Genomic DNA, 144,179 nt, shown 5'->3' on the forward strand with positions numbered 1-144,179 from the left:
GTTTTCAAGTTTGCATTTGTCCAGTTTTAGGTACTGTTCCGGCCTTTCTCTCTTCTTTTATTGCATCATTCTTCTTTTTCTTTGACTCAGCTCAGCTGCATGTATTCTGTCTCCTCTCCTCATTTCTTCATGATGTGTTCACTTTTCTTTCATTTCTTTTCTTTTCTATTTGATTGATTAGTTTAGGGACAGGGTAGTTTATGTGTTTAGTCAATTAGTTCGTTTATTCTTTTTCCTTTGTTTGAGCCTCATTTCAATAGTTTTTTTTAATCTTTTAAGAAATGTTGATTTGTCTATCAAGATATGGTCGTTTGGCCAAGATTGAATTCGAATTGTGGAATCACAAGGCCCAAGTGGGAAATGATTCGAATGGCTTTTGAGCCCGGGGATGGTTCAATCGACTGGGTCAACTTGACCCGTATTTGGTTGGAGGGGTAATTTTCAGGATCATGAGGGGGTAGTCTAGGAAATTGGCCTAGGGAATCTCATGGTAACTGAACTAGGAAGCTTCCTAGAAGCTGGGGTGGGGCTGTTTGTGTTAATTAATAAATACATTAAGGGTAGTTCATAAAAAAAAAACTAGTCAAGGACTAAGTAACAAAAACCAAAATTCACAAAGGGCCTGAGTGCAGAAACTATTTCCTTAAGGCTGCCATACTTGTCTTGCCTATAAAGGCATCTTTTCTTGCCTTTCAAGGCAGAGTTTAAGAGCTAAAATACAGAAAAACAAAGGTAGCTAAAAATTCACTGAAAATTACTGTTTTCATTGAACCTCTTCTGAATTTTGGAGGTTTTCAATTTCTGAATCAACTTCTGATCCATCTGGTTTGAAAATGGTTTGAATTATAAGTTGTGGATGATTTCTGTTGCTGTTGGCCTATTGTTGCTGCTTCCTCTTAGTTTCAGACTAATTTTTGGTCTATTTTGCTATTATTCAGGTACACACTTCTGCATTTCACCTAATGTAAAGCTTGAGTTGGAATCGAAATGGGAATCTGGAGTTTCTGAGTAGTAGTCACAATTAGTTGCGTTCATAGCTTGGTTTACTTCGTTTACTTGTTTAATTCCTAGTTTTATGGTACATGACATTTTGTTAGCTGTTGACAGATACTATGTTGTAGTCTGTGTTTGGTTTGAAATGAGGGATAAGGGTTATTTGATCTTGCACTTGATGAGTTAAGTTGGATGACTAATGTCCTATATGTATCTTTTAGAGAGTTTCACTTATTGTCTTTCTGACTTTGAATAGGTGATTAGCAATTGGGATTCTGAACATTATATGCTATCTTGTCGTTTGGTTCTTTCCTACATATAAAATCTCGAGTCTGAAACCCTTGGTGAATGGCAGTTAATTTTGTTGGATGGATTTGTGTATAATGAGATGTTGGTTCGGATGCATGTTTCATAGTTGTGATTTGAATTGTAATGTTAGACCCTTCCTGATGTTGGTTTAGCAAACCTGGGTTTATTCTCCATTGTTCATTTCAGATCTGTTTTTTGCATAGATTAACATATAGTACAGTTCTGCCTTTGCTAATGAATGAGCATCTTTAATCTTGAAAAGATTTTGAATAGGGTTTAAGCTTGGCTTTTAGATTTTTGATTTTAGCTTTGTCCAATTTTTAGGTTGAAGTATGAGTTCATGTAGGAGTATAGATTAGCATATGTTTCTCATATTCTGTCACTATGGTGCTATGCATGTTGTAGATTGAGAGTAATAATGAATGCTAGATAAAAAAAGGACTACTGTCTGATTGTATTTTCGCATAGGAATCAATTGGCATTAAATATGCCATGGTATTTGTGAAAAAGAGGATCAACATTTGCTTTGACTCTCAGGCAACAATGTGCCTTGCAACTTCAAACTCGAACGCCTTACGCTTTGCACCATGTGGAGACTCGATCTCGAGTCTCTAAGTTTGTTGGAGCCGGTTTATCCCCAGTCTGGGCTCTCATTTGGGCCCAACGTGATTCTACTATAAAATTGTCAATCTGGGGCAGCCTTGCATTCGTAGGTTATTGGGCCTCACGCCCAGCCCAAGTAATCTTTAAATAATCAGCCTTTCCTTCTAGTGGCAATGTTATTTTTAGTTAGCTTAGGCAGTAACAGAATTCCAACTCCATTAATGTTTGGATAATTAAAATTCTTTGAATAGTGGAGGTGAGCCATATTAGATAACACAAATAATTTATGGCCCTCATCAGTTAGTTTAGAAACCTTTTGGTTGGAATAAATCGAGGTGTGCCGTGCCAAACAAAATCTCAATTGCATGGCCCTTGCTTAGTTAATTTTGTTTTACCCTTAGAAATCGAGGCGTGCCATTTAGCAAAGTTCCATGGTCCTCGCAAAGTTAAAAACGCGTAGTTGTTTTAGGCGCGTTGTTTCAATAATTTACCTTCCTAAACTCGGGTGCGCATTTATGCGACCCAAATCCAAATCTCAACAATGTTAGATGAAATGTGTCAAGGATTGCGGGTGCATTTATGTGACGCAGTTCAAGACATGTTTTGAATAACGTTGAAACTTTCCCTAAAAGATATAATTGGATAAAAGCGGTTAAAAAGTTAAAATTGTACCATAGGTTAAAACATGTACTAAAATAAGATAATAGGCCAATTATAACAGTTGAGCGACCGTGCTAGAACCACGAAACTCAGGAATGCCTAACACATTCTCCCGGGTTAACAGAATTCCTTACCCGAATTTCTGTGTTCGCGGATTGTAATACAGAGTCAATCTTTCCTCGATTTGGGATTTGAACCGGTGACTTGGGACACCATAAATTATCCCAAGTGGCGACTCTAATTTTAAAATAATTTCGTTTCGATTGTCACTTTAAGTTGGAAAAAACTCCCTTATGTGCGCCCTTCTTGGGGGGTGTAGTGAAAGAGGAGGTGTGACACTATGTATATTGATTCTGAAAAATAAACAGTAAAATCGGTGGCTATTTTTGTAAAAATTCATTTTCCATTTCGCGTGTTAGACACTAGCCAGGCCCAACAGAGCTCAACAAGAATGAAAGTTGGATTGAACTATATAACACAACTGAAGCACCTCAAATTGAGGCCCCGTTTGTTCATAAAGATTTTTTTTTTCAATTTTTTTCCTTCAAAATGTAATTGCGAATGAAATTTGTAAGTTTTTGTAATATTACGGAACTGAGTTTTTTTTAAAAAAAAAGTGGTCAGAACCCACTTTTTCAAAAAAACTTTATGAATACTCTTTATATTGGAGGGGGCTAATTTTCAACCCGCGACAGGAGTAAAGCTATTAAAACATTCACAACACTGATACTTATTACTTTTGATGTAGAATTCCTTATGGCCTATAGGGTATTAAGGATCAAATTTAAGCAAATGCAACTTGTTATGGATACTCTGGATGGAAGGAAGAATGAGCTTGCAGATAAAGCAAACTCCATTTGGAAATCAGAGGATGATCGGCAAAACGCACAAGGGCAAGGTGAATAGGGTGACCTTAATCAGAACAATGATCTCTTACACCCTCAAGAGTTGGCAAATTCGGTGAAAATTCGGGCAAAAGTAATAGTAGATTCTATCGGTGTAAATGAATTGAAAAAGTATAACTGCGAGTTGATCTGGGCTATCTTAACATGCTTGGTAGTCCATGGGTATGTGTTGTATTTCACAACCTACTATACATACCGTTGTAAGTGAAGATTTATTTGGGGCTCTGTGTGAAATTAAAGTTCCTTTTAAATTTGAATTGCAAATGCTAACATCTTTTCTTATTTGTTCAAATAGTGTATAAACATTACCTAAAATATGAGAAAAATGTTACATAAGATATATGTATGGCCGGAGCATTCAAAATGTTAACCAATGCGTGTTCATTAGTTTGCAAAGATGAGCTTCACACATCTTAACTGAAGACTAATTTCGGTTGATAAAATTAATTTAATAAGTAAAATAAAATTATATATCATCTAAAAGTTTCCTAAAAGAAAATAATTTTGTTGATGCTGTTACATTCTATTCTCAAGTTAAGAAATCATAAAAATTCAAAATTCTACGCATAAGGATAAGTTCCCCATTAAAGAATTAACATAAATAACAGCCCACTCAACCACTTAAACTAAAAATAACCGGCGAATGTAGAATTTACGTATAATATGTATATAACCATGTATAATCAGTATATAATTTATATATATTGACTATGAAAAATAAACAGTAAAATCAGTGGCTGTTTTTGTAAAAATCCATTTTCCATTTCGCGTGCTAGACACTAGCTAGGCCCAACAGGACACAACAAGAATGAAAGTTGGATTGAACTATATAACACAACTGAAGCACCTCAAATTGAGGCACCGTTTGTTCATAAAGATTTTTTTTTCAATTTTTTCCCTTCAAATATGTGTTTGTTCATGAAATTTTGTAAGTTTTTGAAAAAAATTCGAAAGTGAATTTTTCAAAAATCAAAAGGTGGTCAGAACCCACTTTTTCAAAAAAAAAAAAAAAAAACTTTATAGATACTCTTTAGACTGGAGGAGGACTAATTTTCAACCCGCGACAGGAGTAAAGCTTTTAAAACATTCACAATACTGATACTTATTACTTTTGTTGTAGCATTCCTAATGGCCTATAGGGTAATAAAGATCAAATTTAAGCAAATGGAACCTGCTATGGATACTCTGGATGGAAGGAAGAATGAGCTTGTAGATAGAGCAAATGGAAATCAGAGGATGATCGGCAAAACGCACAAGGGCAAGATGAACAGGGTGACCTTAATCAAAACAATGATCTCTTACACCCTCAAGAGTTGGCAGATTCGGTAAAAATTTGAGCGAAAGTAATACTAGATTCTGCCGGTGTAACTGAGATGAAAAAGTATAACTGCCACCTTATTTGGGCTATCTTAACATGCTTGGTAGTCCATGAGCTTGTGTTGTATTTCACAACCTACTACACATGTCGTTGTAAGTGTAGTTTTATTTGGGGCTTTGTGTGAAATTAAAATTCCCTTTAAATTTGAATTGCATATGCTAACTTTGAGCACCTAATTTTTGTTCACATTTGAAATTTTCACTATTTTTAAGTATATAAATATTTTTGACATTAGTTTACATATTTTAGCTTTTGCTTCACCTTTTATAGTTTTTACTTAAGAAAATTAAAAATCACAAAAAAAGAAGACGAGAGAGTTGCATTTTTAGAGTAATAGATTTAATTTTTGTAGAAAAGAAAGAAAAAATTTCAAAAATATATTTTTATTTAGTTTATTATAATTTCTAAGTTAGAGATTTTCAACAAATAAATATTGAGCGTGTAGTAATTTTTTCTTGTTATTTTGATTTAGTAGGAATATTAATTTTATCTTTTGATTCACTCTCCTTTAAAAGAAAAAAAATAAACAAGTCAATCAAGAGTCGTTAAGCGATAAAGATTCTCCATTATCCACCATAACAAACTTCATATGCACCCCATTCCTCACATGAACAAAATAATCAATTTAATTCTCATAACAGAAGATTCCACTCATATTTTTTTGCCCATGGGGACCACACGCTTTTCTTGACAATTCTTTATTTCCCCTCAAGAAGCTCATCTTAGAGAGAACTGTATATAAACACTCATTTGCACAAAGGAGAAAGAGAGATAGAGACGAGAAAACATGAGAGAGGGCAGACGAGAGAAACAGAGGGAGCCTTATCCTTCATCTACCCATCTTATTTTCTTGCTCATTCAAAGAAAAGCAACAAAATCTAGTCTCCGTACCTGCAAAAATGCAGCAGTAGCTCGATGAGAACCCAGTCGCAAAACCCCAGTTAAACCACGCCAAAACGCTGCCCTCAAACCACCCTAAACTAGTCCGTCTTCTCCACCCAAAAATGATCTCAAAACGTCACCCAAATCCACTCACAAAACAAGCTGAAAACAGTCCCAAACATAACTGAAATCTCCAGCAAAATAGCCCCCATGAACCGTATCAAATAACCATGAAAGCTGGCTATAAAAAGTCCGTAAAGTTGCCAAAAAAGCAGCAACAAAAAATGCAACCAAACCTTGTTGCGAAATAGTCCCAAAAACGACCTCCAAAGCCACCCATTTCAGCTCCAAAAACGAGGTGAAAACTATCCCTAAACCAGCCTTGAAACTGCCTCGAAACAACATAAAAAATAGTCCAAATCCTAGCCAGAAACGCAGCCAAAATAGTGCTAAAAAACAGCCACCAAAAGGCTCCAAAAATAGCCTTAAACCACCCATAAACACTTACAAAAACCAGTTGTAGCACCACTATAAAGCACCATAAAATCACCCGTGATAGAGCTGGGTTAACATCGCCGAGTTGGGGTTCGAAGCCGCCTTGTTGTCGAGGTTCGAGTGTCGTTTAACGAGGTTCTGCTTCATCGAGGTCTCGTACTGGGTTATTTTTTGCTTTTGGATTCACCTACTGTAAAAGGTCAAAAGGCAAGTTCTTCCTAATGTCCATCTCTATTTTCATTATAGTTTCAAGTCATATTTTTGGTTACTTTCTATGAATGATTACTTTTTATATTGTCTGTTCTACTGAAATGAATTAATACAATGTTTCTTTATCTCTTAGTTTCTGAATTCATTGAATTTGACTCCAAGTCTTTTGCACAATGTGCTGAAGAATTGAGATAAGCTTAAAAGTCTTTATGATAGAATTGAGATATGGGCCTTTGTTGGGCGCTTCTGTTTCAGTGGCGTATGGGCAATGACTATGTTATTAATATATTGGATAATTGGGTCACGATAGTAATTTGGAATGGTAAGAAGTTTTTGGTTTTGAGATGGTTAATAATTAATAGGCCAGCATTTGATCTTTGGAAATAGTTAGGCTTTAGATATTCATTTAAGGGTACAGACCATTAGTTGTATTAATTGGGCAAAAATTAGAACAGTCGGCCCATGATGAATAAGCTAGTCCATCTTTCCATAATTAATTTATCCATTTTTTTCACAATAAATAATTCCATAATTTATGACCTTACATTAATCTCAAAATAGCTTAGGAGAATAACTTACAAATCGCTAGTATGATTTAGGCCCGCTCTTAATTAAATCATCGTGATTATGTATACGTTCGCGTGACATAATTACAATTTTAAAAATTAAAACCAAGGTATGTGTTCGCGCAACTTTGGGCGAAAAAATATTAACGATTTATAAATTATTATTAATCGTGTACACGTACGTGTGACATAATTTTAGCATACTAAACAGAACGGATTCACATACATGTGATCCGTTTCAAAGATAAATCCATAAACGCCATAATTAAATGCGGTAAAAGGTAAAATGCACGTAGGTTCTAAAAATGCATAATTAAAACAATTGACTAAGCCAGGTATGACTAAAGCGACCGTGCTAGATTCACGGAATTCGGGAATGCCTAACCCCTTCTCCCGAATAACAGAATTCCTTACCCGGTCTTCTATGTTTCGCGGACTTTAAAATAGAGTCAATTTTCTCGATTTGGGATTTTAAAACAAACCGGTGACTTGGGACACCATAATAATTATCCCAAGTGGCAACTCTAATTAAATAAATAATTTTATTTCGAATAATGTCACTTTAATTGAAAAAACTCCTTATTCCTCGTAAAAAGGAGGTGTGACAGCTCTGACGACTCTGTTGGGGATCAAGAACCTAGAACTTCTGATTTAGGGTTCAGAATTCGAGTTTGTTAATATGATCTATACTTGGCTTTCTTGATTGTTGATATTACTGTGTTTGTAGGTCTAATGTGCTAATTGCTGCTCATTTACTGCTTTGATATTATTTGAACTGTATAAACTGTCTTCTTACGCCTCCCTTCTGAGTCTTATGAAACTATGATGCACACGTACGTGTGACCCACTTTTATGTTAGAGGTCATACCAAATTGAATGAGGCTGGATCAGCAACTAGGATGGATAGACTTTCGTGCTCCCGGTACATTGCCCCCACCTCGGCTCGAGCTGTCCGCTTGGGTAAGCCAGGTCTAAAACACTCCCCCAGGATTTTAAACCTAGAATAACATAGCCTCTTTCCAGATCCCTGGTAGGAATGTTTGTTTGCATCATGTGTATTTGACTGTGGGGACTCAACACAGTTGTTGGGTCCATTCAGGACAGGTGCACCCAAAATAAAAAATCATTTGATGCATCCTACGTGCTATTTGTGCATTTGTTTGTTTCAGCTTGCATATAATCGGCTTTTAGAATAAGGAAAGAAAATGAAGAAAAAACAAGAGTGAGGTAGGAGAGAGAAAATTTGACTGGTTCCGAGAAACCCAGATGTTTGAAAAAATCCCGAAACTCCACCGAAATTTTGGTAAAAATGAAAAAAATAAAATTAATTTCAAAATGAGTCAATATATTCAAAAAATATATTTTCTTGTTGTGTCAAAACTGATCAACCTACGCGAGTCTGATTCTCACCGAATGTGAGATATGTAGGCAAACCTCATCGGTTCTGGCCCCTAATTTTCAAAAATCCAAAAATAATTTTCTTTACTTCTTTCTTTAGAAAAGTCTTTCTTGGAGACCCCAACTTTTAAAAATCCAAAAATATTTTCTTTAAATTTTTTCTCAAAATTAAAAAATATTTTCGTTCTTCTTCAAAAGTTTTTCTTTTGAAAAATAATAAAAAATTCAAGATCCAACAATATTTTCTGTTTTCTTTAGAAGTCTTTCTTTCAGAAGTTCAAAATTATAGTCCAAGAATCCAAAAACAAAACGTTTTCTTCTTTAGGGAAAGAAAAAGAAATATATATATATATATTCTTCCTACTTTTGAAATTCCCAAAAAATCCAAACAAAAAAAACGAGAAAAGAAAAAGAATCTTTAGAAGTACAACAACAACAACCCAGTATAATCCCACAAGTGGGGTCTGGGGAGGGTAATATGTACGCAGACCTTACCCCTACCCCGAAGGGTAGAGAGGCTGTTTCCAGGAGACCCTCGGCTCAAAAGCAACAGAAGCCGATATATTAGTATCATAAAAATGCATAATAAAAATGCATAATAAAATAACAGCAATACAATAGATATGAAATACAGAATACGAAATACGAAAAAGATGGCTGGTATAGTAAAACTAGCAGGTAAAGCCCTGCATCAATAGACGACCAATGACATTCTTAGTCCAACTCCTAACTGGCTAGTCTGACTCTATTGTGCTGTAGAAATATTCACAACTCTCACTTAACCTACAACCTTAATACTCGACCTCTATAATTCCCTGTCAAGGGCCATGTCCTTAGTAATCCTAAGTCGCGCCATGTCCTCTCTGATCATCTCTCCCCAATACTTCTTAGGTCGTCCTCTACCTCTCCGCGTGCCCACTACAGCTAGTCGCTCACACCTCCTCACCGGTGCATCAATGCTCCTCCTCTGAATGTGCCCGAACCATCTGAGTCTTGCTTCCCGCATCTTGTCCTCCATGGGGGCCACGCCCACCTTCTCTCGAATATCTTCATTCCTAATCTTATCCATTCTTGTATGCCCGCACATCCACCTCAACATCCTCATCTCTGCTACTTTCATCTTCTGGATGTGTGAGTTCTTTACCGGCCAACATTCAGTTCCATATAACATGGCAGGCCTAACCACTGCTCTATAAAACTTACCTTTTAGTAACGGTGGCACTTTCTTGTCACACAAGACTCCCGACGCTAACCTCCACTTCATCCACCCCACCCCTATACGGTGTGTGACATCCTCGTCAATCTCCCCGATCCCCTGAATAACCGATCCAAGGTACTTGAAACTACCTCTCTTGGGAATGACTTGAGAGTCAAGCCTCACTTCAACTCCCGCTTCCGTCGGCTCAACTCCAAATTTGCACTCGAGGTATTCCGTCTTCGTCCTACTCAACTTGAAACCTTTAGACTCAAGAGCATGTCTCCAAATCTCTAGCCTCTCGTTGACGCCGCCTCTTGTCTCGTCAATTAGAATAATGTCATCAGCAAATAGCATGCACCATGGAACCTCCCCTTGAATATGATGAGTCAGTGCATCCATCACCAGGGCAAATAGGAATGGGCTGAGCGCAGACCCTTGGTGCAACCCCGTAATAACTGGAAGATTGGTGTGCGTGCAATTTAGCCAGGTTCTATTCAGGTGGTTGGTTTTGTTGGTAATATGGCTTCCCATCCCTACTTTATTATAAGATCTAAAGGCAAAGTCCCTATGGCCTCCGAAAGTCATCTACCAATTGTCAATCCTGAGGATTGCCCGACATCGGTTATTCCACTACCGGAATCAACAACTGCTGAATAGAATAGAATGTTGCGTCTCTGCATGCTAGATATGTGGAATGCATGGTCTAATGGGAGGAAACCGCAGAGTGCAATCCCTGGGTTTCCTAAGTTGATCCCGAGATCAGGTGGGGCTGCCAAAGTCCATATGTCCAACCTATTTATCCCATGCGGGTACCTTCCAATGCCGTTTAACGGTCCCGGAATGCTTTTTGTGATTCGCCTCCAGGCGCCGGTTTCAAAGGCACTGCCAACAATGTTCTCTGCAACACCAATCTGCACCATAGCACAACCAACTATACCATAACCGTATTTTGGGCCTCCAACGTTCACCTTTCAGGGTCCATAATTTCAACCAGAAATAACATATGTGACCTCATACTCATTTACTCAACCTCCGCAATGTGACTTCTCGGTTGAGCAAGAAAATATTGTCAAGAATCCCGAAAAAGAGGAAATGGCTCGGGAGATGAAAAGCTTGGAGCAGAGCTTAAAGAGTATGCAGGGTCTGAGCGGACAAAAGAGCGTCTCCTACGCTGACTTGCTCATATTTTCCCATGTCCACTTGTTAGTTGGCTTCAAGATACCAAAATTTGAAAAGTACGACGGGCACGGAGACCCGATCGCTCACATAAAAAGATATTGTAACCAGTTGAGGGGCGTTGGTGGGAAAGAGGAGTTGTTAATGGCCTATTTTGGAGAAAGTCTCACCGGAATTGCTTTTGAATGGTACACGGATCAAGAAATTGCACATTGGCATGTGTGGGCTGATCTGGCCCGAGATTTTATCCATCATTTCTAGTATAATGTGGACATCGCTTCCGACAGAAACTCTTTGTCCAATTTGAAAAAGAAAACTGCGGAAAGTTTTAGTGAATATGCTATCAAATGGCGCGAACAAAGCCGCCAAGGTAAAGCCTCCAATGGATGAAGCTGAAATGGTTACGGTCTTCATACAGGACCAAGAGGCGGACTACTTCCAGAACATGATGTCCCCTATGGGTAAACTCTTTGCTGAGGCTATCAAAATTGGGGAGATGGTTGAAATAGGATTAGAAGTAGGCCGAATATTGAGTCATGCTGCCTTTAAGGCCACATTATAGGCCGTTCAGAATGGTTCAGAGGATTTGATAAATAGAAACAAGAGAGAAGAGGGAGCCATGAAGGCTTCAATATCGAGGGGGGCGCACAGGTCATTCAACCAATCATATGTGCCGCCAAGAACCCCGCAACATTATTATGATGTTGCATACGTTGTGGCACCGCCTCACTATACGGTGATGAACATGCAACCTTACATGTGTCCACAACATTATACACAAAACCAGGCTCCACCTTTCAAAAATGTCTATCCCTACCAAGCTCCATATAATCCCCAACCAAATGTTCCCCAATACAATCCTCACCTAAAAGAGCCCCTCAAATGGAATTCGTTTACCCCTATTGGTGAATCGTATTCAAGTTTGCTTCAAAATTTAACCAGGCTAGGTCTGCTACAACCAGTAGCCCCAAACCAGTCGAACCCCGAGTCCCTCTCGCACCGAGCTGATGCTAGATGTGAATACCACTCTAGAGCAGTAGGGCATGATACTGAAGATTGTTGGACTCTCAAAAGAGCGGTGGAGGGCCTTATTAAGGCCAAGTCAATAGTTCTTAGGGATGAAGAGGCCTATAATATGACGAATAATCCTCTGCCTACTCACACCAATGGGCCAGTAGTTGGAATGATATGTGATGATGGGGAATTTGATCCAGCATTGAAGGTCATTGTAGCCATTGCCAAGACAGAAGAAAAGCCACAAATGGTCGCCAAACCTGAAAGTTCTCGGTCAGACGGGAGTCTCGATAGTCGGTCTGGCTATCCTTTCTTCATTCGGATTATTTCAGGGTGTAATCCGGATATTTTACTTTTATTGTCTTAATTTTATGTGAACCCTTCATCTTTAAAATTCAAATAAATGAAATCAATATTTCATCGTCCATGTCTCTTTTCATGAATTTACCACTTCTCTTATTCTTTTTCAGTTCTGTTAAATGCAGATTTCAATAATATAACATACTTGTGGACGTCATGCCCATATCCTAAAACGCTGTCAGATTTCGAAATAATGAATCAAGAATCAGAATGCAATAAATATCAGTTTAAGGAAATAAAACAAAGAATCGGAATGAAGTTGAAAGGTTAAGTCCCAAGTGACTAACCATTTTGGCAAAGTTTGAAGAGCTAAAGGTTCCCCAATGATCTGAAGTTAAAATTAGAAGAAAGAAGTCAAATGCCCATAGAGGCAAAATAAAGCTGAAAAGGTTAAGTCCTACGCGACCAATCGTCATGGTAAAGTTTTGAAAAATTTAAACGTTCTCCGGGGCTAGAAATGCAATCGGTATCCAGGAAACAATTAGTTGCAGGTGAAATCATCATCAAAAAAGCATGGCCGAGATCAAGTGACTGAAATACTCAACGTCACAAAACCAACCACCATTTCAAACTGACAAATTATTCTTTGTTTGAAAAAAAAAATAGGTAACAGGTGCAATCCAAAAGCAACCTTACAAGAAGCAGGTGCAACCAAAAAGAAACTGCGTGAGGGCTAGAAATAACTTTGCAGCAACAACTCCAAAAAGGGAAGTCTCCTCTAAAAATTCTTTCCTACATTTACTCATTCTCTAAAATTTAAAAAAAAAGAAAGAAAGATGAAAATTATGAAAAAAGAAAGAAAAGAAAGAAAGTTCAAACTCATGATAGTATAGGGTGCACCAATCCCTAACTGCATTTCCCAACATAAGGTTTTCATTCCCTAGTTGATGTTATTTTAGACATAGGGTCCTCATTCCCTAGTCTTCTTTTTTCCAACATAGGGTCTCCACTCCCTAGTTGATGTTATTTTAGATATAGAGCATCCACTCCCTAGTCTCTTTTTTTCCAACATAAGGTCTCCACTCCCTAGTTGATATTTTTTTAGACGTAAGGTACACTCCCTAGTTGATATTATTTTAAACATAGGGTCTCCACTCTCTAGTTTCCTTTTTCAACATAAGGTCTTCACTCCCTAGTTGATGTTATTTTAGACATAGGGTCTCCACTCTCTAGTTGATGTTATTTTAGACATAAGGTTTCCACTCCCTAGTCTTCTTTTCCAACATAGGGTCTTCACTCCCTAGTTGATGTTATTTTAGACATAGGATCATCACTCCCTAGTCTTATTTTCCAACATAAGGTCTCCACTCCCTAGTTGACTCTATTTTAAACATAGGGTCTTCACTCCCTAGTTTCTTTTCCAACATAGATGTCTCCACTCCCTAGTTAATATTATTTTAGACATAGAGTCACCACTCCTTAGTCTCTTTTCCAACATAGGGTTTCCACTCCCTAGTTGATATTATTTTAGACATAGGGTCACCACTCCCTAGTCTCATTTTCTTATTTTAGACACAAGGTCACCACTTCCTAGTGTCCTATTTCAACATAGAGTCTCCACTCCCTAGTTTATGTTATTTTAAACGCAAGGTACACTATTCCCTAATATCATTATTATATAAGGTACATCATTCCCTAGCCACATGTTTCCAACATAATCCTTAATTGAGGCATCATTTTGACAACAAGGAAACACCATTAAAAAAAGCATCATAACCATGTTTTCCTAAGGTACACCATCCCCGACCTTTATTGCTTTAAAAAATGAAGTAGTTTAGAATTTTTGTTACAAATAACTCACAAAATTTTTGTAGTGAAAACTGCGGCAGAAAATTTCGTTCGTTTGTTTGTTTTGGCGTCTGAGCAGGTTTTACCTCAGGCCACAGGGTTCGAGATAGCCAAAGATGAAGTCTCAATCCAGAATAAAGAAAAAAAATATAAAAACTGAATCCAAATGCAGAAGTGGATGAAAATATGTGGATTGCTCAAGACATGACTGAAGTCACGAGCATTACATTTCCCATTTTGATCAGAAGAAGTCGTAGAAGAATGAACTAACACATGTAACTAGCAAGCATCCAGGTTCAGATCAGAGTCTGCATGAAGAACCGGTCAAGACTCAAGATCAAGTTTTAGAAAACTTATAGATAGGATCTTGTATTTTCCTTTTCTTTAATGTAATTTTCTTTTGTTTTTGATGTAATAAACAAGACCACGCACCGAAGCCTTGATGGAACGTCACTCGACTCTCCAACTAATCATGGCATCCTTCTATTACTCCCCTTGAACTACACACGACCTGATTCCCTTATATCCCGGGAAATATAGGCGATCAAAAATCAGGACTCGATTGCACTCGTTTCTCACATTTCTTCCCTTTTGAATAATGGTATGGTCAAAAATCAGTCACATAGCTCACCTTTTCTTTGCCTGAAAACTCTTCATGTTTCCAACCAAAGAGGGGCATGCTATGAACACCTAATTTTTGACCATATTTGAAATTTTCACTATTTTTTAGTATATAAATATTTTTGAGTTTATTTTATATATTTTAGCTTTTGCTTCACCTTTTATAGTTTTTACTTAAGAAAATAAAAAATAAAAAAGAGAGAGTCATATTTTTAGAGTAATAGATTCAATTTTTGTAGAAAAGAAAGAAAAGTATTCAAAAATATATTTTTATTTGGATTATTGTAATTTCTAAGTTAGAGATTTTTAACAAATAAATATTGAGCATATAGTAATTTTTCCTTGTTATTTTGATTTAGTAGGAATATTAATTTCATCTTTTGATTCACTATCCTTCAAAAAAAATAAAAAAAAATAAACAAGCCAATCAAAAGTTGTCAAGTGGTAAAGATTCTCCATTATCTACCCCATAACAAACTTCACATGCACCTCATTCCTCACATGAACAAAATCATCAATTCAATTCTCATAACAAAAGATTCCACTCACGTTTTTTAGCACATGGGGACCACACGTTTTTCTGGACAATTGTTTCTTTCCCCTCAAGAAGCTCATCTTAGAGATAGATGTATATAAATACTCGTTTGCACAAAAAGAAAAAGAGAGATAGACAAGAAAATAGGAAAGGCGGCGAACTAGAGAAACAGAGGGAGCCTTATTCTTCTTCTGCCCATCTTAGTTTCTTGCTCCTTCAAAGAAAAGCCACCAAAAACCAGTCTCCATACCTGCAAAAATATAGCAGTAGCTCGATAAGAACCCAGATGCGAAACCCCAGTTAAACTACACCAAAACGCTACCCTTAAACCACCCTAAACTAGTCCCTCTTCTCCACCCAAAAACGACCTCAAAACGTCACCCAAATCCACTCATAAAACGAGCTGAAAAACAGTCCCAAACACAATTGAAATCTCCAGCAAAACAACCCCCATGAACCCCATCAAATAGCCACGAAAGCTGGCTATAAAAGCTCTGTAAAGTTGCCAAAAAAAATAGCAGCAAAAGACGCAGCCAAACCCAGTTGCGAAATTGTAGCAACCCCTTTGGAAGGGTGCTACTTAGGAAACAAATCTAACTCACTGATTATAAAACATTAAAAAATATTAGTTAGAAGTATTCAGAATAATTTAGTAGCAGAAATAGGCTCATGCGAAAAGGTTCAAAGTGCAATATTTTTTTTTTGAAAATACACCATAATTTTATTTTAAATGAAATATAATAAAATATTAACATAAGGTGATATAACCCTTCTTGAATAATCAAGAGATTAAAGCAACTTCCTGACATATTTATGCTTTCATTCAACATCACTGCAAGTTTGTATCGTACATAAATTTCAAACTATCGGGTATATAAAAAGGAAAGTACACGTCCCAAAACTATGCAAAATCAAGGTGCATATGCAAATATGATCTCCGTAAGTTCTCCCAAATAGACTACTTCATCATGGCCATCTTCAGATTTTATCCCGAACATTACCTACGATAAGAAATAACTATTGCTAAGCATAAAGCTTAGTGGTGTATAAACTTTAGGCTTGGAGTCATTAAATTCTCTAATTCCCCTTTTCAGTCATAGTTAGCTCAATTTAATATAATTTAAAACAAGTGAACAAATATATCAAACATATCAATATCAAACTTTGAAGTATTTCCAAATATCAATAACAATGTTCAAGAATCGAGAAAGTGTATACTATCAATCTAAGAGAGTATACCAAATATACATTTTTCGCCCAATATGTACGTCCTGCCATCACACTAAGCATAATCAGATATCAAGATGGACCGAAGCCCCAAATCAAGTAGGGTCAAAACCCAATAGACAAGAGAATCAAGAACCATATTAAAAATGGCTTTCTAGTTCGTACTTAACACGGACAAGTTCCATAATTCAAGACGAACTACAAATCCAAAGTCAAGATGGCAAAAGATCCGAATCAAGAGGCATGCCAAGATGAGTGACAAAGTCACTGCCACAAGAAGGACAAAGTCCCAACAAGAATGCAATATGATCAAACAATCCGTACGAACAAGCGACTTAGCAAATATCTTACAATACTTGATATAATACAAATATAACAATATAAATTGAAGACAAGAAAAATAAAATATAAGGTTATTTCAAAATATTTCAGCAAGCAAAAAGAGTACAAGTTTATACACAAACCTTGGTGTTTTACCACAAAACAATTCAATCACAACTTGGGGACGTTCGAATCGTCTACGCCGTAAACAAACCAAATCTGTCCACTTCCTCAAACACTTCCCTTTTGATTTTTCAAGGGTTTATATACCTTAAATACATAATCAAATATCTAAATAAGTTCAGTGATTTAACATGTCAAACTAAACATGATATTGGTGAAAATTACCCAAAAATATTTGACACAGAAATTCTGGACAGTATCACTGTTTCGTGTTGTGACTCAGTTTTGAATATTTATACGGACAAACTAGACTGTATAGTCTTCATAAAAAATGTAGATCTATGTCTTAGAGTTTCAGAACATCTTGAACTAATCCCATATCAATTTTGTACAGAAAGTTATACTAAAATTACTAACAGTAGTACATGGAGTATTTCTAAAACTGGAAATCCGTGCAGCACCTGCCCTGTACTTTCTGATCCTTTTTTAGGTAAATACCAACAAAACTATATTTTTTTTCCTTCATAAGAGTTATAGATTTATGAAATACCTTTCGAGAAAATCCTGGATCACTTAAATCGGAGCTCTGTACAAAATATATGTAGAAAATACTAATAGATGTCTAGTGTAAAAACGAGTTTAGAAACTTACCACAAAAGAGAAGAGCAACTTGATCTTCACCAAAAACGAAATTTGCTTGTTGATTTAGTAGAAATCTATGGTCGATTCATGTTCAGATGCTAAGAAGGAGAGAGAGATAGAGAGAGAGAGAGAGATTCTTCTTTGTCTTGAAAAATAGAAGACAGGGAGTTTATGGATAAATATGAAATAAAATGGTTCCCCAACTACTAAATATTCTTAGATAAATACAAAAGGTTGGAAACCCAAAAACTTAATTATATATTGTATTTAATAACAACTCGTCAAAATAATATTAAGTGTTACATATAGCAATACCATGAAACTTCATTGCCAATATTAACACAATCTAAAATAAGAAATTTTCATATATTAACCATTTCACATTTAAGAAATGCAAAGTAAAATATTTCCTCGTCATAGAAATGCTCAATCAGGATTGCAAATATTATTAAAAAAATTTGGGGTGTTACAACTTTCTCTCCCTTAAATAAATTTCGTCTCGAAATTTACCTTGTACTAGTCCCGAAATAAATGCGGATATTGAACTCGCATATCCTCTTCTCGCTCCCATGTAGCTTCTTCGCCTGAATGATTTCTCCACAGAACCTTCACTAATGAGATTCTCTTATTTCTAAGCTCTTTTATCTCACGCGCTAAGATTTGGATTGGTTTCTCTTCATATGTCAAATCAGGATTAACCTTAATAGACTCAATAGGAAGAACATGAGATGGATTTGAGCGGTATTTTTAAAGCATAGAAACATGAAAGACGTTGTGGATCTTACCTAATTCAGGTGGCAAAGCTAGCTTATATGCAACCGGGCCAATTCTCTCAAGTATTTCATAAGGTCCAATGAATCGAGGACTAAGTTTACCTTTTTGGCCAAATCTCATAATCTTCTTCCATGGAGAAACCTTTAAAAATACCTTATCGCCCACCTGATGCTCAATTTCACGCCTTTTAAGATCAGCATAGGACTTTTGTCTGTCTGAAGAAATTTTCAAATGGTCCTTGATAATTTTTACCTTATTTTCAGTTTGTTGCACAATCTCCGGACCCACAAATTTTCTTTCACCAACGTCATTCCAAAAAAGAGGCATTCTACATTTTCTCCCATATAAAGCTTCATAAGGAGGCATACCTATACTTTATTGGTAGCTATTATTGTAAGCAAATACTATGAGGGCTAAGTGTTTGTCCCAACTGCCCTTAAACTCAATAATGCAGGCTCGAAGCATATCCTCCAAGATTTGTATTACCCTTTCAGACTGGTCGTCTATTTGTGGATGGAAAGTAGTACTAAAATTCAACCTGGAACCCAAAGCTTCTTGCAAGCTAGACCAAAATCTGGATGTAAACCTCGGATCTCTATCGGACACAAAAGAAACAGGGATTCCATGCAACTTCACAATCTCATTAATGTACAATTCTGCTAAACGTTCTAGTGAGTAGTCCATTCTAATTGCCAATGAGCACTCTTAGTTAGTCTATCTACAATGACCCAAATTGCATCATGATTTCTTTGAGTGCGTGGAAGTCTAGAAACAAAGTCCACCGTTATCCTTTCCCATTTCCATTCAGGTATTGACAAAGGTTGCAGTAGACCAGCTGGTACTTGATGTTCAGCTTTTATTTGTTGACATACCAATCATTTAGAAATGAACTCTGCAATGTCTCTCTTCATATCACTCCACCAATAGTGTTCCTTAATGATCCGATACATTTTAGTACCTCCAGGATGCATTGCATAAGGTGAACTATGTGCTTCAATCAAGATCTGCTTCCTCAATTCATCATCATTAGGAACACACAACCTATTTTTATAAAATAAGGTACCATCTTTCCTTAATGAAAAATCCGATTCTTTTCCATTTTGGACTTCTTCAACCCATTTCACAAGCTTCTAATCTAACTTCTGCGCTTCTTGGACTTGCTCAAGTAAGACTGGCTTGACTTGCAAATTAGCAATGATAGAACCATTAGAATTAAATAAAAGGCAAACATTCATGGCTCTTAATTCAAGAAGCAAAGGGAAAAGACTTATAGTTAAACTTGCAAGGGAATTGTGACTCAACGCATCTGCAACCACATTGGCTTTACCAGGATGATAATCAATCATGCAATCATAATCTTTGATGAGTTCAATCCATCTACATTGTCTTAAGTTTAACTCTTTTTGTGTACCCCAAGTACTTCAAACTCTTGTGATCAGTAAATATGTGGCACTTCTCTCCGTACAAGTAATGCCTCCAAATTTTTAAGGCAAAACAATGGCAGCAAGTTCAAGATCGTGAGTGGGATAATTCAACTCATGCAATCTCAACTTTCGAGAGGCATAAGCAATTACTTTCCCTTCTTGCATCAAAACACAATTCAAGCCACGGTGAGATGCATCACTATATACCACATAATCTTTTCCTTCAGCTGGCAAAGAAAGTATTGGAGCTTGTGTCAATAAGGATTTTAGCTTTTCAAAGCTCTCTTGACATTTGTCATCCCACACAAATTTGGCGTCTTTCCCTAAAAGTTTGGTCAAAGGAGAAGCTATATTAGAGAAGCCCTTCACAAACCTCCTGCAGTATCCTGCTAAACCCAAGAAACTTCTTATCTCGGTTGGAGTTTTAGGGAGTTTCCAATCAACAATAGCTTGAATCTTACTATGATCAACCTCACACCTTCAGCTGATACAATTTGCCCCAAAAAAGCCACTTCATTCAGCCAAAATTCACATTTGGAAAGTTTCGCGTAGAGTTGTCTCTCTTTCAGAATTTGCATGACAATTCGGATATGCTTATCATGATCTTCTCTATTCTTGGAATAGACTAAAATATCATCAATAAACACCACCACAAATTGATCGAGATAAGGCTTGAATACACGGTTCATCAGATCCATAAATGCAGCAGGAGCACTTGTCAAACCAAATGGCATTACCAAAAAATCATAATGGCCATACCTGGTCCTAAAAGCAGTTTTAGGAACATCTTGCTCCCTCACGCGCAACTGATAATATCTAGACCTCAAATCAATTTTTGAGAATAAGCTGGCACCTTTTAGTTGGTCAAACAAGTCATCGATTCTAGGCAGTGGGTATTTGTTCTTGATTGTTACCTTGTTCAGCTATCAGTAATCAATGCAAAGCCTAAGAGTGCCATCTTTATTTTTCACAAATAAAACAGGAGCTCCCCAAGGTGAAATACTGGGAAGGATAAAACCTTTCTCAAGAAGTTCTTGCAATTGAGCCTTCAACTCTCTTAATTTAGCTGGAGCCATTCTATAAGGAGCTATAGAAATAGGAGTAGTTCCAGGGACAAGATCTATAGGAAATTCAATCTTCCTTTCTGGAGGCAACCCAGGAAGATCATGAGGAAATACATCAGGAAAGTCGCACACAGTTGGTATGTCCTTAAGACTTGGACTCCCCAATCGTGTATTGACTATATGAGCAAGATAGGCATCACAACCTTGACAAATCATCTTCCTTGCCAAGACCGCAGAAATAATATTAGATGTCAATGATATTTCTCATTGAACTACCATGTTTGAATTTGCAGGAGTTCTAAATATCACTTGCTTCAACCTAAAATCAACAAATGCATGGTGCCTATGGAGCCAGTCCATGCCAACAATAACATCATAGTCTTGGAAGGGCATTTCAAGCAAATCTGCAGGGAAGACCAGATTTTGAATCATGAATGGACAATCTCGGTAAATCCTGTTAACAATAGCCTGATGACCTAATGGACTCATGACCAGCACATCAAAGTCAAGTCTCACCGATTTAATCGTATCAGGAAATGCAAGTGATGAGCAAACATAAGAGTGCGAAGATCCAGGATCAAATAGTGTAACAACAGATATGCCAAATAAGTGAAATTTACCAGCAACCACGTTTGGGCCATCCTGGTCATTCTTCTGTCTTATAGCATAAACTCGTGCAGTAGCTCTTGACCCACTAGCCTAATTAGCTCCACTCGACCCGCTGCTTGCATATTTCGAGGTCTAACACTGCTATTAGCTTGAGAATGAGTAGTGACAGGTGACAGGCTTTTGAACTGATCCTTCTATATGTGTATAAGAAAGAGGATTAAGATTAGGACAATCCTTCACTTTATGATCCATACTTCCACAATTAAAACAAGCACCAAAAGCTCGTCTACATGCACCATAATGATTCTTCCCGAACTGTGCACAAGTAGGTGTATGAGTTTTTCCTTGGCCATAACTTGGAGTACTGGCAGTAGAAAAATTCGACTTATTTTGCTTATGATGTGATGATTTATGTGTACTTTCAGTCTTAGAATAGTCAAACTTTCCCTTCTTGGATGGACCGCCATAATCTGAATTACCCTTCTTAAACCTGTTTTCTCTCATACTAGCTTCTTCCTTATTAATTCTTTCCCAAGTAAGTGCAGCTGAAATCAACTTGGAAAAATCCTCAAGTTGTAATATTGCCACTGATTTTTGAATGTAAACATTCAAACCTTCTTCAAATCTTCTGCACTTGTCTCTTTCACCATCAATAATACCTCCAGCATAGCGAGAAAGCCTGAGAAAGTTTTGTTGTTACTCTGCAATAGACATACTCCCTTGTCTTAAATTCAAAAACTCTTTCTTCTTAGCATCACAATAGATAGGGGGAACATATTTTGCACGAAATAATTTCACAAAGTCATCCCAGATCAACATCGGAGGTTTTGCTTTTGCATTTGGCACACTTACCCACCAATCATAGGCATCTTTCTGTAAAAGAGAGATAACATACTTAAATTTGGCAACACTAGTACACTCCAGTTGTTCAAAGACCCTATCCATGCACTCGAGCCATTGTTCAGCTACCGTGGGATCTGTAGTGCCTTCAAATTCAACTCCGCCCATTTTTCTCATCTTTTCAAAATTCATTTCACTAGGTTCTGACATTGTCCCAGCCAAGTGACGAAAGAACTCAGTATCTGTTGGATGGGATGAGTCATAAATGGAGTATTATGACTCATTGCTCTTGGATTACTGCCCACTTCATTTTCACTAACACGAGGATAATTTAGGTCAGGCAAGGGTTCCTCATTTCCTCCCTGAAGGTGAGGTATGACATTATACTGGGACCGACTTTCATCAACGGATTCAATAGCTCTATTTGAAGAAGAGGCCATATTAAAATTCCTATAAAAGATAAGATCACACTGCATTAGGGACATGTACATGATGCAGATGCACACAAAATACAATAAATTACATTTTACAAGTATGCAAAAATTTATAAACTCCAAGTCATTTTCAAGAAAGGAAATAACAACAAATACTAAGTACTATCACAACAAAACAAGTCCTAGAATCACAAACCGTGGCTCTGATACCAAAACTTGTAGCAACCCCTTTGGGAGGGTGCTACTTAGGAAACAAATCTAACTCACTGATTATAAAACATTAAAAAATATTAGTTAGAAATATTCAGAATAATTTAGTAGCGGAAATAGGCCCATGCGAAAAGGTTCAAAGTGCAATATTTTTTTTTTTGAAAATACACCATAATTTTATTTTAAATGAAATACAATGTCAAAATATTAACATAAGGTGATATAACCCTTCTTGAATAATCAAGAGATTAAAGCAACTTCCTAACAAATTTATACTTTCATTCAACATCACTGCAAGTTTGTATTGTACATAAATTTCAAACTTCGGGTATATAAAAAGGAAACTAGTTTTCTCCTATGTACATATTTACAAGACAAAGTGTAAATTCAGCATATTACAAGACTTGAGTTATTTATTTTTTTGGTAACTAAACATTTTTATTACCAAGTAATATTTTACACACATCTTCTTTCTATAGCTTGTTCTGGACATGAGTCCCAGACTAAGCTATTTTTTCTGTATCTCTATACCTCATAGACTTTCTATACAATTCAATGGACATTAGGATAGTAATTCAATTCTAGTAATCTTCCTTTCAGTCGCTGCTTCACATTTCCTCTACAGTGTAGATCCTGAACTAGGAGTCGAGTAATTATTTCTGCATTTCTTTGTGTTGCCTGAAAAACTCTTGCATTCCTCTCCTGCCATATATAGTATATGCTCCCAGCTAGCATCATCTTATATATTTCAGCATTTGCACTTCTTCCACGACAGCGTTGCTCAACCCATTTGAGTTCATGCTCCCATGTCATCACTTGTCTATAGATCCTCATCCATTCCAGCATAGCAGTCCATATTTGTGCACAAAATGAGCATGTAAAGAAGAGATGATCAGTAGTCTGTACTTCTGTGTTGCATAGTAGGCAAGTATCATCTTCTACACAGCCCCATCTTCTCAGCCTGTCTCTTGTTTGGAGTCTCCTGTGAGCAGCTAGGAACATGATGAATATCCACTTAGGTAGTCCATTGTTGTTACAAATAAGTCTTCTCCATGAAACTTTGCTAAAGTGTCCTCTTTGCTTCAGGTACATGCTTTTAATTGGGAATGTTTAGTTTAAGTACATCTTCCTCTGTATATCCAACTTTTTCAAAGTATTTATTGGCTTTGAAAATCTTCTAAACCACCCAAGATGCTTTCTTGGGCTCATCTCCCCACCCTGGACTATATTTCTTATAGTATACATGGACCCATTGCACCCACATTTTGTCCTTCTTCTTGCCTAGGTTCCACAATAGCTTGCATATGGCAGCTTTATTCCATAAGCCTATATCCATCAATTTCAAACCACCAGCTGTTTTAGGCCAGCATAATCTGTCCTATGCTATAGGTGCTTTCCTTGTAGCCTCAACACTGCCTGTCCATAAGAATCTTCTACATATACTTTCAATCAGATGGATTAGTTTCTTTGGAAGTAAGAATATCTGGGACCAATACACTTGGATGGACAGTAACACACTCCTAATAATTTGGACTCTTCCTGCATAGGATAGGCAAGACTTGAGTTATTAACCCATACTAAAACAGCAAAACAAGTTACCAAATTTAAGTTACAAGATTTTGGTCTTAAAATCCAACAAGCCTCCAAATAACATACATAAATATGACATATATATATATATATATATATATCATATACATATATATATATATATCATGTACACATCCCAAAACTATGCAAAATCAAGGTGCATATGCAAATGTGATCTTCGTAAGTTCTCCTAAATAGACTACTTCATCATGGCCATCTTCAGATTTCATCCCGAACATTACCTACGATAGGAAACAACTATCGTTAAGCATAAAGCTTAGTGGTGTATAAACTTTAGGCTTGTAGTCATTAAATTCTCCAATTCCCCTTTTCAGTCATAGTTAGCTCAATTTAACATAATTTAAAACAAGTGAACAAATATATCAAACATATCAATATCAAACTTTGAAGTGTTTCCATATATCAATAACAATGTTCAAGAGTCGAGAAAGTGTATACAATCAATCTAACAGAGTATACCAAATATTCATTTTTCGCCCAATATGTACGTCATGCCATCACACTAAGCATAATCAGATATCAAGATAGACCGAAGCCCCAAATCAAGTAGGGTCAAAACCCAATAGACAAGAGAATCAAGAACCATAGTAAAAATGGCTTTCTAGTTCGTACTTAACACGGACAAATTCCATAATTCAAGACGAACTACAAATCCAAAGTCAAGATGGCAAAAGATCCGAATTAAGAGGCATGCCAAGATGAGCGACAAATTCACTGCCACAAGAAGGACAAAGTCCCAACAAGAATGCAAAATGATCAAATAATTCGTACGAATGGGCGATTTAACAAATATCTTACAATACTTGATATAATACAAATATAACAATATAAATTAAAGATAAGAAAAATAAAATATCAGGTTATTTCAAAATATTGCAACAAGCAAAAAGAGTACAAGTTTATACACAAACCTTGGTGTTTTACCACAAAACAGTTCAATCATAACTTGGGGACGTTCGAATCGTCTAGGCCGTAAACAAACCAAATCTGTCCACTTCCTCAAACACTTCCCCTTTGATTTTTCAAGGGTTTATATACCTTAATACACAATCAAATATCTAAATAAGTTCAGTGATTTAACATGTCAAACTAAACATGATATTGGTGAAAATTACCCAAAAATGTTTGAAACAGAAATTCTGGACAGTATCACTATTTCGTGTTATGACTCAATTTTGAAGATCTATACGGACAAACTAGACTGTATAGTCTTCATAAAAGTTGTAGATCTATGTCTTAGAGTTTCAGAACATCTTGAACTACTCCCATATCAATTTTGTACAGAAAGTTATACTAAAATTACTAACAGTAGTATATGGAGTATTTCTAAAACTGGAAATCTGGGCGCACCTGTTCTGTACTTTCTGATCCTTTTTAGATAAATACCAACAAAATTAGATTTTTGTTCCTTCATAAGAGTTATAGATTTATGAAATACCTTTCTAGAAAGTCCTGGATCACTTAAATTGGAGCTCTGTACAAAAAGATATGTAAAAAATACTAATAGATGTCTAGTGTAAAAACGAGTTTAGAAACTTACCACAAAATAGAAGAGCAACTTGATCTTCACCAAAAACGAAATTTGCTTGTTGATTTAGTAGAAATCTATGGTTGATTCATGTTCAGATGCTAAGAAGGAGAGAAGGAGAGAGAGAGAGATGAGAGAGAGAGAGAGAGAGAGAGAGAGATATTCTTCTTTTGTTGAAGAATAGAAGATGGGGAGTTTATGGATAAATATGAAATAAAATGGTACCCCAACTACTAAATATTCTTAGATAAATACAAAAGGTTGGAAACCCAAAAACTTAATTATACACTGTATTTAATAATAACTCGTCAAAATAATATTAAGTGTTACATATAGCAATACCATGGAACTTTATTGCCAATATTAACACAATCTAAAGTAAGAAATTTTCATATATTGACCATTTCACATTTAGGAAGTGCAAAGTAAAATATTTTCTTGTTATAAAAATGCTCAATGAGGAATGCAAAAAATTTGTAGTGTTACAGAATAGTCACAAAACGACCTCTAAAGCCACCCATTTCAGCTCCAAAAACGAGTAGTAAACTATCCCTAAATCAACCTTGAAACCGTCTCGAAACAACCTAAAAGTAGTCCAACTCCTAGCCAGAAACGCAGCCAAAATAGTGCTGAAAAACAGCCATAAAAAGCTCCAAAAATAGCCTTAAACCACCTATAAACACTCACAAAAACCAGTTGTAACACCACCATAAAGCACCATAAAATCACCCGTGATAGAGCTGGGTTAACACCGTCGAGTTAGGGTTCGAAGCCGCCTTGCTGTCGAGGTTCGAGTGTCGTTTGACGAGGCTCTACTTCATTGAGGTCTCGTACTGGGTTCTTTTTTGCTTTTGGATTCACCTACTGTAAAAGCTCAAAAGGCAGATTCTTCCTAATGTCCATCTCTATTCTCATTATAGTTTCAAGTCATATTTATGGTTGCTTTCCATGAATGATTACTTTTTGTATTGTCTGTTCGATTGAAATGAGTTAATACAATGTTTCTTTATCTCTTAGTTTCTGAATTCATTGAATTTGATTCCAAGTCTTTTACACAATGTGCTGAAAAATTAAGATAAGCTTAACAATCTTTAGGATAGAATTGAGATATGAGCCTTATTGGGCGCTTCTGTTTCAGTGGCATATGGGTCATGACTATGTTATTAATATGTCGGACAATTGGGTCATGATAGTAATTTGGAATTGTAAGAAGCTTTTGGTTCCCAGATGGTTAATAATTGATAGGCCAACATCTGATTTTTGTAAATAGTTGGGCTTTAGATATTCGTTTAAGGGTACAAACCATTAGTTGTATTAATTGGGCCAAAATTAGAACACTCGACCCATAATGAATAAGCTAGTCTATCTTTCCATAACTAATTTATACCTTTTTTCCACAACAAATATTTCCAGAATTCATGATCTTACATTAATCTCAAAGTAGCTTAGGAGAATAACTTACATATCGCTAGTTTGCTTTAGGCCCACTCTTAATTAAATCATCATGATTATGTATACGTTCGCGTGACATAATTAGGATTTTCAAAATTAAAAGTAAGGTATGCGTTCACGCAATTTTGGGCGAAACAATTTTAACGATTAGTAAAGTGTTATTAATTGTGTACACGTACGCGTGACATGATTTTAACATAGTAAACAAAACGAATTCACACACATGTGATCCGTTTCAAAGATAAATCCATAAACGCCATAATATAAAGCGGTAAAAGGTAAAATACACGTATGTTCTAAAAATGCGTAATTAAAATAATTAATCAAGCCAGGTATGACTAAAACGACCAAGCTAGAACCACGGAATCCGGGAATGCCTAACACCTTGTCTCGAATTAACAGAATTTCTTACACGGTCTTCTGTGTTTCGCGGACTTTAAAACAGAGTCAATTTCCTCGATTTGTGATTTTAAAACAAACCGGTGACTTGGGACACCATAATAATATCCCAAGTGGCGACTCTAATTAAATAAATAATCTCATTTCGAATAATTTCACTTTAATTGAAAAAATTTCATAATCCTCGAAAAAAGGAGGTATGACACTAACATCTTTTCTTATTTGTTCAAATAGTGTATAATCTAGCAAAATGCTACATGAGATATATATATGGCCGGATCATTCAAAATTTTAACCAATGTGTGTTCATTAGTTTGCAAAGATGAGTTTCGCATATATTAACTGAAGACTAATTTCGGTTGACAAAATTAATAATTTAATAAGTAAAATAAAATTACAATATATTGTCTAAAATATTTTTATTTTGGCCAACTACCTTAAATTTTTCAAAAGCTATCACTTTTTTTATACCAAAAATAAATAGTTTTCGCCTCCCAAGAGCTTGGCCAAACTTGCTCACATTTGATCATGTTCGCAAAAGCTCCCGCTTGATGCACTTCATCTAGTCTAGATTTTAGAGGAAGATCGTTTAATTTGGAATTATATTATAATTAGACCAACCATTGGAATCAAATCTCAAAGAAGAAATTTTTTGGTCAAATCAGAAAACCTGTGACTGAAAGGTGAACTAGCATTCACGGATATAGCCTTATGATTGACCAAAGAAAGTGGGGGTCTGGCCCACGTTTATGTGTTCTGTTCTATACCCGACAAACGCTCCAAATAATTATGGCCCACCCAATACTCACACCCAGTTTACTTTGAATTGGAAACGAGTGGTCCCCGCTTTATTAGTTGACTGTCTTTCATAAAATTTCAAAGAAAACAACGTATTACATGAACTAGATTCAATCGAAAACTTGTTACGTAAATATCGCTTAAAGTTTTTATTAATAATATTAGTTCATGCAGCATGCTGTAAAAACAAATGAATGTGGCAACACAAGGTGGTGGCGGTCAGCTTCATGCAGAGGCGGATCCAGGATTTAGAAGCTTCGGCTGCCACAAAATTTTGAAAGTAGATATACTACAATTTATATTATCTAAATAGGATATAAAGTTAATCAATTTGGTCTATTTGGATTTCGGTTCGGGTTATTCGTCTTTGAATTAATATAAACAAATCTATCGAGCAAAAATATTACGTAATTATTATGATAACTTGGAAAAGAAGCATAAAATTCAACTGAATTATGCATTTTGTATAAGAAAAAAGGCTCGTTATCAATTTATATTTAGATACTTAAGGCAAAAATTTTATACGAATAACCATTCTAAACATTAAAATCGAAGCAAGTTTACGGACATTTTTCAATTTACTATTTTTATGAAAATTAACTCACTGAGTATTATATACAATTATCCTACTTTTAGAGCAATCTAACAATAAAATAAACTTTCATCCTTGATTAAAACAGTAACCTATTCAAGGATTTCTATATATTTTTTGGTGTCTGCAAATAGATTTATTGGAATTGTGCTTCTGGAGAAAATAATTTAATTTTTTTATTGTCTATTGATAAATCATGGAGGATAAATCACGGAGGAGGTGAGAAAGCGCAACAGTAATAGATTTTTGAATGAAAAAGATTTTTAATAAATGCACCTAACAAAACTTCTACGAAATGTGTGCTAGGCAGATTCAAACTGGCGCCTCTAAGGTGGAATGATAGCACACTGCCAGTGGCACCTTTGGTCAATTTGTTAATGAGAATGCCACTAAGAATTATTTGTCCATTTTTTCTCTCTATATATATATATATGCTCTCGGTCAAAGCTTGCGGGTGGCGTACCACCCCACCTCTTACACATAGATCCGCCTCTGACTTGATGGTTTTGAGGTGGATCGGTGGTGGTTGTGGTTGGTGGACATGATGTAGTGTAGAACTAAAATTTTAATAAGCGAATTATAAAATTCAAATGTGTGACCTAAAATAAACCTTTGCTACTACATTGATACTTCTCTTGTATTAAGGAGATTCAAAAGTTTATGAATATGAAAACAAATGTTCAATCTTATTTTGCGTAGTAGGATTCAACTGAATCCTTTTCCTTGGCTGTAACTCTATCACTGATAATTGACTGTAACTCCACCGGTGATCGATAATAATGATTGTGCAATAACAAATGCAAGTGATACTTATGCAACTATAAGTGTTAGAGGCGACTTGTGATAGTAATAATAATGATAGAATTTGTTCGTAGCAGAGGTGTTGATAGTGGATTGCCACATTAATATATCATACTTAATTAATATTTAAGAAATATATGCTACTATATTGTATCTTTACTTATTAGCATGCAAGTTTCTAAAACTAATTTGATTGCTAAATTTGTCAAAAAAAGATTACGCAAAATAATGACGAGCATTCAGCTTTTACCAAATGTACATTAAATACAAGCTTTTGGGGGGTCGGTGGGGTTGTCTCCAAAGAGGGCGTCTACTCTCATAACTCATTTTCATTAAGATCCCCAAACTAATAAACTAATCCATCTTTAAACGTTAATCTCTTTTCTCTCTCTATACTTGTCTTCTTCTTCACTCCCCTTTGTCTCCATTCCTCTCTCTCTCCACTTTTATAATATATCTCTATTATAACTTAATTAATACTCCTATACAATTCAATGAATAAATAATAAATAAATAATTTCCCCATTATTCTCCTAGAGGAAAAAAACAAAAACACTATGGAAGAAGAGCAAGAACACTACTACCACGACTCACTTCTTCCTCATCTACTTCTTCTATTACTACTCTTCTGAAGCTGCAAACGACGTCGTTTTCACATCTCATTGCCCTATGCATTCTTCAATGTAGCTCGTGATCCACAAAGCTTCACGTTTTCTGGTTTATCTTTTTCAGCTTTTTCTTTTTCTTTTTTCACTTTTTCCCTTTTTCCAACTTAAATTGAAGTGAATCTATTCAATGTTTTTGACTATGACCCATTTCTTACTTGACTGACTTCAATGCCTGAAAGTGTGAGTTCTGTGCACTTCAATTTGCATATTTGTAGCTCTAATTTATGCTATTTTTTAGGTCCTTTTTTGGGCTACACATTTTAAATCTGCTTTTGATTTTTGTTCTTTTTGAGTGTTTAATATGGTTTATAACGTTTGTTTGCTGTTAATAAGAGTAATGTGTGAGTTGTTTTTGGTTTTCCTGTTTCTCTCAGTCTCTGATCTTGTTTGTTGTATTTATTTCTACATTTCAAATGCAAATTGAAAATGTGTGATGTGTCACTGCAAGGCTTTTGTACTTCTTTGGTTTCTTGAATGTGTAATTGTTAGTAATATTTTGGAGTGTATGATGTATTACTGTTAGTATTTCCACAATGTTGTCTAAACACTATCTGGGGTTTGGGTATTTTCTGGTTGCTTGAGATGTTTGTTCAAATGCCTGAGAAGGCAGTCGTGATTTTTTCTCCCCTTCAAATTTTAAGAAAATGCAACTTGTTGCATTAGTTTTATAAATTGTCGCAATGTCATGGAAACAATGAGTTATTTTTTCGTATTTCACAAAAGGGCACTTTATTGCGTTTGTTTTCCTTAAATTGGTGCAATGTCATGGAAAATTGCAGTTGTATTCTGGTATTAAAACCTTATTCTGAAGATTTTCAGCAATTTGACATGATCTCTAAGTTCTGGCAATTACAGGACTAGATCAGTGCCATTTTGGGGCGTAACACCTCAAAATAAATCTCTTTTCTGGATGTTCTGCATATGTAATAATGTATAGCTATGTCTGTCCTAATAGCCTTTTGTCCATTGTAGAACAAAGATTATTTTGTTGATTCTTTCTATTTTTTATTTTGATTTATTTTTGCCTAAACTAGTAGCCCTTTAGTAGTTTGTTAATGTATGTATTCTGTTTTTTATTTAGCAACGAGATTGGTGCAATTTGAAGTTTGACCTGTGAAGGGGAAGATCAGTTACGGGTCCAATGGAGCAGTATGAATTATTGGAGCAAATTGGCAAAGGGGCTTTTGGCTCTGCAGTTCTTGTGAGGCATAAGCTTGAAAAGAAGAAGTAAGAGCTAGAAAACATAGTTATTTATATTAGCCACATACATATAGTCACATATTGCACTTCTACTATGTGAAGTGTATATGAGCTCTTCAATTCTGTGAGCAATTGCTACTTATCAAAAATACATGTCTGTGAACAATTGCTTTTTGGTGTTTGTTAGACAAGTATTAATTTATTCTTCATGTTCCTTCTTATTTCAAGGTATGTATTGAAAAAAATTCGTCTCGCTCGACAAACAGACAGGACTCGCCGAAATGCACACCAGGAGGTTTGTGTCTTCTGCTTAAAGCAGCACATCTTCTCACCTCCGGGCCTTCCGTATCCTAGGAAACATTCAGGAAACTTTGAGTTTCTACCATATTCTAGAATTTCTACACATCTGCCTTGAAAGAGGTTCAGAAATGATATTTTGTGTTCTATTTTGGTATTCCAAGCTTTCAGTATCTAGTAAAAGGTACATTTTGGAGTTTGAAGGGACAATAAGATCTTCAATAAAAAGGCAACTGCATCTCTTTTTAACCTTTCAAAGTAAAGAACTTAAATCATTTTCACCAAATATTTCTACTGCTACTTGATGTACTTTTTCATATGTATTTTAAACCATATTATGCTTTGTAGTTGAGCTTTCTTAAAATGGCCTATTGTTTAATTTATCCTTTATTTTGTAGATGGCCCTTATTTCGAGTATGCAAAATCCATTCATTGTGGAGTACAAAGACTCATGGGTGGAGAAGGTTGCATGCTGTACTTAATCTTCAAGTCATGTTCTTTTCATTCCTTTATTTGATACTTTCGGCATTTTGATAAAACATTTGATGTATGTGTTTTCTTCTTTTGGGAGTATGAGATTAAGCACTTCCATGTCCCTTATCCTAAATAAAGCATGCAGAAGTATTGGGTAGGTAAATCTGAAAGTGAAATTTGTTTGAAAGTTCTATAAGTAAAGAAGCCAATTTTTTCTTGATAGGCAAACCCCTATACCAATAATAACTTTTTAAAGGAAATTTTTGCAGGAACTCAATTTGTTATGTGGCAACAAATTTTGATGTCTTTGAAATGTCAGAGCAACGTTACTGGATTGTGTTTGGGCACAAGTTGTTTGTCCATAATTTGGAATACTATTAGTACACTATGATTTTGGAAAGAATAAGGGAGATAATGATGCATGTCAATTTGCAATAACAGATTCAAAACTGTCAAAGAGCTCAAGCGCATATTTAATTGCCAGGTCTTGGTCATCTTAGGGAAGGAATTCAGCTACTATACGTGCATACTTTTCTATGCAGCTTTTATCCCCTACTTATCCACCTGGACTCCTCCCTCGGGGTAGGGGTAAGGTCTGCAGGTCTGCGTACACACTACCCTCCCCAGACCCCACTTATTGGATTTTACTGGGTTGTTGTTATTGTTGATATCCACCTGGATGTGCACAAAGTTTCTTAAGTGCACTCAACAAACACTCTATCGCTTTTTTGGTTTTGTTTTTGTTTTGATAAGTCACTCTGTATTTCTTTTCTTTTTTACTTTTTATCTTTTCTATGAATCACTTAAATTTTTGGTACAATGTAATTGGAAGGGAAATAGATTTTATTCTCCAGTAGGCTGTTGTTAACTTGTTATACAATTAGTGGTTAGATTTAAACCCACATTACATGAGCAGAGTGGTAATACGACTAGATAAAAGCTGTGTAGACAAGTTTGAAGTAGAATCATAAGTTCTTTACGTTTGCAACTAGGCAATGTTGGGCCTCTTACAGGCTATTTGTTTGTTAGACAAGTACACTGAAGTTGCTCCTAGACGAGGTTATACCCTTTATATCTTAAGAATTAAGAAGCATACATGTGGTTGACATTATTCTAGGAGTACTTCTACTAAGATCTCTGGCAAGCTCTTGTTTTCGAACACTTTTACTCTCTTTTTCTTTACATTCCTTTGCTAGTTGGGACATTCTTGATTTTTCTTTACATGTGTCGTAGCACTACTTGACTGCTGAGGGTGTTTATTGAATGGATAAATTCGAAGCTTAAATGAGGATTTTACTTTTTGTGCCTTCTCTTGCAGGGTTGCTATGTATGCATAGTCATAGGTTATTGCGAAGGTGGTGACATGTGAGTGACTTTTCATACTTAAACTATGTAGTTTGATTCCATTTGTCTCTAATGACCTTGGATGTAGCCATAATAACTGCACGCCTGCTTCATTGCAATGACCTCTATTTTCCTTCAACTTTGCAGGTCAGAGGCCATAAAAAAAACAAAGGGCATCCATTTTCCTGAAGAGGTTAACCTTCTGCTCTTTGAATCTTTTGCTCCAATGTTCAACTATAGTTAAAGAGTTATTTTCAAAAGTTGAGAAAAAAAGCTGTCATTTGTGTGTCATTCGCTTCTAACCCGAGTCATGAACTGTTAATAGAAACTGTGCAAGTGGCTTGTTCAACTCTTAATGGCTCTTGACTACTTGCACATGAATCACATCCTTCATCGTGATGTCAAGGTTCGCTGCAATTGTTTTTCACTGGGTGGATTCATATTCTTATTACTTCTTAACTTTGCTGCTCTTCTAAACTTTGTGTTTGTAACATATTTTGCAGTGTTCAAATATATTTCTAACAAGAGAGCAAGATATTCGTCTAGGTTAGTTTACTCCTTTTGCATTTCAAGCTTCTTGAAAGTTCTATAATTCTAATATTTTACTGAGGGACAAGTACTACTGCAGGCGATTTTGGACTTGCCAAGATGTTGACTTCGGATGATCTTGCTTCCTCTGTAAGTAATGTTATATCCAAAAGATTTTATGTTTTTGAGTATTGTTTAAGTAAGTTATACTTGCTTAATTTCTCAGATTGTTGGAACCCCCAGTTACATGTGCCCTGAGCTTCTTGCAGACATACCTTATGGATCCAAGTCAGACATATGGTCCCTAGGTAATACAAATATACATCAAGTGGCACACATTTTACATGCCAGCATACATTGGTGCCTGATGCAATTTTTGGTTCACATGCTTAGTTGGCACTTAATGTGAAGGTGTACTGACATTTCTCTGATTCTTTTCCCATCCAGGATGCTGCATATACGAAATGGCTGCGCTTAAGCCTGCATTCAAGGCATTTGTAGGTTACTGTGAACCTTGTTACTGTCTAACCTTATTACTCAAGTTATTAGCTTGTCAGCATTTTGAAATGCAGCCCATGTTTTTTAGAAGTATTTTTTTCCATAACCCTGATGTCCAGGCCAGTTTGCTACCTTGACTAGTTCCATCGGGTACCTGCTACCTCCCACCAACATAGGTACCGGACAACTCTGTCCTCCAAGGCTTGGACAAATGGGAAGAAATCATCTAGTGGTTTTGCCACTGATGGGGTTTGTGAGACCTCATGGTTCTCAACCCATATCATGTGAAGATTTTAGTTATTGCAGGTTGTAGATTTTTCTTTTGCAAAAGAAACGAGAACTGTAGCTGTCAAGGCTAGTCAGATGTCCATGTTGAACCACTAACAATAGCTGTGGATAATTCTCAAGAACTTTAGATGAAATTCGTAGCTGTGCATGTTCTAGGTGTTGGTATCATGACTCTGGAGAGATGTTAAAAACGACTCAAATGTGTAGCACTTGATGGAAACTAAGAACATGAAGTTTAGTGGGGTCTGCTGAGCTTGATTCTTGAAAAATGATTGAACCCTAAGACATGTAATGGGAGAAAGACACGTGTATGAAAAATTGGATAGTATTTACTAGTGCTAGTTATATATGAAATTAGCTAAAGATATATTTTGTTTATGGACATTGCCCAGATTTAGCTAATGAGCCCATGGAGATTTTCCATTTTCCCACTGGGGCTCTACTGAAACTAGAAATAATCAAGTGTTCTTTATGAACAATGGCATCCGATTTTTATTCATTGTGCTGCCAATGATTTCCTCTGTTTATGAGTTTATAGGTTATTATTATCTGTCTTGATTTAAATGAGTACATAGGGTTATCATGGCCCTTGTTTATAGGTTATTATACTTCAATCAATGGATGCTTGTTTTATGATTCTACCTATGATGTAGTTATTTGGTAATGTTACTTCTAGTGCTTTGAGAAACTAATCACTGTTGCTTATGTGTATCCATATATGTTCTAAGGCTTTTGCATTTTACTATTCACTTTCCTATTTCTGTCGGATATTTCTGGATGTTGAAACTTATGTCATCATGTGCATGTTGGCATAGGATATGCAAGCACTCATCAACAAAATAAACAAGTCTATTGTGGCACCTCTTCCCACAAAATACTCTGGTCCATTGTAAGTTATTCATTTGATTGAGATTTCTGTTGTCATGGAACCATGTATATGTTTGTATGTATAAGTGCTGCCCTTTTATTTAGGACTGTGATTTCTAAAGGTGGATTTTCTAGTCCTATTGAAGGAAACCCTCTCTTTTTTATTTTTCCCAAATGATTCTTTTTTTTTTTTGGAGAACTATCTTAAGATATACATATCTATTTTTAACTTATAAACAGTCAATCAACAGATGGGAACAAAATTATTGCAAGTTAACTGGATGTGTCCAAATTCGGTTTTACTTTAGACAAGTCCAGTATATAAGCGTTCCTTATTTAAAAGAAAGGCCAACATAAGGATCTTACAGTTTAATTACGCTAAACCACAAGTAAGGGCTTTTTGGTTCCCTCTACGTCCATTGTAGCTTCCAGTCTAATACACAAAATGACATGCCTCCTTATGTTAAGTTAACTTGCATGAAGGGAATTAATTTTGTCTTTATCATCAGATTCTGCGTAAGTTCTATCACCAGAACCAAAATAGATTTCCGTAAAATAAATTGAGGTGTAAAAGGCGAAAAATTTAGCAACCTGAAAAAAGAAGCCAATGAAAAAGCAGCAATCATTTTTACTGCATCTACCCTCCCCGACCTTTCTTATCCCTTGGTGGAGGACATATTTCTAAAACGATATTTCTACTTGATGCCATCTAAAGGGAAAATGTGGTGAAAGGAGATAGTGCATAAGTTGGAGGTCAGGTAGTAGGTCTTTATTATTATGATGAACTACCCAAGGTTGTTTTAGGAATCAGTATGACGACATGAAGAATCTATTCTTCACTTCTTAAAGCCTCTATTTGCAATGCACTCTCTAGTAGTAAGGAAAACTGAATCCGGAAATTGTGTCAGACACGAATTTCAAATATGTCATGTAATTGTTTGAAAGAAAACTTTCTAGGGTATTTGGCAACCAAGGGAAGTCAAAGTCAGTATGGGTTAAATGACTGATACACCTTTTGCCAAAGATCTCGTAGCTCTTATCTGACAAGGCGATTGAGTTAAGAAAAAAGTGAGTTGTAAAGTTGTCATATTTGAGCATGGTACACTCAGTAAGCTACCCAATGCCAGAGTTTACATAATCATGTTTCAGCGCAAATCTCATGCAAAAGTGTGCCATAGAATGGGAACCAAATTAAGATATTGTTGCAATATAATTTGGAGGGGATGTTTACGTGCCTCAGTAACTATGTATTGAACTCTTTTTTGGCTTTATCTATGAGAAACTCTACCCATGCACGATAATCCTTTATTTTGACCACTTTGCTTATTCACTTTTCTTATTTGCCTTCCAGCCGAGGTCTTGTCAAAAGCATGCTGCGGAAAAACCCAGAACTAAGGCCAAGCGTATGAATTTCTCTTTATCTGTATTTATATAGGTTCATTTACGTCTTAAGACATTAAGCTATTTCCTTGAGATCTCCTATGAGGTTCATTAACAAATCTGAACTAGTGGTTTACTCCCTCGGTTCACAATAAGTGACCAATTTGCTTTTTCATTTTGGTTCAAAACAAGTGTCAAGTTATGTAATCAAGAAAGAATTCAATTTGTTTTTACAAAATAACCCCTATGTACATATCCCTAAAAAGTTTTCTTACTCCTCACATTAAATGTTTAATTAGGGGTAGTTTAGTCATAGTAGGTATTTTTGTATAGAATTTAGTATTTTCTTAATGGGCGTGCTAAAAGCAAATTGTTCCCTTATTGTGAACCGGAGGGAGTACTATACATATGACGCGATCTGCATGAATGAATTTTTTTGGGATAGTAATCTGTATATGATGGAGTTATCTTATATAAATAAACAGAAGCCTATAAATGCTGTAGTGCTGTCTCAACATCTTTACCTAAAAGAAAATATGAGATTACTGTCATCCAGAAGATGCAAAATTACAAAAGCATATCAAGAACTAGAAATTGACTGTCAGCTCCGACACAAAAGAGATTATACTAAGGATAGTGAACTGACAAAGTCCAGGAAGTTGTCATGGGAATTCACAGGGGATAGGTTGTCCGAAAATATGATGTTATTGTTTGTTACATTTCTTTCTTGTATCTCCTGCCTTCCATGCCTGTGCTTTACACCATAATGTAAGATGCTTCCTTTTGAATTATGGTTCTTCCGATAGTAGAAACATTCAATTCTTTATCTTTTGTTTTTGCTCTTTTTTATTTTTATTTTTACTTTTGTAATACTTATGGACATACTTTTATTATATATTCAAACTGACAATTTTTATATATATATATATATTTATAATGTGACAGGCAGCAGAACTTCTTAGAAATCCACTCCTTCAACCATATGTGATTAATACTCATCTCAAACTTAACGGCCCTAGGCGTAACAGTTTACCTGCTTCTTTGCCTGATAATGATGTAAAAAAAACCAGATTTGCAGTGTCTGAAAGCACACCTTTCCCAAAGAATAGAGAGAAGCGGATGTCATGTGGAAATGATAGGACTCTGAACCCTAGTGTTTCTGATCATGACTATACTTTTTCAAGTCGGAGACATCCAAAAACTCCAAGCAGAGTATCTGAATTGTCTGTTGGAAGCCCTGAAAGAGGATCAACTGTCACAAAAAAAGTCACTTCAAAAGCTATGCTTGTGACCAAGAATCCAAAAGTGATCGTGCCGAAATCAGCTACCCCAAAAAGACAAGTGGAGCTAAGGAACAATGAAATGGTAAGGCTACAAGTAAAAGGTTATTCATTTTACTTGTTTTTATCCTACAAAAGATAAATGGATTTATTCTAGACAACGTCCAAGCGGTTCAACTCATGTACATCAAAGTGTGCGAATAAAAATATTTTAAGACTAACAGATTCACTAGATTGTTTTTCATAACAACAATTCTGAAAATGGTTTCTCACTAATCTTCAATAGTGTCAATTTATATGTGAAAAAATATGGTATCCTAAAATCTGACCTAATAATGCTATTTTCAATTTGTATCTTTAACCTCCTTATAAAAAAAGCTATTTTCATCTGAATCTTGATTAACCCGTTGGAATACCCAAACTAGGAATATAAATTGCCAAATTAAATTAGATATTCTGTGTTAGCCTATGTTTTATTAGGACTCGGCTAAAAACAAACACAACCATAGATATGACAAAAGAAAATATGAGGGTAACTAAAATGGCATTTGCTTATTTGGCAAGGGAGTAAAATATGAGGGCAACTAAAATTAAGACGTGAAAATCCGTATTTTCAGCATGTTTTCGATTCCTCCACTCATTGTATGAAAATGAGATGGTATTGGGACTGTGACTTTATTTATGTACATGTCGTATTTGTTTCATTAGACTTTAGCTAGTTAATTCCGGTGATCACTTCTCTTTACTTGGTTGACTTAACAAAAAGGAATTACAGAATATCCAACAACGTAGGTTAAAGAGTGTACATTCACCATGAAGATGTGTCACTCCCATCTTTTCTTTCCCCTTCCCTTACTTGAATCAAAGATAATTGAAGATTCTCTAATTTGTGTCTGCAGTAAAACTGCTTCTGTTTATGATTTTAGATTTAAGCTGTGGATTATGGACAACTGGACTTGATATCTGCCTTTTAAACGTTGAACTTTTCAGGGTATAATTATTTACGTTTTGCCTGCTCATTTCTGGTGAGAATGGCAAGATTAGCTTGTTTCAAAATGCGTCCTTCAACTCCTTTAATATCATCTAGTTTTCCTAAAAAATAAAAAAATTATCTTAGTGGTATAATATCTTTCAAAATTTTAGTTACTTTGGTCTTGACTCAATCTTTATTTTATCCACCTCGACAGTTAGCTAAATCTGAACTTCTTTGTCTTTTCTGGCACGTAAGTAGATATGCATTTATATGGGCATAAGGGGATACTGACCTTGTAAAAATATGTTTTGTCAAAATAAATCGAGTAGAAAACAGAATAGTAGCAACTCCATAGTTTTATCATACGATTGATTAGAACTATACCCATCTCATTCTTGAAAATTTTGCCCGTGCTACACCTATTAGTACTTGCTGTTTATAATTGTGAAGGATTCTCCAAATCTTCTGTATTACTCTTGCTTTCCTAATTTGTATGACACTTTCTATTGTAGGATATCCAAATGGTTTTGACGTGAATTCGTAATAATATTCAAATTTCAAGAATTTAAATCATTTTATTATTCAAATTTAAACTTAGATGAGATGCTTTCTCAGTGAAATTATTATTCCAACTACAAATTAAGATTTTAAACCCACTATTTTATCACACGAGGTCGCAGCTATATGAGTTTAGTTTTTTTCTCTAGGTAAATATGTCGTTTTGTTAAGCAACCAATACAACGTTTAAGATAAGCGTAGTACCACCAAAACCAATAAATTTCTGGTTGTTTGACCTTGTATGATTTCTCTTTGTTTTGTTGTTAAACTTTCATTTTCCCTCTTGATAATTATAAGATGTGTTTGCAAAAAATATTGAAAACAATCAGAAGTTTTTGATTTGCCTTGCTAGCATTGCAAAAGATCATATGATTTTGTGTTTTCTTATCACTAAATTTGTGATGGATTACTCGTCTTGCATAGCATTTTAGTCCTTTATCTATTTGGATTCATAGACTATGTAAAGCGTTGAAGCGGTAGATAAAAATGCTTGTCTCCATCTGCATTCAGGCCCAGCTGGGCGAAAGTAGAAGAGAAGAGAGAGACAGGGAAAGCGCACGAAAAGAAAAGAAGAAGATAACATGTAGTTGCTCTTGTGTCTGTGTTCTGAAGATCATGGATATAAGCTTGTGCGCTTTAAGTTGTAATATGACTTAATATGCAATTTTGGCCTGCTTAACCACATTTCCCTTGGTGATCTGTTCCCTATACCTGTTGTTTGACTACTCTACGCTTGACAGGCTTCACGAACCTTGGTGAAGAGATCTGTTTCTACAACTCGTAGGGCATCCTTGCCTTTGACAAACAAGGCAGCAGTTCAAGAAATACCTCGAAGGCCGAGTCTCAGTTTCCTTGACTGTATCAAGTCTCCTGATGTTTCTGTCAATGCCCCTCGAATTGACAAGATGCTTGAGTTTCCATTAGCCTCATATGAAGATCCTTTCCATCCTACACGCCGAACATCATCAAACTCCGCGCAAGGTTCCTCTGGCTCACCACAAGCTGAGTATTCAGTTATGAAAGACAAATGTACCATTCAGATTCCTGACAGTAAATTTGATAGACTGAGTTCAAATGATGCTTGGCGGGGGTTTGAAGGCCCCATGGTGCATGCAGATAGAGAGGATATAACTGATTCTTCTGATCAAAATGCCACTGCTGGTGCATCTAGCCGAACCTCATCTGACACAAGACGCCGCCGTTTTAACATGTCATCTTATAAACAACGGGCCGAAGCCCTGGAGGGACTACTTGAGTTCAGTGCTAGACTCTTGCAAGAAGATAGATTTGATGAACTTGGTGTCTTATTGAAGCCATTTGGACCTGAAAAAGTTTCTCCTAGGGAAACAGCTATTTGGTTGGCCAAGAGCATCAAAGAAAATGCTTCTAAACAAGAAGATTAGTTCTAATGAACATTCAATGTGTATAAAGTAGTCTTTGCTGTAATATTTTCCGTAGGTGCCCAGATTTTGCTGCATAGAGGCATAGTCATAAGCTGATACGGTAATTCATAGCTAGGATCTCCTATTACCCTTACCCCTTGCACATTTAGCAAATTCATGCATGACTGAGAGGATAGTATGGATTAGAGAACAGGTCTTTGAATCCACTAGAAATATTACTGCTTCTGGATGGGAAGTCCCAATGTTAGCATCTATTTTCGCCCAACTTGAGAGTGCTTGCTATGTTTCTTGTCTCTTTTATTTTTGACTGCATTTACTCAACTTGAGGGACCAAGCTAAAGAATTTCAACTTCAGTTTCATCAGAAGTTGGGCGTCTATCCCAATTTTGGGGTGACATTTGCAGTCGTCCTTATGCACTTGGATGCTCTAATAACAGAGATATTTTAAGAAAAATGGAGTTTAACAGGATGGAACCAGTACATGCTCAAAGGAGGCTGATGTAAATGGAAGTGATGAGACTTGGATACTTAGAGTGAGCGACAAGTAGCTACAGATCTCTTGCACTAGCCATTCTTACCTCGTACACAGGAGAGAGATCTTCCACAGGTGAAATGAAAGACATTATGCTGGGGAATCAGCCTTGACATGCTTGGAGGACTTTGCTGGTTTGTAGAGCTTGAGTAACCAGGTTTCATGGCTTTCTGGGACATTGTGTCTCCTGCTGTGGGTAGGTTTTTCTTCCCTGCTAGAATCAGGTATTCCTGTTATCCCATCCATTGATGGTATGCGCTTGCTTTTTCTTTTAATGCTCCAATTGGGCCGTTGCCTCGGTTCACTCTGTGATCTAGCTTTTGCTCTTGAGGATTCTGTATTGGACATGTATGTTGGTGCAAAAGGAGCACTAGAAAATATGGAGTTCGGATTTTCTGATTGTGCGATGGAAAATGGGGTATTGGATGATAAGGTTGTTGAAACATTAGAGCTATGTTCAGAACCTTTTTCTGCCATCTTGAAGGAGAAATCCTCTATATGACTGTCATAACTTATTGTGCTCATATCACTCAGTGTAGTGGGGCTTCGACATGCCTGAAGTACATGATAGTCCCTCCTTGATACTGAAAGGCGATGAGATTCAGAGGTGTTCAATCCGTTTTCCATTCTTGCAGATTCATTCTTTATGCTATTTTTCTTCTGGACTCTCCCTTTCTCTTGAATGCTAACATCCATCTTTTCCTGCCATTTAAAGTATTTATCATTTCCATTTTATTGTACACTTTAAATTATGCAGAGGGAAAAAAGGAGACCTACTATACAGCAGACTCTGGTAAGCTGACTGTTTTCAGATGATACTTTCTGGCTCTTTCTTGATTTGGGGGTATGTGCTTCTTCAGCCATCTGAACTCTTTGAACACGAGCCCTTAGTTGAATGACCATAAGAGAGTGCATGCGTTTGACCATTGCTGCTGCCTGTTTCCTCACTAGGTGACCCCTTACCAGTGCCTGTAATCTAACTAGGCTTCTTAGGGCGCGCAATGCTTTCCTAGCCTGCATAAACATCAATCATGCTTTCAAGCCAACTTTCACCTTTTACCACTTAACATTGTTTATTTCATTAATGAGCAGAAAATCATTCCACATAGTTTAGCTGTGCATGTTCGTTGGCCTTGAGATGGGAACAAAGTCCTTCCATGATAAGTAACTTAGAAAGTACAAAATTTTGAGGATCGACTGAAATCAAGCATGGGTGAACCTAGGTTGGAAAGTAAACAAGAATAGACCCAGAGTTTGAATGGTTACCAAATAAGAGCGGAAAACAGCTTGGATTTTGGTGGCAGCTGCATTCTTAGCACGTCTGGTAATATAGGTCTTTGTTTCTATAGCTCCTTTTGCTGTTAGGCTTGCTTTGTTGTGTTTCTCCAGAATGTCAAACTCCAGCATTGAGCCTTGTGTATTTAGTTTGTGAATGAAAGTCAAGTCAAAAGACCTATTACTCTTATGGTTATTTCTCTCCATGCTTGATGATTTCTTGAAACTCCACCTCCTTTTCACTTTTGGAGTTGATGGGCAACTTGCAGTTGGGGTTTCCATACTTTCTATTGATTTCTCTTCTTTCTTTTCCGTTTCCTCCTTTTTCCCCATCTTCATCAGAAAGTTTCTGATCCATTTGCTTGCCTTCCCCATTTCTGGTATACCTTTCAATGTCAACAGTGTATTCGTATTTTCGCGAGAACTTTTCTCGAATTATTTGGGTGAATGTTCCACAATATATGTGGTCGAGTATTGATATAATGAGGTTAAGGCCTGCACTCTCCACAATATTCAAATGGTTTTGGTGGTGCAGCCCTTTATTAGTCATTTTCACAGTATTTGGTTTGCCAAAGGCCTGCAATGAGTCCTCTGTGTCTTGCCATTTGCAACTGAGGTGAGAGACTCGGACAACAGAGTTCTTTTTTATTAGTACTGGAGGTTTCCCAAGTAACCACTTCTTTTGGTTTTAGTTCATCAATGACACCCGAGTTATAGTCCTTTCTTATTAAGGAACCTCTCTAATATCAAAAGCATCACATTTGGCCCAATGTCTTGCTTCTTCACCAATCGCCAGTCATGATTTCAAATTTTATTTTCACTTGGATTTGCATATCCCTTAAAAAAGATGCCCCAGGCTTTGTTAGAATATCCTTATTGGTGCAGAAAATGTAGTAAAAATAGCACCGGCTAGCCAGTTTTTGAAATGGTAATTGAAAAATAGCCACTATTTTGCTGCAACACGAAAAGTTCCAGCATAATATACTGGAGATTGATGCATCTGTGTATGAACTTCCAGCATATTATGCTGGACCAGTACATTATGCTGGAATATTTTCCGGATTTTGAAATGTATTTTGGTTCAGATTTATCTTTGCATGAAAAGTGGCTAAATTTCGATTACTTTTAAAAATGTGGCTATTTTTAGTTACCACTTGCAAATTTAGCTATTTTTGAATTTCACCCGAAAAATGCTATATAGAGATTAACTAGCATTTATTTTGTCCTAAAATTCTAAACTAAAAATCTTAATTTCAGGACACTTTTGTCCCAAGAAATTAAACTGAAAAACTGAAATTCGGGATGCACTGACTAATTACTCAATAACAACCCTTTAGTGCGGCTACCTCGTGTCATTTCTACCTTCTTGAGCCCACTCACTTTTTCTCCATGTTAAATTCCATTTTTTCAATGAGGTCATTCTTGAATTGGAAACATGATTCTATTACTAAGTGCTGTAGTAATTTTCCATATTAAATATTTTCAGAGCTTTTGGTATAGGCATCCCATAGCTTATTCTCTAATAAGAAAGGAGGGGGAAAAGGCAGATTAACCAAAGATTACTCTCTTAGAAAGGGAACAGATCATTTTTCTAGTTCTTCATTTTGTTTAAAGTCTCATTGATGAAAAGACAAATATATATATATATATATATATAATTTCACTTTTATACCTTCTCATCTTTATCACACTTTTGTCTTCCAAAGTAACCATAATTACCTCGCGTCAGGCTTGCATCATTCATCAGCATATCTCTCCCTCATTTTAATGTAGAACTAATAAGTCTTCAATTTTTGAAAAATTTCTACCTAAACCTTTTGATGCGTATGTTTATTAGTTACCTCTTTTTTTCGTTACTATTCTTTGATTGAACACATTAATTGTCGTGTCCATTCTTTTAGTTATACTGTTTAATTTAGACTTATATGATCTACATCACCAAAGACCTATTTTTTATTACATAATTCGAAATTTTACTTGCTCACGGAAGGTCGTCTTTCTACATACGATTATTTTAATGTTAAAGACTTAAAGTATGTTCTACTTTACCAAGGAACAAATAAGAACACTTTCCTTGAAAGAATAATCAAAGAATATCTAATATACGTATTGGAGGACATTTCAAAAGAGGAAATTGCCTCATATTTTCTTGTCAAGGCCATTATCTTTCTTAATCTTCTTTTTAAAATTAACGAATTGGAAATTCTATCCACTCAACCATGGATGAGTTGGGGAGGATTTATGGAATTTTATCCTTCTATACTTGTTCCACTAACTAAAATCATGTTCGATTAGTTCTTTCCAAATTTAATCAAACGTGTACTAATATATGATAATTACAGACATTCAGACAATAATTTCAGTGCCTTGGTGAACCCAAAATGAAAATTATATTTGAGTTTTCACAAAATAATTTTCAAAAAAAAAAAACCTTCACATGGGTTACCTTAAATAGCTAGAAGAAATGATATCACGATACTCCTTAATAAGAATCTTTTTTCGCTAATCATATGTGAAAGTATGCTCAAGGTGAATACATATATTAATGAATATTTAGAAAATACTGAAGGGAAATTCTTCTTTTAAGAAAGTTAAGACCATTTTAAAATCTTTAAAATTCCATTTTTATGATAGTGATATTTTTGGAAAAAATGAATTAATCGCCCACCTTCCTCCTAAAATAGGATGAGGAAAAATTACACCAACTTTAATAAACCTACAGATGATATTTCTGTTGTGATTCAACCGTTTTTGGTTACTATTAAGAACCTAATACTTAGAGGTGCGACAAATGAAACCCAAATATTGTACTTTGCTAGGTAAGAACGTGCTACTTAATCTTGTACTTGCCAATTGTCCAGCAATTGAAAGTAACACTTTTGACACTTTTACTTTTTTTAGTAAGTTTACTCGATGCAAATTAAAAATTTATTAGATCGGTAGATTTCAAATATTGAACGCAAATAAAAGAGAACACGTTGCCCCAAAAAGAAAAACGCCTATAGTTAATTTATGACAACATTGAACATTGATTAACTAATCCACTAAGTGATAGAAACTTCAAACAACAACATGAATAAGTTAATTAGACTTGGGAAACCTTAAGAAGACTTGCTAAATAGTGATCTTTGAAATTTTGATACACAAAGAAGCTTCTACTAAGAAACATTCAACACAAGTTCCTCTATAAATTTACCCCTCATTAGACACAAACTACATATTCACTGCTTCACATAATTATCCCCCTCCTCCGATCCCAAAACACACACACACACACAAATATCTTTGGTTTGGAGAAGATGGGTTTCTCCATTATTTTCAGAGCTTATGTACTAGTTCTGTTCGTTATGCTACCAATTGTGTTAGCTGCAGAAGAGGATAGTATTTCTCCTGTTCTTGCTCCCTACTTAGGTATACATCTCTCTCTTCCACCTTAATTCCTTATTTCTATTCTCATATTCTAGAGTATTTCTAAGTTTATTATATGCTCGTACTTGCATTAAAATTTTCAGGAAAAAAATAATCGAACATACACAAAAAGCACACACGCGCTAGTCCATAGTTTCTTCATTCCCAAATCTCAGTGTACTTGTTTAAAACTTTGTAAATATTCAAGAGTTTTAACTACAAAACACTGAATAGTATCAGGCCACCTAATTAACGTATCTTTAAACATCCTTATTAATTGTTTGTTTTTGAGTCCTCTTTATAATTCTGAACTTTCCAATTATATTGGGCGTTGTGTATATATAGAGAAAATATGCAAAGATGTGGAGTGTGGGAAAGGGAGTTGCGAGGCAGCAGCAGGGAAGCCTTTCAATTTTGAATGCAAATGTGAAAAAGGATGGAAGAGAACTCACCATGATGATGACGACGACGAAGATGATCTTGAATTCCTTCCTTGCATTGTTCCCAAGTGTCAGTTTTCCCTTCATTTCTTTTTCTCTTTCTTTGTTTTTATTTCTGTCAATAATATATATCTGCCTAATTGCATTTTCACCTAATAAATTAGTATTTTGTACTTTCTTTTCACAAAACCACAAAAAGTTATAAGTATATAATTTACGGTAACAACAATAACATACCCAGTACATGATGGGGTCTGAGGAGGATAATGTGTACATAGACCCTACTCCTACCTTGTGGAGGTTAGATCTTGTTTTCAAGAGACCCTCACCTATAAGTGTGGAGGTTAGATCTTGTTTTCAAGAGACCCTCACCTATAAGTATATAATTAGCGAGAGGAATAACATGTTTATGTAACATAATAAAGTAGGATAATAAGATGATTAATACCAGATTAGTCATGAGATTAAATTAGGACGATTCTTTATTGAGAGAAATCACGGATGGTACCGTTTAACACTCATCTTGTTGATTACTTATATAACTAAGAGTTTGAGATTATAATATTCTTGGGTTATGTTTATTGCAGGTTCTCTTAACTATTCTTGCTTGCCAGCACCTCCACCAGCTCCACCAATTCCACACAACATGTCTTTCTTTGATCGTAATTACAAAATTATTATAAGTTTCCATTTATTTCTTAAACCATTTTCATATATGTTCTATCCGATTTCTTATCAAACTCCATCCTTTGTTTTGAACTTTGTTTGGCTGAAGCTTGCTATTGGATTTACTGTGGGGAGGGAACATGCAAAAAGAATATAACACATGGACAAACATGCCAGTGCAATTCTGGTTTTTCCAATCTCCTCAACATTCCTGCTTTCCCTTGCTTCAGTGATTGTAAGTACAAACAACTATTTCCCACGAATTTACTTTCATATAAACAATATCACTAGCTAATCCTTTATTGAACTTGAAGGTGCCATTGGAGCTGATTGCGAAAAGCTGGGAATTCGGCTTTCAAATTCCACTGCATCATCTCCATCTTCATCAACATCTTCTTCAAACATTGATGACAATAATGGAGGTAAGAGTTACCACCATCAATGATTTGGAATCAATTTAAAGACTAGAAACTAATTTTTGTCGATCTTAATGCGATATTGAGAGAATATGTGCTAGAGAGACATAAAACAAGTATATAAATGACATAAATTCATTAGACAATCACATCGAAACAAAAATAATTCTTGGCTGTGTGCTTTTAAACGTCAACTCAAACAAAGCAAACTTCTTGATATATCAATAATTTCATATTCTCTGCAACTTTCTCCCTCCTATATTGAATTCAAGATGCATATAAAATCCTACATATTGGATACCATCACATTACTATTTATTCTAACCAGAGTATAAGATTATCTCACCATTCTAATTGTTTCATACTGGCAGCTACATCATTTATGCCCAGGAGTTCCCACTGGATAGCTATCTTTCTGGCTTCAGCAGCTATGGCTTTACTCAACTAGGAAGAGGGGCTGGCTTTTTATTTCGTCATGAGAGATATTACCACATTTTATCAGGCTTACTGCTTGATGCTTCATCTATACTAGCTCATTGTACTTCATTCATTTGTCAGATTCACATGTACTAGGATTAATAAAACATCTGTGATGTGTGCCATTTCTGCATAGAGTATATTTTGACTATTATATCAGTTATGGGATTTTACTGTTCTTCATATAGCAACTACACATCTTATTTTAGATGATGACATGGCATGACGGGTAGTACTTGTTCTTGTTTCCATCAATCTAATGCATGTGGACAGCAGCAGAAATAGATAATTTTCCTAACTAATCACAAGAACACAGTGAATACCCATATAGGATGTAGCCCTCCCTCTCAGAAGAAAAAAAGAGGAGGACTCCTTTTCCCATCTTAATCAGGTGTACTTTTCAAGCACACGCCGTGAGGATAGTGGCAGGACTCATAAGCCTTGTGATCTTAACATGATACATAATACTGAAATCGTTAGAGACAAAATGTCCCTCATAGGCTGTATATAGGTTTCAAAGCAGTTTATAATGGTTATGGACCAATCCATCCCATGGCATTCAAGTTTGTCAGCTGGATGACCAAATTAGATAAGCTCGTTCTTTCACGAGCAAACATGTCTCACTCTCTACTTATACCAGAAGTGTACACTCTTCTGCCTACTTCGTCACTGCTAGTTCTCTCAATTCAGCCTATCAAGTCACTTATAGTTCTAAACATACTCCTGAAGCCAACTCTCTCACTATAACTGCTCGTTGCAAACCTTGTGAGGCAGTGATATGTCATACTAAATAACCTTGTGCAACAAGAGACTACAGTTGCTAAGTATATTAGCATACTAAGCTTTCTTATGATAAAAGATTATTTCCCCCAAGCATAGGCAAACAGGTACCTATCTCACAGTCCACTGAAACAAGATAAATTTGTATAGAATATAACATGTAAAGCCACAATGGTTTCACCTCTAAACTCTTTAGCTGGACAATTTCAAAGACATTACATCTAAAATCATGTAATTTAAAGCTTTCATGTAGCCTCAGAGTCCAGCTTAAGTCAGCATTCAGCATTTCAACAATTCAAAGAGTTCTCTTAAATAAAAGACACAATTGGATAGAAAATAAAAATTCTCCTACTATCACATTGTTGCTGATATAGCCTAGTACATTTATCTCTATAATGATCGACTTCTATAAGCAAAACCTGAATTTTCCAAATCATCAAATAGCCAATATCCATATTCTCAGCAACAAAAAGGAAATCAACCAAAACATTTTCTTTTCAATTCTAATTTACAAATTACATAACGATGGGAGTATTATTACTAAACATCTCCACAAAAAAACGCCGATACTTATTAGTGTTACAACATTAACCAACCCCTAATGAAGTTTAAATAAATTTCACAAGAATTGCATCTCAAAAAACAGAAGTTAAAGTTCTTCAAACCTCAGCAATTGAGAGTTTCACTTGCTCTGAACACTGACTCCTTCCTTGCCAGCTATAATAACAGCAGTGGTCATATCCAAGAACAACCCATGCTCCACCACTCCTTCCAAAGCGGCAATTTCCTTTCCAGCAGCAGCAGAATCCCTAATAGGTGTCTTAAAATACAAATCCACAATATAATTCGAATTATCAGTCACATAAGGCTTCCCATTACCATCCACTCTCAGCTTAGCATCAACACCCTCTGCTTTAAACAACTCCTGTAACCTAACCAAATTATACTTCCAACAAAACTGCACCACCTCAACGGGCATAGCCAACCCGGACCCACCCAAACCCGAAACGAGCTTCGAATCATCCACAACCACGACGAACTTATCCGACGCAGCCTCCACCATTTTCTCCCTTAAAAGGGCCCCACCTCGACCCTTGACTAGGTCGAGATTGGGGTCAACCTCGTCAGCACCATCGATGGCTAAGTCGAGATGCGGGTGGTCGTCAAGGGTAGATAGCGGGATGTTGAGTGATAAGGCTTGTTCTTCAGTGCGCTTTGAAGTGGGGACACCTACAATGTTTGTGAGTTGGCCAGAAGAGATAAGCTCGCCTAATTTGGCTACAACGAAAGCTGCGGTTGAACCAGTGCCTAGACCCAGGACCATTCCGCTTTTCACGTATTCTACGGCTTTATCGGCGGCGAGTTTTTTGAGTTCGTCTTGGGTTAAAGCTGAAGGGACTGAAAGGGCCTTGATTGAAGGAGTAGTGGAGCGAATGCGAGTGATGGGGTTGCGGAGGAAGATGGCCGGAAGGCGGGTGCCGATAATGGCATTGTGGCGGAGAGTGGAAGGGGACTGAGGTGAGATTAGGGATAAGGAAGCCATGAGTAAGGGGTGAGGGTTGAAGGTGAATGTGTGGATTTTTGGTTCTCACCGAATGGAGGGTTGGTGTTTCGATCATTTTCCTTTGCCCAAAGTTGAAATAAAAATAAGGGAGTGGTTGGTGATGATGAGGATATCCTCACTTATAAATTTATTTTTTAACATTAATTAGCAATCAAATTGATCATATTAACTTTTGTTATTTCTTCACGTAAACACTCCTAACACATACTCTAACATTAATTACTCTAAGGGTAATATCGAAAAAAAATAATTAATTAATTCTTAAAATCTGAGAAAAACACTTATTTTGGACCACAAGAAAAAAAACCAAAAAATCGCTTATTTTGGACAAGAGGGAATAGGATATTTGGAATTTTTTTATTATTCGCCGTGAACAACAATTATGTTTCCAAAGATGTGGAGATGTTGAAGGTTTGTTGATATTTAAACTTGAAATAAATGAAATATTCATCTATCTATTTATAGTTCTGTTTCACTTTGGATAATCTAATTAATTTGTTCTTTCACTTGAAATATTTTCTAATTTACTGTTTGAGTATATTTTTGTACTCCCATTTATTTTTAGTTTAACAGTTAATTTTTAAAGTCATAGTTGACACCGGACAAAACTATGTTCCACCTAAAAATAAATGATCAAAACTATGAAATGCAAATGAAGTATTACCGATTTACAATTACACCAGCATTTCGATGACTGAGTCTAAGACAACGCATTCTTATGTTACAGCTTTAGGTATCTTGGTTTAGTTCTGATTAGTAGATAAAGGTCAAACAGTAGAACAAATGAAGTAAATCTTAGATTTTAAAATCCTACACAAATGAACAAAACTATAAAACTTAAGACCTCATGGATCATCATGTTTAAGGAAGTACAGCATAAGACAAGCATTTTAGAACTATAAGAAAGCTGCATGGCAACAAAGAGCAAAGAAGGATTTCTCTACCAAACACATCCAATTAATGATTTATGTGAGCCAGAAGATGGGGGAAGGGCAAACCCACAGATGAAACATTCCAGGTCAATTTCATGCCATTCAATTAACATTCTCTCTTTTCAAAAATGGGAATTGAGGTGTTTTGTGGCTTTGCTATGCCAATTTTGTACAGACCCTAACCACTGACAACAGTGTTGTTTCACGGCACCATCTGCAGACGGTGAATGGCCTCTCAACTACAATCCCTTCATACCAACAGCCATTCTAATAGAGCAAGGATCAAAAGAGACCACCTAAGTATTTAGATGCTATAATCATAAGTTTTAGCATTTCAACTTACAACCTTGTTCAACAAAATCATTCATCAAATTAAACAGAAATATACGCAAGTAGCATAGACAGCTCACTTAGAACCACACACACGAGTGTGTGATTCAACAAAATCAATAGAACCAACACACACACACACAAGTGTTTATAGAAAAGGCTTCAGCATGTTTAGAATTTTTCCTACTTACTAAAATCAGACAATTCACTGAGGGCTAACAGGCCAAAGGACAAAGAAAGTTATTTACCATCACATTCCAGAACCATCTGAGTAGCTTAGAGTTTACCTCTTATACTAACTTGGTAACGGTGACAAGCTAAGATTCAAATAATGGCAGTAACATGTGCATTGAATATAGTAGCGGATAACTCACCCTGACATTTGGTATATCCAGATCAAGTTTCTAATTACCTCTGTTTACAAAGTACAAAAGTCAAGAAAAAAAATCTTAAAATCATACTGAACGACTAAAATGTTTTTTTTGCAGGTTCAGCGGTCTTCAATCTTCTTTGATCAGTCTGGTCAATGGTCCTCAATCTTCTTTAAACCTTTCATATCAGTCGTCTCCACCCTGCAGGAGAAAGAAACACTACTTTAGCTTCTGTAGTTTTCCTCTCTTATTAATGCCTATGTGTGCAAAAGAATGATTTTGTTTGCGATAGGATTGAGGATAGAAGATCAAGAAACGATGAAGAGGATATATACCGGAGAATCTGACATCCAGTTTTAAGAGAAGGTAAAGGACGGCTAATCTTTTGCCAAGATTGTAAAAGTGTACACATTTTTTGAGGTTAAAGACAACTTTAGTTTAGAAATATGAGGGTCCAAATTTTTTATTGATAAGTAAATAAATTAAGCTAACAAAAAGGGTGAACCAGTATGAAAGAGGATCTACATCAGAGGAACCCCCAAAATCTTTCCAATCATCCGCACAAGTTGGGGTATCATGTGTTATTTAGGGTTACAACTAGTGAAACCATAGGATCTAAATGTCTTTTCCTCTGCAATGTCTAGGTGGAGTAAAACAGGCTTCGACAGCAGAAAGCATAAAAATTTTCTAACATCAGAAATAAATTATTGATTATTCAGGTAAATTTGAGTGATACATAAACTTTTAAAGGAGACAATATCATAAACATGTACGTGCACCTCTATTTGTAAAGGGATTTCTTCACTTTGATCTTTTTATTATTTCTCCAAACAATTTTGGTCAAGCTTGATAAGAAGTAATAAAAGAAAACTTTGTTGAACGGTTTTTTGGTGGCACCCACCGCTGCTGGGCAAGCGGTCTCTGCACTTTAGTCTATCAGTTTTTTGGTAGCATTAACTTAAGGAGAGCATGTCTACATGGTTGTTGGCCCCTGATACTTCAAGAGCCAATGGAAGCACCCGTGATTATGTTATTAGGGACAACAAAAGGAAGTGTCAGTATCAAAGCACATCGAGTAAGCAGTCAGGTCATCTGACACCATCGCATGGTCTCATGCTTTTCCAAGTTTAATGTTTAAACTGTTCGAGATGTAAACATGGAACACCTCTAAAAGAGAGAACTGAAAAAGTAGATATTGACTAGAAATAAAGTAATTGGTAATAATAAAAAGCACATCACAACGAAGGCAATAAAAAGGAGGAAAAATGATAGGATATCGTGTGAAAGGAATGAGGGCATAAGAAACTTACGTTGTTCCATACAGGACAATTTTTTGAACTCTTGTAAGTTCAGAATCAGATTGATTGTCCTCAATAAAAATAGTCACACTGGTCCAATAGCAATAGAAAAGATTAATTCCCATCTTACACACTACTACTGTAAAAGTATGAAGACCAGCGGATATTTGCATACCTGCGAACATTTTGAAATTTAACATACTTCAAGATAACTGGTTTTCCCTGCAAAAGAATGAGAGTTTTGAAGAATGAATATCCAGGGAAACTTGAGAATTATACAAGCAAAACATCATTAAGTTAACACAGCCAAGAACCATAATTCCTGTATCAACATATCCTTACCTTGAGATTATCTTCAGATAAAATTGCTGTATCACTCGGAGGGTAATCACTGACATTACTGCAGAGACGTCCACCCAAATTAGCAAATATACATAGCAGATTTGAAAAAATTTCCCACAGAATAATCAGTTCAGAAAAGGTCATAAAAAGTAATGAAAGCTCAAAAAATTACCTAAATCCCATGTGCTCCTTGTTAGAAAACAGCTTCACAGTTTTAGGACCTTTAATGAGACAAATTTGTGTTATGTATCATGTTATATATAGGTCCAGAAGGAAGAATTGAACGGAAACACCAAAGGAGGCAATAACATATTACTTTATCCCACCCACCCACCCCAAAACCCACACAAGAAAAAAAAGGAAAAAAAACACCAAAAGAGGCACCTTCACGGAAATATGGCATGTGTGACAACAAAGTGAAGACATCAAGCAGAACAAGTCTACCAGGAAAGATTAAGAAGACAAGATTTAAAAAAAAAAAAAAAACAGCACCGTAATCATGGTATTGCTTTATGATACCCAAAATGCAACAGATAATCCACCTCTCTCAACTGTATACACGTTTGACACATTTCTTTCACCTAATGCCTATACTCTGATGAAGCCTGTGACAATTTCATCCTAAATTGCTCCTCTAACTACCCCATTAAGAAGAATAGAAAAAGGTTAAAAATGTCACCTGTGCCAACTTGGTAGTTATCCTCATTATCCCTTTTTCCCCTCAGTTTCTCTCGCTTTATGATATGTTTTTATAAGACCGCTTTATGCATAATTTTGATTAAGTTTCAACAAAATTTTGTTATGCAGACACAATGGTGTGCCCGTTAATCAGTTGGTACAATATATGCTCTTGCATCATCTATCTACTGATCCGTGATATAAAGAAAGCCAGCTCAAGAATACATATATCTTAGACAATAAGTGTACCAGTGTAATTCTTCCATAAATGTTTTACTGAAATCATCACAGGTCATGGGATTAACATTTCATCCACCAAAGAGAACTACTTTTACTAATCAGAAAGAAGATTAAAAAAACAACTGTTGGCTAAATCACATAAACTTGGGAATTAAATTTGAAGGTTTATGCGGTGATTTTTCTTCTTCGCAGCAATGAAGAAAGATATTGAAGCAGCTCAAAAAACACTCAATTTACTCTCAGAAACCAACAAGCTAGCAGAAGCTGCATGAAATAACACCAAGAATCTAGTACACCTTGCAAAAGATCAGTGGGGGTAGAAAGAGACATTACAAATCTATTAGCTACCTTCCTCCTCAGGTCCTTTGATAACAAAAGAATGCAGTTTGATAACTTGATTAAAAGGTATGTAAATCAATAGCTGCTCATCTGCATCACTCTCTAGGTTCAAGCCCTCATCTTCTCTGTAACCCTGATTTACATTCAAATAAAGTCAACACCATTACGGAAAGCAGAAGTGGATGACTTTAAAATAAACGAACCGACATTGGGGCTTACAATTGGAAAAGAATCCCCAATTGTTGAATCAGTGTTAAAAAAAGCATCCGCTTCCTCGCTTTAAGCGAAGCGGAGCGATGGGTTGGTCGCTACCCCAACTAAAAGCGGCTCAGGTACAAAAAAGCGGTGAAGCGGTCGGGAGTGGAAGAAGCGATCGCTTCTTGAATTAAAAGGCCCAAACGAGCCTTTTTCAATTAAAAGACCCAAATCGTTGAGTCTTCTGTTTTAGACACTTCTTCAGCAGCAAACTAGGGTTCTAAACCAGCCTTTTCTTCCTCAAAAAACCAGTGATTTCTTCCTCACATGAAGCAAAGATTTGTTCAAGCAAACTAGGGTTCTGCTTCTTCTTCTTCAACATTACAACAACAGCTTTCAAGTTTCAACAGGTCTGTTTTTATTTTCATTCTTCTTCTTCTTTTTCTTTTTCTTTTTCTTTCTAAACGTCCAAAAAGCGCCGAAATGCTGGCGAATTTTTTTCAGAAAAATTCTGCCCCGTTTCTGCCCAGATTTTGCCCAATTTTTGCCCAATTGATGCTACTCTTGACAATCTTGTAGAAGAATATGATGCTCATTTTGTGCTTTAATTGATGCTACTCTTTAGTTTTTTAATTCAAGTATTGAACATTTGCTTACAGTTACCTGTGTTGTCTATGCCGTATTTATTTTAATTTTTTTTTTAAAATTCCGCTTCACTTCAAAAAAGTGGGCGCTTCGCTTCTCGCTTTTCGTGAAATGGGGGTTGTCTCTTTTCCTCGCTTCACGCTATTTTTAACACTGTGTTGAATAGCCATTGTGTCACAGATAGAAGGGTAGTAACAAATTTCATTATGACAATAGGACTAAGAGGTTGGCCATCATTTAAGAGCAAAAGAAGCTATATCTCATTCTTCCTTGCTCTTAGGATATATCAAATTGACTCATCCTCTAATTAAAGAACTTCTATCACAGCGCTTTTCCTTACAAAGCAGGAATCAAGTGACCATGACCATTAAAGAAGGCCCTTGACAAAATATGTTAAAAGATTAATGCTTGCCACTATGTTCAATAAATAAATTCAGCTGCAAACCCTCTCAATTGACTTTAGGCCAGTTAAAAATAAGAATTAACATCCCCGACCCTTCCATGTGTCAGCCCTCTGTACATACCAAACCTAATAGACTACGAGATTAAAGAAGCCTCTTTTGACAAGTATAAATGTACAATTGAACAGAGAAGATCACTGGAAAAAGGATAAGCCAGACCCATTACCTACCAAGTTTTAAAGCTGAAGACAACAGATTTCTCAGTTACCCAAAAAAGGGATTTAGGAACAAAGGGTGTACAAATCACATGCTGGGCGTGTTAATTTTAGATTTATCCATCATTATACAATTCGAAAAACAAATACATCCAAGAGGAACTATAAAAATATGTTACGCCAACTATACAATTGTATTTACTTATAGGAATGTTAATTTTGTGTCCCTCTTTTTTTTTTTTTTTGATAAGGTAATAAATTTTATTGACAAATTCTGGACGTAAGATACAAGAGGTATACCAAAAAAGTGGAGTCCTACATAAAAATATGATTCTCTACAAACAACACCCAATCTTCTATACAAAGAGGAGCGTCATGGGTACACCAAATGGAGATAAGGGATAAAAGACTACTTTTCAATATTCATCTCTATTCCTTCAAATTCTCCTATTACTTTTCTATGTCCTTTTCCCCAAGTAACTAGACTGTTAGTGCTCTAGCTCACTTGTTTTCTTTCCTAGCTAGAATTCCTTCAACCAATTAACTTCATGGACTTGAGCAATTAAAGAACAGATTAAATCCTTTGTAGTTTGTACATCCTAAAGTCTTTTATCTTTTGTTTTCCTTTTGGATACAGACCTTTCTTCTGGGTAACGACAGCCAACGGCAGATCTCCAAGAGATCCATCCTAAAGTCTTATTGCTGGAGTATTTAGTGCTCAGTTCAGTTAGTTTACTTTTCATATGAGATTTATTAGTTGACTGCTAGCTTGGATTAAGAGCTGTTACTTTACCTAGTTTAATAATTAAAAATAGATTAGGATTCAGAAAATTTGTATATTGCAGTATCCGAAACTCACAACACAATATTAAATTCTCCGACTTAAGATATTAAAGCAAAGAAAGTAGCATAAAGAAGCCCTAATTTCCACAAGAAATAACTTATATTCTTCATTTCTTTTTTCTTTTTTACCTGTTTGAGGGCATTGGAGATAGAGTGGCTGCTGTTTTGGTTAAGGCACTCGACGCCAGACCAGTCTATGAAGTCCGACAAATCAACCTGTTCATCTCCAACCATTTAAATTTTGCTATAATTCAAATAATAAAAAAGAGAAAATTGGTGCAGAAAACGATAATCTCTAATAGAAGAGTTAAATCATACTTGGCCTTTGGGAATTGCAGAAGCAGATTCGGCAGACATGGTTGACGGCACTTGTACGCTAAAGGAGAGAAGAGTGTTTCTGCGCTGCGTCTGTGGGGCGACGGACTTGGGCGTGCAGCGCTTAAGGGCTTTTTAGACTGTTTTTTTCTCGTTGAAAACTTTCAATGACAAATATATGTTTTTGTTATAAAATAAAGAGTATAAAAGTAAAGACAAGTATAGAGAGAAAATCATATATTATTCGAATTCAAACTGATGTACATAATAAACTGAAATTTCTTCTATTTATAGAAGAAAGGAAGTTGCTACTATACCAGATATGGATAATCTTCTACTGAGAGCAATGTTTATTCATAACGAAGTACTGAAATGATAAGCTTATTATATCCGATATGGATAATCTTTTACCCGGGGTAATGTTTATTCATAACTGGGTACTGAAAGGATAAACTTATTATACCCGGTATGGATAATCTTTTACCGAGGATAATATTTATCCATAACTGGGTACTGAAAGGATAAGCTTATTATACCCGGTATGGATAATCTTCTATCGGGGTAATATTTATCCATAACCGGGTATCGAAAGAAGCTTATTTTCAATAGAGTACTTAAATAGATAAATATATTTACGGTGGAGTCCCATATGGATAAGCTTCTTCAGGAAACTTATTTACAACGGAGTACTAAATGAACATCCATAATATAATATATTTATAACACTCCCTCTTGGATGTTCATTAAAAGATAATGTGCCTCATTAAAACCTTACTAGGAAAAACCACGTGGGAAAAAATCCTAGTGAAGGAAAAAGAGTACACATTTTTAGTAATACGCATTGCTGGCTGCCTCATTAAAAACCTTATAAGGAAAACACTGTGGGAAAAAACTTAGTAAGGAAAAAAGAGTACAACGCGCATTTTACTCCCCCTGAAGAAAACCTTATTTCAAATATTTGAGTCTCTGCATTCCAATCTTGTATACCATATTCTCAAAAATTGATGTTAATAAAGACAATCTGCTAGATTGTCACTTGAACTAATTTGATGCACATCAATGTCACAATTTTCCTGAAGATCATGTATGTAGAATAATTCTGGTGAAATGTTCTTCGTTCTATCTCCTTTTATAAATCCTCCCTTTAATAGTGCTATGCATGAAACATTGTCTCCGTATAATATTGTGGGTCTTTTATCACATTCCAACCCACATGTTTCTCGAATGAATCACTGATCTCAATCATATGCACTCCCTGCTTGCCGGTTTGAAATCGAGCTTTATGGGTATCGGATAAATAACCTGCATCTGCATTACCAATACGATCTGCACCACTTTTGTTAGCATTAGCAAGATAAATAAGTGCACCATCTACACCGAGATAGAGTATTTCAGGACCAAGGAGCTCCTCATCCTCTTCTAGAGGTTGGAACGGATCCTTATTCACTTCAAGTGATTGAATATTCATTGGTGTACTTAATGGGTACACTTTGTCCATGTAAAAGTATTTTTAAGACCCTCTTGGAGCTCTTCCGGAGTTCCAATAAGATTTATGTCACCAACATAAACAGCAAGTGTAACAAATTTTGATGACATTTTCTTTATAAAAATACATGGACAAATAACATAATTTATGTAACTTTCTTTCAGCAAATATTTACTGAGGCGATTATACCACACGCGCACAGATTGCTTTAAACCGTACAAAGATCTTTATAATTTGATCGAGTACATTTCTCAAGACTTTGAATTATATGCTTCGGGCATTTTCAATCCTTCAAGGATCTTCATATAGATTTAGCCAAATAAGTCATATAGGTTAAGACTTGTATCTAAATGGTATGACATCTTCAAGTGTCTGGACTGCTAGTCCGATCCTCACAATCTTTTACAATATTGTGCACTATATTGTATTAAATATATCGTCGACGATCATTTTGTGTCAGTTCCGAAGCGACATAACTTGTGGAGATCTCATCACTTTCTTTATTTTCAGGTACCTGAACTTTTTCGGGAGTTTCATGAAATGTTATGTCGTGGGCTCTTCTAGAGCTTATTTCCTCCTCATTTTGATCATTAGCTCCTACTATTTTTCAAGGATTGTTACCTTTGGAACCGATTGGTCTACCACGCTTCATGCGTACAGTAAACTCTATCCTTCAGGGACTTTAATTTTAATAGGAGCATTTGCAGCTGAAATATGATATTTAATTTTGGATCAGCAAATGCTTCTGGCATTCGACTTGAATTATCTTCTAAGTGAGGATCATGATAATTCGATTCATATAGCATATTTTTCAACTGTTTATTCCATCCCCCAAATGTTAGAAAAACTAACATATATCCCCAATCATCTTTGGGAAACATATCTTTGTGTATTATGGTAGAGAAATTAATCATATACCACGCAACAAAAGATAGTAAAAATATTTGGTTTCTGATCCTAAACCAATTGTGAAGGGAGGACTTATCATATATTGTTGATCTGATGCATACAAGTGCTGCTATATGCAATTTAGAAAATCTTAGACCAACACATGAAGCTTTGTTCTCATAAGCAATGGTTTAGCCATTAATAGGAGGTATTCAATGCTAAACCAGCTTGGATATAAACCAGCATTATCAAGATGAACTGTCTTGATTTCATAATCTGAAAATTATGCTCTTAATCGAGAAAAGCAATTCCAAATGCCAAACTGCAGGTTGACAATAATTACACATGTAACCATCTCATATATGCACCTATAAGTGGTTCACATGATAGGTGAACGGGCCCATATTCACCTTTTATATATTTCAGAATCAGGGGTCTTAGTCCCAACTTTAGCTGGTATAATCAATTCATTATGAGAACAAGCAACACATGAGAATTCCTGAAGAATCTTCTAGTTCTTTAGTATATGCTTATCTGAATTCTCAAATAGCTCATTTAAAAATGGCAAATGAAAACTTCAAGTTTATCATGTCATGTGCTATCTCTTAGTAAACTTCTGGTTTACTATGGCATAAACTTTTGCTTTAGTAAACTTCTGGTTTACTGTGATACATGATATATTACAAATTAAAGAATAATGCAGGTAACTTCTCACATACATATTATTTTACCCCCTATGATTGTGGAAACATGAAGATTATCAATCTTCCAATCATTTGTAGTCTCAATATGATAGCCATTTGTATTAGTAAACTTCAGGTTTACTACAACATATGTTTTGACCATAATCATATAATATGAATGACATATTTGTATATAAGCTCTTCGAGAGCCTTCATTTATTATCCACAATCTAATATTTATCTGGCACTACTGGTGTCATGTATTCTTTAGGCAAACATTTAGCTCTTCAGGAGTTGTTGATACATTTTGTACTATCAAATATTGCTCAGACACTGCTGGTGTCATGAGAGAAAATCACAATCAAATAAACAATGTAAAACAATTGTTTAAGCACACGAAAACTCCTCTTCATAATATTTTTCCACTTCAGGAGGCAATTTCAATTGTGTTACTTCTTCAGGAGCAAATTTAAAATACGAAATATTGAGTATATATTCTCTCAATTATATTAACTCTTCTGGAGGTGAATTGTAATGTATTCACATCAAGAGCGCGTTCATATTTACCCGACTTATTAGTATTGTCACATTCACTTCAGGGAATGGATTAATATTATCAAAAGTTCTCATCCTTCAGGAAATCGAACATAATTATCTGAATGCGCATTAATCACATCAAATTGTGATGCCTCAACCTCTTTTAAAATATTTACTACTTCAGGAGCAAATCGAGGCGTGCATTTAATATAGAGAATATTTATGTAGCTTATCTTCAATTGTAACCATAGAAAGCCTAAATTATCACTTCTGGTGATCATAGGCATATACCACTTCTGGTAGTTAACAAAATATAATTACAATGAGATATACGAAATATAACCACTTCTTGTGGTTGTATATTTCTTGCAAACTCTGCTAGAGTTTAAGTTGATCTAATAATGTTATCCATATTCTTCAAAATGACATAAACAAGATATATTATAGTAAACATCATTATCAAATCATAATTTTTCTTTATGTACAACAATTACATAACCATACTATCTATTACAAATAACAAAAATTAAAATATTTACATTTCTACAGATTCACCACCGATTACATGACTTGTTTCTCCTTCTGGGAGTGCAAGGTAATCAGTTACATCCAAATGCATGAAGTCTAATTTATCTTCAGAAATAAAATTTGCTTCAGCATTTTTCTCTGTCTTCTTTAGGGAGGCTTGATAAAGCTCAACCAGGTGCTTTGGCGTACGACAAGTACGTGACCAGTACCCCTTTTCTCCACATCTATAGCATGCATTTTCTGCATTTGGTTCTTGCACCGCTTCATTCTTTTGTTCCTTCCTTTTCCACTGCTGGTGGTGAGGAGTGTTCTTTGGTGCATTATTATTACCATGATTAGAGTTTCTTTCCCGACCACGACCATGACCACGACTGGGGCCACGACCTTTTCCACGCGTCTCATTCACTTCAGGGAATGGACAAGAACCAGTAGGTCGACTTTCATGATTTTTTATTAATAGCCCATTATGTTGCTCGGCTATAAGAAGATGTGAGATAAGTTCAGAATACTTTTTAAATCCCATCTCTCGATATTGCTGCTGCAGGAGCATATTCGAGGCATGAAAAGTGGTGAAAGTTTTCTCCAACATATCATGATCAGTAATATTATCACCACATAACTTCAATTGGGAAATAATTCTGAACATAGCAGAATTATACTCACTGATAGATTTAAAATCTTGTAGCCTTAGATGAGTCCAATCATATCGTGCCTGTGGAAGAACGACCATCTTCAGGTGGTCATATCTATCTTTCAAATTATTCCACAGTATGACTGGATCTTTAACAGTAAGATATTCCATTTTCAGGCCCTCATCAAGGTGATGGCGTAGGAATATCATTGCTTTGGCACGGTCTTGGTTTGATGCCTGATTTTTGTCTTTGATGGTGTCTGCCAGACCCATCGCATCAAGATGAATTTCAGCATCAAGCACCCAAGACATGTAGCTTTTGCCCGATATATCCAGGGCTACAAATTCAAGTTTAGAAAGATTTGACATTATTTAGGAAAAGAAAGTTCTTACCTCAGATACTTTCAAAATATTTGCTCGAGATGGCAGAGTCTCGTGCTGATAACGTGTTATAAAATAAAGACTATAAAGTAAAGACAAGTATAGAGAGAAACTGATATATTATTCGAATTCAAACTGATGTACATAATGAACTGAAATCTCTTCTATTTATAGAAGAAAGGAAGCTGTTGTGTAAGCTGCTACTATACCAGATATGGATAATCTTCTACTGAAAGCAATGTTTATCCATATCGGAGTACTGAAAGGATAAGCTTATTATACCCGATATGGATAATCTTCTACCGGGGGTAATGCTTATCCATAACTGGGTACTGAAAGGATAAATTTATTATACCCGGTATGGATAATCTTCTACTGGGGATAATATTTATCCATAACTGGGTACTGAAAGGATAAGCTTATTATACCCGGTATGAATAATCTTCTACCGGGGATAATATTTATCCATAACTGAGTACTGAAAGGATAAGCTTATTATACCTGGTATGAATAATCTTCTACCGGGGTAATGTTTATCTATAACCGGGTATCGAAGTGATAAGCTTCTTCAGGAAGCTTATTTCCAATAGAGTACTTAAATAGATAAACATATTTACGGTGGAGTCCCATATGAATAAGCTTCTTCAGAAAACTTATTTACAACGGAGTACTAAATGAACATCCATAATATAATATATTTATAACAGTTTTCTTTGTCGTTGAAAGTTTCCACAACAATTTTCTTTTCTTGCGAAAACTTTGAACTAAAAATATGTTATTAACCCCTATAATTTTAAACATAATCTTCAACGATTAGTCGTATTTCAACTGTTATATTTGAATTAACTATATTCCAAATGCGTTAGAAACTCTTAATAACTTCACTGTCTATAATGTATACATAATTTGATAGTAGTGTGTTCCTCCTAGGTTTACCAGTAGTACTAGGATTATTTTTGTATTATCTTATCATGGTTCTTTATTATTACATGTTGTGTCATTCGTGGTCGCTATCATCAGGGGTGGATTTATGCTTACCGAAGCAGTGTCACGCGACACCGCTTCTTCGAATTTTTTTACTAAATATATGTATTAATACTGTACGGAAACAGATAACTAGGAAAAAATGACACCACTTGACATAATTTTTGTCTTGGTGTGTTGGTAATGTGTTTGATTTTTTTCTAAGAGGTCAAAGATTCAAACCTCAACTAGCACATTTTTCTTTTGCAAATACTCGAAGACCTTTTGTAACTTAAGACTCAACAAAATCAATAGACTAAGGCTATTTCTATGATAATCAAAGTTATATTTTTTAATTCTTTTATAAATTTCGACACCGCTTACAAAAATTTTTGCGTACGCCCTGGCTATCATATTACATTGTTGTTACTATTGTTTGCTACTTGGCTGCTTTATCTTATCTCCATTGTTCCCTGAGTTTAGGGTTTATCGGAAACAGTTTCTCTGCGTACATACTATTCTCCAGACCTCATTTATGGGATTACACTGAGTTTGTCGTTGTTGTAGTGAAAAAAGGCATTTCAGTACACAAATTTTTTTGGTAGCTCATAATTTGTGTTTTATTGCATAAGTGATCTTAGTGGAGGACATCAAACCACATTGCAACTATTTATGTAGAAATAGGTAAGTCAATCAAGCAATACTCAGGATATTGAGCTTTCTAAATCTCTTTTCACTTTGAATACAACTAATGGTTTTCTAATTCTCTATGTCTAATATATTCGTCATATATATAATGATTTCCTCATTCTCTATGTTAATGACATATTATATGAACATACGATCTTCTTAATCCTCCTGACTCCTGTCAATCCCTGTTGCAATACCTGATTCAAACTCTCATTTCTAAAATGTCTAGATTAATGATTTGGCGCTGATTAAATTTTTTTCCTAGGTATTTATATCATCGCTAATGGTGGTGGTTATGTTCTTTGTCAGTCTATGTATTTAATGATCTTAGTCATGCAAATACGTATATAATGATTTTTGTCACCTACTCATCAAACGTTGCTTTTACGTTAGCATCCTGCATCGCGAGAAAATAATTTTAAAAGTTTACAAATCGATCCTAATCATCCCCAAACAATACAGGTCCTGAATCAGTCAATAGGCCAGCGAAAAAAGAGTAATAGATAAAGGGAAAAGGAAATGATTATGGTAAAGATTGACAATTTAGCATTGCCCCAAAGAATGTTTGTACACATGTTATAGGTAATAAATTATTAAAAATTAAATCTTATTTCCCCACTTTTAAGAACGACGCTCCTTATCATTACTATGCTCTGGATGGAAATATAATTAAATGGGGCACAAATACAACATAGAAATGTGTCTACTGTGAAGCTTCAACAGCAGCTTCGAATTTAAGCCTAAGCCAGAGAAAGGGGCAGGTGTGTTATGGTTTAGGAACATCAACTGCTGCTTGCATAGAGGTCAATGCTGCCAATCTGAAACCTTGAATTTGCATTCGCATCTCGAACTGCTAGAAACCTTAGCCTGCCATTACTAACAGTGATCAGAAACTGCCCTATCACGAAGAAGTGATCTGTTGAGAGACTTTGATAGAGCTTTTACCTGAATGCATTTGCCAAATAGCCTGGTGAACTAACTGTAAATGTTTTTCTTTGGAAACGTTTGTCGAACATCTGGGAAGTTTGTTTATCCAAGAGATGCCAGCTGGAACCTCCGTTTTCACTTCCTTCTAGCACCCTAATGTATTAAATGAGTCCATCAGTCTATACATAATGATAGTAACGTTTTCTATTGCATTACTTCCAAAAGTTGATCAAACTTTAGTTGATTCTCTAAAATGGCCAACTTTCTAATGAGCACTTAAATGTCACCAAAGCTATAACAAATTCGTAACTATTCAGAAACCAGTTCTATTAGTTGAAATTATATATGAGAATAGTGAATTAAAGAGGAGAAATACCAGACTTGTCAAATTCGTTCGGATAACAAACCACATAATCATATACAGAAGTAAACCAGCCATTCAAGTCAAACCATCTGCTTTCAGCAAGCAGCAGTTGCAATATACTGTTTAAGCAACTTCAAATTCATCGTGCTAATTAGTCATGCTTTCACTGACTTCAACCTATGCATAAATGCATTTCCTATTATTTTAGCACTATAGAGAGCCCGTGTCAAATATATACTTGATTTAGGTCTGCTTATCACACTTCTACATTACTATGTTATCATACACAGTGATACATGTGAAGTTGCTGGCTGGATAGAAAAGATATATTCAGAACTACACTTTGAAGCCAATATACCATACCAGTCTTTTGGATCTCTCTCTGGAGCATCATTAGCAGACATTAACTCATATGCCACAAGCTCAAACATCCGGTTACCAGCTACTTGATATATGATCCAACAACCTATAAGGCAGAATACAAGTAAATATCAGATAGAAAAACAACTATAAAGAAGAAGGATAAATGAAAATGTATATGCAAAAGCATGTGTTTATCCGTTAAAAATCAATGTGTATTTGTTTTTCTTTTCCCTCCAAAATAAATTCCTCTCTTTTAATTCCTTGACTTGAAGCGCCGCTGCTAGGCGAAGCAGCCCAAATGCTGCACCCTAGATGGCGAAAATCCAGTAGCCAAAAGCATCACCACCTTGTGCTCTAACCCGAGTAGCATGGGGCACATGGAATTCTGTGTGAATCAGCAAGGACCACTTTGCAAGGCTAAATACTCTTAGGTGACCAATAGGGAAGTAGTACCGTGTGCAAAGGGTCTTAAATTAAGAATTTGGTATAAAATTGGCGATGATAGTGTAGTGATTCTATCGCGATACCTGATTTTCAAACTGAAGGCGAGGACAGTTTGGTGACTATAGTTGTATCACGAAATTCCAAGTGTCGCTGTGTTTTTCTCATTTTGTTGTACCTAAAACCTTGCTGCCCTCACTCCATGAATTGAAAGTTGAGATATAGTGCAGATTAAATTGCTTAAACAGCCTGATTTCCTCTCCATTACTGTAGATAAATCATCTTTTCATCTCAGGAGTGACTATTGCAATGATTGTACGAGTCATTTTTATCTTTGTGAGAATGCACTGGAGAAAAATATATTATATTGATTAAAGCGTTGTACAACCCTATTTATATGCAGTAATTACATAATAATAGGTATCTACTTCCCGATGTGGGACACTAAACATGACTAACTACTTAACACTCCCCTCAAGCCGGTGCATATAAATCATATGTACCGAGCTTGTTACAGATGTAACTAATACGAGAACTAGTAAGAGACTTAGTAAAAATATCTGCTAGCTGATCATTCGACTTTACAAACTTTGTAACAATATCTCCTGAGAGTATCTTTTCTCTGACAAAGTGACAGTCGATCTCAATGTGTTTAGTCCTCTCATGGAACATCGGATTTGACGCAATATGAAGAGCAACTTGATTATCACACACCAGTTCCATCTTGTTGATATCTCCGAACTTCAACTCCTTGAGCAACTGCTTGATCCAAACTAGCTCACACGTTGCCACAACCAAGGCCCGATATTCGGCTTCAGCGCTAGATCTAGCAACTACATTCTGTTTCTTGCTCTTCCAAGAGACCAAATTACCTCCTACTAGAACACAATATCCAGACATATAACGTCTATCAGAAGGTAATCCTGGCCAACCAGCATCTGTGTACCCAACAATCTGCTCGTGGCCTCGATCCTCGAATAGTAACCTTTTGCCTGGAGCTGACTTTATATACTGAAGAATGCGAACAACAACATCCACCAGTGACTATCACAGGGAGAATCCATAAACTGACTTACAACACTCACCGGAAAAGAAATATCAGGTCTAGTCACTGTGAAGTAATTCAATTTGCCAACCAACCTCCTATATCTCGTAGGATCTCTAAGAGGCTTCTCCCCCTGTCCAGACAGAAGCTTAGCATTCGGATCCATAGGAGTGTCAATCGGTATACAGCCCATCATTCCAGTCTCCTCAAGAATGTCTAAGGCATACTTCCGCTGTGAAATAACAATACTTGAGCTAGACTGAGCGACCTCAATACCTAGAAAATACTTCAATCTGCCCAAATACTTAGTCTGGAAGTGCTGAAAGAGATGCTGCTTCAGATTAGTAATATCATCCTGATCATTGCCAATAATAACAATATCATCAACATAAACCACCAGATAAATATACATATTAGGAGTAGAATGCCGATAAAGCACAGATTGATCAGCTTCACTACGAGTCATGCCGAACTCCTGAATAACTGTGCTGAACTTAACAAACCAAGCTCGAGGGGACTGTTTCAAACCATATAGTGACCTGCGCAATCGGCATACAAGACCACTAGACTCCCCCTGAGCAACAAAACCAGGAGGTGAAGAAAGGTTTAGACTCTAGAGTGGTGTTCCCGGGCGGGGAATTTAGGAGGAGCCACACTAGACTCCCCAACGGTTGGAATGGGTAAGACTTCTGTGGCGGAAAGATAAAGGAGGAGCTATAGTAAGCTCCTTAAAGGTCGGTATATGTAAGACCTCAGATATATCAAGGTGGTCAGAAGAGGTAAAGAAAAGTTTAGACTCAATAAATGTGACGTCAGATGACATAAAGTACTTACGAAGATCAGGTGAGTAACAACGATATCCCTTTTGAACACGAGAATAACCAAGGAAGACACACTTGAGAGCACGAGGAGCTAAGTTATGAACGAAACAAGTGCTCCCAAAAACACGAGGAGGAACAGAGTATAAGGGTGACCACAGAAACAATACTGCATACGGAATCTGATTCTGGATGGGAGATGAAGGCATCCGATTAACCAAATAACAAATTGTGAGAACTGCATCACCCCAAAACGCAACGGAACATGAGATTCAATGAGAAGTGTGCGGGTAGTCTTAATGATGTGCCTATTCTTTCTCTCTGCAACCCCATTTTGCTGAGGGGTGTAAGGACAAGAGGTCTGATGAATAATTCTTTGAGAAGTCATAAACTGCTGAAATTGAGAGGATAAATATTCTAAGGCATTATCACTGCGAAAAGTGCGAATAGAAACACCAAATTGATTTTTAATTTCAGCACAAAAATTTTGGAATATAGAAAACAACTCAGAACGATATTTATTAAGAAAATCCAAGTACATCTTGAATGGTCATCAATGAAACTAACAAAATAGCGAAATCCCAAGGTTGAACTGACTCTACTAGGACCCCATATATCAAAATGAACTAAAGAAAAAACAGACTATGCATGACTCTCAATACTACGAGGAGAGGAGGCTTGAGTATGTTTCCCGAGCTGACATGACTCACACTCTAATGTAGATAAACTAGACAAACTAGACACCATCTTCTGAAGCTTGGATAAGCTTGGATGTCCTAAACGTCTGTGAATTAGGTCCGGAGGATCTGTAACTAGACATGCCTTGGAGGAATTGAGTGAGTTAAGGTAGTAAAGGCCGGCTGATTCAAGTCTTGTTCCAATCGTCTGCCCTGTATTGCGGTCCTGCATAATAAAAGAATCATCAATAAAATATATACCACAATGGAGAGCACGAGTCAAACGACTAACAGATGCAAGATTAAAAGGATAGCCAGGGACATAAAGAACGGAATCTAGAGTGACAGAGGGTAGGGGATTCGCTTGTCCAACTCTTTTTGCTTTAGTTCGAGACCCATTGGCTAAAGTAACAGTGGGAAGAGACTGTGAATACGCAATATTTGACAAAAGTGATTTATTACCAGAGATATGATCAGAAGCGGCTGAGTCCACAACCCATTGTCCACGAGTACTAGACTGGGAAACACAAGTAAAGGAATTACCAGCAACAGAAGTATCGGTCTGAGCAACAGAGGCTACATGTGGAGATGTCTGCTTACTTGTTCGATACTGAAGGAACTCATTATACTCCTCTTCAGATAAAGAAAATCCCTGGTTGCCTATTGTCTTGGTCTGAGCAGCATAAGCATTTTCGGGTGGACGATCATGTAAAGAATAGCACACATCACGAGTGTGTCCAAGTTTATGACAATAAGAGCACTTGGGTCTAGATCTTCCAAAACGACCTCCTCCTCGTCTATTCTCCATAGTTTGAGATGCCCGATTGTCCACTGACTGGGATACGAGAACAGATGAGTCAAGTGTCTGTGATGAGCTCACTGGGTGACTTGGTGCTGCAGCAAGGCGAAGTAATCGAGAGAATAATTCATCAACTGTGGGGACAGTCGGACTAGCCAAAATCTGGTCACGTACTGAATCAAGGTCATTAGGGAGTCCAGCGAGTGTAAGAACTAGAAACATCTTCTGTCGTTGCTCTTGTTGCTTTTCAATACTAGCAGAAACTGGCATCAACGTCTCAAATTCTTCCACGACTGTCTGTACTTGTCCCAAGTAAGTAGACATATCCAATTCCTGTTTATTCAAGCTTGTCATTCGCGATATTACATCATAGAAACGAGATATGTCATTAGTGTATAAAGTACGAGCCTTTTCCCAAACTAAATAACATGTCTGGAATGGACGGAACAAGGGCATCAACTTGGAATCAATAGATCGCCACATGATACTACAAAACTGAGCATCGACCTTCTCCCAAAGTGTTTTGGCCTTTTCATCACCTTCGCTAGCCTTTTTTGTGAAATGATCTTGAACTCCTTGACCTTTACACCACAACTCGACAGATGAAGCCCAAGCTAAGTAGTTTGAACTTCCCATTAAAGGTTCTGAGGTAATCATAATACCAGAACTTCCAGAACCCGTGTTTTTAGACCCAAATACATCCACTCCCAAAGACATTATTGGATTGAAAAGAGATCTAGCAAATTAGCACCAAATAAAACAAAGAATCAACTGTGGTTGCCGAAAAACTGCCGGAAAACTACTGTAGTTGCTGGAAAATTTTCAAAGTGCTCGGAATCAAAAAATAAAAATATGGGCAGGCTCGGAATGGTAGGGCGATCAGACTGTTCTAAAGGAGTTTTCTGAAAAAATTGACGGAACAAGTTCCACGCGCCGGCGCGTGGAGTAGACCTCGCCAGAGAAGACTGTCTTCGATCGGCGCATGGCGTCGCGTGAGGCGACGTATGACAGAGGTATTTGCTGAGGTTTGGTCGCCGGAGGTTGGGGGACCTTGTGGTGGTGTTGGTTTTTTTGCACAACACCGATGGAATTGGTTTTGACGAAAAAAATAGCCCTAAAAGGTCACCGGAATTGAAGCACGGCGACGACTGGGTTTTTTTTTCCCCCTGATGTTTTCTCACTGCCGCTCTGATACCATGTGAGAATGCACGGGAGAAAAATATATTATATTGATTAAAGTATTGTACAACCCTATTTATATACAGTAATTACATAATAATAGATATTTACTTCCCGATGTGGGACACTAAACATGACTAACTACTTAACAATCTTGATGACGCCCTAAGTGCAATATTCTCCAGAGAGGGAAATCTTATCTTTTTGGTGCCTTCACTGGTTGATGAACATTAAGAAACAAGAGATACCACAAAGCAATTCCGTAATTAGATATGTTTTCCATCTTTTTCCTCTTTCATATTCTCAACTTGCAACAATTGCTTAATAATAAATTTTGCATTAACCTGTAATGAGAAGCTAGTAACACGTTCACCCTTTAAATTATTTGTGTTGAATATACTAAAAGCTGATCCATTTCATCTCTTTCAGTCATAAATGCCCTATGGTTAGTGTATCGAGATGTGGATACGGTTGTTTACCGTGAAAATGGTAACAACAATTAAATTTATAAATGAGATTCTAAAAATATGTGATCTATTTTCTTGTTAGCTGTTAGAGCAAATGATACTAGGAATATGAAGTTTAACGATGAAATGCAAGCTAAAACGAGGCAGTAATCAAACCGAGGGGCTTACTACCCTAGCTTCGGACTGGTCGACGGAGGACCTCGGGGTCGATACTTGAGCTTGATCTCGAGCTATCGGGGGTAGTCGGGAAGGGGATAACAGTTAAGATACGATTAAACAAGGCTCTTTATGGCCAATACCAAGTAATAAATAAAGAAGTAGGAGAAAATTGAATGCCAAAGTGGCCTCGAGCCAATAAGAGCGAGCGAGTTAGAGAGAAAAGGGGGAGAGAGATATTTTTGATCTTGTGGAGAAAAATGGTTGGAGCAACATTAGCCCTTTACAAAGTGGCATGGATTCCCCTTATATAGGAGAGGGAATACAATATAGTACAAAGTGCATTAAATGTAAAGATATGGGGATGGGACAGCTAGGCACGGTGCTAGTGTTTGCTGATTCTAGCTGCTCGCCTCGGGAATCCCCCGTCCTTGGAATCTTTACTGGGTCGCGGACGAACCTCGAAGGAGGGAGCTCGATCGTAATCCTGCAGCCTCAAGATGTTGATATGACTCCCCGAATGCACCTTAGCGACGAGAAATAGACCCCTCTGATTTTACCGCATATAGATAGTCTCCGCGTTTCCAAGAGTGAAGTAATAGGAAACGATATTGAACTGTCGTCTCGAGGTCATTATGCTGTGACGTCAACCGTTTAAGAGCATTAAATGCCATGCCCCAGAGAACCGTGCAAGGCCGCCTTCAGATGCGGTAATCGAGGAACCCACGAACTGCCGTCGGCTCGTCCTTTCCGCTTCCCCAGCGATTCCTATAAATGCACTGATTGCTAGATACTTCCCATTTTCACCCCACTTACAAGCCCGCGAGTCAGAATTTTGTATTTGCCACTCTTTCATCTTTTTATAGAAGGATTTTTACCATTGACATGGCTAGGACTTCTAGGACGGGTCCCCGACGGAACGACATTGCATCGTCACCCCGATCACCTAGGGAAGAAACCAGATCGATTCCCACTTTGGAACAATGTACCCTACCTGATCTCGACACGTCAGAGGATTTTGATATCGATACTACTTCATCTACGTCGGGCCGGTCTGAGCACGTGTCCCGATACGTTAGCGTTGTGACCGATATTAGCAAGGTGAGGGAGGACTGCCTATGGAGCAAGGCAGTGGAGATAGAGATTCCCAGTCCCAACGATAATATTACTGACTTCAAGGTTGGCTTCCTTTATGTATACACTTACCCATTCACCATGGGCCCTGATAAATCCGTTGAGTCTCCTCCCCTGGAGATCTACCCGGTTATTCTTGACTTCTGCGACCGATTCCAAGTGACACTTGGTCAGATCTACCCTTATTTTTGGAGGATAGTGTTGATGCTTAGACATTTCACCGACGGGGTTGAAGGTGAGGTTCTTACCCTTAATCATATGATCGGAATGTACAACCCTCGACTGTATTGAGGCTTAATCAGGCTCCGCCATCAGTCCAAAAAATCTTTTTTCGCGAGCGTCGATGAGGGAAAGGATCGAGGATGGATGAGCAGGTTTATCCGAGTGAGGACCTGGGATATCATCCCGGCCCAGAGGATGCCCTTTCCGGAGAGGTGGAACGCCCGACATAAGCGATTTTCCCTTTAGCCGTTTTTCGACTATTCTCCCGTTTGACATAATAATCTCGTGTTTTCTGCAGCCGCTGCTTGGCACCCGGAGGTGGTCCCAGATTTGTCGGGATGGATCGGGCGGTTGAGCGAGAAATTCCCATACCGCGTTCGATCTTGGACCAGCCTGGCTAAGAAGCTTTGGGTGGCCAAGAATCATGGTGAGGTTTCTTTACCGCCTATGCTTCGTATTTTGTGTTTCCTTCTAAGCCCTTAGCGAAAGCGTATTGCGGTTATTGTGCAGGTGCAGGTCTTGGCGAGAATATGCAGATGAGGCCACCCCCTGATGGTGAAGCAGGGGCCTAAGAGCCCGACACGAGCAAGAAAAGGAAAAGCAGGGCAGCCATTGTCCGTCCTGCGGCAAAGAAAACCAGGCCACTCGAGCGTCGAGCCACTATCGGGATTGCTGCTCTAACCTCAGGGTCGAATCTTGATACCGAAGGAGAGGACGATTATGGAAGCCCGTTAAGGAGGAGAACGAGATCGAGTGCGAGACTTGCAGGCGTCCTGGTCGGAGGTTGCTGAGTCCGGAATGGCTGGCTCTGATCGGGCTCGTGGGTCGGGGGTCCTTGAAGAGGACGTTGATGTAGCTTCGAATCGCGCAGCCGGATTTGATGCAGCTTCTGCCAGGGGGATCGTTGGTGTTGACCCCGAGGGATCGGAGCTCGGGGCCTTCCAGGAACGTAGGTTGCCACTTGGAGAAATCAGCGAACTAAATGACTTTATTTCGAACTTTCCGGTTTCATCAGGGGACTGCGAGATGCCCACGGGATGATTAGCGCCACAGCTGGGACTCTTCTCAAGGGGTGGGGGGACTTTATTGCCAACATTTTCGATGGCGTTATCAACAGAGATGATCTCGATATTCCTGGCGCCGTTAAAGCGCCGGAGAAGTCCTTGCAGCAGGTGATAGTCATTCCTCGTGCATTTCTTTCGTCCCCAGGCGTCATTCGTCGTCTTTCTAACTTTTCCGTTGTGCCGCAGTGTAAGGAGATGTACAACCATGCCATCCTCCGGCTCCGCGGGGAGCTTTCTTATCACGAAAAGGAGCGTAAGAAAGTTACTTCGAAGCTGCAGGATTCGGAGGCTCGCTCTGCCCGGGGAGATAAGAAGCTGGGAGAACTTCGGGCCGCTTTGGAGACGACGCTCCGGGAGAAGGCCAATCTTGCTGCTCAGGTATTTTGCCTTGCTCATATCCGACCTTTTACCTCGTGTTCACATACGTTCCATATTCGTATATTCATTGGCTTACCCTTCTTCCATAGGTCACGCAGAGTGGCTCGCGGATTAATCAGTTGAATGCGTAGATCTCTGGGCTGAGAGAGCGAAATGAAACAATGGTCGGGGAGTTGGTGGCATCCCGGGATCTTCTCACGGATACTCGCATGGAGATTGCTGCTTTGGCCGCGGCTAAGTCCGAGGCCGAACGAGATGCTGCTACTTATCGGGAGGATACGGCCACAGCGCATATAATGGCTCGTGACATATCCATGGCTGCTGAGCAGAAACTATCCCGAGCTATCGAGCATGCTAAGGCGGAGGCGAGGAGAGGGGACCTTGGAGGAACTCGGGGCCAGAGGCATCGACCTGTCAGCTGATCTTAAGAAGGCCCGTGCAGTGGAGGAAAGATTGGCGCTTTTGATTGCCCTTGATAAAGGGGAAGACAATAGTGACGAGGAGTAGTCTCCGAATCTTTTTTGTATGCCATCCCTTTTGCTTTGTATACTGCCCCCAGGAAATGGATAGTGTAAAGACGTTTTTTCTTTTTGTCAATGTATAAAAGGAGCTTTCATTCTGTCAGACCTTCTCCTTGCCTTTTTGCTTTTGCATTCCGGCGTCGGCCCTTCGGGGCCTGCTCTTTAGACAAACCGGGGCCCTGAAACTGGCCGTGTCCCGAGGTTGAATCGACAGCTTCTCTCGAACCGATGTTTATGATGTTGAGGGATTCTTGAGCTTATATATTCATGTTCTTGCACCGGGTTCTCCGGACCGGGTCGTGCTTGATTTCTGTAGAAGATATCAAGTAACATTGGCGCAGGTTCATCCCTTTCGTTGGAGAATAGTGCAGTCGATGAGATATTTTGCTGACAAGGCCGAGATAAAATTTACCCTCAACCACCTCGTGAGGTTGTACCGGCCATTGTGCTATCGAGGCCTGATTGCTCTTCAGCGTCGATCCACCCGAGCTCCTGTAATCGGCAGCGAGAAGGATGAGGACCGTGGATGGATGAATCGGTTCGTTCGAATCCGAACGACAGATGTTATCCCTGGAGAATTTTTGTCGTTTCCTAAGAAATGGAACTTCACACGTAAGTGCTTCGTTTGAACCGCCTTTATCTCAACCTGAGGTTGGCCCCGTAATGATATCTTTCTGTTCTTTGTTTATAGCAACTCATTGGTTGCCCGGCGAGGTCCCTGAATTAGCCGAGTGGTCTCGTAAGCTAGCACCTTGCTCGATTTATGATAGGCGCCGGTGGCAAGATCTGTCAAAAGGGAGATGGGAGGCGAAGCATCATGGTAGGAGCCCGGCGTTCTGTCTCCTAAGAGATAGCTTCCTTCTTGCCGGCTTATCTGATTTATCTGCTGCAGGTGCCGGGAGTCCTTTCGAGGCGATGCCAAGTCCTTCGGAGGAGGAGGAGAGGTGGCTGGCCCCGGGGCCAAGGAGCACCGGTAAAAGGAAAGATGTTCCGGGGTGCGAGAAGGCTCGTAGCGAGGCGACTTTTTCGCAGCGGTTAAGGGGAAGCGATTCGGTCGATCGGCAACCTTCCGGGAGTGGTACACCATCGGACAGTGCTTCGGCCTTCGGCAAGGCTCAACGCTTTGGCCTTATGGTGAGTCTCGACTGCTGTAAGAATGTTCTGGCCCTGCGCTCCCCTTTTTTCTTTTATTTATCTGGCTTTTTTTCAAAGGCCTTCGACTGGCTTAAAGTCGAACTACTTCGTTGCGAGGCCCCGTTGCGGGAGGCTTGAGATAGGGAGAAATCCCTCAAGCTTCTTTGTGTGGCAAAGGAAAGCGAGCTCGTCTCTTTACGACATGAGGTGGACTGAAGCCGGGCCCGAGAGGCCTTCTTGGAGAAACAGGTACCCTACATTTCACGCTGGCCTGCATTCCCTTTTTGTTTTGTCGCCTTGATGTTTTGCTATTTCAGTTGAAGGATAAGGCGGATGAGCTGGAACAACTCTGGGGTGAGGTTGGCAAAGCCAAAAGCGAATTCACCGAGCTGCAGGTGCATGTGAATGCCCATTTTGTGGCCAAAGAGAGGGCTCAGGCCGGGGCTTCCGCTCTTGAGGCGCAAATTCAGACCGCCCGTGCGAATGATTCTGCTCGGGCGAAGATGGTCGCAAGGCTGTCATCCGAGCTTTCGAGGGCGAAAGCCGAGGCGGTGAATGTCCGGGCCAAGGTTGTGATGGACAATACCCGGGCGGGACAGAAAATAGCAGCTTATTCAAGAAGCGCTGCCATTGCTAAAGCTGAGCTGAAGAAGACCCTCGATCGTGCAAACAATAGCGAGGAGTATGTGAGGTGCAGATCCTGGAGAGAAATCCTCGAGGAGATTCGTGTCAGGGGCTTCGATCTCTCGGGGGAGATCGAGCAAGCCAAAGGAGAGGAGTATGATGCCAAGTTCCTTCTGTCCGATGCTGAGGACAATGAGGAGACCACCGAACCGTAGTTGCCGAAAAAAGGAGGAACGCCTATTCCCTGCCTTCTTCGTTGTGTATATAGCTTTCATTATATGTCGTAGGTTGAGATAGTGCTCTACCGCCAATATGTAAGAATAAGAGGGGGAACCCCGCAATTTGTATCTTCTACATTTCTGCCCGTCGGAGTTTCAATTGAGTCGATTCGACCTTGGATTGGCAAAAACCTCCGAACCCGTAATGTGGCCCCGATATTTATTAGGCCGGCAATAGCGGTTTTCATTTTTTGCCCTTAGGCTTGCGTGCTTTAACCGTCTTCGGGTCCAGTCTCCGAGTCGGGATCCGACTCGAGCTCAATTTACCCTCGAGTTTTGCGTTTGCATGGGCTGGCGATAGTGGCTCTTACGCCTTGGGTCGGAGCGACCTTTTATATATGTGGCCCTTAGGCATATGTAGTTAACTGTTTTGGATCCGATCTCCGAATTAGGTTACGACTCGAGCACATTTTAATCCTCAAGTTTTCAATTTTCAAGCTGGCGACAATGGCTCTTACGTTGTTTGGTCGTTGAGACTTTTTGGTGTGCGGCCCGGAGGCTCGTTTGGCTAGCGACAATAGCTCTTACGCTTTTGCCCGTGGGCTTTTTTGTAGGCTTTGTTTTTCGCTCGTTAAGGTCGTTTTGAAATGATTTTGCCTGACCCGTCGTCGGTTCTGGAAGAACCTTGATTTCAAGTCGTTAGCGGCGATGTTCGAGCACCTCGGAAGGTTCTTAGCTCATAGGCTGAGTAGCTCGAAGCCTTGTGATTTGGAGCTGACATGGTCGAGCTCGTTTTTGCTTGTTGAGGGAAGCCTGTTTTAACCGGTTCTTTTCGAAGTATATTCGAAGTAATGGCCTGCGATTTTGTTAGCAACAGTCGGGCATCCCCGAGTCGCGTTAATTTGGCTGGAGCAGCCGTATTGACCGTAGTCATATGTGTTCGGCCGGAGCCGTTTTTTATCCCGAGTGATAGTTTAGGCGTCTACACCGAGGGTATGCCCTTTCAGGATTCTTACAAATACGACGTATAGCCTAAACTTCGGGATTGAGTTTTACGCCTGTAGTAAGGTCTTACAAAATTTTCAAGCCTGTTTAGGTCTTACAATTTGTCATGCCAGTTGAGGTCTTACAGTTTGTCATGCATGATGAGGTCTTACAGTTTGTCATGCCTGTTGAGGTCTTACAGTTTTTTGTTGCTATGTAGAATAGATCTGGTTATGCCGAGTTTGCCCGCTCGGGGTCTTACAGTTTCGGGTTTTCCAGTGCATGGCGACTGGTGACAGTCTCCAACTCATCAAGTTTGCTTAGGCTCGAAGGCCGTTATTCGTGAGCTCGGAACTGCCTCGTTGGGGCCTTATGAGCCCGGAGTTCCGACCCTGGGGTCGTGCGGGTGCCAAATTGTTGACGCTAAGTCTCCGAGTATTTCGGGACGCATTTGGTGGAGGGATCCTTGTCGTGAGCATGTTGAAATCCCCTTTTCTGGAGTACGAGATACTGAAAGATATTCTTTATTGCTTGGCGTAAATACATGCTGTTTTGTTGTTGCAAGCTCGGCCCGCGTGGGCGCGGCTCCTTGGACCGTTTGGTCCGGTGCACCATTTCCTATTGGAGCTTTGTTTGTCATTTCCCGGAGTGGGGTTGGTTGCAGAGAAAGCTCGCAGGCTCGCTAATTCCTTCTCGGGAAGTGCGCGGGCGTTACCTCGTTAAAAACCCCTGTCGATAAGAACCCGTTTCGGGATAAAAAACAGATCAAAGGAAAAGAGTGCAACGGGCGCTTTGAAGCCTCAGGGTCTTCGAGCCGGAGTGGCGTCCCGATTACCTTGGTTGTTGGCCTGCGTAAGAGTTGTCGTGAAGTAGAAGATGGAAAGAGGGATGGGTGATTATACCTTGGTGGTGACGGCGCTCTCAAGTTCTGGCGCTTATTCGGCGGTAGCTAAGTGGTCCTTTATTTGAATGCGTCTGGGTTGACCATCAAAAATCGTGTGGATGACGTGTTGGGGCTCATCTGCTTTGTTCCTTTCGGCTATTTCTCTTTCTGGCGATTGGTTTTTAGCCCGGTTGCTGAGAAATTCCCGAAGGTGCCCGTTATCGAGCAATCAGGCCACTTCCTCTCAGAGCTGCCTGCAATCTTCGGCTCGGTGCCCGTGCGAGTTGTGAAACTCGCAAATCAAACTGTAGTTCTTGTGGGAAGGATCCGAATGTACCAGTCTGGGCCATCTGGCGTCCCTGGTTTTGCTAATGGCGAACACGATGTCTGACACATCGACGTTGAAGCTATACTCTGATAGGCGGGGCGCCCCTGTTAGCCCTGCGTACCCGTCGAAGCCACCTCTGTTGAGGGGTCCCCGAGGGTTCTGTCCTTGGTTTACCAATCAGTTGTTACGGGGCGGATTGCGCTTTGGAGTGTTTCTCCTATCATCGGGTTATGGCTGGTACCTCTTTTTATTCGACCTTGACTCCTTCACCAAGAGCCTGCTCGAGTATACTGAGCCTGAAGGGGCTCCCAGCTGGTCGTCCTCGACCCTGATCTTCGACTGGTATCGGTTGTGGACGTCCGACCAGCTTACAGCGGGATACTCGATCAGATTCTCTTTCAGCTGCCTTGATGCCACCGAGCTTCGTTCATTCAGGCCTTGAGTGAAGGCCTGCACTGCCCAGTCGTCAGAGGCCGGGGTTAGCTCCATTCGTTCTGTCCGGAAACGAGACACGAATTCTCGCAGCATTTCGTTCTCCCTTTGCTTAATCTTGAACACGTCGGACTGCCTTGTTGCTACCTTGATGGCACCGGCGTGCGCCCTTACGAAAGAGTCCGCCAGCATGGCGAACGAATCTCTGGAGTTGGGAGCTAGGTTGTGGTACCACATCATGGCCCCCTTCGAGAGCGTTTCTCCAAATTTCTTCAGTAGGACTGACTCGGTCTCATCGTTATTTATGTCGTTGCCCTTCATCGCACACGTGTAGGCGGTGACGTGTTCGTTCGGATCCGAGGTCCCGTTGTATTTTGGGAGTTCTGGCATTCTGAACTTCTTCGGAATGGGTTTCGGAGCCGCTTCCTTTGGGAACGGCCGTTGCACGAACTTTCTCTAATCTACACCTTTCATGACTTGGGATGCACCCGGGATTTGGTCAACTCTGAAGTTATAGGTATCGACCTTTTTATCATTGGCTGCTATCATTTTCTCGCCTGACTCGATCCTTTTGGTGAGATCTTCCAGCATTCTCACGATGGCAGGATCGGCTACCGATCCGTCGTTGCTTGACCTCTCCGGTGCTTGTTCGACGGGGGGAGCTGTTTCCGGCGTTGTTGTGCTGGGAGTCTTTGGATGGCTTTGTAACTGATCAATGGCCAACTGTTGTGCCTGCAACATTTCAAAAATAACATGAAGACTAACTTCCTGTTCTTCCCGGGCTGGGGTTCTTTGAGCTTCTTGTTGGTCGTTATGCCGTACGCTCCCATCGGTGTGTGAGGTTTCATCGACCTGTTGTGCGTCCTGTGAATCCGCGTCCGCTGGAACTGGTCCGGGCACGTCATTAGGATTTTGTGGTTGCTCTCCGGCAGCTGGAGCAGCCACGCCATTTTCCCGTAGTTTTCGACGTTGTCGTTCTCGACTTTGTTCATCGAGCCAGACATTTTGACCTGAAATCAAGAGATCTTGGATAAGTAAAAGTGTGAAAGATAACTTGCGTTTTTGTGATGGAACCAACAAGAAAATAATCACTATTATTTTTAGCCCCACGGTGGGCGCCAAATTGTTTACCGTGAAAATGGTAACAACAATTAAATTTGTAAATGGGATTCTAAAAATATGTGATCTATTTTCTTGCTAGCTGTTAGAGCAAATGATGCTAGGAATATGAAGTTTAACGATGAAATGCAAGCTAAAACGAGGCAGTAATCAAACCGAGGGGCTTACTACCCGGCTTCGCACTGGTCAACGGAGGACCTCGAGGTCGATACCTGAGCTCGATCTCGAGCTATCGAGGGTAGTCGGGAATGGGATAACAGTTAAGATACGATTAAACAAGGTTATTTATGGCTAATACCAAGTAATAAATGAAGAATAAGTAGGAGAAAATTGAATGCCAAAGTGGCCTCGAGTCAATAAGAGCAAGCGAGTTAGAGAGAAAAAGGAGAGAGATATTATTGATCTTGTGGAGAAAAATGGTTGGAGCAACATCAGCCCTTTACAAAGTGGCATGGATTCTCCTTGTATAGGAGAGGGAATACAATATAGTACAGAGTACATTAAATGTAAAGATACAGGGATGGGACGGCTAGGCATGGTGCTAGTGTTTGCTGATTCTAGCTGCTCGCCTCGGGAATCCCCCGTCCTCGGAATCTTTACTGGATCGCGGACGAACCTCGAAGGAGGGAGCTCGATCGTAATCCTGCAGCCTCGAGATGTTGATATGACTCCCCGAATGCACCTTAGCGACGAGAAATAGACCCCTCTGATTTCACCGCATACAACGGTTTTCACCACCAAGTGGAAAACATCCATCAGAATCAAGAAGATATCAAAGAATTTAGTACAGTAATGTCTGGTGGTCAACAATATGACATTTAATTATCTACATCTACACCATTTAGATAACAGTGATCTCTTTGGCCGTTGGGCCCACACCATGGACTTAAATATGACTTTAATTTATCTACATGAACATCATTGAGATAACAGTGATCTCTTTGGCCATCGGAAATATTGGGCTTCGTAAAGGAAATAAGGACTTACTCCAACCAGAAGGAGATGCATAAAGATTGTGTTGCAATACGAGCTGCTTGTTATGTTACGAAACATTTGGGGAAGAACAAAAACACAAACCCCGGGGTTTAGGTGACCAATATCAGCAGGCACCGATACATCAAAGTTACTATATTAATTTCTCCTTACTCTTTAGCTCTAAACTTCACAATAACTCCATCCATGAGTTACATGCTTTTCTGATTTTCTTTCCTCTTGTTTAGGGACCTCCTCACCCTAAGTTGTTAAAATGATGTCCTTCGATTTTCAGGGCTTCCTAAGGTATGAAGACTTGGATCTTTCCTTTGTTTTTCAATAAACCAAGAAATCCCCGAGGATCAGTGGTGCACAGTTCAAACCTTGGTGGAAAGTGGGACGTCCCTCTGCCGTACTACACTTAAATACCAGGCTTTTTGTATGAGGAAGGGTTCAAACCCATGACGTGTGCTTACCGCATACATCACAAACCATGATCCTTACAGATGTAAACTTAAAAACTAGAGAAAGGACGTCCTAAATTCAAGCTATTAAAGCAAAGTTACAAACTATACTATGCGAAATTCACCATCATAGCAGACCTATTTACTGATGAACATAAAGAAGTAACACATCGAAAAGAACGGGAGATATAACCTAATGCAGTTGACATAGATGAGAAACAATGATGTTATGCTACAGTTACATTTTTGCTTAAGCTTACCTGCTGCACCATTTGGTTCTTCCCACTTTGACATCCGTGTTCCATCAAATGCACATGTAGCCTGATGTATTTAGAACGAGAGAATTAAGATTCTTCGCCAACATAACTATATCGGGAACTTCTCTTCCACATGACTAGAATTTCTTGAAAGTAACAGTTTTTATTATACAAACCAATGTTACTCACAATTCCAAAAGGAAGCTCCTCCCCGCTAGCAAGGACTAGACCAGAACATAATCTGTTCAACTTAAGCAGTGGCCAAGCGAGGGACCTGCTATCTAGTCTAGCACATTGTCCAACATTGTAAATCACATCATCCACTGCGTGGAACACGACAGGCAGAGCAACAGAAGTTTTAACAGGATCAGAAGCTAAACTTATATCAATACTCCCATTTGAACCTAACTCACTCTTCAAAGAAAGAGCATCAAGTAACTGGCCGAAAGATGCCAACGTCTTACTGAAAATTTCACCAGAACTACTTGAAACTGATTTCACAGAGGTTCTCCTGGTTCGGAAAGGGGAACTCTTTAGATCAACCAATATCTTTCTGAAAATCTCAAGAACTTGAATAGCTGTTGTTTTAGAGGGCGAGTACTCTATTAACTTTGTAAGAACAGGGGAAAAGGCACTGTAGATCTTTGTAACATGATCATCTACGCATCTGCGAACTGGACAAAATGAAGAGCTTAGAGAGTTCTTTTCATCAGAGACAAATTCCGATCTTGCTATGCGCCACTCCTTATCTCCACTCAGTCTTCCAGGTAATGAGACTACAGCATCATCTTTAGAATACAATTCTCGCTCAATGACATCCATTTCGGTTCTGTCCCGATCTTCCAGTGCTGAAATCACTTCAGCAGATAATTTTTTCTGCAGTTCCCTAGTTATATCAGAAAGAACAGCTGAGAGAGCAGGCTCTGAGGTGATGTTTCGCCGAGAAAGAACCTTCATGATAAAAGAACATTTATCTCACTTGCAGAAACTCACGAGCTCATAGAAGGATCAATAAAGGGACACTCAACTAACAGTACCTCAGGCCACTTCCTGGTGTAACGCTTAGTGACGTCATGCACACCATCTTTTGCAATAGCAATCACATAGTTCAAATTCTTTTTCCATCTTCAGAGAAAGGTTGAAACACTAAAAATAAGAAGGCGGGTAGGAAAAGGTTGAAACACCAAAATTAAGAAGGCAGGTAAAAAATAGTGTATCATATAATGGCAATAATAGATAGAATGGGATCATAGTACCAGTGCGAATTTGTTCTCCTAAATATTTCGTGAACATGTGAAGTGCTAGCCACAATAAAAAGATAGTACTTAAATATATGCAAAGTTATACTGAAAATTACCATTGCTAAATTGAGGTTTGGTTCTGTTGTCAATAAATTAGACACACTTTCACAATTTCAAAACACGCTTCTTTTAAAACTTCCACCACTTCCTGACCGTTACAGTTGCAACAGATTTTACATGAATGCAAATTCCTACATTTTGCAGGCATGTCACTATATATGATACTATGACAGGGTAAAATAGTCCACCAGTCAGCTTCTGGAGCAAATTTTATATTAATACAACCAAGATCACGTCATGAATTATGTGATTGCTACATTAGTTACAATAAGAAATCACATCTACCAAGAGGTAAAATTGGCAAAGAGAAAATACCCCTTCTCATATAAAAGAGGATTGTCATATATTCCTTCACAAGGATCAAGATGCATCCATCTGCATGATTTGGCCCCATCACTTCATGTTCTGGATCATTGTAACAAATTTATAGAGCTAGCCCATTGAAAAAGATATTACCTTCCCAGAGATGGTGAAAAGCACTCTGTCCAGACATGATCAGTGAAGTCCAGAATCTGGAAAGTGAAACAATAGAAGGAGAAGTTAAGTCAAATGTTATTCTGTAAAAACAGATGATTCCCTTACAAGACTTCTTTTGGGGCTCTCAAATTTTACAGTAATATGGGCTCCTAGAGATATCCCTGATTAAGTCAATAAACTTGACAAATTGGATGGCTGTCAAAGGTAGAGGTTCCTTGAAACCATCAGAAATTAACTTTTAGCACTGTAGCACATAATTTTTACCTAAGTAAAAACAATAAAGAAAAGCACCATAAGGGAAGACAGCAATCATGTGGCCATGAAAGATGGTTTCTTGCTAAAAGCAACATGACGCAGTAATGCTTAATAGACATGAGCTTGCAGAAAAACTGGAAAAGGAAACAAGACTTGGCAGTTGACAATGAAGAGTGCAATTGAATCTGAAGCAAAATGCAGTGTATTTCAGGCAAGTAGATATCTTCAACGTTTCCGCTTTAGGCCAGTGTCCAGGGTAGTCACTCCTTGCACGCCTCTTCTAGCATTTTAAGGAATTTTTTACCCATTTTATTTGTTATTCTTTCCCTCTGGTAAAACTGAATACATCTTTTAATTATCTACTGCTAATTTGGATTTCTGAACAGAAAAAGGAAAAAGATTAAATCCACCCAGGCGGATATAAAGAAGAGATAGCACTCCTATCTGGTTCTCGAGTTAAGTATCTCTTTGTATTTTGTAAAGCTTCTTATACCAACACAAAAAGATTAAAAACCACAAAGTGCTGGCAGTTTCTGAGGAAGTTGGTGACAAGATATGATCCAAGCCTTTTGTGAATTCTGTTTTAGAAAATCAGTATTCCAGGTGGAAGGAGCTCTAGGCTTCTCTAAAGTTCTTCACACAAATAACAAATGTTCCAGATTTATTCGCCTTTTATCCAGCTATTTGTTAATATTTCTTCAATTTATAGAAGTTTGGTCTTCTTATCATCATTTTAAAATGACACTTTGTTGCTGCAGGTTCTTCAATGTCTTTATTTGCATATTTGTCAATTTCCTAATTTTAATCTTATGTATAATGAGTAATTCGTCTACCAGAAACAGCCTCTCCACTCCTCCGGAGTAGGGGTAAGGTCTGCGTACACACTACCCTCCCCAGACCCCACCTGTGGGATCTCACTGGGTTGTTGTGGTTGTTGTTGTTGTTGTTGTATGTATAATAAGTAATTCACCAGTCACTAATGCTTCCAAGACATAACTAAGAACTGAACAATTACATAGGATTGATGAAAATTGAATCCAACATGCAGTGAAGTAGAGCACAATGGCGAACATCTAAACATGTTTGACATCAAATATGCTTTCTTGGAGAAGAGACTTACCAAACGAGAATCATAACCAAAAGCCTTACAATAGAGCGTGAAGCAGTTGGCCCATTCCCCGCACCGCCCCTTTCTTGTCTCAAGAAGCTGCATAAATGTCAGTCAGAATTTGTGATAAGAATTCTTCCAGTGGCAGATGTATCTAGTACCTTCAATGGGTCATTGTATCTTGGGAAACGGGTGATATTTGAACATGAATTGCAGCTGCGAACATTAGAGATAAATGTTATAAGACAACCTTGCTATTTTCCGGTTACTCAAAGAGAAGAGGGAAGCCTATATCCCTCCAGAGAGAAAATTCTAATGCTTAAAGAGGTGTCAGAATAGCAAAGCAGAGCTCCAAGAGATCCTCACATGTGAGTTTCGTTCAATCGAGGCATCATTTGGGTTGTCAACTGTAAGCGAAGAGCATTACTATGTTACTGGAATAGGCAATGGAATCTTACATTTACCCCTTTAGTCGTATAGAGCTAGCAATGGTCTCAAAAGATTTCAACCGAGAAAACCAGCATAGAACTCTGAGAGACTATACTATATCACGGGAAATACATTTTGAGCAATAACTTATCAAAAGACCACGATTTTAGTAAAAGTTGATAAGGATTCCTGGAAGAAACTCACTGATATTGATTAAGAAGCTTGTTACAAAAACGTACTTTTCTGTTTAGAACTACCAACTAGTTACTAGAAACCAAGAGAAATGAGGGATAATCTTCCTAAGAGCCTATCTAACACCACATAGAATGTGGAAGAAATATGTTTTCCAGACATACCGATAAAGTTCAACTCGTGAAGCACCATATTGTGTTTCAGAAGAATTTGCAACTCCCATGCCTTGACTTCTGGTTTCATTACCACAACTATCACAAGGAGGCGCATTTACCCACCTACAATGACAATGAAAAATAAAATGAGAATAGTGTCATTTGCGGGGTAAACATTGGGCCTTAAAGGCCCAACATATCCTCAAGATGAAGTCATTAAAAAGTGGATGCTAAATCGATGTGCAGTCATTTGGACAAAATAAAAAATGATCACGTTCCGGCAAAAGGTGCAAGTAGTACACGACACACGTAGAGGATAAAACGAAAGCTCGCCTGAGATGGTCTGATCAGATCCTACATAAACCTCCATGTGCACTAACACGTAGGTGCAATACTATGACAATTTAAGGTTATAAAAGGGTACAAGATAACCCAAAATCATGTGGAGGAAATAATCTGGAAAGGCTTATGAGCTCTTGCAATCAATATAAACTTAGCTAAGAGTAGGACACAACATAGCAAAGGGTACATAAAGCCAACAGCAACGAGTTGCAAGCTCAGTTTAGTTGTTGTTACACTTACATTAGTGCATTGTTTGTCAGGGTTAGAGACTTCTATGTCCATGTAAGGACAAAAGTGAGATTTAGAGAACCTCTTGTCTTACATAACACCAAAATTCCATTCTTTAAAAAAAAAAAAAAAAAAAGAACCCCAAATCTACCCTAAAAGATAGTATTTAGTATTGAAACGAAATGGGCTTGAATAGAGCGAAATTGATAAAAGAATTCATATAATTGACCACAATTAGTTTGGGACTGATGCATAATTAATTGGCTGATTCTTATTTTTTAGAACGCAACATACAGCTGCTCCGTATCAAAGCCATTTTATAAAAGCAATTCATTGATTAGGCGGGGAGAGAGTAGACAACGTCTAAGTTGGTTGGCCTCGGGTAAAGGTATCCGATACGGGCACGGATCCGAGTGTCGGATTCGGCAAAATCTGAATTTTAAGATTCGGGGGTGCGGATCCAGGTACGGATATGGGTGTGGGGATTCGTCTAAGAAGATTTAAAATTATAAAAAATAGAGCTATAAAAATATTATAAATTTTTAGAGATATTCTATGAAAAGCCCTACATCTATATCGCTGCTACTATCTACCAGAAGTCCGAACTCAGAACACGACCCCTTGAATTCTTGGTGTTTCTAAAACACAAAGCAGCAAATATGAGACAAAAGTACTACAATATTGAAGGTATGCGCATTTTCCATGTCTTATTTGTTTTATTTTTAATTTTAAAAAATCAAAATCTCAATTCCCCCCCCCCCCAATTTGTCGATGGACTCGGGTCAAAGTATCTGAAGTTAGTTGACCGAATTCGGGAGTGCGGCACCAAAAACAAAGAGTCCGCACAACTTAGGACAACAAATAGAAATTTAAGCGAAGTTATGTGATCCAGAAACAACGATTGCTAACTATCAATATATGTTATGAACGTCAAGCCATACTTTACCTTATTGCATTTTATTAAAATTAAGATAATACCCCAGAGAAATTTGACTATACTTTTTTGTTTCCGAAGTAACTCTCATCAACTAGCACTAGTTTGAGGTGAGTCAGCACTAGCTTAATGTCAACCTTTAGGAGTAATTCATCAAATTAGTTAAATTTAAAATAATAAAATCGGGTTTAATAGATGATTTCTCAAAAGACAATGTTGGCAAGGAAAGAAAGTCTCTTAAATCAAGTGACAATATTTTTTCTTTTGATAACCGAGAAATCGTCGAGGACCAGTGGCGCACGTTTCGAAACTCAGTGAATAATGGGCCTTTCCATCTACCCTTTTCCAATTAAATACTAGGCTTTTGTCTGCAATAGGGTTGCGCTCTTACCACTAGACCAAACCTATGAGGCCATCAGGTGAAAAATATTTACTGTCAAGTGTTTACGGACAATATAATTTAGTTATTGGGTGAAGTAGGTACAACACATCCACCAAGGAGACATGATTTCATTGACTGCAACCATAGATAGGGTATTGGTCCTCCGCCAGCTAAGTACTCAAGCTCAAGCAACGGAGAGAAGATATTATAAGAAATATCCAAATGTCTTTCCTCTTAAATAACTAAGCTTTTCAGATGAGGTGAAATCATTTGTTTCACTTTGAATAGTGAAGTCAAGGCCCCAGTTAGAGGCTCATTGTAGGCTTGGTCTTCGGGGAAAACTAAAAGAACAGCAGAAAATCCACAACCAGATCAGAAGTGTTGGAAGAATACTTTGATTAAAACATAAGATTTAAATGACTTAGAGCCCATGATGTACTAACTCATATTAGTTCTTGTACTGCAGTTTCAGCATATAGATAGATACTAACAACGCCATCGCACAAAAGTAGAATGAATGAAAATTGATTCATTCCTTAGTGATGAAAATCTGAATTAACGGCAAAGTCAAGAAATTACCTGAATGATTGTTTAAACCAGAATAGCAGTTGTAATAGGAAAGCATTATCTTGTTCAACTTTTGATGGTCTCAAGTTTCCCTCCTAAGCAGATATAGTACAGATGTCAGAAATTCTGGCAGATGTCAACCTACAAAATCTCATACTTAGACTGAAACTAAGCTCACACTCATTACCCATGTGACAAGCTATGTCAAGTAAGAAGTATCGTATATTCTGAATTGGTTTAAAATTTGTATGAATAAAACATGTTCTTCTTGTTGCTACATCTTTTTTATTTATATTTCATTTCAAAAATAAATCTAATTATTTGAGAACAAGCTATATCTGGTCTGAGGCCCATAATAACATATTCAAACTGAAGTGACAATCATCTTCTTGTCAGTAACAAAACTCAGTTTCAAGTAAAAACTCACAGCCAACGTTAACTTAATTTTCTTTCAGGAAAAAGGAAAGAAGAAATTGAGGCAACCTACTAAAAGGTGCACATGAATCAGTTCATCAATGGTTGTCAGAGACAACAGATCAAGCAACATTGATTTCTTACAAAATTTATCTCTTAAACACCAGAAGAGATAGGTACATCTATGTTTGCCACTCTTGAGAAGGTTTCTTTAACTGAAAGAAAGGGCAGTAAATCTTATTACATGATGAATACATTGTCAACATCTCAATCTGTTTCCAACCAAACAACACACCTCATAAGTTAATTTTTTCAAAGTTAAATATTATACTCATTATACACAATTACTGCACAACAATAAATTGCAAGATGATAGTTCTAACCCTTCCCAAAGAAATCAATGCTTTCTCCTCAAGCTTGTCCACAGGAACCGTCTTTCGAGCCATTTCTTGCCGATGCAGATCTTCATACTACAACATGAGGAGAGACATTTTATTATCTATCAAGGGAAACTGGTTTTAAATTATATCATAATTTGAGCATAAGTTATCCTAAGACTAGGGAAACAAAACCAATCCACAACTTCTACTGCATTCCACTTTTCCAGTCTAAAAGTCAATGATGAATTACTCTATCCATCCCACTCCATCCACAGAATTAAGAGAAAAGTGAGATTAAGGATATGGCATAATTTACATACTTTACTCCTATTCAGAGAAAAAAAATAATATCAAATTGATTATAGGATTTTGTGCGCAAAGTTGGTATTGCAAAAGACATCAAGAAGCATACCAAAGTTGAATCGCAGAACATTTGAATTCTTGAAACATCAAAAAAGTGCATAGGAGTAGTTAGTATTTATGATATATTCAAATTCTTTTAAAAAATATATTATTTATGGAAATGCATCACATTTTTTAGGCTTCTAAATTAGAATACCTAAAGAAACAACTATGCAACACAAGTTAAGATGGATCAAAAGAAATCCAGACCCAACAAGAGATACCATTAGAACTTGATTAACATATGGCCGTATCCGCTGTTCAACTTGCTCCTTATTTTCACTAGCAACAAACTGCTGCATCATAAGAGCTTCTTCTTCTGCCTAGATGCACAATCACATGATAATAAATGAGTGTTAACATCATAACATGATATATAGTGTTTTATGGTATATGATCAGAACATATATTGATAATTAGAATTACTTCCGACTTCAAAATGCTCTAGCTAATTATAGCTCCACCTTTACATCTCTTGCTTTCCTCTAGAATCCCACTACCATCATTACATTCATTTTTGTTATATTTATTCAAAGTGAAGCACATAGCTCAAAACTACTTATACTGCAATCACATTGGCAGTTCAAAAAAAAAACATCTGACATCAAATAACACAAATGCGTGACAACATAAACCAAAAAATTCAATGCAGAACCTGAAGAATCCGAGCCAACTCTTCATCTGACATCGCTATTTCTGACTTTTCTTTCTCCTGAGCTGATATTTCATCTGCATCTCCATCAAGTGATACCAACCGGAGCTTATCTGATATTGAAGCGAGATCTGACTCGTCGGATACAATTTGATCATCTCTTCCCAATATCTTCTCATCATTTCAATTTTAACAAATAAAATGCTCAAGTTCACAATCATTTCAATTTTAACAAATCGAATACTCAAATTCGCGCTAGCATGTTCATGCAATTACATATCATATGGACATATGCATAACAAAACATCTCTTCAATTCAATTTTTATCAAGCTTATCAAGAGATTTACTCGAGATCAGGGTCATATGATACAATCTTATCATCTCTCCTCTAAATATCTTCAAAATTTCCATTTTTATTGTAAAATCAACTTCAAAATTCAGAGGCAAGTACACAACCACACACATTGCATTAACACAGTTCGCTGAAACGCTTCTCTTTAAGATTCAAATTTTAGAGATCACGGTCATAATTGATTCGAGATCAGAATTATCCAATAAAGATATGATCAGTATCTCCTCCCAATATATTCTCATCATTTTCAGTTTTTAGCAACTCGAACACTATAATACACCAAAACACAAACAAACACATAACACGAGATCACGATCGTAGAATACAATCAGATCACCGGAACCTTCCAATTTCTTCTCGAAGTTCCAATTTCACATAAAATCAATGATAAAATTCACAAGCAAATGTAAAATATGTGCACATTACAAGTCGTCACCTTTTGTTGATCGGGAGGAACAGAAGTGAGAGAGAAGAGCTGGTATTTGAGGACCTGGAAAAAGGAAGAGAGAAGAGAAAAAGGTTTGTAAATGAAAAGGAGGATGAATTTGAAGAAATGAGAATGAGAGGAGGAGGAAGAGGACTTCGAAGCCATCGTCAGTGTCGTAGTCGATGTCGAAGGTGGAGTCGTTGTGACTAACGGCGAATTTTCGAGCCACCATTCTTGGAACTTGCTCTATCTGCTGTTTTTTCCTTCCTTCCTGGTTTTGGAATTCGATTCCTTCCTCCTCTATGAGTAATAAAAGCATGCACTAGTTACTGCGGCGTTTCTGCTGATTTGTACGGTGGAGGGACTTGTTAGGCTTAATACATATTTTATCACCCAACCTTTGGCCCAAATCCACATATCTAGTACCCACTTTCTTTGACCAAATCGTGTTAACAAGACATCCGTATATGTCATGCATTTGATTTTAATTAATTTTAACCCATTACCTTATAATAACTAATCCGACCCTACCCGACCTTAACGGACCCTACCCGACCCACAAGATAAAAAGCGTTAAAACCAAACTTACCCAAGTCAGTACTCAAAGTTCGATACATCTACAAGGAGCTACTGTAAAGGCGATTCCTGACGACCATCTCAAGCTACGCTTTCATCGTGGATTTCCGGTGGATTTATGCGGTTAATAGGTTAGTAATTTTCTTCTCCTTGCATTACCCGTTTATTTTAGTAGTGGGTGGGTTGAACCTAGGGTTTTTTTGAAATTTCTTCTATTTTGCTTAGGGTTATCGGACTTCTTAAAAGGGGAATCTTTTGTCATTGTCGATATCACTGTGAAGTTGTCGTCTTGTTGCCTTTACAGATAGTTTTTTTTATAAAAAAGATTTGTCTTGTGTTTGCAAACCGTGTGTAAAGTTAGGGTTTAACTGATTATTGTAATAACATTGCTTTGAACAATGTGATATGCTCTTGTCTTTGTCTCCACTTTTATATTTCATCTGTAGTTCTTTATTTTCAATTGTTGCATGTGGAAAGTCCATTTATTTGTTTGCAGATAATGTCTTTTAAAATCATTACCCTCAGGTGGTACCATGATGGAGTATTAATTCCTGGTAACTTTGCTCGTTATGTGGGTGGTAGTCAAACATTGACTTTAGATGTAGATGTGGATTTACTGTCTCTTATTGAACTGATGAACTACACTAGGATCTATGACTTTCAAAATGTGGCTAAGTTGTATATTTGTCCAATGGATAGGACAGATAAATTGGTAAATATTCTCACAGACAAGGATATTTTAGACATTTGTAATGAATTGGAAGATAGGGATACCTTAGATATTTATATGACTCATGCTGCCCCTTTATGTGTTGTTGACATAAATGAGGCTAGTAAAGGGGTTGGTGGGTCTAATAGTGGAGCTTTTAAGAGCACAACTGTCTTAGAAGAAGAGTAAGATAATGAATCTGAATCTGAATCTACCCCTACTCATGAACCTACCCCTTCCCCTTCTTCTTCTCCTTTTTCTGAACCTGCTCCAACCCATGCACCTTCAAAAGAACAAGAGAGTGGAGTAGATAGTGAATCAGACTTTGATAATAGTGAAGGTGAGGATGACAATGAGAATGATTCAGACTTTGACAATAGTAATAGTGATGAGAGTGATGGAGTAGATTTACATGTTCCTGATGATAAGGATTATGGATCTGATGTTCATGAAGAATTTGTAGAGTGTAGGGATGAACTGAGTAAGTATAGGAGGAAAAGGAGTGAAAGGCCAGAAGATAAAGGTGATATTAGCTTAGGTGATGCAGGAGTTGATATTGGTTTTGATGAATTAAGAACTGGTAGCAAGCAAGATAGGTACACAGGCTTAGTAGGGGCAGATGAGCCTTACTTTGGGTCTTCAGATGCTGAAAGTTTTCCTTCAGATGCTGAAGATGAATTTGATGAAGAACATAAGAAGAAAATGGCTGCCAAGAGGAGGAAGAAAACCCTGATATTTGATGTCAAGAAAATAACCTTGGAGTTGGGGCTGATTTTTTAGAGTGTTGAATAATTTAGGTTTTCTGTTAGTAAGTATGCAATTCAGAAAGGAGTTCAAATTGAAAAGTATATTAATGAACCTAGTAGGGTGAGGCTAAGATGCATGCATCCAAAATGTCCATGGATCTTGGCTGCAAGCAAAGATGGCAGATCCAATAATTTTAAGGTAAAAAGGTATTGTCATGTCCACAAGTGTTACAAAATAAATAAAAACAAGTTTTGCAACTCCAGATACCTAGCCAATCATTACAAGGATAAGATTGTGTGTCAATCAAATATGAAAGTTTGGGAGCTAAAGAAACTCATTAAGGATGAACTAGACAAGTATGTTGGTAGGTCTACTATACATAGAGCTAGAGCAAAAATTCTGAAGGAGATAATAGGTGATGTGTGTCACACCTCCTTTTTCCGCACCCGCGAGGGCGCGAGGGAGTTTTTTTCAATTAAAGGACATTCGAAATGGGATTGGTTTAATTATTTCAGAGTCGCCACTTGGGAGATTTAGGGTGTCCCAAGTCACCAATTTTAATCCCGAATCGAGGAAAAGAATGACACCATATTACAGTCTGCGTACCAGAAATCCGGATAAGGAATTCTGTTAACCCGGGAGAAGGTGTTAGGCATTCCCGAGTTTCGTGGTTCTAGCACGGTCGCTCAACTGTTATATTTGGCTTATTTATCTGATTTTAAATACAATATGAACTTATGTGCAAATTTTATCTTTTAACCGCTTTTATCATTATTATTATTTTACAAGAATGTGAACATCGCTTAAAACATGTATTTGGACTATGTCACATGAAATGCACCCACAATCCAGAACGTATTTTATTTGATGTTTTGGGATTTGGGTTTGGGTCGCATGAAATGCACACCCAAGTTTAAGAAAGTAGATTATTAAACGCGCGCCTAAAGAGACTAACGTGTTATTATCTTTAGGGAAGGCAGTGAAATTCACTAAACGGTCCATCCCAAATTCTAAGTATTTATTATGACTAATAATTGAGGGCCCCGCAGTTTGCATTTTTATTTGGCGAGGCTCGTCTCATTCATTATTAAAAAAAAGGAATTTGCAACGTCATGGAAATGCATCTCATACCACGTCACAGTCAATGTACCCGTGATTAGAGACACATTTCGATTTCGTTGAGATTTGGATTTGGGTCACATAAATGTGCACCCGAGTTTAGGGAGATAACATTATTAAAGGCGCGCCTAAAGCAACTAGCGCATTATTATTTTTGGGTAGGGCCGTGAAATTTGCTAAACGACCCATCCCGGAATCTAAGTATTTAATACATATATTTAGAGGGCCCCGCAGCTTGTATATATTTTTTTGGCGAGGCTCATCTCATTTTATTTATTTATTTAGTTTTTTTTTTGTTATTAGAAATAGGACAAGGCTAAAATAACTATGTTTTTTGCTACTTCGCGAGATCATAGGTTATAGATTGAACCTATTTGATGAAGCGAGTATTTTTCCGCGGAATTAAAATTGCTACTATAATTTCAACATTACTACCACATGTATAAACAACTATTAAGACAAACTAAATAATTAACGCCTTTCAGAATATGTGCAAACCTCTATTACGACAAATATTTGGATAACAACAATTTAAACATGAAGAAACAAAATGTCAAATAGCTACTTAAAATAACGAAACAACGGAAAAGACATTCACGGCCAAATTTCAATACCATACGGAGTTAATTATCAAATATAGCAATTCGCAATCATCATGTATATATGTCTCGCGTAATTTCGCGTACTATCCGCATGAACTAGGATTGTATTTCAACAAACGCATGTACACGTTACTAACAGCAAATATGAAGGACACGGACAGAGACGACCTACTTGATATTATCGTCCGATGCGTTGGACCTGCGACGAAACCTCGGACAATAACCTCGACGGAACTCAAGCCGGACCTCACTGAACGAGGAACAACGACGAAACCTCGGAACAAACTTGACGAACCGGACCTCGACTCAACTTTTGGGCCTTGGACTGGAACTCGACTTCAACACCGCAGGGCTGCTTGGCGTGAAGCTGACGGACTGGTTTGTTGGAGCTAGAAGGAGGAGGGGTGGTCGTCCATGGCTGGAGACGCGACAGTAGTGGTGGTTTTCACGGTGGTTTTGGGTTAGGGTTGAGGATGGTTTTCGGACATGGTGTTTGGGTGGTGACAATGACAGTAAGGTCGAGGGGGGTGTCGGACTGGTTGGTTTTGGGTAGTGGTCGACGGAGTGATGGAACTAGGAGAAGACGGGGTGGTCGTTTGGTGGTGGTTTTGCTGGGGTGCGAGGGGTGGTTTTACGTGAGGGGGCTGTTTGTTGGTGGTTCCGGCAGCTGGGGCGATGAATGGGCTGGTGGTTATGGTTGTTTGAGCAGTTGACGGAGGTAGATGGAGTTAGTAGTTGACGGGGTGCGACTGGTTGACGGGGTGCGACTGGTTTTTCGTCGAAGGTTGGTGGTTATGGCGTCGGGGCACGTGGTCGACGAGGTGGAGGGAGCTGGTAGCAGCGACAATGGTGGTGGCGATGGCTGGAGCTTGGACGTGAGGAAGAGGGGGTTCGACTGGATGGGTTGTTGTCGTTGGTCGTGGTCGCGGTGGAAGGTGACGGACTGGGCTGGAGGTTGACGACGAGGGGGGGAAGTTGTTGGTCGTGGTGTTGGGTTGTGACGGGGTGGTGTTTGGGAGAAGGAGGGTGGTCCGGGGGCTGGGCTTCGTAGGTTTTTCTGTTTTTTTCTTTTTTCTTTTTTAGGGTTTTAGTTCTTCTTCCTTTTTTAGGAAGAAGATGAGTGAACAGTAGTATCCTCCAAAAATTCCAAAGTCCTCCTTGCTTTGGCCCTTTGTCCGTGTATTTGATACACAATGCCCATAAAAATGAGCCCCACGCGTGGTGGGGTTCAAGGTTTGTGTCCCCCACGCGTGGTGGGGTTCCCCATGTGTCCTGGACACGGTTTATTATGGGCTAGGTCCGAAATTAGGCCTAAAACCGGGTAGTTTGAACCCGAATATTATTCTTTTGCCCGGACCCGAGAAATAGGAACACGTTGCTTAACTAGTCCTATGTAAGCAAAATAACTACCAAAAATAAGACTAGTATTTAAACAAAACTATATCTTTTTTTAAATATTTTTCAAGATTTAAAATAGCTACGAAATATTAATAAAACTATTTTTTTTTTGTAATTTTCGTGTTTATATAAAGATAAAATATAAAGTAATATTTTTTGCATTTTTTCCAAATTAAAATGACTACAAAACCCTAATAGAATTATATTTTTTGTAATTTTCGAAATTATATAAAGTACAAAAATAAAGTGCAATTTTTGTATTTTTCAAGTTTACGAGAGATACATAAACTAAAGTTTATATATATATTTTTTGAAATTTTTCTTTTTGCAACGAAATAAAGTAAAAATAGTTAAAATAGCTATACTAGACCCAATTTCACATATTCACGCTAAAAATGTGAAAATTCTCGGGGAGGGTCAAAAATCACGTGCTTACAGCTGCCCCTCTTTGACTGGAAACACGAAGAGTTTTCCGACAAAGAACGACTAGACGTGTTTTTGACCCGACCATTACTTGGACGGACTACACTTAAGGAAAGGGAGGGAATGTGACCGAGCCCTGGTATCTGAGCTGCCTACATATCCTTGGTTTTACAGGAATCAGGCCACGTGTAGTTCGGATATGAGAGAGATAGTGAAGTGTACCGAGGTGAAGAGCCGATCGAGGTGCCGTTCCATTGAGGTTCCGGTCCGCGGTCCTGTCATTACAACAAAAATGAAAACTAAAAAGACTAACTAAACCTATCAGCTACTTATTACAAGGATTCCTATCTCTAAGTCTTCTGAAACTTGATCTTGAGTCTTGAATGGTGCTTCATACAAACTTTGGATTTGAACCTTGATACTTGCTAGTTGTAGGCGCTAGTTCCTGAGCAGATCACATCTGTTCTCCACTTCCGTATTTTTCTCCTCTTTTGTTTTTCTCTTTTCTTTTTTCTTGTTTTTTTTTTGTGACCAGCTTCTGTTGATCATCCCAGACTATTGATTCGCGTTCTTGAGGCGAGCTTCTAACTTGGATTGAATGCTGGGGATTTCTGTTGTAATCCTTCTGCTTTCCAGTGGGTCACTGCTTGATCTTTGACAGGCGGACTCCTGACTTCTTCGATCTTTGACATACCACAAACTCCGTTCTACAGCCGGGTCCCTGACAATCAAAACAAACAAAACAAACAAAATTTCCTAACCCAGTTTGTACTGGGGAGGTTTGTGAGTCGTTAGCAAAATCGTAGCACACTGATACTACTGGTGCAGTGCTGAGAGTGAACTAAACACTAGATTAGGATGTATTCCCTTGTTATGCAGGTGGTCGCCTAACTTCAATGCTTGAAATGTAAGGACTGAAATGTATTCCTCTCGTTATACAGGTGGGCGCCTGGCTTTAGGAATGCAAATACTGAAATGTATTCCTCTCGTTATACAAGTGGGCGCCTGGTTTTAGGAAAATGACTTTTTTCAAAATGTTTTTTTTAGCATCTTAGGAGAAAGATTAATCGGACTAAGATTTTGATCCTAGGAGAAGGTTCGTCAGACTAGGTCTCTATCTTAGGAGAAAAATTCGTCAGACTAAGTCATTTTTTGTTTTTGGTTATCTTAGGAGAAAGATTCATCAGACTAAGATTTTGATCCTAGGAGAAGGTTCGTCAGACTAGGTCTCTATCTTAGGAGAAAAATTCATCAGACTAAGATTTTGATCCTAGGAGAAGGTTCATCAGACTAGGTCATTTTTTGTTTTTGGTATCTTAGGAGAAAGATTCACCAGACTAAGATTTTGATCCTAGGAGAAGGTTCGTCAGACTAGGTCTCTATCTTAGGAGAAAAATTCGTCAGACTAAGATTTTGATCCTAGGAGAAGGTTCATCAGACTAGGTCTTGTTTTTTGGTATCTTAGGAGAAAGATTCATCAGACTAAGATTTTGATCCTAGGAGAAGGTTCGTCAGACTAGGTCTCTATCTTAGGAGAAAAATTCATCAGACTAAGATTTTGATCCTAGGAGAAGGTTCATCAGACTAGGTCTTTTTTTTTTGTTTTTTGGTTATCTTAGGAGAACCACTTAGGAGGAAATGCATCTCCTACGAGTGAAACTAAACTTAGGAGGAAATGCGTCTCCTATGGGTAGAACATAAACTTAGGAGGAAATGCGTCTCCTATGGGTAAAACTAAAACAAACCTAGGAGGAAATGCATCTCCTATGGGGTGAAACTAAAACAATCTTAGGAGGAAATGCATCTCCTATGGGTAAAACTCAAACTTAGGAGGAAATGCATCTCCTATGGGCGAAACTAAAACGAACTTAGGAGGAAATGCATCTCCTATGGTAGAACTCTAATGATTTTAAACTAGGAAGTGCGTCTCCTATTAATGAAACCTTGACTTTCTTTTTTTCTTTTTTTTGAATTATTTACTTACCTGTGTTGTCTTCCCTCGAAACTGTTGGGGATTATTTAGATGGGGATGACTTTTTATCCTTTTTTCTTTTTTTTTCATTATTATCTTTTATTCTCTTTTTTTTTGCATAGCTTCTTCCTTCGAAGACTACCTCCCTTGAGAGTCGTTTTGCCCTTCCCCGAAAGGAACCGCTGAGGATACCGACTTTCCAACCTTGTGTTGGACTCCTCGCAACTTCTAGGGATAACATTGTTGGGGAATTATTTACTTACCTGGTAGGGATAACCTGTTGGGGGTAAAATGTTATCAGCTGGGGGTACCTGACTTCCAGAAAATTTTCTAAATGGAAGGAAAATTTTCTGCCCCAGTTTGATAATATCCCTTGTGGCATGCGTTTCTGCATCAATGCCATTTCCTTTACCTGTTTCAAATCAAACAAAATTTGTTAGTTTAAAACATGGTGGTTGGCTGTGATACTCCTATTGGGATTGCTTTCCCTTTCTCCTTCATTGCGCTGTGCTCCACGACTTGTTGGGGATGATATTATGTGCTGGGGATAATCCCTTCCTGCTGGGGATATCCCTCTTCTTTTGTGGCATAGCTTGGAAACTGGCATTTCCCCGACCTTTTAGTCTAGTATGGATTTCGCCGAATCATGCTCACTGCTCTCCTTGCTTTGTTCACGGGCCTTGTCTTTGAGGTTTATAACCTTGGTTTTGGCAAGGATATCCCTCTTGACGCTTGTCAATCCTTTTGTCAATTTCCTTTGCTGGGGATATCTTTTTGACACTGGCCTCGTGCTTGTTCTTTGCTGACTATACCATTTGGAGGTACTAGTCATATCTCATCTGGCATAATTGGAAAGCTGATGGCATATTTTGAAGTCAATTCACTTGTTCTGACCAGACAGACTCTATTGGGGATTTTTCTATGAAAGGAAAAAGATAAAAGGGAACAGAATAAAAGACAAAGGGAAAAAAATGACTTTTTAACAAAAGAAACTATAAATAAAAACCTATCAAATGCAGATACCGACTCTAATGGTCATGACATGCATATGTGGCCTATCCTCCGCCGTTAATCGTCTTTCCAGATCTTCAATTGGCAATTCCCCATCTGATTCTCAATCTTATTCAACTTGTAGTGCCCGCAGGGTTTTCACTAGCAAGTCTCTCTCATTTTTGGTTCTTCTCTCAGCTTTCATCGCCTTATGGTGCCTGTGAAGGTTTTCACCGATAAGACTCTCTCATTTGTATCACTTTCCAGCTGGGGATTTGGAGTGTCGCCGGTATGACTCTTTCTGCTGGAGATTAGAGTCCTTTCTGCTGTGGAACAGAATGTTATGTTCGCCGGTAAGACTCTTCATTTGTCTGACTTGGCATCTTTTGAAGACTGATCGGAAGGTCTTTCTTTGGACCGTAATGTGGGTTTTGGATAGGGCTAGAAAGAAAGGGTATAAAAGGCTCAAAAAATGCATTAATTTTGGGTTATTAATTACAACCTTCGGAATTAGATTTATTTACAACAAACGCAACTTTTGCCCCAGTTTCTTGCTTGGGGATATTTTAATTGATTTTTTTTCATTTTTCAAAACTATGACCGAGCCGTGAAGCGCCTACGTATCCTCTTTGAGGAATCAGGTCAAACGTAGTTCCCAATTCCTCTTCTCCATTTGACTTTCTTTTTTTCTTTTTTTGCTTTTTTGTTATCACTTTTCTTTTCTTTTCTCTTTTCTTTTCTCATTTCTCCTTTCTTTTTGTCGTTTTTTCTTTCTCTCTTTTTCTTTTATTCTTCTTTTTCCATTTTGTTGTTTTCTTTTCTTTCTTACCCGCCATGATTGCGTATTTTATTCGTTGCTGCTAATTCCGAACGAGGGGTATGAAAGAAAATAAATAAGGCTCAAAAGGGGTAGCTAAGGATAAAGTGTTTGGGTAGCAGAACAAAATGCCTTCGTCATTCCAGTCTTCAAAACATGCCTAGTGCAAACAACACAATTTAAATTTGTAGTCTCTTCTGATGGTGCTGGACTTGACAATTATATTCAACATCTGTTTGTTCATTTGTCACTTCTAAAGCACCGTTGGGCGACACTCTCATTCTCATTATTATGAACGACCCTCATGCCAATTTAGGCGAATCTTTCTTTAACGGTTTTCTTTGTGTTTAACTTGCCCCAGTTCCACATGACTCGAGCTCTGAATAATCTCAAACCGTCCTTATTTTCTTTAAATGGTCTGATCGCCTTTCCAGGGTTTTATGATTAACTTTAAAGACTAGGCCCAAAGTGTGTGCGCATGTCATGTCCCTAGAATCGGCATTGAACGAAATGATAAAAGGACTAAACAAAAGACGACTGGAACTAACAAAAGACCGACTTTATATTAGACTACCGGCGAAATGGTTTGAATAACAAAACAAACAAAACAATCCCGAACAAAATCCTAAAAACAAACTGGATAAGACAACATCCGACTCATAACCCTAATAATCCGAACAACAGAAATGACAACAAAATGAGCCACCACAAGCTTCTCTCTTGCTGACCAAGGAACAAAACGTCCTCCCACTTTATCAAAATTGGCATTTTAGCCACTGAGCTTTGCATCAATATTACCAGCTTCAACCTCATCAACCTCCGTAGGCAAGTTCTCGAGGAGGTTCGAGTGCTCCATGTCACTGTTATTGATCACAATCCGCCCTTCTTGGATCATCCTTTCTATTTCTCTTTTCAAATCCCGACAGCTTTCAACATTGTGCCCCTGGGCATTGGAATGGTATTCACACCTTTTAGAAGGGTCAAAGCTTCTTGCACGTGGGTCCACACGATTTGGAGGAATAGGTGCAATCATGTCATGATTCTTTAATTTCTCAAATAAGCTTTCATAGGACTCTCCTATTGGTGTAAAATTATCTTTCAACCTTTGTTCCCCTTTATACCACTGGCTTGGCTGTGGGTTATAGGGCACCTGAAAATTTTGTGGAGACTTCTGGAGATTTTGTGATGCTCGTGCTCGCCTCCTGGGGTGTTTTGGTGGCTGGACAACATACTGAGGTGGAGCGACAGAGTATTGAGCGTCCTGAGGTGGATAATACTGCTCAGGGGAGCCATAGAAAATTTGAGGAGGCTGCTCATACCTTCAAGATGTTCTCATGGGACCTCTTCTAGACCCTGATGTCATCATGATTTCTTCAATCTCCTCATTTGTGTCGCTAAGATTATCTGACTCAACCAGGACAGCCTGAGTTGCGGCCTTAAGAACAGCTTGACTTATAATTTTGCCTGTCTTAAGACCATTCTCTACCATTTCTCCAATTTTGATTGCTTCCGAGAAGGTTTTGCCAACTGCGGACACCATGTTTTGAAAGTAATCTGGCTCTTGCGCTTGAAGGGAAGACAGTAATTAGCTCGTGGTCATCCATGGGTGGATTAACTCGAGCTGCTTGCTCTCTCCATTTTATGGCATATTCCCTGAAACTTTCACTTGGTTTCTTCTTCAGGTTTGAAAGGGACATGCGGTCTGGGGGAATGTCGATGTTGTATTGGAACTGTCTGACAAAGGCCTGTGCCATGTCATCCCAGACATACCAGCGAGACGTGTCTTGATCCATAAACCATTCGGAGGCTACTCCCGTAAGGCTTTCCACAAAATAAGCCATCAACAATTTTTCATTTCTTCCTGCCCCTCTCAGTTGATTGCAATACCTTTTCAGGTGGGCTATGGGATCTCCATGTCCATCGTACTTTTCAAATTTTGGAGTCTTGAAACCAGGCGGCAAGTGGACATCGGGGAACATACATAGATCTTTGAAGGCAACACTCTTTTGGCCTGCCAACCCTTGCATGTTTTCCAACCATTGTTCTAAGCTTTTCAATCTTTGGGTCATCTCTTCCTGTACCATCTTTCGGGCAGGCTTCTCAGTTTTTGCAGCAAGATCAAACGAGTACGAGTGATACTCAGGAGAGTGGTACTGCTCTTGTTGTGTCGCAAATTGTGACTCATGACGAGGAACCTTCCCACTCTGAGTCTCTGGAGCACTTGTAACAGCTTCGACGTTAGTTGTCATTTTTCTTTGAGGCACAAACCAACCACCTCAACTTTCTTCACAATTCAAAACCAAATATGTTAGAATGGACTCAGTCGGTCCTTATTATTATCAATATATATATATATATATATATATATATATATTTATTTTCTTTTTTTTTTTACCTTTGTTTTTTTTTCTTTTTCATCATTTTTTTGTGTGTGGTCGAATCTTATGGAGATTGCCTACGTATCATGACCTCGCATGAATCAAACCTTGCGTAGTTCGGACCAATAAAAGATAAACAATAATAAACATTTTTTCACAATTTTCATATTAAAACAAATTGGGTTTCAAAGGTTTGAAGATGACCTACATACTCGAAAATCAAACAACCCACATATTCTAATCAAAAGATTTACAAACAGCTAGTTTCTTTCCCCGTTTGACAAATGCAACCAAATGGCTATTTTTGCAAATGTGGCCCCTTCCAAATTTCACATGAATTTTGAGGCCGGGGAGGATTATTTTGACACTTTACAAACTTGTCCATTCTTTTACGAAAATAACCTTTCGACAACTGAAAGATACTCTAAGGCTATTTCGGCAAGAACGGTTTAAGACGCGGCCGAAGCTGACTCGGCTTATTATGACAAAATTCAAACGGTATTCACCTGACCGTCGACTCTTTGTTTTTTTTTTTTCAAATTATAATAAAGACCTGGTGTTGCAAACACGACCCTTCAGCGCCTCGGGGACGAAGATTTTTAAGGCTGTGTGGGTACATATCTCAAAATGACCCAAATGTGGCTGTTTATGCCAAGTCAGCCTTCCGGCGTCCCTTTCGGGAACATTCGGCTATATCTTGATAAAACAGCGTCACCCGACTTCTTTATGAAATTTGACATATATATTTTTGTTATTTTTTTTTTGTGAAAGGGGAAGTTGGACATCACCCGACTTATTTATGAAAAAAAAAATCTTGACATGTTTTTATTTTTATTATTATTTGTTTTTGGCTTTTTAGCAAAAGGGGGGTTGGACCCGATGAGGGTTGCCTACGTATCTCACATCCGGTGAGAATCAAACCCGCGTAGTTCGGGCAAAAGAACTACTTTAAAAGAAGAAAGGAAACATTTTTTGATTGATTTTCTTTTTACAAGAAACACTTCTAAGATATATTTTTGAATTTTTATTTGCTCTTTTTTTCTTTATTCTAAAGAAGAAGAAGAAAATATTTTTCGGAATTTTGCTTTTAATAAAAGAAATGCTTCTCAAAATGTTTTTTTTTTGAATTTTGAATTTTCTTTTCAATTTTGAAAAAAGAATCAAAATATTTTCGGATCTGTTTTTTTTATTTTATATATATATTATATTATTCTTTGAAAGCAATTAGAAAGACTTCCTAAAGAAGTCAATAATGGAGAAAATATTTTTGGATTATTTTAATTTTGTCATTCTCATAAACAAATAAATAACACAAATTTTAAAAACAAGACTCTTTTTTTCATTTTATGGTAAGAAAAAAAAGAAGACAAAACAATGATTATTTTTTCTACTTTTCCTTTGCTTTAATAAAACAAACTAATAAGACATATATTTTTTATTTTATATCCTCAAAATTTCGGCAGAGTTTCGACACTACTTGGACATTTGTTTTTTTTTCTAACAATAAGTAGTTATATCTCTACACTGTTATTTTCTCCTATTTTCCACTATTTTCTAATTTGTGGATGATGATGAAAACATACACAATCTTTTTTTTCGAATTTTCAATTTTTTTTTATATATATACATATATATTTTATTTTTTTATATTTATTATATTTTCAAAAATTTGGCATGGGGGACATAGGGAATTTCAAGACTTCTTGGATTCCGCAAATGTTCCCCATGTGCTTTTCCCAAAAATGAAGCGTGGGGGACATAGAGAATTCCAAGACTTCTTGGATTCCACAAATGTTCCCTAGGTGCTTTTCCCAAAAATGAAGCGTGGGGGACATAGGGAATTCCAAGGCTCCTTGGATTCCACAAATGTTTCCCATGCTTTGATTAAAATAACACCATGCTGGAAATGACCAAATGACCCATTCGCCCTTGACTAAATACAACATGTAGCACATAGGATGCCAAAAGCTGGTCTATTATTTTCAGGTTGCTTGTCCTAGACGGACCCAACCCCTGTGTTGAGTCCCCTAAGTCAAATGCACATGATGCAAATAAACGTTCCTACTAGGGATCCGGCATGTGGCTTTGTTATACTAGGTTCAGACCTGGGTGTTTGTTCTAGACCTGGCTTACCCGAGCGGACAGCTCGAGCCGAGGGGGGGCAGCGTACCGGGAATACAGAAGCTTCACCGGCTTAGCAACTTATCCGAACCTCGTTCTAAATTGGGATTTGACACTATACAGAAAAGAAGTCATACGAAGTACGCCCTTCTTCATGATTTAGAAGACTCAGAGAGAAGATGGGTTTCGGCACAATTTATATACAGTTCACATAATATCAAAGCGGTAAAAGCAACATTTAGCACATTAGGCTTAAAACATGTAAAAAATCAGATAAAGCCAAATATAACAATTTATCTAAGCTCGAATTTCTAACCCTGAACCAGTGGTTCTGGGTTATCTAAATCCCCAGCAGAGTCGCCAGAGCTGTCACACCTCCTTTTTCCGCGCCCGGGAGGACGCAGGGGGAGTTTTTTCCAATTAAAGGACAATCGAAACGGGATTGGTTTAATTATTTCAGAGTCGCCACTTGGGAGATTTAGGGTGTCCCAAGTCACCAATTTTAATCCCGAATCGAGGAAAAGAATGACTCCATATTACAGTCTGCGTACCAGAAATCCGGATAAGGAATTCTGTTAACCCGGGAGAAGGTGTTAGGCATTCCCGAGTTCCGTGGTTCTAGCACGGTCGCTCAACTGTTATATTTGGCTTATTTATCTGATTTTAAATACAATATGAACTTATGTGCAAATTTTATCTTTTAACCGCTTTTATCATTATTATTATTTTACAAGAATGTGAACATCGCTTAAAACATGTCTTTGGACTATGTCACATGAAATGCACCCACAATCCAGAAAGTATTTTATTTGATGTTTTGGGATTTGGGTTTGGGTCGCATGAAATGCACACCCAAGTTTAAGAAAGTAGATTATTAAACGTGCGCCTAAAGAGACTAACGTGTTATTATCTTTAGGGAAGGCAGTGAAATTCACTAAATGGTCCATCCCAAATTCTAAGTATTTATTATGACTAATTATTGAGGGCCCCGCAGTTTGCATTTTTATTTGGCGAGGCTCATCTCATTCTTATTTTTTAAAAGGAATTTGCAACGTCATGGAAATGCATCTCATACCACGTCACAGTCAATGTACCCGTGATTAGAGACACATTTCGATTTCGTTGAGATTTGGATTTGGGTCACATAAATGTGCACCCGAGTTTAGGGAGATAACATTATTAAAGGCGCGCCTAAAGCAACTAGCACATTATTATATTGGGTAGGGCCGTGAAATTTGCTAATGGCCCGTCCCGGAATCTAAGTATTTAATATATACATTTAGAGGGCCCCGCAGCTTGTATATATTTTTTTGGCGAGGCTCATCTCATTTTATTTATTTATTTAGTTTTTTTTTTTTGTTATTAGAAATAGGACAAGGCTAAAATAACTATGTTTTTTGCTACTTCGCGAGATCATAGGTTATAGATTGAACCTATTTGATGAAGCGAGTATTTTTCCGCGGAATTAAAATTGCTACTATAATTTCAACATTACTACCACATGTATAAACAACTATTAAGACAAACTAAATAATTAACACCTTTCATGCAAACCTCTATTACGACAAATATTTGGATAACAACAATTTAAACATGAAGAAACAAAATGTCAAATAGCTACTTAAAATAACGAAACAACGGAAAAGACATTCACGGCCAAATTTCAATACCATACGGAGTTAATTATCAAATATAGCAATTCGCAATCATCATGTATATATGTCTCGCGTAATTTCGCGTACTATCCGCATGAACTAGGATTGTATTTCAACAAACGCATGTACACGTTACTAACAGCAAATATGAAGGACACAGACAGAGACGACCTACTTGATATTATCGTCCGATGCGTTGGACCTGCGACGAAACCTCGGACAACAACCTCGACGGAACTCAAGCCGGACCTCACTGAACGAGGAACAACGACGAAACCTCAGAACAAACTTGACGAACCGGACCTCGACTCAACTTTTGGGCCTTGGACTGGAACTCGACTTCAACACCGCAGGGCTGCTTGGCGTGAAGCTGACGGACTGGTTTGTTGGAGCTAGAAGGAGGAGGGGTGGTCGTCCATGGCTGGAGACGCGACAGTAGTGGTGGTTTTCACGGTGGTTTTGGGTTAGGGTTGAGGATGGTTTTCGGACATGGTGTTTGGGTGGTGACAATGACAGTAAGGTCGAGGGGGGTGTCGGACTGGTTGGTTTTGGGTAGTGGTCGACGGAGTGATGGAACTAGGAGAAGACGGGGTAGTCGTTTGGTGGTGGTTTTGCTGGGGTGCGAGGGGTGGTTTTACGTGAGGGGGCTGTTTGTTGGTGGTTCCGGCAGCTGGGGCGATGAATGGGCTGGTGGTTATGGTTGTTTGAGCAGTTGACGGAGGTGGAGGGAGTTAGTAGTTGACGGGGTGCGACTGGTTGACGGGGTGCGACTGGTTTTTCGTCGAAGGTTGGTGGTTATGGCGTCGGGGCAGGTGGTCGACGAGGTGGAGGGAGCTGGTAGCGGCGACAATGGTGGTGGCGATGGCTGGAGCTTGGACGTGAGGAGGAGGGGGTTCGACTGGATGGGTTGTTGTCGTTGGTCGTGGTCGCGGTGGAAGGTGACGGACTGGGCTGGAGGTTGACGACGAGGGGGGGGAAGCTGTTGGTCGTGGTGTTGGGTTGTGACGGGGTGGTGTTTGGGAGGAGGAGGGTGGTCCGGGGGCTGGGCTTCGTAGGTTTTTCTGTTTTTTTTTCTTTTTTCTTTTTTAGGGTTTTAGTTCTTCTTCCTTTTTTAGGAAGAAGATGAGTGAACAGTAGTATCCTCCAAAAATTCCAAAGTCCTCCTTGCTTTGGCCCTTTGTCCGTGTATTTGATACACAATGCCCAAAAAATGAGCCCCACGCGTGGTGGGGTTCAAGGTTTGTGTCCCCCACGCGTGGTGGGGTTCCCCATGTGTCCTGGACACGGTTTATTATGGGCTAGGTCCGAAATTAGGCCTAAAACCGGGTAGTTTGAACCCGAATATTATTCTTTTGCCCGGACCCGAGAAATAGGAACACGTTGCTTAACTAGTCCTATGTAAGCAAAATAACTACCAAAAATAAGACTAGTATTTAAACAAAACTATATCTTTTTTTAAATATTTTTCAAGATTTAAAATAGCTACAAAATATTAATAAAACTATTTTTTTTGTAATTTTCGTGTTTATATAAAGATAAAATATAAAGTAATATTTTTTGCATTTTTTCCAAATTAAAATGACTACAAAACCCTAATAGAATTATATTTTTTGTAATTTTCGAAATTATATAAAGTACAAAAATAAAGTGCAATTTTTGTATTTTTCAAGTTTACGAGAGATACATAAACTAAAGTTTATATATATATTTTTGAAATTTTTCTTTTTGCAACGAAATAAAGTAAAAATAGTTAAAATAGCTATACTAGACCCAATTTCACATATTCACGCTAAAAATGTGAAAATTCTCGGGGAAGGTCAAAAATCACGTGCTTACAATGTGCATGCTGAGTTCAAGAGACTCTATGATTATAGAGATATTCTGTTACAGACAAATCCAGGTACAACTTATGTTGTGAAGGTAGAAGATCAAGGTGAATGCAAGCTTGTCTTCAATTCATTATATGTTTGATTCTATGCTATGAAAAAAGGATGGCCTGAAGGTTGTAGAAGGATAATTAGCCTTGATGGTTGTTTTCTGAAAGGCATTTGTAAGGGTCAACTTCTTGTAGCAGTATCAAAGGATGAAAATAATCAGATGTTTCCTATAGCTTGGGCCATTGTAGAGGTTGAGAACATTTTCACTTGGACATGGTTTCTGAAGTGTGTGACTCATGACTTAGAGCTTCAAGATGGAAATGATCTTACTATCATGTCTGATATGCAAAAGGTGAATATATTCTTATGTTTCTATTTTCTGTCATTATTTATTTTTTCTAATTTCTGTTTCTGTTGGCAACTAATTCAATTCTTTTTATGTTTAAGGGATTGCTTAAAGCTGTATCAGAAGTGTTGCCTGAAAGTGAACATGGGTGGTGTGCCAGACATATATTAGCAAACTGGTCCAAAGATTGGAAAGGATTAGAGAGGAGAAACAACTTCTGGAGGTGTGCTAGAGCATCATGTGTGGCAGAACTGAATTTTCACCTGGACAATTTGAATATGTTTGGGAATGGGATATGTGAGAGCCTCTTGAGGTATAACAAGGAAACCTGGTGCAGAGCATACTTCAACTGTGACAGGAAATATGATATAATTGATAACAATATGTGCAAGACATTTAATGCTTGGATACTTGCTGCTCGGCACAAGACAATTATCACAATATTGGAGGAAATTAGAGTGAAGATGATGGAGAGAATAGGAAAGTTGAGGGAGTTTGCAGATACATGGATATGTGATATATCCCCAATTGCTATGAAGGTGTATCAGGATAACATGACCCAATCTATGAGGTGTACAATCAAGTGGAATGGTGAATATAGCTATGAGGTTGAGGATACATCATTAAGAGTGGTACTGAAGCATTATGTGAATATGCAAGATCAAACTTGTACATGCAGGTCATGAATGCTGAAGGGTATCCCTTGTGCTCACGCCATTGCTGCTATGCATTTCAAGAACCTTGACTCAATTAACTACATATCTCACTAGTACCACAAATCCACCTTTCTGAAGGCATATTCAACATTCCCTTTGGAACTGCAATTTATTTTGGAACTGTTGTTAGGTTAATTTGGAACTGCTATTTAGGTTTGCTATTATTGTTGTTATTTTGTTAAGGCAGCCTGCTGTTATTTTAGTATGTTGTAAAACTGGGCAGCGTATATTTTTATTAAGGCAGGCTGCTGCTATTAGGTGACTGTAATGAACACCTTTACTCTATGATGAAATATATTTTTAGTGTTGTTTGATAATTTCTGGGCAGATATGTCTTTAGTGTTGTATGAATGCTGTTATTTTGGTATGTTGTTAAACATTTGTGCTGTCATTTTTGTATGCTGTTATTTCTGGAAAATTTCAGCATTTGAGTTGTATATCAGCCACTATTTGACTGTGTTTCAGTGTTTTATTAGTCACAATTTGAGGTGTGTTTTAACTACACTATCAGTTCACATAGCAACAAAGTCAAACGAAACAACATTAACAATTGCCAAAAAAATCATTCAACTCACACAGCAACAAACTCAAACAAAACAACATTAACAATTGCCAAAAGATTTCATTCATTTCTAACAAAGGGATACAAAATCTACCAAAAAACCTCATTCATTTTCTTACATTATATAACAACTTTGGAACTACCTAACACAATTAACTTCAATACAATTGCAATTAAAGTCAGCACACACAATCTCCTCCAATTTCTTTGGTTTCTATTTTCCTTCAACAATGCATCAAATGCCCTCTTCTTCTTCAGCAGCCCCAAAATCACCATTTTCAAGTGCTCTGGAGTTGGGGGTCAAACCACATAAAGAAATTACATGCCGATCAACTGTCCCTCTGAAAAATTGAAGAGAAAAAATACGGAATATAAAATCAATTAGAAAAGTACAATTGATATTTACCTCATAAAATGGACATCCGTAAAATCGACGACCCGGATTATCAACACTCCATGACTGTATCACCACAGCTTCTTCACCACAATAGCAAAATTTTCTCAGATTATGCATTTTCCCAAACCTTAAAATTGAGCCCTAGAAATTTAACCCTTATGTCAAAAAAGAGAAGGAAGAAATAGAAGAAGATTGTAATATTGGCTTCGAGCTTCAAGAAGATGAATAAATGTTGGCTTCAAGAAGATAAAATTTTCTTCAATTTAGAGCTTTCAAAGAGGAAGAAGAAGATGAAAATCAGGTCCTAGTATAGATAGAAATGGGTTAAGGCCCTTTTAATCTTTTAAAAAGGGTCGTTGGAATGTGTTTTTGATCGTTTATTAAAAACAAAAATTATCTTGAAATATTGTCAATGCGCTTGGTCCAATTTGTATTACACACGCTTAGACCTGGTCAAAGGAGGTGTGTACTAGGCACACTTTAGAAAGGTTGTGTGTGTAAGGTTATTATGGTCCACAGAAAGTGTATAAGCAGAATTTGGGCCATAGGTCGGGTGACAACTTATGTAATTTTCCGACTTGTTACTGTGTTATCATTTTTGTTGTTTCAAAGTTGATATTTACCTTGTTTCTCTAGTTTATTACTGTCACAATTTGATATTCCCCTCAGCATGCTTCCCTTTCTCGTTTTTATCTGTTCAATTCTGTTATTATTGTTTCTCGTATATGATTTGACTGGACAAGTTTATATGGTTGTCGTGTTCTAGCCTCGTCACTACTTTGCCGAGGTTAGGCTCGACATTTACTAGTATATGGGGTCGGTTGTACTGATACTGCACTCTGTACTTTCTGTGCAGATTTCGGTGATGGACCTCGTGAGTAGATCTTGGATTGCTGCCTTCAGTCCACAGGAGATCCGAGGTAGATCTGTCGGCTTTCGCAGACTCCGGAGTCCCCTTCCTTATTATATTTTAGATATACTATCTCTTTTCATTTTGACAACAGTTGTATTTCTTTTAAACTAATGTTTGTAGAAATTTCTAAATGTTCGTGAAATTATGACACCAAATCGCTGGGTAGCCTTGTTTTAGAACTTAAGTTGTTATGGAACTTCCGCATTTTATATCTACTTAACATTATTTACAATTTATTAATGTTTGGGTTAATAATTAATGCGATAGAATGTATCAGTTGGCTTGCCTAACTTTCACGAGTAGGCATCATCACGATCCTGACTGTAGGAAATCCGGGTCGTGACATGCATAGAGGAGAAAGAGAAAATATCAATGGTAAAATAGACAATGCATATGATGGGAAATGTCTATTGTTTAGTGTTGGAGGAGGAGTTTGATTTCTAAATATAAAATATATCTTATATAATATAATAAAAAAAAAGTTATATGCATAGAGGAGAAACAGAAAATATCAATGGTAAAATAGACAATGCATATGATGGGAGGAGTAGAATGCCTATTGTTTAATGTTGGAGGAGGAGTTTGATTTTTAAGGCATAGGGGAGGATCAAAATAATTTTCACCAGTGTTACATTGTTTGGTCCATATTATTAAATAAATAATATAAATTAATATGGGCTTATATGGTTTTAAGATGAATTTAATTGAAATTTTGGAACAACATGATTGCTAAGAATTCATGCAGCCAACCTCAATTTAAATTGAGATGTTATTGTAGACAATAAATTGGGTCGAGAAAATAAAATCAAGACCGAAAAATATCGCAATAATTGTAGTATTTATTTCGAATATTTGAGTGTTACAATCTCTATGAATCCGTTGATTCTTCTTTCCAATACTAAATAAATTCAAGGGCCTCTGAGCTTGATCTTGAATATGTATTTGTTGCCTCGAACGATGATCTTGTTCTTGAGCTTGAGCTTGATTGCTTGAACTTGACCTTGATTTGTTGTTCGTTCTTGAACTTGCACTTGATTTCTTGAACTTGGAGCTTGAAGCTTGAAACTTGTGGAGGAATTTGCAGCGTTTGATCCACGAGCTCTTTCTTGCTTCTTGTTATAACTTCTGGTGTCTTTTCTGAGTTATGAAGACCCCTATTTATAGTTGTGGGAGAGAAGAGTTATGATAAGAACAAAACCTTTTCTGACCAATCAAATTGAAGTGTGACAGGGCCGCATTTGATTGGCCAGAACATGTCACTTGCACACGTGGCATGATTTCATTGGCCTTTTAGTGTGCCTTGTCATTTTGACATGTGGCATGATCCTATTGGCTCTTCCGTTTGACTTGGCGCACCACGTCATTTGACATGTGGTACCAAACTGGACATCTAGGAAGATGACATCTTGGGCTTAATGAAGTGGACTCATCACTTTAACCCAATTAAATGGGCTAGCCCAATGGATTAAGACTTATTTATTTAATCCATTTATATTGGATTTATATAATTAATTCAATTATAATAGCCCATATTTTTATTTGGACTAATATATCTTGAATTTAAAATATAGTCCAAATTATTTTATGAATTTAATTTCAATAAAATTTATATGCCTACAAATGCCCCCTACTTCAAGGCTTGTTAGAGCATAACTTTGTTGAGTTTTAATGACAAGACTTGAAGTAACACGTGGAATAGCTTGAGCTCTTGGCTCCAGATCGCATCTCAATTATAAGGCTTGCAAACTTTCATTCAATAATCTTTTACTTCCTTCAGAAAGATTATGTATTTTGCTAAGTTGTTGTTTGTCTTATAGCTTTTAACGTTAAACTTCAAAGAAGAATGGTGATAGATAGATTCCAAAGTCAAAGTACTTACCTTTGCTAGTGGCACGTGGGTTTAGCAATATTGTGAGAACCTGCACTTTTTGTTGTTTCAAATAAGGAAACAAACAACAACTCTTTCTTTCCATAATAATGACTTGCCATATTATCCAACTTCAATTCAACTTTGAGTAGGACAATGCTAACCGCCCTAATAACAGAGTCTTTTTAGAAGACAAATTATATCAGTTATCCCACGATTTGAATACAAGTCCTAGCCGCTATTGATCTCAATTCCAAATAGCATTTTCAATTGCTTTTGGATTCCTGCAAAGACCAATCCTATTACGAAGTAACAATGCAGTAGCCGAATCCGACATGAAAAATAATTGCAATATCCCGCATCGGTATTTGTCCTCTCGCAGCTTCCTTTTGAGATCTATATAAACCCCAGCGTCGTATTTGTTTAGCATCAATTCGCAGTATTTGCAAGTCACTTGAGTCTAGTTTTGTAGACTTGGAAGCATTAACGTGAAGGTAATTTCTTGTGTTTTTCTTGTTTTGTTGTCTTTTTTTTGTAGTTCAAACTAGAAGTATGTGTTTTTGTTTAACAAGATGATCCACACATGAAGGAGGCAGTCTTAGGGTGTGAGGGGATGGGTACTCATCCCTGCCGAAATATCGGAGGGATTACTTTCATGGACCGACTACCGGAGAGATTACTCTCAATGTGGTCTGACTAGTGGAGAGATTACTCTCAAAATGGCCCGACTACTAGAGAGATTACTCTTAATGTGGCCCGATTACCGGAGAGATTACTCTCAAAATGGCCTGACTACCGGAGAGATTACTCTCAATGTGGCCCGACTACCGGAGAGATTACTCTCAAAATGGCTCGACTACTGGAGAGATTACTCTCAATGTGGCCCGACTACCGGAGACGTTACTCTCAAAATGGCTCGACTATCGGAGAGATTACTCTCAATGTGGCCCGACTACCGGAGAGATTACTCTCAAAATGGCCCGACTACCGGAGAAATTACTCTCAATGTGGCCCGACTACCGGAGAGATTACTCTCAAAATGGCCCGACTACCGGAGAGATTACTCTCAATGTGGCCCGACTACCGGAGAGATTACTCTCAAAATAGCCTGACTACCGGAGAGATTACTCTCAATGTGGCCCGGCTACCGGAGAGCATTTCATCCATTTAGACCTTTGCACCCATTCTAATATTCTTGGACTTTGATGACCCCTCTTTTCTTTCTTTTTTTTAGCACGAAGAGATGGCAAATTTCAGGGACTATACCCCACCTTCCTCCAAACTTAGATATCTCATCATAGAGACTGAAGATGGCATAGAACAAACCAAGTTTTTGGTTCACACCTCACAAGCTGGCCGATATGCAGCCTCATGGCCTCCTCTAAGGAACTCCCTTTATGTAGAAAACTGGACCTTGGAGCACAAATCGATTTCTAATCCATTATCCAAGATGTGGTCTCTCCAAGCGCCAATCCATCGCCATGTAAATATTGCTAGCACCCTTCCAAACTTAGGGAGTCGCATAATTCAAGGCAAAGTACATTGGGGAAACACAACAACAATCGAGGGCGAGTATCACCATATCCCATGATATTGGGAATGGGCTGAAGACATACTTGGTGGAAGCCAACAAACTCTGAGTACAACGAAGATTTACGATGCTGCCTATGCCTCACTTTTCACTTATGATCGAAACTCGAACATTTTGCAAGCATTTTGTGAGGCTTGGTGCCCCAAGACGAACACACTTCTTACATCAGCTGGAGAGCTATCTATATCTCTTTGGGACTTACATATCCTTGGGGGTTTTCCCATTGCGGGTTCTCCGTACGAAGAAGTGGTACATGAGACAAGAGAACTCATCGATTTGGATGAAAAATAAATTAGATTTATTCCTCGATCTTGCGAGTATTTATTTGCTGCATTTCATTATCTTAAGGAAGGTATGAGTGCTACCCAAAAGGTCTCCTTCAGCAAGTGGACAAGTTTTTGGTATAAAAAAACTTTAATATATAGACCTGCCCCGCTGCAAAAGGAAAAGAAATCCGCACGCCTAAAGTCAACACATAATCCTAACGGATTTATTCCCGAGACGACGAGGTGGTCGAGTGATCAAGAAACTATATTCTCCAAGCTTAGGGTGAGGTCTGACAAGAAAGATGAAACATATGTAGAGGCATTCTTATCAATTTGGCTATGTGCCTTTGTGTTCCCCAAGGTAGAAAATTCCATTCGTCCTGAGACATTTAAGATGGCAAGCATGATGGCAGGCGGGCGAAAGATTAGCCTTGCGGTCCCAGTTTTGGCTAGTATTTATCATGGTTTGAATAAGATTTCGCGTTCTTCCCAACTTGATCAGATCAAAGTTTCTTTTACCATTCATTATGTTTACGGCTGGCTTGCACATTACTTCAAAACCCACTATTCAGTTGCTAAGGGTCTGTCTGTCCCTTTGATGGTGGCATACTCAAGAGAGGGGGCTGCAAGGTACTTTGACGAGAAGGATGGAAGAAAACGCATCTACAATGGGGAGGATATAGTTTGGACATCAACAATGTTAACCAATTCCCGTCCTTATTATTACGTGGATAACGATGCCCCTCAAGAGTTGGAGTCAAATTACTTTATGAGCTTACGTTTTAATTACCTCCTTTTGAGGTATGGTAACTCATTCATCATCGAGCCATATAGCCCGCATCGGTTTGGTCGTCAGTTTGGATTTTACTAGAATGTCCTTAGCTTCTTGGAGAACGATATTCGTAACACCTCTCTAGATGAAGGAATCAGATTTTGGAGGATTTGCACACTGTATCGATCTATGTCACGTGCGATTTTTCCCCCAACGGGAGATCCTATGGAGAAGCCTTTCTCCATTAATTATATGTCTTGGCGGGAGAAAGCGCATGGGAAGTTTCTCGAGAATAACTTACAAGCTTTGGTAGACAATGTTGGGCTAAAGTCTATAACTCCTTTAGGAGGTGAAGATCAAGGTGTTGGAAAGACGCTCCCAAAAGTTAAAAAAACACCAACTCCAATCTCAAAAGTAGTTATGCAACATAAAAAAAGGAAGCTTAAATCCTCAAAGGCAGCTTTGAAAGAAGTGGTGTGCACTTCAACAGCTATAGAGAAACACCCTCCAATTCTTCCATTTAACATGTGTGTTCCTCAAGATACAAGCCAGAGTACCAATGAAGATCAAAATTGGAAAAGGAAACGGCCTAACCCAGTAGAGATCATAGAGGTTCAAAGTGTTGATAGTCCCTCAAGAACGCATACAGCTTGTAACAAAGAGGTAAAATACAATCACCTCGCCCTTTCCCTTCTTTTTGTATGAGTAGCTTCACTATAAATTACTTACTTTCTTTGCCTTTTCTTTATGCAGTTAAACACCATTGGGCATCCGATGGTATCCCTATGCGACAAGCCGCAAGTGAGTGATAAATCTATTGGAGGGCCTATGTGTAAAGTGAAGTCATCTTCAAAGGCATCATCTCTTCCTCATGACGAATCCCTAAAAAGACAAACTCCAAATGAGATAACTCACATTTCACCAATGACAAATACGACAGTATCTATATTTGAAGGAAAAAGCATTGTTTTCAATCATAAAAATGAATTCATCTTGGGACTTTGGGAGGATATTTGCAATAGGCTCTCCAAAACTCGTCCGGAATTGCTCTCATATTATAGGGAGCAAATCATTGAGATTTTCGAGGATATGAAGAAGACGAATATTTTGGATCTTTCTCCATTAGAAGGTTTACTAAATTCTCTTTTTGAACTTGCCGCATCATATGACCAAGAGCGATCCAATATGGCTGATAAGATGAGTGAAAATGAGAAGCTAGAGCTGATTTCCAAAGCTAAAGAGCATCTCGAATCGTTCAAACTTGAAGCAAGTGAGAAAGTCAAGAAAGTTTCCTCTTGTGAAAAGAAATTGAAGAGAGTCGTGAAGAAGTTCCAGACATTACAACAAGAGAGAGAGAACCTCGAAGGTGTTATAGAAGCAAATCAAAAGGAGGTTGAAGAGATTCAGGAAAAAAATTCAACTGCCGAGACTGAGGTCTCTTCATATGACAACGTAAATTTGTTGACTGTTGATGATTCGGCCAATTTGGAGGAGAAAAAGAAGAACCTGGAGACTAGCTGTCAAGAATTGATCAACTACAAATTTTGTTTAGATTAGGTTGTTAGCATTATCTCCCCTTTTATCTTTATATTAGGTTGACCTAGTGGATATTGACTTCATCTTAAATAAGATTGCTTCTCGTTTGCTTTACATTACCCGATATTTATCTTAGTTGCATAATTTTCTGCTTTATGCACTTGTAACGAAAGATTCATATCTTGTCATGGGAGAGTCCAAATAATGAACCATTTGATTTTTCAAATATTAGACTTCAATATCTAAAATATATCCAAAATTCAGAATCAAACACCTTCAGAATCGCCCCAGATAATATTTTGAATCCAACTTTAGATTCCACCACGTTGAAAATTTCAAATTTGCGCAGTCTCACCAAAAAATTCATATCTCGATGTAAAAATATCGAAATTGCAAACAATTTAATTTCAAGAAAACTAAACTTCAAGATCTAGAGCATATCCAAAATTCTGAATCAAACAACTTTAACATCGTCCCAAATAATATTTTGAAATCAACTTTATATTGCACCACGCTATCAATCCCAGATTTGCGCAGTCTCACAAAAAAATTCATAACTTGGTGTAAGAACATCAAAATTACAAACCGTTTGATTTCTTGAAAACTAGATTTCACGATCTACATACCCAAAATTCTCAATCAAACAACTTTAGAATCGTCTCAGATAATATTTTAAATTCAACTTTATATTGCACTATGCTATCAATTCCAGATTTGCGCAATCTCATTAAAAAAATCATATCTTGGTGTAGGAACGTTGAAATTATGAACCGTTTGATTTCTTAAAAATTAGACTTCAAAATATAGAACATATCCAAAATTCTCAATCAAACAACTTCATAATCATCCTAAATTCTATTTTGAAATCAACTTTATATTGCACCCCGCTATCAATTCTAAATTTGCGCAATCTCACTAAAAAATTCATATCTTGTTGTAGGAACATTGAAATTACGAACGGTTTGATTCCTTGAAAAGCAGACTTCAAGATCTAGAATATATCCAAAATTATCAATCAAACAACTTCAGAATCGTCCCAAATAATATTTTGAAATCAACTTTATATTGCACCACGCTATCAATTCCAGATTTGCGCAGTCTCACCCAAAATTCATATCTTGGAATGGAAGCCTCGAGATCGGAAGATGTCTTACTTGACATCAATTAAAATTTAAGAGCTATATTCTCACAAATATTTTGGGTTCAAGTCTCACTGAATTTGAAACGTTGTGCCAAGCAATCTTTTCCTTATGCTTGCGTTTCCTTTTGACGCCTCTCTTCTCTTCCTTTTTTTTAAGGCAGAGGGCGGACTTGGAGACCAACAAACTTGAAGGTTTGGAGAACCTGAAGACATAGAGAATCCCTGGACTTCAATGCAAATACTTGACATCCTCCTAAAATCGGCCCATTGAAGATATCAATTTACCTTGAAAGGTTGCCCCCTTTAAATCAAATGAGATCAAGGTTCAACAGGAGGATGGCGTTTCAACTTGATTTTACATTCCTCCATATTTCACTCGGACAATAATTTGGGCAATATGTATCTTTCGAACTTATGCGACTGAACTTAGAATGAAACTCTAAGCTGCCTACGTACCTCGGTGAAGAGGATCAAGTCATACCTTAGTTCAGAATGAGTAGATTTTTTTTTTCTCTTTTTTTTATGTCCTAACTTTTGGCTAGGCCGCCTCTTTCAAAATTTTCAACCTAGCAGAATTTTTTTGGGCCATACACAGTTTATACTCTTGCGGGCTAGGAGTGTAGCAACATACAGTTTAGGCTCGTGCATCAAGGAGCGTTGCAACTTCAAGGATAATACTTCTTCAAAAACTTGCCATTGATATGGTCGATCCTCATACCATCTACATCAACCAGCTTGTAAGCCCCACTTGAGTAAGCTTCTTGTATGACATATGACCCATACCATTTTGAAGTGAACTTCCCTACAGGTTTATGGGAAGTAATTATGGGTCTTCGTACGATAAGGACTTGATCTCCTACTTGAAAGGATCTCGGGCGAACTCTTTTATTGAAGGTGCGAGATAATCGAACTTGATAACATTCAAGACTCTGTTGAGCTTCCAATCTCTTTTCATCAAGAGCTTCCAACTCTGCTAACCGAAGTCGAGCATTTTCATCTTTAGTAATCCCTTCTTGAATAGCCAGTCATAACGAAGGTATTTGACGCTCAAGTGGCAAGACGACTTCAACTCCATAAACGAGTGAATAAGGAGTTTCATGTGTTGGCATGCAGTGAGTCTTCCTATATGCCCATAGAGCTTCTTCCATACGGTCATTCCAATCTCGTTTGTATTTGGAGATGACTTTCTTTAACAAGTTACATAGAGTCTTGTTGAATGCCTCGGCTAGACCATTGGCGGCAGCATTGTACATCGAAGAGTTACATTGCTTGAAGCCAAAGAGCTCACAAATCTTGTTCATCAACCTATTGTCGAACGGCTTGCCATTATCCGTTATTATGTAACGGGGAATGCCAAAGTGATAGATGATGTTTACTCGGATGAAACTTGCAACATTTTCCTTCTTTACCTCCTTAAGAGCAACAACTTCAGCCCATTTTGAGAAGTAGTCAGTTGCAGCCAAGATGTATGGGTGGCCACCAGAGGACTTTGGCAGTGGTCCAACAATATCCAATCCCCAAGCGTCAAATGGCCAGGATGCAACAGTCGGGCGCAACACTTTAGGAGGTTGATGGATAAAATTTTGTAACGACCCGACCGATCATTTTAAATAGTACAATCCTGTTTTCCCATTTACTACTAAATTCATGCTTTACAGTTGTTATAGGATTCGCCGAGATAATTGGTTCAGGTCCGGTGAAGTTTTGAAATGAATTGAGACACTTAGTCTCCAAGAAGAAAGCTTAAGTTGAATAATTTGACCGGAAGGTAGAATATGTGTAAACGACCCTGAAATAGATTTTTGATAATTCCAATAGCTCCATATGGTGATTTTGGGATTTGGAGTGTGTCCGGATATTATTTCAAAGTCCATAGCTAAATTAGGCTTGAAATGACGAAAGTTTGGAAAAAAAAATTAAAGTTGAAATACATTAATAAGAAATTTTCGAATTGAGAGTTTTTTTTAGGGAAAGAAGCACCGAAGCTTCTTGAGACCTATACAATATTATCATTATTATTATCTCTTTCAGATTTTTTTTGGGGAGAAGAGAAAAAAAACAAATAATTAAAAATTTGGGACAGAAGGTAGTGTTTAGACAAAAGTGGATTCTTCTTTTGGTCTCCATTATCTTTTTGATTTTTCAAGTTTCATTTAGATTTCAAAAAAATTAAAAAATAAAAATACGACAACATACACTTATGCTTCTTCCTTTGGTTTATGATATATAGCTTCCAAAATATGGAATATGATTGAGTCGAATTTATTTTGATCTTTGATCGTGTTTGGCATCGGAATTTTTTCTAGCTACCGTTCGCGAGTTCCAATTGTGGTTCATGTTTATCTTTGTTGCTGTCTCTCTTTTGTTTGGATCCTGAAGGCAAAATATTGCATTCCTCGATTATTCTATTGGTGTTAAAGACAATTTTAGGTTAGCAGGTTCAATTCTTTTTTCTCCTTCTTTATTTAATCATATTTGGAGTGAATCTAGTCTCAGGAGAGCCATTAAAAGATGGATTAAGGTTACAATAATTGTTGAGAATTGTTTAGTTTCCTTAGAATTTTATTCACTATTTTCAGCATCTCATATATTTATCTATGGATTTATTTTAGGATTGAGTGAACTTATTTTGCACTGGATTTGCATTTGGTTTGGTTTTTAGTCAAATAGGGAGTGGATATTCATACGATTCTTTATTATTTTAAAGCTATTTAAAAAAAATGATATTTTCCATGTGTTTACTTATTTTATTTTTATTTTTTTGGTTGGAACATGGATTATATGAGCTAAAAGTCCTCCTCAATCGTCCTTTTTCAATCTTCAAGTAAAACGGATTCAACATATTTATTGTAAAGTTAATTTATCACTATTTTGCTTTTTCTAATCTATTAAAGTTGATGTGAAGTTGGCTGTAAACTACTATTGGAGTTGAATTCTCTTTATTCCTTTAAGTCCTAGAGGCTAGAACTTAGCAATAGTGAATTTAGTATCTCAGTATCCTAAAGAGCTATTGTCATCAACTTTGGATGCTTGGCATGTTTGTTAAAATGGGTTTCTTTATTAATTTGCATATTATAGTATAGTATCCATAAGAATGTGAGCTTGATCTTGGTTTGTTTGGGGTATTAAAATGATCTGGAGTAAATTGAAACTGGAGGGGCAAGTCAACACGTAATTGGATGTTACGAATTTTTGCAAATTTTTAGTCGGGTTCCGAGGTGTGGGCTTGGGTTGAATTATTATTATTTCTTTATAAAGATCATAAATTTATTGTTCAAATTAATTTCCTATAGTTGTATTTATAGTATAAAATTATTTTGGCTAGATTCGAGTCGTTTAGAGTTGGATAATCGAGGGAAAGGCCTACTAGTGGATTGAGTTAGCGTGACTTGAGGTAAGTGACTTGTCTAACCTTGCGTGGAGGACTTTCCCATAGGATTGGTATTAATGTGCTAAATGAAAGTCATGTACATAAGGTGACGAGTGCGTACACAGACTAAATGTGGAAGGTTATACTTTTAATTTGTGTAGATCACTGTTGCATATTAATTAAATCATTTATTCCTGTTTTATTCATTGTCATTAAATTATTTTCATATAAGTGAAACTTGTCTGACCTTTTCTTGCTAATTGCATATCTGTTAAATTGAAACTTTGTTTCTTTTATTTGTGCTCATTATTTGAAGGTTGTGTTTTCTTAATTTAATTATTTTTTTTTATATGAAGTATTTGGCATTTTAAAAATCGGTATGGAATCAAGGTGCTAAATTTGGGAAATTATTATTTGTTGAGATTTTTATATTCATTGTGATTGAGCCGCTAGCTCCTTATTGTGGAAAATATAGTTGTTGTTAATTTGTTTTGGCAAGTAGAAATATTTGAGCACTTGAGGTGCAAATTGTGATATATTGTGATATTAATACGCATGCGGTGGTATAAGGTCTGGGTATTGAAACACATGTGGTGAGATAAGGGTGGCTTGATACGCGTGGCTAGTAGGGGAACTACTAGAAGTCATGCAGTGAGATAAGGGTGGCTAAAATGCGGGACGCTATTTCGGGAAAAATATATTTTTTTTAAAAAAAAATTAAATGTGAAGGCTCCCGCGGTGATATAAGAAAATGAGATATTGTGAATTTATTTATGATTTGGGACTACGAGGCGGTACCTCGAAAGTGCCCCTGTTGATATTTCTTTATGGCTGCATTTACTTTTCAGTTATTCTATCATTTTTATTTATTAAATTAAAGCTTTCCCTTTAATAAGTTATTATTAATTGCTCTTATTCTGTGTTGTTAAATTTTGATATGTTCCTTATGTGACCTGTTTCCATTTGTCATTACTATTATCATATTGTTGAACTTCTTGCCTTGTCTTTTATTATTTTCCAGTAGGGCCCTGACTTGACCTCGTCACTACTCAACCGAGGTTAGGCTTACTGGGCACCGCTGTGGTGTGCTCATACTACACTTCTGCACATTTTTTTTGTGCAGATCCAAGTACTTCCTATCAGACTAGGTATCAGTGAGCTAGCTGTACGTGGAGACTCCAAGGTATACCTGCCAGCGTCCGCAGACCTCGGAGTCCCCCTCTATCTTTACTATCTTTTTTCTTTATCTTTATTAGACTCCGATGTTTAGAGCTATGTTAGAACTCTTTTTAAGAGCTTGTGACTTGTATTTTTCACTGGGTTTTGGGAACATTATTATGTACTAAATGGTGGATATTTTGAGAGTCTTAATTGTTATTTTGATTATTTCGTGTGTTAATTGGCTTACATAGTCATAGAGACTAGGTGCAGTCACGATACCCTATGGAAGGAAAGTTGGGGTCGTGACAAATTCGCATGGAATTGATAAGTTTTTCATCTTCGGGCGTAGTTCAAACAATCTTTTACCATCGTTGGCCAATAATATCCCATCCTTTTTATATGGAAGTGGAGCTTTGGTCCAGACTGGTGTGACCAACATACCCCAGAATGTGCCTCTTGCAAAGCTTGGAACGTTTCTTCTTCTCCTAGGCATCGCAAGAGTACTCCCTCGAATGACCTTCTGTATAGAGTATCCTTGTAGTAAAGGAAGCAAGGTGCACGACGACGGATTTCAGTCCTTCTCCTCAAATTTTCTGGAAGTATCCCATAGCATAAGTAGTCGATAATGGGTTGTCGCCATTCTTCTTTCTCAACTTCAGAAACATCAACAAGATGCTTGAGTTCGTTTTCTTCACCTTCAGCCTCATTTAGCGGCAATACTACCCATTTTTGGCAAATGGTAACTTGCGCTTGGTCAGGCAAAGCTAATGATGAAGCTAGAGCAGCTAAAACATCAGCCTTCTTATTTTCTTTCCTTGGCACATGCTGAATAGTCACATCCCCGAGCCACCCCCATCAACTTTTTAGCGTAATCATGATATGGGCGTAGTTCAGGCTTTTTGACCTCGTAACTACCCAAAAGTTAATTGACCACTAACTGGGAGTCACCAAAGACTTGCAATTGCAATTGCTTCATATCAACAGCCATTTCAAGCCCAAGTATTAATGCTTGATACTCAACAACATTGTTGGAACAGAGTTGTGTCAAGGTGAAGGAGTAGGGTAAGACTTTACCTTGGGGAGTGACAAATACTACGCCAGCCCCGGCTCCCCCACGTTGTGCAGCACCATCAAAGTACATCTTCCATGGAGGTTGAACTTCAACGGCCATTGCGTCCTCATCAGGTAACTTATCAATTAGCTCCCAGTCATTAGGTATCGGATGATCTGCCAAGAAGACTGCCGATGCTTGTCCTTTTACAGCCTTTTGAGGGATGTACAAAATCTTTAATTGTTGAAATTGGAGGTACCATCTCGCTAGTCGATCACTAAGAACAGGTTTTGACACCACGAACTTGATGGGATTTGCTTTAGAAACAAGATGGACAACATGAGCTTGAAAGTAGTGCTTAAACTTTTGAATTGAGAAGACTAGCGCCAAATACAACTTTTTAATTGGCGAATAATTCAACTCGTTAGGTGTCATCATCCTGCTCAAGTAGTAAAGAGAGTTTTCTTTCCCCTTACTATTTTCTTGGGCCAACAGTGCTCCAACAGACCTTTCATGCGCCGCAATGTATAGTATCAATGGCTTTCCAGGTATAAGAGCTTCTAAAACTGGAGGCTTCATCAAGTAGGTTTTGATACTTTCGAAGGCATTGCTACAAGCCTGGTCCCACTTGAAAGGAATGCCTTTCTTCATGAGGCGACTAAATGGTTGGCACCTCCCAGTCAGGTTTGATATGAATCTTCTAAGATATGCTAGCTTTCCTTGTAGACTTTTCAATTCATGGATATCTCGAGGCTCATGCATTTTCAAAATGGCATCCAATTTGGCTTGATCAATTTCGATCCCTCGATGTCGGACAATGAAACCAAGGAACTTTTCAGAAGTAACTCCAAAGGCACATTTCAATGGGTTCATCCTAAGTTGGTATCTTCAGAGCAATTCAAATACCATCCTCAAGTCTTTCATGTGGTTGCCCTTCTCTCTTGATTTCACCACCAAGTCGTCAACATAGCATTCGACATTCTTGTGGAGAAGATCGTCGAAAATATTTTGCATAGCCCTTTGACAAGTAGCACCAGCGTTCTTCAAGCCAAAAGGAATTACCTTGTAGCAATAAATACCCTTTGGGGTACGGAATGCAGTAAGCTCTTCATCTTTTGATGCCATGCGTATTTGGCTATAGCCCGACAAACCGTCCATGAAAGACATTGCCTCGTAAACAGTAGTAGCATCGATCATCAGCTCTGTAATAGGAAGCGAAAATTCATCTTTCGGACATGCATTGTTGAGATCTCTAAACTCAACGCACACTCGAATCTGGCCATTCTTCTTCCTTACAGGGACTATACTTGAAACCCATATTGGGTATTTAACTTCACGAATAAATCCAGCTTCGATGAGTTTGTTAACTTCGGTTTCAATCAAAGGAACCAAGTCTGGCCTAAAATGCCTTTGAGCTTGTTTAACAGGACGAGCACTATCTTTGACTGCAAGGTGATGGACTGCAACTTTCGGGTCCAAGCCAGACATCTCTTTGTAACTCCAAGCAAAGACATCCCTGAACTCTTTGAGTAACTCAATATAAGTGCTCTCTTCATCAGCTTCTAGTAAAGCACTTAGGTAGGTGGGTCTTGGTTCTTCATTGGTGCCAAGGTTAACTTCTTTTAAGGCATCAACTATCGTCTTCACTCCTTAAAGTTCAGGTGGAGCATCTTTCACATCTCCATCTTCTTGAGGCTCCCCATCATTAAAGGATATGTGATAACACGACAAAACATCCTCTAATTCCGCATTATCTTCCATTGAAGATGGAATGCCATTCTTGACTTGTACAGTAACATGATACGAAAAACCCACACTTTTTTCGTCTTCATCACGTTCCTTAGTATAGACCACAATATATGGCTTTACCTTCAGTACTTATTTACATAAAACCACAAGTTTTGTTTGTCGCCTCATTCTAGAAGGAACCAAACTTTGGAAATCCTTAGAGATCTCATGGATTTTGGGTAAAGCGGGTGTCCTTATGCTTTGAGAATTTCTCCGGAACTTGTTCCCCTTCTTTAATGGACCCAATCTTTCAAACACGGAGGTCCTCACAGGTGATTTTCCAAGTCTATCAAAGACAGAAGGCTTGTTAGAAGCGGCTGATTCATCTTCTACAGTGATATAACTATTGCTCGCCCTTCTTATTGAGATGCGCACTGGTGACAGTTGCTTGTATTCCAAACCTTCATGTGGTTGCCTCGTTGCAGCTTCTAATGGGAGCTTCCCTAACTTTGACGGCTCATTGGGATTGTATCCAGCTTTTGCAAATAACTTGTAAGTGTTAGAGTCAAAACCTTCATTTGTTCGCTTTGTAGGGAGTGCCACATTCTACAAACGATTTTGGGCTACAAACCCTGCAAGCAGCATTGAGGACGACTTTACTTCCTCAATTCGTTTAACCGGAAGAGTTAACTCCTTTAGCATGTTAGCTTGGCAATTAGATGGTTCACCTTCGTCTTTCTTCCTTTTAGGGACATATTGGAGCGCCGGACTTACTTTCTCGCCATAAGACGTAATATTCTCTCTATAAGATTTCCTCGCATTGGGTTGTACCTCCTTACTAACAGCTTTGGCTTCACGAGTAGTCACCTCTTCTCTTTTAGTTGAGGGCTCGTTATTCTTGCTTTTCATGCCATCATCAGCTTTCAGCTCCTTCACAATACGGTTCTTCAAGTAGAACTTTGCATCGGCGAAGTGTGACTCAACCTCGGTGAATGGCTCATCATCAGCAACTACCGTCTTCTCGACTTCACCCTCGTAGTATTTTAAACATTGATGGTAGGTAGATGGAACTACTTCATTCTCATATATCCAAGGCCTCCCAAGCAAAACATTTTATGAAGTCTTCGCATCGATCACATGCAACCATGCACTTAATTGCATATCTTCAATAGTGATTCCCAGCCTAATCGCGCCTATGGCTCTTTGCCCCCCTTGGTTGAATCCTTGGATCATCACATGACTTTCTGAGAGTTCGTTCATGGGAATACCAAGTTCTTTCACAGTATGTATTGGCAAAATGTTCACTGAGGATCCTCCATCAACCAAAATTCGATTTACCCTTTCGCCGCGCATATAGCCAACCAGGTACAATGGGCGGTTATGAGGAGTGTCACCTAGCAAAATATCGTCATTTGTGAACGTGACCTTTTCCTCACAAGCATTAACTTCTTGAAGAGTGGACTCGATGGTTTTTCCGAAGATGGCGCCAATGGTAGGTCATCACTCTTTTCTTCCCCTTTGTTAGCATGGCAACAAGAGGCATCAATGCCCTCATGGGAAATCTTCGTGCGGAACCAACTTGGTAAGAACTCTTCCAAGGTCACTGGATGTCGTGGCTTTTGAGGGTGGTGCATCTCCACTTTTGCTTTCTTCAAATGCCTAACTGGATTCTTTTTCATTGGTTTTTTTACCATCATCTTCCTTGTTGGTTATTTTACTGATTCTTTTCGTGGGCTCCTTTTGTGGCGCCTACGACGAATCACCAACGTCCAACCTTCATCAGCATCAGGTTGGTCGTCTTCAACTTTGTTGTTCTCCAGTAATTCTTCATTTTTTATTCATTTTAAACTGTATAACTCCTCTAGATTGAATGAGTCAAAGGTGATAGAGACTTGGTTCGCACTTGCTTTCTCATCTTCAAGCACGATCTTCTTTTCGCGAGCCAAATCCATGACTTTATCCTTGAAGACAAAGCACTTCTCCAGAGGGTAGCTTACAAGTCGGTGATATTTACAGTAGTTTGGGTCATTTATTTTCCCAGCTTCATTTGGTCGTTTCATCTCTGGAAGCTCAATGAGATTTAACTCAAGGAGTTCTTCAAAGATAGCTGGCACATCGGAATCTAGAAATGTGTATTCTTTCTCTAGCATTTCTTTTAGAGTCAACTTTCCACTTGGCTTATCATGAAAAGAAGTGGATTTCATACTCTGATTCTTGCTCACCTTCGTCGTGAACTTCATAGGTGACGTGTTGACATTCATAGCTTCTTTGCTTTCAGACTTGGGTACGAACTTACCTCACTTCCTAACTTCTTGCTTGTCATTCCCTTTGCGAGGTTCATAGATGGGCAGCCTTTCATTTCCAGCGGAGTCTATACTCAGTTCCATGTCATGGGCACGAGTTGCAAGTTCTTCGAATGTTCCAGGCTTGATACCTTGCAAGATATAGTGCAATCCCCAATGCATGCCTTGGATGCACATCTCTATGCCCGAAGCTTCACTAAGCCTGTCTTTGCAGTTGAGGCTTGAATTCCTCCACCGATTGATAAAGTCGATAACTGGTTCCCCCTTTCGTTGACGAGTATTTGTAAGTTCTATCATACTCACAGTACGTCTCGTACTATAAAAGTGATTGAGGAACTCTTACTCTAGTTGATCCCATCTATCGATAGATCCAGCCTCGAGGTCCGTGTACCAGTCAAAAGCATTTCCTTTTAGCAAGCGGACAAACTGCTTGATGAGGTAATCTCCATAAGCCCCAGCATTGTTGCACGTCTCCACGAAGTACGCAACATATTGCTTTGGGTTACCTTTACCATCAAACTATTGAAACTTCGGAAGTTGATATCCAGCAGGCATCTTCAACATATCGACCCTTGCAGTGTATGACTTTGCATATGTAAGGGAGGATTTGGCAGCAACTTCATATTTGTTCTTAATGGTTCCTTCAATGAACTCCTTCAATTGATCGATTGGAATCATCCCTTCAGATGAGACAGGGATAGCCTTAGTGGATGTTGCTTGTCTCGAGGGAGAGTCACTCTCTAGAACCTTTGGGAGCTTCCCGGGTGCATGGGTGGATTCTTCTTCCATCAAGATTCCCACCCTGTCTGTTAGCTTGTCAATTCTAGTCTCTTGATTTTGCATGCATTTGGTCAAGCCAGCGATTGCTTCTGTCAAGTTTGCCAATTGCTCCTCCATAGATGAAGTGTTTGTCACCATGGCTTGCATGATTGTCATGGACGACGGAGAGTAGCATGGATTTTCACACAGATTTATCCTTGATTGGCTCACGCTATGCGGTGTAAGTAGGGAGGATCCATCACTTGAAGCATCATCATCTTCCATCATAGCAGAGTGCTTGGATCCGGAGAGGTCAAGCAGAGCAAGAGTTTTCTTGATCTTTTCAGCAACATCGCTTCCTCCTTCAGATGCGTTTGTGGAAGATCTTGCTCCTTTTAAGGATGAAGATCCGAAAACAGGGGTTGATGCAGACGGATCTTGGGGTGATTATTGTCCTAAAGAGCTTGCTTTGCTCCTTGTAACTGGTCCAAAGCTTCCAAAGGTAATCGAGGATGCTTTCCATATCAGCATAGAACCTGGAGTTAGCAGCCTTGGTGGAAGTTGAACCGGAGTTGATTTTCTTTGAAGTCATTTAAATGTTCTTGAACTTTGGTGATTGAAAGGTTGAGATGAGAGGTCGAGATTGTCCCACTGGGCGTGCCAGAATTTGTAGACAATAAATTGGGTCGAGAAAATAAAATCAAGCCCGAAAATATCGCAACAATCGTAGTATTTTATTTCGAATATTTGAGTATTACAATCTCTACGAATCCTCTGATTCTTCTTTCCAATAGTAAATAAATTCAAGGGCCTTTGAGCTTGATCTTGAATATGTATTTGTTGCCTCGAACGATGATCTTGTTCTTGAGCTTGAGCTTGATTGCTTGAACTTGACCTTGATTTGTTCTTCGTTCTTGAACTTGCACTTGATTTCTTGAACTTGAACTTGAAGCTTGAAACTTGTGGAGGAATTTGCAGCGTTTGATCCACGAGCTCTTTCTTACTTCTTGTTATAACTTCTGGTGTCTTTCTGAGTTATGAAGACCCCTATTTATAGTTGTGGGAGGGAAGAGTTATGATAAGAACAAATTCTTTCCGACCAATCAAATTAAAGTGTGATATGGCCGCATTTGATTGGCCAGAACATGTCACTTGCACACGTGGCACGATTTCATTGGCCTTTTAGTGTGACTTGGCATGCCTTGTCATTTTGACATGTGGCATGATCCTATTGGCTCTTCCGTTTGACTTGGCGCGCCACGTCATTTGACACGTGGCACCAAACTGGGCCTCTAGGAAGATGACATCTTGGGCTTAATGAAGTGGGCTTATCACTTTAACCCAATTAAATGGGCTAGCCCAATGGATTAAGACTTATTTATTTAATCCATTTATATTGGACTTATATAATTAATTCAGTTATATTAGCCCATATCTTTATTTGGACCAATATATCTTGAATTTAAAATATAGTCCAAATTATTTTATGAATTTAATTTCAATAAAATTTATATGCCTATAGTTATGGTTAATTTATACTCATTTACTAAATTTATGAACAAAATTAGATCAAACTTAGTTTCCATGGGTTTTGATTTTTTGTACGTTGTCTTTTGAGTATTCTCTTATGAAAAAAAATAAATTGGGTATGCTCTTATCAAAAAATAGTTTGAGTACACTCTTATCAAAAAATTGTTTCAGTATTCTCTTATTAAAATAATTGCTTAAGTACTATATCATAAAAAAATAGCATAAGTATTCGCTTAACAAAAATAGTTTGAGTATGGTCTTATCAAAAAGTACTTTGTGTTATAAATACTAGTAGTCGTACCCTCGCGATGCACGATCAATATTAAAAATTATGAATAAATTAAATTGTGATCGGGCTTGTTTGAACATATTAGATCGTATTGTTTTTATAAATTTCAATTGTCATCTTTTTTGTCAATACAATATCTCCAATAATAAAATCTCTATTAAATTAAAGGGACTTATATAATCATCGAATAACTTTTTTGTTTTGTATTTTTATTTATTGTATTATCCAATATTTAATACTATTACATTGTTAATAAAAATTTTTATTAGCATATTACTTTATTTAATATTTTTATCTGCTACTATCTTTTTGTAATATAATAGAAGATATATATTTTATTACTCTTGAAATATTTTTTTTTTTAAATTTTGTTCTATTTTTCTCGATAATATTGTCTGAATGTTAATGAAAAAAATCTCTATTAAATTAAAGGGACTTATATAATCAATGAATAACTTTTTTGTCTATATTTTTTATATTATATTATTCAATATTTAGTATTATTACATTGTTAATAGAAATTTTTATTAGCATATTGCTTTGTTTAATATTTTTGTTTGCTACTTTCTTTTTGTAATATAATATTTTTATTATATTCTTGATGAGTAAATCTATACATAAATATAGATATAGATATACTGATATATAATTTAAATTAATCAGAAATATTTTTAAATTTTATTCTAAAAGTGCCAAATAACTTTTTGGCAATACTGTTTAATTAGTATAACAATCTTCTCTCTCTTTTAAAGGAAAGAAACAACTATTTGTCTTGGAATACATTTTTTAAAATCAAGGCATCTAATTAACACTTTGAATTTTTATTTTTGAAGAGAAAAGGGAAGGTTCAATTTGTAAAGTGACGCTAATTCTAGAGTTCTCTTTCCATCTGTCTGATTATATCGGCAATTAATAATTTAGACTTGGAGTAGCTATGTTTTTTCAATTTTTAGGTTTTAATAAATGTTGTAATTAACTGAATTGGAAGGTTTAAAAATTTTAAATTTTTTATTTATTTTAAATTATTTTTGAATGTCCAAAATTTTGGAGGTTCAATATATATATATATATATATATATATATATATATATATATATATATATATATATATATATATATATATAGAGAGAGAGAGAGAGAGAGAGAGAGAGAGAGAGAGAGAGAGAGACTACTATATTAGAAAGAAACTACTCCCTAACTTGAATTGGTAATTTTTTATTTTTATAGATATTTAAATTCAAAAATAATAACTAATAATTAATTATTAACTAATCATGTCAGATGTCTTTTTTCTAGGCTGCCACTTGGCTTAATGTGGTGTATTTTTCTTTTCTTTTTAATAATATATAGATATAGATTCTGGAAAATTTCAACTCCTAACGTTTGGCTTTTTTTTTTGTTGCTCTTTTTCAGCCTCTTTTTTTATTTTATTGCAAAATTACTAAATTAATTTTTATAATTTACCTAACATCACAGAAAGTTATTATAATAAATTTTTATAATTAAATAGTTATTTAACTTTATTTATATATCATAAAAAATATCTCTCTTATAGCAACGTTAATAATATTTTTGTTAAAATAGAATACTAATGACTTTCGTGATATTTAATTAAAACTAGTCTTAGTGTACGTGCGTTGCTCGTGTATTTTTAATTAATGTATATAAACTTTTTTAAAATCACATAATGGTTATTAAAGAATATTTTGAGTTATAAAAGAAATTAGCAGAAACAAATAAAGTCCCTGAACATGATAAAATTATTTAACTAAGTCAACAAAGAAAAAAATTGCATGAATGCCACCTTTTTGATTAATTTATTTAAAATTGTCAACAATTTTCCTGTTAAAATATTGTATCAACAAATGTTAGAAATATTACTTCACCCATTTATAGCAAAATGAAAAAATCACCAAAATCTTTTTGAGTTCCTCTCCAGTGTATTGTAATACATCTAGACTCTAGTCATGATCAAATTTATTTAAAGCTACTACCAATTTTTCTATTAAAAATATGATACCATCAAATATTATAAATACATATATATATATATATATATATATATATATATATATATATATATATATATATATATATATATATATATTAAATTTAAATTCTTTTTATTACTTATATTTTAAAATTATTATAATATAATCTTATATATAGTTCTTTTTTGGGTAACATATTTATAGTGTTAACCTCTGTTTGCTTTATATCTATTGCCTAATTAAGAAGCCAATAACCAAGTGAAATTCGTCTTTCGAATTTGGTAGGAAGAAGTATCACAATTGTAATTTGGAACTGAATTCAATTGGGATTTAATTGTCTTACTCTTTTTGTACTTGACATCAAATAAATTTCTAGATATATTTAATTTATTTAGTCCTAAATGTTAGGATTTCCTAGGATATTCAAATAGGAAAAATTTTAATAACCAAAATTTTAATTAATTTTAACATCTTGTATATTAGGAAAGTAATTAAATGACTATTGTTAAAGTAGCAGGAAAATAATAAGTCTATTTCTAAACATTATAAAAATAATTAAATGACTATTATATCCACTGTGAACTTTATTTTTAAAGGGCAAAAAGGCGAACGACATTTCGTTAAGGGTTTTCGTATTTTTAATATAATATAGATTGAGTAAATTTAAAAGAAAAAAATAGTAACTACCCGGTGGAGCAAAGTGAAAGTTGATCAAGCGTGTTTAAAAATGACTGACTTAGCTGACCGATCACGCCCTCTAAGCATTTGTTGTAAATAAATCCGGTTGTAAAGTTTGGAGTTGAATTCTTAGAAAACTAAAATCTCGCTATAATTGTTCAATACAAGTTCGAACAATTTGTAAGTTATAAAGATCGAACAATTTGTAAGTTATAAATATTGAGTCTCTTATTTTACTAATTAACTACAAGTATCAAAATCAATATAAAAATTTACCAACTAAAGAGTAAGGGTTGGAGACAAGATTAGGGAGGTCTAGAGTTATGATTTTCCCAATTGCCGAAATTCTTCCCACTACATCTTCTATAATTTCGCCTAAGTATTTTTTATTGATCGTGAGCATTTCAGGTATCGTAATTATCTCACGAGCAACTATAATAATATACTAGACATATTCTCCAAAATTACGCTAGCTGTCACTATCTTATCACTCACTGTGACCACATTGAGGCTTTGTTATTCCTAAACTTACCTTTAAACAGATTGTATTAATTCCTTACATATGTTAGAAGTGACGTTGTTCAACAACTACCTAAATATGTACTCTTTCCCAAGCAATACATAATAAGTAGGCACAGTCAATTGAGGACCCCTTCAATCAAAAAGATAATCGCGTAGTTGAACAAGTACAAAAAATTCAACGGCAAAATTATATTAGAAGTAACGAAAAGTCACTTTCCAAGAGGTTCCATCAAATCCTAGATTAGAAGTTTAGCTACTCATACTAGCATGTAAAAATACAATACTAGAATTTATTACAATGGAAAAATAGGAAGAAAGAGAAAAAAAATGTAAAGTTGATCCATCTTCTTGATCCCAACGTAATAATGGAAAAAAAGGAAGAAAAAAGAGAAAAAAAAACGTAAAGTTAAATCCTTTCTCTTGATCCAACGTGATTCTTGCCTCCAAAAAAGTCTTCCCCTTCAAAAAGTGGCTTAAGAAAGTATTTATAAGAAGGAAGGTTTGCATGGGGTGAAATAGATCAACCCTATTTCAGAGAGGAGAGCTGGATAGCTTCGGCATCGGTTTAGAGAAGTGAACTTCACTTTGCTGTCCAAATTTTATTTCTTCGGACAACTCCGGTCTCGATCTGGCAAAGGGAACCTCGTTTAATTGTCTAAATTTTGTTCCTTCAGCTATTCTTCCGTGTCAAATTGTCTTCTTTTGATCATCCTTTGTCCAAACTTATTCCTATACACAAGAAGACGTAATGAGTATAATTCACTTTAAAAAGCAAGTAATCTTACACAACTCATGTAAGAAATAATATACAAACATACTAAAAAAAATATTCTGATAGAAACTAAGGGTCCACCAAACTATATAGAGAACCAGGTTCTCTATTAGTTCCCATAGAACACACATACACTGCAAAAAGTAAATGACACAATGGAGTTTTATGTAGAAAACTCCCAGCTCACGGGATCAAAAACCATGACCTACCCTTGTAGGATTTCAACTTCACCACTGAGCAAACTTTAGATTACAACCTATTGTAACCTCTTAATCCCTCACTAACTTGTAACAACTCTATTACAAGCCACTTTGTAATAACTCTATTACAAAGACTTACAACTCGACTAAATCTAGCCAAGACACAAACACAAGGGTTTATGATTTACAAAGATTCCTTACATAATGCTTCTAACTAAGCTAAGTAGGAATTACAAGTAGAGTGCTTTAACAAAGGCACAACACAACTAAAGACATGTAATAACTCGATATAAGGAACTGGTCCGTTGTTATGTTGTTCTTTGTTCTTGATGCCCTTGAGAGTCACTTGCAAGATTAATAAATGACTTGAGAGAATGCTTAATCAGATCTTGAATGTGCAAGTGTTTTGTTTTACCTTTGCTTGATGTTAATAATTCATTTGTGACATCACTTGAATGATGTAAGCAAGTTAGGTAAATGGCATTCCCTATAAAGTTGGCTGCTACACTGTTTCTGTACTGTTGCGTGTGCAGGCAACAACTTTACATCTGGAGCGGTTGACTTGTACAGTCACCATGGGAACTAGTAGTTATCTGTTCCCTCTGTTGTTCCTTTGACTCTGAAGAGTTGAACCATGTTCCCAACTGAGATTTGTTGATCTTAAGTTCTTGAGGATGTGTAACAGGTTTCTTATTTGGTTCTTAACAGTAAGTTTGTTAGATCATCAAAACATAACAGGGATACACATATAACCTATCAATTTCTCCCTTGTTGATGATGACAAACTTATAATTTCTCCTGACAAAATTAATAGGGATACACATATAACCATAATGACATTCGCAATTCCTGTATTCCCCCTAAATCTGTTCCCATTCTATTCCCCCTCAATTATTTCCCCCCCTCCTTTTTGGCATCATAAAAAGATTAGTCGCAGGTCTTAGGCAAAAAGAAGTCTAGATTTAGTTAACTCATGCCACAGGTATGCACCCAATCATGACTAAAACAGAACAAAAGAGCAAGGCATACATAGCAAAAGGATGAAACTTTCATTAATTTTGGATAATTAAGCAGGGATCAGTTCCATTGTTTCCAAACACATCCACAAAATAAAAACAAAAAATAGAAGTACCAATCATAAACATCATCAGGACTAAAATAGAAAACAAACACTAAGAACTTGACACTGGAAAGGGGACATTTTCTAGGGAGCTCTGGGAGGGGAAGGCTTAGAGGAAGAGGTAAATGTTTTGAAAAGGAGGTCCATTCGAGCATTAGCTGACATCTGCTAATTGAGCAGTTTCTCCTTCAGGTCCTCAACCTGTTTCCTGAGGTCGGCATTTTCCTTGGTCAGACGGGAAACCTCTGTGCTTTGAGAGCTGCTGGAACTAGGTGCCTCCTGAAGCTGACTTAGCTGACCCTCAAGAATGACACTCCTTTCCTTCAGCTTCCTTTTCTCAACAGTGGCACTGTTTTGGGCGTTGGTCAACTGGGAGATAGTAGAAGTACTGCCGACCCCTACAGCTTTTTCAATGCATTCACATTCATCTAGGGTGGTCTTGGAGAAGGTTTGCTTACTGGTACCCACCTTAGCTTGTCCCAAAGGGACTTTGAAGAACTCAAACACATTAGTAAGAAGGAACCCGTAAGGCAACCCATGATTACCATCCTTGAACTCTGTCGCTTTTTGCATGTATTCTATCATTATGCCTGGTAGGTTGATAGTTGTGTAACTATCCAATGCTTTTATGAGGACCAGGTCTGCGTGAGATGATCTTCTCTCTGCACGAAGGAGCAAGACATCATTCACCACGTCAAACAACAATTGGTACACTAGAAGGAGGGCCTTCTTCTGTACCCGTTCCCCTTGCTGAACTGATGTATCCTTCAAGATAGCATTTCTTAAGTTCGAAAAGCAGGTTCCCTGAACATAAGACAAACCCTCAGCGGGCACTCCCAAAATACCTCCCAGCACAGCAAAGTCCATCACAAAATCAACACCATTCACCATCATACAAATGTGATCGTCCTCAACTTTAAAGAAGTCAACATAAAATGTGTGCACTTCTTCCTCATACACTTTGGGACTGTCATATATGCACAAGTATGTCCACTGTTGAAATTCATAGATCTCCACTAATTGATGCATGTCAGCCATATCCAGAATATTATGGACAAATGTACGGCCCCATAACACTTTTTGATTTTTCAATTTTGCCTTCCCAGCATCCTGGGCATCATCAACCTTGGCTCTTTTGGACGAACCAGGTTCCTTACTGGCATTACCCTTCCTTTTCACTAATTTTCGAGCACTCTTTCCTTTCTTAGCAGATTTCCCAAACACCTTTTCAACAGACTCTTTTTAATAAACTCCCAACCACTTGTTCACCAGAATCTTCAACCAGATTTTCACTAGATTTTGAACCTTCGACATTTCTCACACCTATCTTACTCACAGATGACTCTTTCTTTGATGCAGGAACACCAAGTTTCTTCGAGGACTTACAAACCAAAGAATCAGGTTCCTTTTCCTCTTCTTAATCAACCTCAACAACTAGTGCAGGAGCCACTGCCTTTCCCCCTTTCACCAATCTTCTTGTCTTCTTTTCTCCTTTATTTTTCTTTAGAACAAACTCAAGTTCCTCCTTCTTTTGCAACCTCGTGATGGGCCTCTTAGAAACTGACCCTTGGGGAGGTGCCTGTCTACTCCTAGCACTAATAAATCTTGCTAGAGCCACATTGTCATAATATTCTTCTTCACTATCTACTTCTCCTCCTTAGACATGGATCACATCTCAGGAACAACTATGGACAAAGGCTCAGCGTAGAAATGAGGAGAGGGAGTGATAACTAGGGATTCTAGTCTAGTTTATGCTCCTTTTTGCTTGAGTTTTGAACTAAAATGTGTACAAGTGTTTCCCAAAAGATAACTTGTTGTGCTTGTTTACAGTGTTTGGTCAAAATGAGACAAGGATGTCATAACCAGATAAAAAAGGAGTGAAACCTGCACAAGTTCAAAACACAGCCAAAGTAGTGCTACAACGAAAAATTCACTGTAGCCGCAACAGACTCACCACGACCGCGGTCCTTTTATTGCGGTCCGCGGTGGCAAGGTTCAGAGATATACCAGTTGAGGCATTTCAAGTTACCGTGGTCCGCGATGATTTTATGCGACCGTCGTACCCCTACCGCGACAGCGAACCTTTTACTGCTATCTGCGGAGGAGATATTCAGAAAGCCTTGAGTTTGAGCAAAAGTTGAAGACCGCAGTCCGCGGTTGATTTACCACGGCCGCGGTAGCCTCACCGCTACAGCGGTCCATTTTTTGCAATCCGCGGTACCTTCGTCAGGGGCATTTTTGTCCGAAAAATTTAGTTGTGTATAAATACTTTCTTTTCAGATTTTTAGGTCATCTTATGTTAGCTGAGCACGTGAACGACGACTTTTGTCCATTTTGAGTAATTTTGTAGCTTACTTAGCAATTAATCTTAGTCTCTTATCTTGTAATTACAATTTATAAATTATTCTTCATCTCAATCTATGATTTATTCTTCAATTATGAGTAGCTAAACCCATTAGCTAGGATTGTGGCTCAACCCTAGTGTGGGTATTTAATGGGTCTCTTGTTTTAGGGCTTGAATGTTTATGGGTGATGGATATTTGGTCTGATTTATGCTTTCTATGTTGAATTAGTGGTTGCAAACACTAATTTGTGCCTTTTTGACTTAGGCTCTTCTTGAGAAAGAGAGATTAAGTCTAGGAATTCCATGCCAACAAGGAATTGGGGTGTATTTAAGAGATTGATAGCCCCAATTAAAGGGTTAAACCTAGAGATAGTAATACCCGACTTGAGCCAACATTGCTTGCACAAATTGAACACCCAATTAGGCTTGAGAAAGCCAATTAAGGCAAAGTCACTCTTACTACCGAGAGGTTTAGCGTGAGTAGTTTCGTGCATTGGCTATATCACGATCCCAGCTATAACATTATTTCCCTAAGTTTGAGATCCCGTTAGATACTCACCAAGGAGAAAGTCACTTCCCTAGTGCCTCTTTACCCATTTAGAAAACCCTACAAAAACATCTTCTTAGTTTAAATCTTGTGCACCATTAGTATAAAATTAGATGTAACAAACAAACAAAAATGATTGGGAGTGCAATTAAAAGAACTACACATTGCTAGATTAGATAGGAATCCAACTCCAAATATATCTCCCTGTGGATTCGATCCCGACCTTCTTGGATAAAAGTTGCATCGACCGCTCTTGCCACTCTATAGTGGTGTAGGGTTGGACCCGATCACTTTTTGGCACCGTTGTCGGGGAGTTAAACAGTTTTGGCTATCTATCTAACTAGTTTTGTGTTTTGTTTTTCTTTCCTTCTGTATTATTAATTTATGTGTGTCCTAAATTCAGGTGCAAAATAGCGAAAAATGATAATCTTGGAAATGCTATTCCGGGGGAGTAGGTTGATGACAATATTGATGATGAGGTACCTATAGTGCCTCAAGCTCAAAGGAGAGGCCGCCAGGCCAATGATAATGTTCCAAACCCTCCCCCGCCTCCTCCAAGAGTCGCTCCTTGGGTGCTTCCAAATGAAGGATATTGCAGTGCAATTGTCCCCACCCGGATTCGGGCGGGCAATTTCCAAATTATAAATGTGATGTTGACTTTGTTGGAGTAGCGAGGGTATTTCACAGGTGCTCCCCATCACAATGCTTATAAACATCTCAAGGGATTTGTGGATACATATTGGGGAAGCAAGCAAACAAATGTGTCATAGGATGCATTGCAGTTGAGATTATTCCCTTTCTCACTTAGAGGGAAATATTTGGACTAGGCTCGAGAGGCATCCCAACCATTCTATCACTACATGGAATGAGTTGGCCGATAAATTCATAGACAAGTTTTTCTCACCGGGACATATGGCGGCATTGATGGATGAAATCTTAGCATTCAAACAGGAACCAAATGAGCCCCTTCATGAAATCTGGGATCGTTATATAACTATGGTCAAGGAATGCCCCAACAATGATATGACTGAGGCAATGATTCAACAAACATTTTATCGGGTTATAAACATGACCATTCAGTGTATGGTGAACCAGTTAGCAGGGGGTAATTTCATAAAGCTGCCTTATAATGAGGCTTGTGATATTCTTGATGAGATGGGTGATACTTCTTCAGCTTGGCAAAGTCGAACTAATGTGCCACAGGGTGACCCCACTATCATTCACTTGCATAAAGAGCTCCATGACCATGGCCAAGCAATAGTAGAGTTGACTACAACAATGAACCAGTTGGCAAAAGCTTAGTTACAACAAGTTCAAGCCCCTAGACAAGTTAATGCTATGGAAGGTGTCAACATATTGGTCAATAAGAGGCGACAAAGAGGTCAACAAGGTCAAAATAGTCCGGATCAATATGACCAAGGTAGTGGTAGCTTCAATCAAGATGAGGGTTGTGATGAGCAGTGTCACACCTCCTTTTGGCCGCACCCGCAAGGCACAGAGGGAGTTTTTCCAATTAAAGGACAATCGAAACAGAATTTGTTTGTTTAATTCAGAGTCGCCACTTGGGAGATTTATGGTGTCCCAAGTCACCGGTTTAATCTCGAATCGAGGAAAAAAATGACTCTGTTAACAGTCCGTGAACCAGAAATCCGAATAAGGAATTCTGTTAACCTGGGAGAAGGTGTTAGGCATTCCCAAGTTCCGTGGTTCTAGCACGGTCGCTCAACTGTCATATTTGGCTTAAATATCTGATTTTTATATAATTATGAACTTATGTGCAAATTTTAACCTTTAGCCGCTTTTATTATTATTTATTTATTGTTATTATTTTACGGAGAATTGCAACATTGTGAAAACGTATTTCAGACCACGTCGCAATCAATGCACCCATGGTTATCGACACATTTCGACTCCGTTGAGATTTGGATTTGGGTTACATAAATGCACACCCATATTTAAGAAAATGATTTGTTAAAGACGCGCCTAGAACAACTAGCGTATTGTAGTTTTGGGAAAGGCCGTAAAATTTCTCTAGATGGCCAACTCCGATTTCTAAGTAATTAATGCATATATTTGTGACGGCTCCGCAATCTATACATTTTACTAGGCGAGGCTCATCTCATTTATTTTAAATGGACAAATCCTAAAGTGACTACATTTTTTCTATTAAAATTAGTCTCTAAAATAAATAAAGAAAATCCTAATTAATTACGAGCCTTTTTTTTATTTAAGAAAGCATGGCATACTAATTGCTAGATTAATACAAATATTGATGAAAAGGAATTTTACAAAAAAAAATCGAAATTATAAATAAAAATAAAATTCGACAACTAATATTCAAAAGAATCAAATATAGCTAGATTAAAACTCGCATTGTTATAAAAACTATTGAGATTAATTATTCATAACCATTTGAAACTAGATTTAACCATAATTACTAAAGCTTATTAGAAAGTTTATTAAACTTAAACATTCTTCTAATCTTGTTTGAACTCAAATCATGCCTTAATGCCTAATTCATGAAATTTAGTTCAAATTCATGCCTTAGCTAAATTTAGCTACTTGTTTACGATTAACCTAATGTTGATAATCTTAAAACCTTCATAACTAGCGAATTAACCCGTTTTGCCGAGCCGATTCATTAAAGACTAACTTATGTTATTTTCTCTTATTCCAATTATTATTCAGTAATACATGAAATAGCCTAAATACAATCAATAAAAGAAAGAAAGAAAAAGCGAAATCAAAATTTCAAAATTCCATTCTTCATATGTATTCATGCTTCCACATTATTATCTTCTAATAGCTAGTATTACAGTCGTGTACCTGGTATTGAAAATAAAAGAAGATGAAGATGAGAATCAGCAGCAGTAGTAACAATACAGCATATCAACAACAGCCCAGCAACAGTAATAACCCAGGAACAGAGTTTGCAAACCGGTGGAGTAGTAATCCCAAAAAAAAAAGCTTCAAGCTTCGATGAAACAACAACAATTAATGCTGATTTCAAACAATGAAGGAAAGTAGAAGAAGAATTTTTTTTTTCAGTTTTTTGTTCTCTCCTTTAGTTTTGAATTTCTCCAATTTCTATCTCTCAAAATTCTTCCAAAATCTCCTCTCCTTTTTAATTTTTTTTCCTCTTTTAAGTGTCAAATGAGTCTCTTATATACCCCAAAGCAAGACCCCAAATCTCTTCCACTATGGGCACCTTTTAACTTTTATTATCACATACACTTTTACTTTAGTAAAAGTAGTCAACGTGGACCCTCAGTGTTCCCTCTTATTGAAAAGTAGTCAAAGTGGGCCCCCATGTTCCCTTTTTTTGAAAAGTAGTCATAGTGGGCCCTCATGTTCCCTCTTTTTGCAAAGTAGACATCATTACGCGCCTTTTCCTTTTTGCTTTTATCATTATGTCTGGTCCTCACCATAATTAAATAATCCGTAATTGGTTAATTCCCGTTTTACCCCTAAAACTACTGTTACGCCCCGATTCAAAATCTGTTTAACTTCAAAATTATCTAAGAACCTAAAATTAAATTACCAGCTATAACCAATCCTTAATCCAGTTCAATCAACGAATTCCAACTTAAACTATGAACAACGAATCAACAATCAGAATTATTTTGACTGAACGATATTTTTTAACAACACATATATTTGCATATTCAACAATATTAACAAACAAATATATTCAAATTAAACAAAATAAATGAACAGATTCAAATCACTAAAACTCAACTAATCAATTAATCTTCAAATTAAATCCAACAATATTATAACAAAGATTCATGATTCAAACAAAATCAAAAATTACAAACCAAAACATAAACTCACATTAATTCACTAGATTAAAACGAACTTCAAACAATCAATAAACACGAATTAAATCTAAATTAAACAACAAAGAACGGATTCAAGCGATTAAACTAACATATTTCTATATTACAACTTAATTCTTTTAAACGAATAAAATAAACCGAAGAAGAAATAATTGATTGAATTTCAACTTGAATCTAACCATATTAAAATTAAACTAACAATTTCTTTTACAAAAATAAATAAAAACACATGAAACAAACTGAAAAATAATTAATTAAATTTCAATTCG

The 144,179-nt window shown here is 37.5% G+C and overlaps 7 protein-coding genes and 1 long non-coding RNA gene across 16 annotated transcripts; 2 read left to right on the forward strand and 6 right to left on the reverse strand.

Moving 5' to 3' along the window:
- Positions 1-20,930: 20,930 nt before the first annotated feature.
- LOC138875708 (uncharacterized) lies at positions 20,931-22,555 on the reverse strand. Its single transcript, XM_070154572.1, has 4 exons — positions 22,414-22,555; positions 22,132-22,357; positions 21,450-21,954; positions 20,931-21,320 (listed from the first exon to the last, which is right to left on the reverse strand). Exons 1-4 carry the CDS (start codon positions 22,553-22,555, stop codon positions 20,931-20,933), a joined length of 1,263 nt encoding a protein of 420 aa, XP_070010673.1.
- A 671-nt stretch (positions 22,556-23,226) lies between these two features.
- LOC104221781 (uncharacterized) lies at positions 23,227-26,027 on the reverse strand. Its single transcript, XR_011403085.1, has 3 exons — positions 25,911-26,027; positions 25,282-25,408; positions 23,227-24,298 (listed from the first exon to the last, which is right to left on the reverse strand). It is a non-coding gene; the product is annotated as an uncharacterized lncRNA (long non-coding RNA).
- Positions 26,028-30,394: 4,367 nt separating this feature from the next.
- Positions 30,395-41,963, forward strand: LOC104221688 (serine/threonine-protein kinase Nek2). Of its 7 annotated transcripts, none has more exons than XM_009772814.2 (15): positions 30,395-30,623; positions 31,690-31,835; positions 32,037-32,103; positions 32,504-32,569; positions 33,898-33,944; positions 34,071-34,116; positions 34,249-34,329; positions 34,427-34,469; positions 34,552-34,601; positions 34,678-34,759; positions 34,899-34,948; positions 36,053-36,126; positions 37,456-37,507; positions 38,430-38,849; positions 41,036-41,963. In XM_009772814.2, exons 2-15 carry the CDS (start codon positions 31,750-31,752, stop codon positions 41,696-41,698), a joined length of 1,827 nt encoding a protein of 608 aa, XP_009771116.1. In that variant the 5' UTR covers positions 30,395-30,623; positions 31,690-31,749; the 3' UTR covers positions 41,699-41,963. The 7 variants fall into 7 exon arrangements, with proteins under 7 accessions (XP_009771116.1, XP_009771106.1, XP_009771114.1 ...); XM_009772804.2 differs by having other exon boundaries at positions 30,396-30,657; XM_009772812.2 differs by lacking the exon at positions 30,395-30,623 and adding an exon at positions 30,664-30,788.
- LOC104221727 (protein IQ-DOMAIN 19-like) lies at positions 41,562-44,052 on the reverse strand. Its single transcript, XM_009772850.2, has 3 exons — positions 43,497-44,052; positions 43,008-43,244; positions 41,562-42,932 (listed from the first exon to the last, which is right to left on the reverse strand). The coding sequence occupies exons 1-3, from the start codon at positions 43,878-43,880 to the stop codon at positions 42,321-42,323; spliced, it is 1,233 nt and encodes a 410-aa protein (XP_009771152.1). The 5' UTR covers positions 43,881-44,052; the 3' UTR covers positions 41,562-42,320.
- Positions 44,053-46,502: 2,450 nt separating this feature from the next.
- LOC104221675 (uncharacterized) lies at positions 46,503-49,095 on the forward strand. Its single transcript, XM_009772787.2, has 6 exons — positions 46,503-46,916; positions 47,259-47,423; positions 47,941-48,015; positions 48,129-48,254; positions 48,334-48,441; positions 48,807-49,095. Exons 1-6 carry the CDS (start codon positions 46,805-46,807, stop codon positions 48,881-48,883), a joined length of 663 nt encoding a protein of 220 aa, XP_009771089.1. The 5' UTR covers positions 46,503-46,804; the 3' UTR covers positions 48,884-49,095.
- A 1,074-nt stretch (positions 49,096-50,169) lies between these two features.
- Positions 50,170-51,327, reverse strand: LOC104221680 (probable ribose-5-phosphate isomerase 3, chloroplastic). Its single transcript, XM_009772795.2, has one exon. The coding sequence runs from the start codon at positions 51,233-51,235 to the stop codon at positions 50,375-50,377; it is 861 nt and encodes a 286-aa protein (XP_009771097.1). The 5' UTR covers positions 51,236-51,327; the 3' UTR covers positions 50,170-50,374.
- Positions 51,328-52,841: 1,514 nt separating this feature from the next.
- Positions 52,842-58,580, reverse strand: LOC104221667 (PITH domain-containing protein At3g04780). Its single transcript, XM_009772777.2, has 8 exons — positions 58,404-58,580; positions 58,215-58,301; positions 55,796-55,919; positions 54,702-54,750; positions 54,530-54,587; positions 54,363-54,409; positions 54,200-54,277; positions 52,842-53,090 (listed from the first exon to the last, which is right to left on the reverse strand). Exons 1-8 carry the CDS (start codon positions 58,440-58,442, stop codon positions 53,042-53,044), a joined length of 531 nt encoding a protein of 176 aa, XP_009771079.1. The 5' UTR covers positions 58,443-58,580; the 3' UTR covers positions 52,842-53,041.
- Positions 58,581-65,689: 7,109 nt separating this feature from the next.
- LOC104221647 (peptide-N(4)-(N-acetyl-beta-glucosaminyl)asparagine amidase) lies at positions 65,690-92,580 on the reverse strand. 3 transcript variants are annotated; one of them, XM_009772753.2, is made up of 17 exons: positions 92,370-92,577; positions 92,225-92,278; positions 91,439-91,606; positions 91,008-91,106; positions 90,385-90,471; positions 89,600-89,682; positions 87,144-87,257; positions 86,520-86,574; positions 86,371-86,457; positions 84,975-85,030; positions 84,834-84,893; positions 84,195-84,282; positions 83,347-84,108; positions 83,161-83,221; positions 66,842-66,944; positions 66,133-66,267; positions 65,690-66,054 (listed from the first exon to the last, which is right to left on the reverse strand). In XM_009772753.2, the coding sequence occupies exons 1-17, from the start codon at positions 92,532-92,534 to the stop codon at positions 65,970-65,972; spliced, it is 2,262 nt and encodes a 753-aa protein (XP_009771055.1). In that variant the 5' UTR covers positions 92,535-92,577; the 3' UTR covers positions 65,690-65,969. The 3 variants fall into 3 exon arrangements, with proteins under 3 accessions (XP_009771055.1, XP_009771063.1, XP_070024883.1); XM_009772761.2 differs by lacking the exons at positions 65,690-66,054; positions 66,133-66,267; positions 66,842-66,944 and adding an exon at positions 66,970-70,048 and having other exon boundaries at positions 92,370-92,578; XM_070168782.1 differs by lacking the exons at positions 65,690-66,054; positions 66,133-66,267; positions 66,842-66,944 and adding an exon at positions 80,698-81,355 and having other exon boundaries at positions 92,370-92,580.
- Between the last annotated feature and the right edge of the window lie 51,599 nt (positions 92,581-144,179).

This window comes from Nicotiana sylvestris, chromosome 1, assembly GCF_000393655.2.
Source record: "Nicotiana sylvestris chromosome 1, ASM39365v2, whole genome shotgun sequence".
Classification (NCBI taxonomy): domain Eukaryota; kingdom Viridiplantae; phylum Streptophyta; class Magnoliopsida; order Solanales; family Solanaceae; genus Nicotiana; species Nicotiana sylvestris.

Coding starts and splice junctions, on each gene's coding strand:
- LOC138875708 (XM_070154572.1), bottom strand. CDS start 22,555: ATGGCCTCTTCTTCAAATAGAGCTATTGAATCCGTTGATGAAAGTCGG. Junction 22,358..22,413: donor TAGTGAAAATGAAGTGGGCA/GTAATCCAAGAG, acceptor CCCATCCAACAG/ATACTGAGTTCTTTCGTCAC. Junction 21,955..22,131: donor CAGAAAGATGCCTATGATTG/GTGGGTAAGTGT, acceptor AAACTTTCTCAG/GCTTTCTCGCTATGCTGGAG.
- LOC104221688 (XM_009772814.2), top strand. CDS start 31,750: ATGGAGCAGTATGAATTATTGGAGCAAATTGGCAAAGGGGCTTTTGGC. Junction 32,104..32,503: donor GCCGAAATGCACACCAGGAG/GTTTGTGTCTTC, acceptor TTTATTTTGTAG/ATGGCCCTTATTTCGAGTAT. Junction 34,117..34,248: donor GCATCCATTTTCCTGAAGAG/GTTAACCTTCTG, acceptor AACTGTTAATAG/AAACTGTGCAAGTGGCTTGT.
- LOC104221727 (XM_009772850.2), bottom strand. CDS start 43,880: ATGGGGAAGGCAAGCAAATGGATCAGAAACTTTCTGATGAAGATGGGG. Junction 43,245..43,496: donor CTGTTTTCCGCTCTTATTTG/GTAACCATTCAA, acceptor ATGTTTATGCAG/GCTAGGAAAGCATTGCGCGC. Junction 42,933..43,007: donor TTACCAGAGTCTGCTGTATA/GTAGGTCTCCTT, acceptor TTTAAATGGCAG/GAAAAGATGGATGTTAGCAT.
- LOC104221675 (XM_009772787.2), top strand. CDS start 46,805: ATGGGTTTCTCCATTATTTTCAGAGCTTATGTACTAGTTCTGTTCGTT. Junction 47,424..47,940: donor TCCTTGCATTGTTCCCAAGT/GTCAGTTTTCCC, acceptor TGTTTATTGCAG/GTTCTCTTAACTATTCTTGC. Junction 48,442..48,806: donor CATTGATGACAATAATGGAG/GTAAGAGTTACC, acceptor TCATACTGGCAG/CTACATCATTTATGCCCAGG.
- LOC104221680 (XM_009772795.2), bottom strand. CDS start 51,235: ATGGCTTCCTTATCCCTAATCTCACCTCAGTCCCCTTCCACTCTCCGC.
- LOC104221667 (XM_009772777.2), bottom strand. CDS start 58,442: ATGTCTGCCGAATCTGCTTCTGCAATTCCCAAAGGCCAA. Junction 55,920..58,214: donor TCTCCAATGCCCTCAAACAG/GTAAAAAAGAAA, acceptor AATGTAAATCAG/GGTTACAGAGAAGATGAGGG. Junction 54,410..54,529: donor TATCTGAAGATAATCTCAAG/GTAAGGATATGT, acceptor ATTCTTTTGCAG/GGAAAACCAGTTATCTTGAA.
- LOC104221647 (XM_070168782.1), bottom strand. CDS start 92,534: ATGCTTTTATTACTCATAGAGGAGGAAGGAATCGAATTCCAAAACCAG. Junction 87,258..89,599: donor TGGTTTAAACAATCATTCAG/GTAATTTCTTGA, acceptor TTGTCATTGTAG/GTGGGTAAATGCGCCTCCTT. Junction 85,031..86,370: donor TTGGTTATGATTCTCGTTTG/GTAAGTCTCTTC, acceptor TTCACTTTCCAG/ATTCTGGACTTCACTGATCA.